At 38.3% G+C, this 144,179-nt stretch overlaps 3 protein-coding genes across 14 annotated transcripts; 1 reads left to right on the plus strand and 2 right to left on the minus strand.

The window, feature by feature from the left end:
- Positions 1–674: 674 nt before the first annotated feature.
- On the plus strand, positions 675–98,809 carry cpne5a (copine Va). 8 transcript variants are annotated; one of them, XM_078950693.1, is made up of 21 exons: positions 685–752; positions 20,139–20,179; positions 20,989–21,035; positions 35,433–35,536; positions 36,567–36,606; positions 38,195–38,209; positions 38,363–38,439; positions 54,223–54,286; positions 60,224–60,327; positions 61,528–61,632; positions 64,095–64,136; positions 64,281–64,356; positions 67,116–67,169; positions 67,698–67,759; positions 84,206–84,252; positions 85,378–85,559; positions 87,734–87,861; positions 90,360–90,462; positions 94,028–94,085; positions 94,621–94,694; positions 95,637–98,809. In XM_078950693.1, exons 1-21 carry the CDS (start codon positions 700–702, stop codon positions 95,823–95,825), a joined length of 1,665 nt encoding a protein of 554 aa, XP_078806819.1. In that variant the 5' UTR covers positions 685–699; the 3' UTR covers positions 95,826–98,809. The 8 variants fall into 8 exon arrangements, with proteins under 8 accessions (XP_078806820.1, XP_078806819.1, XP_020560263.1 ...); XM_020704604.3 differs by lacking the exon at positions 685–752 and adding an exon at positions 4,202–5,019; XM_078950691.1 differs by lacking the exon at positions 685–752 and adding an exon at positions 18,656–18,744.
- Positions 24,514–30,680, minus strand: LOC144994110 (uncharacterized). 2 transcript variants are annotated; one of them, XM_078950690.1, is made up of 2 exons: positions 27,536–30,680; positions 24,514–27,409 (listed from the first exon to the last, which is right to left on the minus strand). In XM_078950690.1, exons 1-2 carry the CDS (start codon positions 30,530–30,532, stop codon positions 24,659–24,661), a joined length of 5,748 nt encoding a protein of 1,915 aa, XP_078806816.1. In that variant the 5' UTR covers positions 30,533–30,680; the 3' UTR covers positions 24,514–24,658. The 2 variants fall into 2 exon arrangements, with proteins under 2 accessions (XP_078806816.1, XP_078806815.1); XM_078950689.1 differs by having other exon boundaries at positions 24,514–24,831; positions 24,895–30,680.
- A 19,003-nt stretch (positions 98,810–117,812) lies between the features above and the next one.
- On the minus strand, positions 117,813–123,949 carry dclre1b (DNA cross-link repair 1B). 4 transcript variants are annotated; one of them, XM_078950698.1, is made up of 6 exons: positions 123,842–123,949; positions 123,365–123,653; positions 122,701–122,866; positions 122,081–122,263; positions 120,057–120,124; positions 117,813–119,933 (listed from the first exon to the last, which is right to left on the minus strand). In XM_078950698.1, the coding sequence occupies exons 2-6, from the start codon at positions 123,560–123,562 to the stop codon at positions 118,923–118,925; spliced, it is 1,626 nt and encodes a 541-aa protein (XP_078806824.1). In that variant the 5' UTR covers positions 123,563–123,653; positions 123,842–123,949; the 3' UTR covers positions 117,813–118,922. The 4 variants fall into 4 exon arrangements, with proteins under 4 accessions (XP_078806824.1, XP_011475334.1, XP_078806823.1 ...); XM_011477032.4 differs by having other exon boundaries at positions 117,813–120,124; XM_078950697.1 differs by having other exon boundaries at positions 123,365–123,878.
- Between the last annotated feature and the right edge of the window lie 20,230 nt (positions 123,950–144,179).

Here is a 144,179-nt window from a genome sequence, read left to right on the forward strand (position 1 = left end):
GATGACATTTGAAAATAGTATTCAGAATTGTGGAAAAGAAAAGTAAAAACATGTCTCAATGTGTTGATTTAATCATAGAAAAATTGTTGAGACATAATCTTACTCACAGGAACAGCTAAATACTCCAATGAAAATCATGTTTTGGGTGTTTTTAACATGCTCCTGTGGCATTTTTCTCATGATGGAGGACATGTAAACGGCAAATATTGCTTAAATTGGATTTCTGAATCTTTATTAATTCAAATCGCAGTGAATCAGGGCCAGACAAAAAATATGCAATTGGAAAAACCCTGTATGACGTGGAACAGACCACAAGCTCCCTGCTCCTCTCCATTCTGATGCATCCACTTGCAGACAAATAGATCCATGTACATATTTGTTTTCTTCATCTGAGTTGGAATCTGGCTTATAACTGTACGTCTGGATAGGTACATTATTGCTCTCGATTTTTGTTTCCCCAGTAATGTTAGGTTGGGGTTGTGAGGGGCTGTAAGCTAGTGGGAAAGTGTTAAATACAGAACATTTTCATTGTTTGTTTTTCCTGTTTCCTCTGTAAAGGTGTTCTTTGAGCTGAGTGAAAACACCTGGTGGAGGCCTGACAAGCTGTCCAACCAGGCCCCAGAGCCTGCCACTGGACAGCATAAAAGCTCCTGAGGATCTCTGCAAAGATGGTTCTCTCCTTCTTAGTCCACTTTGGAAATGCTTATGTCCAGTGCAGGCACGGCCCCTGTGTGGTGGATGTTTGTGGACAGGTAAGACATGTCCACAAACTCTTCATGTAGCTTATCCTGTTGTGGACAATATTCTCTTGGTGCCGCCTTTTGTATGTGTTGATTCCGTTTTAATACGGAAGTGCTGAGACTTTATTTTTCTTGTTTTTTTTTAGAGATTTAGGCTGTGCTGTTATGTTTCATCACTTAGCTCAACCTTGGTTCCTACCTCCCCTCCTCCCTTTTTGTTAAAACCATAAGATCATCCATTGTGTGCCTTGTGTTACGGTCCCATCCAGCCCTAGACCTACACTTGTGTGGATGTAACAGAGCATGCAAGCAGATGGATGATGGGAAATGGGGCAGGTCTTACTCCTGCTGCTCTGCACAAACTGTGTTAGAAAACGAATATATATATAAAAAACGCCCCTCTCACCCTCCGCGGGTGGTTTCTCCTCCAAGCTCGGGTCCTCTACCAGAGGCCTGGGAGCTTGAGGGTCCTGCGCAGTATCTTAGCTGTTCCTAGCACTGCGCTTTTTCTGGACTGAGAGGTCTGAGGTCTTTCCCGGTATCTGTTGTAGCCACTCCTCCAGCTTGGGGGTTACTGCCCCGAGTACTCCAATTACCACAGGCACCACTGTCACCTTCACTTTCCATGCTTCCTCCAGTTCTTCTCTGAGTCCCTGGTATTTCTCCAGTTTCTCATGTTCCTTCTTCCTGATGTTCCCATCGCTTGGTACTGCCACATCCACCACAACGGCTTTCCTCTGTTCTTTATCCACCACTACAATGTCTGGTTGGTTCGCCATTAACATCCTATCAGTCTGGATCTGGAAGTCCCACAGATCCAGACAGACAGATAGATAGATAGATAGATAGATAGATAGATAGATAGATGGATGTAGATATATATATATATATATATATATATATATAGATATATGTATGTATATTTAAAAATGGCATATCATAATTGAAAGACCACTTGGAACACCTTGGAAATGGATAAAAAGATGATTGGAGTTGCCACTCTTTTGGTCTGGCAATAGAAATATTTTGGTGGTGGATGACATTTGTTCAAAATGTCTTAGAAATGAATTAAAAGTCACCAGTAACTTTTGTTCTCAGTCAAAAGAAAATATGAATTTTGTTTCCCGTATTTCTTTCTTGCAACATTTCGAGTATTTTGCCTCACGGATGTTCACTTCAAAGTAGATGCATGGAATGTTTCCAGGCTGCATTGAAAAATAGAGATTAGACTTTCCAGAGTGCTTTGTCTTTATTGTGAGCTCTTTCACCGGTTGCCAGCAGCACAACTGCAAATATGTTTCCTTTCCTCTCTCGCAGAATGTTTTGCTGTTTAGTTCCAAGGAAGGAAACTTGTGTGCTTTCCTGTTTCCTTCTAAAGAAAATGTAATGCTACTGCCGGAGAAAAATTCATTCATTTTCAAGTGTCAAGGTTCCTCTGGTGGTTTTCCAGCTGAAAGCGAAGGACACTTCCTGCTTGTGCTGTCACTGTAATAAGGAGCTCCATCTTCACAAATCCCTTTTACCATGAGGATTAGTGTAGATTAAATGAATTCAGAAGTCAACGATTCATGAGAAGGGGTTTTATTTTTCATTTTAAGTAACATTCAGTGCTGCACAAGTTGTTAATATAGAAAGGCATTTACCATCTGCTCAATTGACAGCAGCTTTTGACTTTGGGAGGGGTCAAATATAGGGTTTAAACTACAACAAATTTTAAATGTTAGATTTTGATTCACCTTTGGGGATTATGAAAATATTAATAGTGATGGTAATAGCATTACTAACTTGTATTTGTAATGTTTTACATTACAGGTTAAGTTATTTATTACTTTAATGCATTAGTAACTTGTTACTCTCATACAGGTATAAATACTATTCTCAAACCCTGGTAATTTTACATTTTTTTGTGTGTGTCTTTTTATTTTTTTAAAAGCAGTTTGGTCTGAGGCAAAGATCCAAACAGTAATTCATAGTAACTGGTTTTGGTGACAGTGATATAACACTCGCGCCTCACATCGAGAAAGCCCTGTTCGAATCCTGGCTGGGAACCTTCTTGTATGTTCTTACTGTACATGTGTGGGTTTTCTCCGGGCCCTCCGCTGTCCAAAGACATGCTTCATTAGTCAATTGGTTACTCTAAAGCAGCAGGTGTCAAAATCTGGACCTCAAGGGCTGGCCTCCGGCTGGTTTTCCAGAAATCCTGCCTTGTCTGCTGCTGATAAGGATCAGCTGTGCTTAGCCGATATGAAGCTTCAATGGCAGGTTGGTTGGAAAACATGTTGAACACTGGCCCTCAAGGTCTAGATTCTAACACCCTTGCTCTCAAGTGTCCCTAGGAGTGTGTGTGGGGGGGCAGGTGGGTGTGTGGGTGTGCCAGGACAGACTCCAGCATCCCCATGATCCAGACAGACATGGATAAAGTGGGTTAAGAAAATAGATGGATGGATGGATTGATGGTTTTGTTGGTTGCACAACTTATCTTGGACAACAACCCCCATGTTTTGTCTGATGCCTTTAAGTAATAGCTGTTAACAAAAAAATTGCAATGTTTGGTGGACTCAGCTTCAAGATGTGAAAATATTGGTTTCATTGGTGGGTAGAAGCTGTTGGAAAAAATATACATATTAGACAATTTCCAACTGTGCTCCTCAGGATCTTTGCGGTGGCTGAAAATCACTGGCTATTTGGACCAGTGTCAGCTGGTTCCAACAGGCTTGGTGATCATATCCGAAAAGGTCCACGCATTCATTCGTGCATGCGTACAAACCTCCACTGCCCCTGAGACGCTTCATTTGACCATAATCAGTCTTTCCACAGCTATAGGAAGCGGGCTGACAGTGGGTAGGAAGAGGGAAGAGGGCCAGTGGCTCAGCAGGCTCCATAAAGCAGTGCACCAAAGAGCTTAAAAAATCAGTCCACCTGTGGCCACCGCCGGGCCTAATTACAGAGTCAACCTGAATAATGATAAATCAGTTTGCTTTTAGGTCCAAAATATATGCATGCCGCTCCAGTAGAAGTCCACGTCTGATTGGATCCCAGCAACAATGTTAGAACCACACACTGTATATACTTTACATCATGTTTATAGGATGATTCTGTTTTTGCAGGCAAATCAGGGGCAGGATTTCTAAAACTGGAGCAGTTCCGCGCAATTTGCGTCTATGTTTTATTGAATGTGCTCACAGTTTCCATGGGGAGCCCGGTAGTTGGAGATAAAAACGTCATTTTATGAAGGCGGAGAGTTATGCTGTGGCTCCCTCGTGAACTAGTGCGCATAGTTGCCAAATATGTCATTCCTGCATGCGCCAACAAATGTCTACGAAAGTTAAAATGGAGTGTTATTACATACTCTGAGATTTACTAGCTGTTATCATTAATATTATCAAACAATTCCTGATCTTTTTGGAAAAAAGGGCTCCATCAAAAGCAAGACTATGAGGAGCTGTCCAGGTGCTGAAAGCGCACAAGGCAGCATCTCAGTTAATTAGAAGGCTCGTGTCTGCAGGCTCTGCATGGTGTAATTTTTATACAGGCTAAAAATAAATCAGTTCGTTGCTCTTGATCTTAGGATTTTATTTGAACACCCAAAATTGGCGTTAATTGGAGTCAGATGGGCGCGTGTCGATGAAAACTATAAAAGGAGAAATGGTTCCTCAGAATTTGGCACTTTTAGCAGCCTTTAAGCTGGAATCAAAACACTTCGAAGCCCTTCCGGCTTTTCATGCCCTTTGAGCTCTTTTTGTCTGTCAAATGCTCTTCAGGCTAATTTGGTCTAAAATAACGATCCGTTCGCCATGTAGATCAATAGCCTGAAACTACATCAGAAGTCAGTCACAGTTGGAGAATGCGGACAGGAGGGGTGGAGTTCCCTGCGTTTACTTTTCAAAGCTCTTCTGGCTCAGATATAGCAGAAGCTCACTCTTTCCCCGAAAACCAGAAGCGCAGGCGCTGAAGCGTCCTGACTCCTGACACGCGGTCCTGATTGAGTAAAGTCCCTCATCTCTCTGCTGCAGCCTTTAATTGAACTTTACATGCTGTTGCTTGCTCGTCGGGCAGCATCTGGGAGCTTTGTCTGGACCGCGCACTGCGCTCAGGTTCTCCACCCTCTACTCATTTGGTTCTGAAGGACTCACGCGACCAGTGGAGCTGGACCAGGCTTTCCTGCAGATATGGAGGGAGACGTTATGGAAAAAGTCGAAGCCACAGCCACAGTCGCTGACTTTGACCCCGACAGTGGAAGCATTCCGGCCACCAAAGTGGAAATCACAGTGTCCTGCAGGTGAGTGCACGCCGGCGCTGGGAATGCTGTCTGCGCCAGTATTAGCTGAAACCCGCGCGTTATGGTCAAACACAGTAATATGCGTTTGAAGATTTACATAGAAAATGTGAAGTTACAATTTAACAGACATTTGGACGGTGAAACCAAAGCAGATAAAACCTTTGATTTTATTATCTTTTGCTGCAAAGCACATTTAATCACCACTGCAGAATACATTTTAGACAAAATTGATCTGAAAAACTATTGTAGATTGCAGAAAAATGAACAAGTTGACACCGTTGGAAGGATAATAAACCTATTGGAAATAAAAGACGAAAAAGCAAAGGTAACTTAAATTCATTCATTAATTCGGCTTTTACGCATTTCTATTCGGTAAATTCCTCACATTTGTTTTTTGGAGCTTCTTTCATTCACCGCCAGGCTTATTGTAACACCGTGTGGTGCTTCTCGCGCGTGTCACATCCACTTTGTGTACCACGGGAGATGTCGACCGTCCGTGAGTTAATTGGCGGACAGGAGTGGTCCCCTCCTCCCCCCCGACAGGCGCAGGGACGTTGGCGTGGCTCGCTATAGGGACATTCAGCCGAACCCCTCGAAGAATCACTTGAAGAATCCCACTGAGAGCCGCGAGTTGCTTTGGGTGGGGCATTGGATGACCGACACCTTTCAGCTCCAGAGAGAAGAGGATCAGCAGTTCTCTGCAGACTTACAGGCTTAGCAGTTTTAATTATTGTTTCACCTGGGAGATGGTGTTTATTCCAGCTTCCATGGTCTTCACAGCTGTGTCTCGTTCTGATTATCAGTGTTATACCTTTTGCTACACAGAAACATCACATGGAGATATTTTTTAGCCAAACACTACATTTTTGATATTCCTAAAAATTCCAGTTTGTTTCATTGCGCTCCATGACCTAACAGATGATCAACTGTCCTTTGCTTATTAGTTTCTTACTTGCACGGAGGACAGTGAAACCCCATCAAGTCAGAGGACTTCAACAGCCATTTTAAAAAAAATCGAAGTCCCACTCCGATCATCCTTTGATCGATTGTATTAACATTATCAGTCTTTTATAGTCCCCGCCCAAAAAAGTGTCATTTTCTAGTACATAGTTTCTGCAGAGCGGTAGTAGCTCGTGATAAATTAACTTCCTCGTCGTGGGATGCATTAAGCCTTCCCTCCTTTCCCAACATCCCTTTGTTTACACTCTCTCCTGCTAGTTTACAGCCCCAATCTAACAACAGAAGTGGAAAAAAAATGGCGATCATTGTTGGAGCTATCCATCCATATAATTTTGATTCAGATCTACATGGATCTAGTCGTCTACAAGTTGATGCATCAAAATGCAGCAGTACCGGTACATGGAACTTGTGGCCCACCCAGTGTATATTCTATGTCACAAGTAAGCTTTTTTCAAAAAGCCTTTTCTCTGTCTGCTCCTGATTCATAGTGATTTGAATAAAGAAATACCCGTAAATACAATTTTATGCTAAAATTTATTTATACAAGTCCTTCATATTGAGAATATCTCAAGAACATGTTAAAACACAATTTTACATTGGAGTGGGTCTTTAAAAAATGTAAACTTTTAAGCGTTTACTATTTGAGCTTGATTTAAGTCTAGTTCTTTTTTAAAGATGGATTTTTTTTATTTTTTTTATTTTTTAGAGGAAGTGTGTTGGAGTCTGGTGTGTGAAGCTGACATGAACCCTGTACGAATTTGTATCCATTGTGATTCATGCGTTACAGTTGGAGGCACCAGTGGGGTGCTGTGCCTTTAGGCACACAGAAGTAGCACCCCTCTCCCACAATCCCAATCCTTAGACTTTCAAACCATAAACCAGAATGCCTCCAGGTGCAGTTGACGTGCTGCTTTTCTGTCTGCCGTTCATTTCTTTCAAAACAGAAAAGTTGCTCCTGGTCAAGGTTTGAAACAGAAAAAGGAGGAAGGTGCCATTGCTTGCTCTTTGGGTGTAAAATGATGTCTGTTTTACATTTAAAGATTTTAAAGGCTCGTCTTTTGCAACGATTGTTGCAGTCTGATCACGATCTGGACGATCCCCAGCAACACTTATCTGGAGTTGTGCATTTATTCAATAGAGACGTAGAAATGGAGGGTATTATAACTCAGGGTCCACCTGACTGTGTAATTGATTTAGCAAGTCTGAGCGCTCTGAGATTACAGCTTATTCGTGCCGTGAAGCCCTACAGGCATTTTCATAACCCACTGCCAATATTTTAGCATCCCCCCCCCAACTCTCACACATACACCCACACACACAACAACTGGTGGACTCTTATCAAAACAAGTGCATCTTACTGTGATAGCATGGCTGTGATTAGTTTTTCTCTCAGGTGGGTCAGGGAGCGGTACGATCTTTCAGGCTTGGGGGGGCTGCACTCTGCCTAAGCGATAAGATGGCTCTTCTCACATAAGTGGCCCCTTTTCTTACATCTGTCTCACTGAGCAAATTCCTGTGAATTCAGTTCAGTGAGTTGGGGTTAGTGGCCCCCCTGGTGTTTCACATTCTTCACCCTATACCTCTTAAGTGAAGCTAATGAATGGCTTCATTATTTAATATTTGAGCAGCTCAGATGAAAGTTTAATGAATTGTCTATGTGGTTTGCCATGTCATCTTTTAATTATGAGTGAAGTAGTAAATGTGAATCCAACCGGATTGTAAAAATGTAGTTTCTTTATCTCAGCTTAGCAGACGCTCTCAGGATTGAGGAATGGCTTTGGGGGGGACTGGGACTCCATGCAGGCTGCAAAGAGTCTTTTTAGTTATGATTGTCAGAAAGAAAAGTGATGAAAACCAAGGAAATGCTAAAAGATCGACAATGTTTTATTTGAAACACAGCTTACCTTTTAATCTTTAAATTCATTTCCAGTCTTCACAGAATCTGGTAGAAGGTGATGATGATGAGAAGGCTGGTGGATACTGCTTGAGATAGAGAGATAGATATAGATATATCTATCTCTCTCTCTATATATCTTTATGTACATATATATATATCTATATATCTATATGTGTATATATATATATATATATATAGAGATAGAGATAGAGATATAATGTGAAGAACACAGGTTGATTCAGCAACACTTGTTTTATTGGAGCATTCACTACAGCCCTGTTGTTCAAACTGACAGTAGCTGACAAAGCCTCCCTCCCTCCCACTGCATACAGCTTCACACCTGATAGCTTGACCATGAAACTGCATTGGTGATTTCACTGGCATGAGGTAGTGTTTTTTTTATGTCCATCTCCTGCTGGTTGATGCTGCTTTGAGGTCCCCTGTGATTCTGTTTGTGGTAGATTGGTCAGAGGGGCATTGCATTGAATCTCTGTATTCCGTTTTACCCCATAACTAGACTTGTTCTTTACAAGGCCAGTCTGCCCAGAGCAATCCATTAGCTGGAAACCGGAGAGGCTCCCTGGTTGCAATTCCCTGCTGTGGAATGAGCACTTGTGGCATGTTTTCTTCATCTGCTGTCTTTGTGAAACAATCCCAGCATCTGAAAAGAAGCCTATAATGTAATTATTGGGACAATTAGGATGTGTAGCATTGCTGCTTGATGTGTGAAGAGAAAAGCTTGAGCAAACAGAGTTGTATATCCAACCTTATTTATTTAGGTGTGTTGTTCTAATGTAATAGTGTGTAGTTTTTATCCCACATTCACACCGGACCTGTGAACGTGAAGAACATGCTAAACGTGGCTTCACATAGGACTGGGTTTTATTTGTGCTTTTTACATACGGTTGTAGGTACACTTGTTGCATTCTCAGTCAATAAATTATAGCTGCTGGTCTATAATATTTATTGACAAGTCATGTTCGGAATTTGTATTGCATCAGGTCCAAAATAAGCTTGTGTTCATTGATGGGTAATGCTTGTGATTTTGTTTACACCGGGCAAGTGTCACCAGTTAAAGAACGCACTGTACACAGGTTCTTAAATGCATTTTTAGCATATGGTCGCTGTTAATACTCGATTGTAGCTCATGTCGGCCACCTACAGTTGGAAGAGGCCTGGTGCGAAATATTGAATCGGTGTAAATCTTGTGAATCCTGCAGCAGGCCTTTTCTTTTACAGCTCTATTCTGATATATAAAAGACTTGGTTTCATAAAATATCAGCCAGACACAAACAGCAATTATTCTTCCTTCATGATCAATTTCCAACTGGTTGGTACTTCCATGAATTAAAAGAGACGCCATCCATACATCACTACCAAATCCAAGTCCCTGATATGGTCAAAGTTCGACCTGGTTTAACTTTAAATACACGCTCAAAGGTTGCGTTTTTTATTTATTGAGACCAAATGAAAGAGTTGCGTAACGACAAGTGAACGCGAAACTTTTGAAGACGGAAGCCTTAATATGCATACAAGTCCATTTAGAGTTTTCATTGGAAGTGATCGCTTGAACAGGCATTGTCAAGGGTGGTGTGAACACTCATAACGCCTTCATTCAGTCTGACACTGACTAGATTTATCCAGCTGAAACATCCTTTTGTTTTACCCTGTTAGGCAGCAAAATCTGACTTCAGCTAGTTTGCATTGTGTAAGAGCATCCAATATTAATGAAAGAGCTCTCTGAGAAAGATAAAAATATCAAATTGCAGAGTGACCTGCGGGGTGGGCTCTTAGCTGTTATCTCACAGGTCGGCTCAAGTTTGTGAATGAGACGTCTTTTCTGTTCTGAGGGTCACGGATCTGTGGCATTAAGATGTCAAATCTAAGCACATGTGTTTGTTTGGGGCGCTTTTATGAATTAAACCCTTAAAGGCTGATAAAAACTGCGGGCATTACTGCCACAATAAATCTAAATTGACATATCAACAGGTACTCACTTTAATGCATGGTTGGAACATTAACCTTAACAACGATATATGCATTTATATAATCTATGATGTTTTTGGATCTATAAAAAGTTACATGCATTCGCTTCTGTATCTAAACATGCTCAATGATAAAATGAAATTAATTGATTTATAAGCCTTTTCTAAAGTGTTTTTTTCTTTTACAATATTGACATATTGTGAAGAAACTGGATTCTCTAGAAAGGACTGTATTGTATTAGTTCATAACCCCGTCAGTTTCTTGCACACAGAAATACTGAATAATGACTCAGAGACAAAACTTATCTTTTGTAGATTTACTCCGCACAAAGACCACAGATTTGTACGCAGGGTTACAGACAGATGAACACGGTGCATTCAAAGTCCGAACAACGGGGTTCAGAAAAAGGCCTGGCATATATACCTTGCATTTGCATATTCAGAACCTCATTCGATGGATCATGAAGTGGAAAAACCCACCCACAGACTGTTGCAGGCTAGATGCTCGAAGGTCAGAGCACCTAAAGTGTCAGATCTCTCTGAGGTTATCACAAACATTTGCCAGAACGCATACACCAGAACACACAAAGATGAAAAGGGAGGATGTTTAAGGAATGTTTGCGAGACAATAGTCTTGGTTGTGCTTTGTTTGGAGTGTAATATAATTTTGAGATGATAATACATAGTGAATCAAGGTTAAGCCATTAATGTGATAAAAGGTAAAAGTTAGTTTAATAAAATGTAAAGGGAGTTTCTAACTATTCTGTTTCTAATCACTCCTAACACATATAGTTGTGCAAGACCAAATTTAAAATTAAAATAATCAAAAGCAGTTTCTACTTTTTGATTTGACTAACTATAAATTATTTTACCAATTTGGCGGAGGTTCCAAAAAACAGTTTACTGTTGTTCAGATGTGGTTAGAAGTCCTAAAGACCGAAGGCTTGGAGAAATCCCAGTCATTGATCCTGTGAACAAAAGAGCATAAGTTAAGAGTTGGTTCCGGAGCGAGTCAAAAGCCTGGCCAGAGAAGTGGGCTTTATACCCCACAGTTAAGCTGAAGGACTGGCGGGTTTTAGCTGGTCTAAAATACAGTTGAATGAAGTGAGTTCATGGGTTGCAAGTGCACCAGAATCCCCCATCCACAACAGAAATTAAACAGCAGAAGATGAAAAAAGGGCAGCAGAGGAATTCTCCCAATTGGTACACCTCTACTTGATTAAATCTGGATGAAGAAAGGGTGAACTTTGAAATAAATCCCCCATTAATTGTGTTTATTTTAGTTTCTAATCCATGGCAACACAAGGGCTGTATGGTTGCACAGCTGTAATTGGAGGTTATCTTATTGCATGAAAAAATTAATCAACGTGCACTCTTTACAAAAACGGTTCACGCGGCAATTCTGAAAGATGTGCGAGTGTGGGGATATTTTACACTTCAGGAAATATGGGACACAGTGTGGCTGATCTTCTATGAACATTCTCAACACTGTTGCATATTTTGTTGGTCTTTCATTTGCTGGCAGTCATGACTGAAAGGAAACACAAGCAGCTGACTGTCAGTTTTTGTCATTTCCGTGGACTGGTTGAAGCTAGGACTATTCTCTGTGGTACAATGGGGAGGATATTTCATAGTCTTGCCGAGGCAATGCTGTCTGTCTGGATGACAGTTTCTCTTAATGCTACATGGATGTGTCTGGACCCAAAAGAGTAAGCAATTTACTTTTAATGCAGGAAAATGTAAGTATGTATCATATAATGGAAAGCACAAACTGGGAAGCAAATATGATAGAAGTGCACAAACTAGATTTTTTTTTCTATTCAATTGTCCAGTAATTGGTTGACCCGATTTTTAGTTTCATTGTCTATATGATATGGCAGCACATTATCTTCTCATAAAATATCTATATATATACACACACACCAACCAAGCTTTTTAAAAGAACTAAATAAAATAACCATCCCACATGCCAAGCTTGAATTTCAAAACCATTATATGTTCAATTTTGATGTCCCAGTATAATTGTAGATTATGTGACTTGGTTTTAGTTATTTATTTCTTTGAAGCTTTTCTGCAAACTGACATGTTTACGTTGGTTCTTGTTGCTCCAATATCAAACAGGTTTTGTAGGGATTTTGGAACCAGCGTAAGAAAAGCATTTTAATTTGTTTAAATGGCTCATTTGTCATTTAAAGTGGTGTGTCCCATTCCACATTGATGAGTTACAGAAATGAATTGACCCCTACATAGAAAACGTAGCTGCCACAATCAAACTGAACACCACTCCCTTTTTGTAACCCAAAACCAGAAAGTGGCACATTAGAAAAGTTCCAGGTTGACCTATTTCAACACTACAAAAACAAAATATTAAGAAAGTAAGAAGACTTTTGTTTCAATTAACAATGGTCTTCTTTTGTGTCAAGAAAAAAAAATTCTTATCAAAGTTTTTCAATAGCAAGATCACTTTGAGAAAATCTGTTGGTGACTAGATTACTTTCTTAAAAGAAAAAGTCTTGGTAGGACCATTTTTCCTACCAATTTTTTTCTTGTATCTTTTTTTTTTCTTATTTAAACATTTTTTTTCTTTAAAAAAATTAACTTTATTTTTAGGGGGCCTTTTTCTTGCAGTGTAACATGTTTTTATGATGTTGGGGATGCACTACTACGTCTTTTCAGGTAAATCAAATAAATCAGTGCTCTGAAAAGCAACATACTTGAAGGTGTTGGTTTCAATAGTTTTTTTTTTTTTTGCACTAAGCTTTTACCAACATATCAAAAACAGCTTTACTTTTAGAGCAAAGGTTTGGGTTCTGGAACGCTATAGCTGAAAGAAGAAATTGATCAGGCTGAGCTTTAAAAACATACTTTATCCAAATAGTTTCTTGGACAATAATAAAAATTTAATCGAAAAAAAAAAGTAAAGAGTGTCTTAAAAGCAAAATAACAGAAATAAATATAAAAAAATCTCTACATAACAGAAATGAAGAGAACAAAAGGTGACAAGAGGATCTACTGAGGAGCAACTGAAAGCAAGCTGTTATCAAAGCAACAAGAGGAAACTGAGTTGATTGAAACTGAAACCAGGTGTGACAGTTGAAAGGAAGAAGCTAAAATGGAGAGAGGATAGTTTCCATACCCCCCCCCCCCCCCCAAAAAAAAAAAAAGCTAAAATCCTCTCTCTTACATTGAATATATCCTTTACCACAATCAATAAAACAATTTACTTCTGTTTGACCATTCTATCAGCCCACCTTAACAGTGCTGAGCCTGATGATTTCTTATTTTGTCCAAATCCATGCAGTCACATTTTAGTTCTTTTTCTTTCTTGACTTGTTTTTATCGTTTCAAATTCATGGTATGTGTGAGCTGATGGATGTATTTCTGCAGCTGATTATGCTTATATAGTGTAGAACTCAATAGTGTTGTCAGTTATCTCTGCAGTACATGGATAGTGTTGGTCTGTCTTCAAAGGTATTTGCAGCTTATGTGTTTTCAGATGGAACGGAGGGACGAAGGAAAATTGCTTTAAATTCACAGCTGAATGAGAGCAGGTCTCCAGGATTAGAAAAGCCACATCCAATCCATGTGGGTTTTTCCCCTCAGGTTCAAAAAACAAAACAAAACCAAAAAAAATCCCCACTCCCCCTGAGCTGTCACAGAATGTAATTAGCACTGATATTGCTCCTGAGTCAGACACTAGTTTCACACCCAAAACCTGTCCGGAATGGGAAGTCAGTGTGTGCGTGCACAGACATTTATTATCCCAGCAAAAGGGCGGGTTTTGTGACTGAAGTTTGGTGTCTGCCTGTGAGATGGCTGCCTGGGGAGTGCTCTGCAGCAGGTATTGTCATCCTGGAGAGATCCCAGGTTGAAGCTGAATAATTAAAGAGATGAGCAGAAGAAGACATCTGGTGGAATCCTGGTGAAAGTCATGGTTCTCCTATGATAAAATGACCGGGCTGTGCCCAGAATTTTAAAGGCAGTTGTGGCACAGATACGTAAACCTTTTTTGTTTTTTAAAGCACAGACAAATTCATACCAAAAAATGTAGTGTACTGGAACCACTCTCTTTAACAATTTTTTATTCAATAAATGAGTATTTTCATGTTTTCTTAATACAAGGATTTTTTGGTACAAAAATCCTCCTTAAAGAAAGAAAGATATTATCTTTATAATGTGTTACTCCATCCAGGGCTGAGCTAACCTCTGCAAAAGCACGTTCTTCCTCTGCTGAGCTTTTGGAGAGTCTGACCCCTAAAAAAGGCTTAAGGGTGTATAAGGTAAAAAGCAGCCTGCTGACCACTCACAGCGTGTGTAAAGACAATGTCTGTCCCTGGTTGAAGGAGAGGAGGCCACAGGGCAAAGAAAGATAGTGGCTTGCTGGAGTAAAACTCAAAATGAAAACCATCATTCACCCTCTCCTCCAAGCCATCTCCATCGCCTGTACTGTAACATAAAGAGTTTTCATTCTGTAACCCAACCAGACACATGTCTATTAATTCTGCATTTGTGTAGTTCCTGTGAGCAGCAATGAGCCTGAAAGTCACTGGAAAGTCAGATTCCCAATTATTATAAACCACTTTTCCCTGAATTAGATGCAAATTCCCATGACTTTGACATAGTTAAAGTGCAGAAATTGAGGATTTCCTGTCCAAAAATTCCTCTGTATTACTAATCACAGACTTACCTCTTTTTATGCTGTACGTTAGTAACTATTAAGAAAGGTGTAAATGTTATTTTCTATTTTTGCAAAGTTAAATTGAATTTTGTCATTTGTAATTTCATTTTTGATGTGTTAGTGCCCTGCATGCTGCTTTAACAATAATTAATATTGAAATTAATTAAGGACGTTATTGCACTCAGTTTTAGCAAAGGTTGAAAAGATCAAAGGAAAATAAACAGTTTTATTAATTAACTCAAAATAAGATGATCCCTGTAATGGAAAATGCCTAGAAAGAAGTTGGAGAATTTTAATAAGGTGGAAGTATAAAGTTATGTATATTTAATTACACTTGTCCTACTTTTAATAAACTTTCTCTTCAAATTTTACTGTATGAGACTCTGGATAATGATTCTCTCATACTAATAGGTTTGGACAGAATTAACATTTGAAATGTGCTGTTGTTGAAACAGAAATATTAACAGAGGTGTCTCTGCCCTCCTGCTGTGCAGATGTGTGCTCTCTGACCATAATTAGGCAGAAAACTCTTGTGTTGGTTGACAAATCTACCACATTAGGATTCTTTTATGGAAAAAAAGGTTGTTCTGTGAGAGCAAACAAAGAAACCTGAACAAGTTGCCATAAACCATGTGGGAGAGGGAGGTTATGGAAATGCACAAACATATTGCAGCAGTAAAGTTGCTGCCAGACAGTAACAGGTGGCTACAAAGAGGCAGTTAGTCATGGATGGCTTTGTTATCTTCAATAGTAATTGCTCTGACAATCTTTCAACTGTCAAGACAGCCCAAGGCTAATACCCAATGAGACCGCATCTGTCATTTCCTCTTGTAAGCCCATGACAGAAGATTTTTATGTCCAGGAATGCAGAATTACATGCACATGACTGATGTCATGCTGCTTGAATTCTGTCCTAAACTCATCTATATTCATTGAAATCTGGCCATCCCTAAAAGGAAATAAATTTATTGTCTAATAATTTCAAGTTATTTATTGATGCTGCTTACAGTCAGGAACTGGGAGACATGTCTGCACATATGCTTTTGCAATAAATTACTGTAATACTTTTAAGGAAACCATCAAGAAAGCACTGAGGATCAGCAATAAACAGCAATGCATTAACGAAAAGGAGGAACACACCAAATATTGGAAGAAATTAACTAAATCATGGAAAACTTGTCTTTTGTTTCAAACATTATGCATGATCAGGTTTGCTATTTTTAACCTGTTCAAAGTCTGGATTTCTTCATCTCTAAACCGCATTTTCCAGCTTTTTCAACTGTTGTTTTAAACTGCCCCTCTATTTTAGACATAGATAATTGAACATTTGCACTCAAATAAAAAAAGGTTTTTTATATTTGTGATGGAAAATTACTGCAAGTTTCAAGAAAAATTTCTTATGTTTTCAACCATTAACTATTTTTTAGATTTGTTATATTTGGGAAAAAAGCTTTTTTTAAATGTCATCTGCTGTTGCACATCATTAGCTGGATCTTTACTGAATTGCTGCCAACCTGTGTCTTTCTTTTCACCTGCAGAATATTTACTGCTTTTCTTTTTTACTCTTAAACTGTAAACTCTGTCAGGAAGACATACTATATGAAACATGATACTGTTGAGTTCAAGACCGAAACTTATATTACAAAAATAAAATGTCTTGCAACAAACACAACAAAGAAGCACAGTTGGACAGAAAACCAACAATAAAAATTGAGTCTAATTATAATTGTTCATGAAATATTAAGCTTTTGATGTGCCAAGATTTTCTGAAAGAAAATATTTGTTAAGCAGAAGGGGTCTGACTAATCAGAGCTCAGCTTTGATCTTTATAGACCCATTCTAATGAAAACTGTATTTTGGATGATTTTAACATTTTCCATTTTCTGATGATTGAGGACATGCATAAAATAAATTAAGATTGAAACTGCTTTACTGAGTTTTTCTTTATTCAAACCAGGCAAATTTCTGATGAACTCTTGCTCCTCTGCAGAAACTTTGTCCTTGAAAACAACACAGGTTTTTGGATTTTGGCTAAAAATGGCATAATCATAATTAAAAGACCACTTGGGACACTGAAAATAGATTAAATGATGATTGTAGTGGGGCTCTAATGTTAAAACCAGAAAACCAGGTTCAACAAAAGACTATTACCTTTAGGATACCTACGAGCATCCAGTCCGAGAGTGGCTAATATCAGCTTGTTTTGTTTTCTTTGTTGGTCTTTTTTTTTTTAACACAGATTCAAGAAGCGTCTATTAAAAAACCTAAAGTTGGTCCAAACCGCTGCTGCCTGATTCTCAACTTTGATCAAGACAGTTTATCTGCTCAATTCAATTATCAGGTCTCTTCGCTGTTTTCTTCTCCCCTCAACTTCCCAGATTATCTTGACAGGTTTGCTTTCTGTTTTCAAAGTAAAAAAAAAAAAAAACACAAACCGTTGCTATGCTCGGAATAATCTAGCAAACTACAGACTAAACAAAGGTTTTGTAAAAATACCCTGAAAACACCTCTGCTTGTGGGGTTAGGGCCTATGACTGCACAGTCCATTAACTAAATATTTTCCCGCCACATTCCTTAAAAATAATGTGCTTATGAGGCATTCTAAGAGCACAAGCAAACAAAGAAACCAAAACGTTTAGTATTTTCAGCATTAATGAAGATTTTAAAACTAAAGCCATGTCTTATTTTTGTTCATATTTGTTTGGTCTACTCCACAGAAAATGTTTTGGTAAAATTGTTGTTCCATTATATTCTGCTATTGATTTACACAGTACTGCAACACATCTGTGCTTTATACTCTGTGCCCTGAAAATAAGAAATGTTTGAAATTTGCACAAAATTCAGTGAGGTTACTATATTTCATCATTCCTTTTGTTGTTGTGTGATACACAGGCAGCTCCGTCTTTTTTCCTACAATGACATTAGATGACACATAAAATTGATGTAAACAAACAGCATTCCTCAGCATCAAAAGATATCTTCCTGATTTATGTCTTGCTGTTGACAGCCCTAAATAAATGTCTGCAAGCAGCCTAATAGACACCGTCAGGACAAAAACAAGCATCTCAAAATTTTCAACTCTTGTGTGTTTTTAGCTGACGCTTGGTGAAAACAAATGACTTATAGCAGCGCTAAAGTGGATTTTATTTCTTAAGGGAATATTTTTAGTCCTCCTCTTTGCCTATAGTCGAAGGTAAAGGGTAGTTAAAGGGCAAAGAAACACAAAAGAAATAAGGTCTTAACTTCTCCTCTTAAAGCAGACATTTATTTCTGCATTTGAAAAGGGCAGTCCATCCTTTTTCCAATTGGAGACCACGCCCTTAGGATGCTGTCACAGCAGGCTGTTTGGTTTGGAACAGAATCTGTTTCCGTTAATAAGTTTCCTTTTAGACAAGTGATCAAGTCATTCTAACCTCTAATATGGACCAAACATCAAACCAGTTTTGAGGTTAACCTGATGGTGAAATCTGGAATGATTTAACAATATACGAATGGACAGATTGTCCGATAGATCAAAAAGTAGAGAGAAACCAAAGAAAGTATGTCTCAAGCTACGGTCGAACTAGCTTCAGCAACGCGCGTTCAAGCGACCACTTTCAATCAATGTCCATGTAAATAACCATACATGTGCTAATAAATGCACTTTGCAAGTTAAACCAGGTCAAAGTTTGACCAGTCAGAGTCTCTGCTTTTAGTGCAATGAGAGCTGTCAAAAGAACAAACAGCTGTCCACACAAAAAGTGAAGGTTCTCTTCTTTTATATCTTTTTATACATTGCAGCACCATAGGAGCCATTCAACAAAAAAGAGAGAGAGGGGGGGGGGGGCTCTTTTATAGGTGGTTGGCTCCACCTTTTCCCTAAACCAACCCAATTACTAATCAAAGTCAACATATCCTTCAAACGTATTTTACCTGTAACAACTTCACCAAAAATATGCTTCCCAGTTTACAGCAAGTTTCTAACAAAAATAAAAAACAAAAGGAAAACATTCTGAATTTAAAACAAGCCTATCAAAGTAGAGCAGAACAGTAGATGGGTCCACTGCACTTCCTGGATTCAGGCAGTGCTCCAAGGAACCAGGAAGTGAACAAAAAACAATGAGAGCAACTAAAATCAACTACAAAACCAAAATGAATTGCAATAGATGTCATCTTGTTAAACCCTTACACAGTGGCAGACATGTGCTCTGTCCCAAGAGCTCAAGGTGAGTTAAGGGTTTGCGTCTTTTAAATGCATATTTTTGAGATTGTCAATAAATGTTCTGCTTTATCCAGGCAACGTCTTGAAGTTGAGTGCTAACTTCTGGACTTCGTCTTCTTTCTTAAAACACTTTGCCACTCATTCAAGTGGCTTCATTAGTAATTTGGTTTGTTTTGTCGTTCCTTTTCCCCCAAAATCTTCTCACAAAATTTTATGTTGAAGTAACTCAGGTGCTTTGTGTTTGTTATTGTCCTCAGTGTTTTTTTTTTTAAGAACTTAATTTTTTTAGTTTTTCTATCCAGATCTTCTTCTTAGACCTTCTGTTTTTTTGAAATGTTACAGGTTTTGTTTGTTGTCCCAAGTCAGGGCATTCGGGTCCTCAGCCACTTGCAGAGGGCGCTTGTCAGTGTGTGATAGTGAAAAAAGGAGGATTTTCCTTTTTTCTAATTTATTTTCCTCGTAATCAGTGCTTGTTCTGATAAATCCCCCCAAAGCTGCTGCAACTGCACAGCCTTTAATGCTAGTTTGGTTTGTTAAAATATGAAAACAGAACTAACCAAGTCAAATAGTGACATTTTTCAGTTTCCCCCGCTCATTTAACTGAAATCCAATGAACTATATTTCTCACTCTCAAGTGCTTCTCAGGAGATCTCTTCACCATAAAAGAAGTGGGAAGCCATCATCTGCAAGAATATCATGTACTGAAACCCCTTAAACTCCTTCTGTGCCTTGAAATTTTATCCATTGAAAGAATTTGTGACCAAGGGAGCCCTGCTGGAGTCCAACACAGTAGAAATATGTCTGAGTTGCTACAGGCAAAAACTAAGCTGTGTCTAGTTGAAGATGGATTTAATGGGCTGTAACAAGGTTTTCCAATACTAAACACTTTTAAAGTACCTCTAACAACACACAGAGGACACAGAGGAGGGGAGACTTCTCCAAGTCACGGAAGTCTGAGTGGGCAAACTTTCCAACACCCTCAAGGAAGGAAAGCATAAACTCAAAACATTATACATCAAAACATTTGTGGCACATTTAAGAGGATTTAGTGTGTGCTGGCAGTTTAGTCTGTCTACACATATGTACCTGATTTTAAATTGAAGTTCAAGGACTGCAATAATTAATTTTAGCGTCATTTAAATTTGCATGAAGTAGAAAATTCATTTAGTATCTATCATCCTGTCTGTGTAAATGCATTCTCTGCCTCTAATAGGCTTATTGTTTTGCACTTACAAATGAAACCTCAAGGGTTTCTTGATTTAAATGTGATTTTCAATTTCTTTGTGGTAAAAAAAAAAGAAAAACTCTCTCCCACAGTTGTCAAGTTGCAATCCCAGCTTTATTAGAAAAAGAAAAGGATCTTCGATTTTGATACATCATTGTTTTCATGTTTTACAGGAACCTTCTGGACAGAGACACTTTCTCCAAATCGGATCCCAGTGAGTGTTAAGTTTTTCACAATAAACCCCCCTCCATGTTTTTGCTGCAGGAATTACTAAAGCGCACGTTGTTTTTTTCTCCATTAAACTTCCTCCCCTTTTATTTCTGCTGAGCTCAACTTTGATTCAGTTTACTCTGCTGTTTTAAAGTGTTTCTTCAATAAATGCATATCATTTGCACAGTAATGTGACAACCTTTCCTTGCTGCGAGCTAAAGCACCATAATGCATGCAGGATATAAACCCCATCCCTTGAATACAAATGGGTGTATTCTGAAAGGAGACACTGGGAAATGCCATAAAGGCTTTATTTATTTTTTTTTGTGGTTATATTCCCTCCTGAATAGAGAATGGAAATGCCATTTCAGATTTTAAAAAAGAGGATTCAAGCCTTTTGTATAAATCAGCTAAGGGAAAAAATCAAATTCATCCTTCTTTATGTGTCTGAAGCTGAACCTCAAGTTGTATGACACGTCACATCACCTTCAATCATGTCGGCTGTGAAATCAAACAGGAAGCAGGAGAAACGGATCATTAAGAAGTTGTGGGATTTTTGTGGCTTACAGAAGATTGTGCCGCAGGAGCCCTCTGTCTTTTTTTAGAGCTTTGTTCTGTGCATGTGCTTGTCATTCTGTGGATCATCATGCTTGGCATCTTATTCGCCAGGGTGTGAAAGGATAATTAATGATGGATGTTAGCAAAGAATGAACAAAGCAAACATCATTTGTGGGTGCAGGTTACTTAACTGAAATTGTTCAGTGACAGTGTGGTGTCTCTCCTTTTCTCCTCCTTTCTTCCTTTGCATCTCAGTGGTGGTGCTGTACACCCAGGGTGTGGAATCCAAACAGTGGAGAGAGGTAAGAGATCACTGCAGTTCATCACATTTCAGTCGACTCCTCTTATTTTCATGGCAGCTTCACAAAGTCCTGTTCACTCAGTCACAGGTAAATATAGTTTCCCAGTCATTTGTACCCCATTGATCCTGCGATCAGCTCTGCTCTATGTGATTGACTGACTGATTAAGGTGGGACTTCTGCGCCTGAGTCCCCTCTAGCTGTTGGAATTAGTGCTTTAATTAGAACATTGAGGCCACAAATGCTGGCAGAAGTTGATGCATTCCAAAGGTCCTTGTGGAATTTTTAAGTGTGCTTGCACTCCAAATGAACGGAAAAAAATGGGAAAATGCCAACTTGAATTATATTAACTGTCATATTACATTCCCACCCACCATCTCTGCCTCTTTCTTCTCATCTAAAGCAACCCAAATGTTCTTTGTGATCATGATCAAACCTTTACAGATTTAAAAGATGCTTTCATGGTCACAGGGCTTCAGTTGACTCATGACACCAATTTTGATGCCATCTTTTTGTTGCTGTTGCACATCGTTATTATGAACGATGTGCAACAGAAAAAGGGGGACAACCAGCACATCTACAGGGGAATTCAGTCACCCTCTATATTTTGATTGTTTTGGAGTGATAAAAATGTGGAAAAATTACATCAACACATACATCCTCAAACAGTTGCCTCAGGAAACCCTTAACTGTTTTATGTAGTTTTTCTATTTTCTATTTCAACAGTGAATTCAATTCAGTTTTATTTATATCCCAATTTTTCAACAGGCTTCACTAACTGTACAAAACATAAAATCAGTAAAATGATGGGGCCTATTGAGCCAGAATATAACAGAACATTTTAGTTCATGTAAATTATTGTCAAAAGCTGGAAGCAGAAGGCAGAGCTTTTACCAGGTTACTTTTTCATTTCTTTTTTACATTTTCAATTTTTGTGTTTTAGGGCTTCCATGTTCAAAACTATTGTGTTCACATTACTATGCAAATTTTCTATGGCTGTGGATCCAAATGCAGCATGTTCATTGACCAGAAGGTTTGACAGTAGTCAAGCACAACTATAAGTGCATGAAGGTAAGGCAAGGCTGGGGCAGGTGGTAGGAAATTAGAGTCAGTCAAATCAGAGTCAGGCAAACAGAAGATCAGGTCCGGATAGGAATGGTCGGTAATGTAGGGTGACGGGACCAAACAGTACTTCCTGCTTAAGTCTCAGATCAGTGATTATCAATTAGGTTTCAGTTGGGTGGCATCCGGGGGACTACGTGCTGAGGTGGCTGGTAGATGTAGTGAGTCAGTAAACTGGTGATGGCTCCCAGCGGTGACCAGAGGGGGAGACAAAGCCTGACTCCCGACACTCTGTTTTGGGGCTCTACGTGCAAAACACACGGTCGTTAAACGCACATTGACTGTTAAACCAGGTTTAAACTTTGACTAATCAGGACCTTGGATTTGGTGGTGACGTATGGATGGCGTCCCTTTTCATGAATGGAAGTGCCAACCATTGATATTAGCGGAGACATTAATAATTGCAGTTTATGCCTGGCTGGAATTATATGACACAAAGTCTTTCATATTGGAGTGGAAATGTGAAAAGAAAAACCTAGAGCAAGATTTGCACCGCTTCAGCATTTTACACCAAGCCTCTTTTAACTGTAGGTGGCAGACATGGGCATCAAGAGTAGAAAAGCAAAAAGAAGAAGAAGAAGCCCCTCCCAGTTTGTCCAGTGTGAACACCATATGCTAAACCCTAAGCAGGCGTTCAAAAATGTGCTTTTAACACATTCTTAAACTTGCGTCACATGCCTGTTGTTAATGTAGCATAACCATATCTTTTTTATTCTCTTCACTCACACCAACAACCCTCATGTGCACCTTCTTTTCATCAACCATGAATCTCCTCTTTGGTCTTCTTCTAAGTCTCTTTTCTGGTAGCTCCAACCTTAATAACCTTTTACCAGCACAATTATTGTCCCTTTTCTGAAGGTGTGCAAACCATCTCAACCGGCTTGCATTCATTTGTGTCCATAACATCAACCGTGGATTGATTTCTTGATTCCATCCATCCTCACTACTCCCAAAGATAATCTCAATATCTTTATCTCTGCTACCTCCAGCTCTGCTTTCTGTCTCTTCTCAGAGTCTCTAGTCTAAGCCAACACCATGGAGGCTCTCACCGCAGTCTTCTACACCTTTCTTTTCATTCTTCGTGACACTCTTTTGTCACACATCACACCTGAAACCCTTTTCCACGTGTTCCAACTTGCTCATTCACAGTCAGATACTCTGTCCTGCTGTGGCTATCCTTCATTCCTCTCCTTTCCAGAGCAAACTTCCATCTCTCTAGATGTTCCTCCACCTGCTCCCTGTTCCCTTGTGTTCACTACAGATCCCACTGTCACCTGCAAACATCATGGTCCACAGATGTTCCTGTCTAACATCATTTGTCAGTCTGTCCATCTCCACAAAAACTAGAAGCTCAAACATGATCCTTGGTGCCGTCCCACCTTCACCTCCACCTCTGTCAGACCTATACTGCACATCTTAGCATTCTTTAACAAAGCCAGAGCTCTTCTTTCTGTAGCCTGTAATAGATGTCTCCTCTGTACTTCTCTAGAAGCATCCACAAAGAAAATATGGCATCTGTGGCTCTCTTACTCTACATGAAACCATTCTGTTCCTCCCAAATGTTCATTTATGACCTCAGGCTAGCTTCCAATACTCTTTCCAACTTCATTGTGTGACTCATCAGCTTCATTCCTCTGTCATTTCCACAACTTCCACAAATTTCAACAACACCACCTTCACATCGCTCCTTATGTTGCACTCTTGAAAGAGATGAGGAGGCCGCTTGATAGAATTCAGTTGTTTATTAGTCCACCGACATGAAAAGGCAACTGCACTTCCTTTTTCGTTTTTAGCTCACCAGCCACGGACCCTGTTAACGTGCTGGTCTTTCTCAGAAAAACTCTCTCTCTTCTCAGAATTTTGCAAGCGCCACCTAGTGGCGTCTTAAAGATGCACAACATGCAAGGTGTTTTGCACAATTAACAAAACAAAACTGTTGTGGGGAGCTTAGCTTCCACATTATCTTGTCCAACTTATAAATAAAAAAATCTCTATTTCCCACACTCTCCCCTCAAAATTGTAATGTCGCCTCGACATTCTAAAATATCTGAGAAAAAAAATGTAAACATCAATTATCAACAGTCCACATATGGAAACAACGTATTACATGAAAGCAGGGTCACACTATGTAGGAGTCAGGAACATTAGTGTAAATCAAGATGCTAACTGGTTACAGTCCACAATACAGCATGTATCTCCTTTTTTTCCATGCTGCATGTCTGTAGAAGATGCCTTTGTGCACGATGACAGTCTCCTACACCAACCACCAACAGAGGGTATCTGCATCTTTCCTGAGAGTAAGGCACTCAACATAGAAATAACCTACCAGTGTAACCCACATGTGGCTCTTTTGCCTGGTAATCAAACATACTAAAATCTTTTTTTTTTCTAAACATAACAAATATTGGTCAATATTAGAATAAGTTTAACATTACAACTATTCATTAACTTAATGTTTTTTTTTTTCTTTAACATAGCCTATTTGTTACACTTCATTTTTACACTTAAACATATGAAGTGCTAGGCAGACCTAATTTATCATAGGTAAACACTTGTCTTTTTTTTCTTTGTCGGAAAGGATACTGTTTCACAGAGTTGTAGGGAGGATCTTCCTGGTCACTGGAACTGGACTCAAACGGCACCTCTGCCTGGACCTCATCTTTCTCAGCTGGGTCACCTGGAGCCATTGCATCATCAGGCTCCAGTGGTCCTGCATCTTCATCTGAGTCGCTGTTCTCACTCTCTTGACTTCTTTTGTTGTAGGGGTGAAACACTGGCGCTTCAGCTCTGAGTTGAAGGCGGCTGCGTGTATCCCTTCCAGCTGGCAGTCCGCTAATCGCACGCCAGCACTCTTCATCCTCTTCTTCATCAGCTGAGCTCTCTCGAGTGTTCACCTGATGTTCTTGAGTGTATCTTTTCTTTCTCATTTTTTCTTGTTGAGAGTCTTCTGTGTCCAGCGGGAGAAAGTCACATGGCAAGAGTAAATTTCTGTGCATTACCCGGGTGCGTCCTTTGCCATTTTCAGGTTTAATTTCATACACTGGGGTGTCTTGGTGCTTCCTTTGGGTTACTACATGAACTCGATGTTCCCAGAATGATCTTAGTTTTCCTGGCCCTCCTTTTTCTGTTAGGTTTCTAACAAGCACTCTGGAGCCAGGAAGCAATTCTGCACCATATGTCCTTCTGTCGTACAGGGCTTTTCCTCTCATGGCTTCCTTTTGAGCTGACTTTGAGGCTAGCCTATAAGCTTCAGCCATTTTAGCTCTCCATTTTTCTGCGTAGTCCTGTTGAGATGAACTCTGTTCTCTGGTTTCTAGACCAAACATTAGATCGATTGGGAGCTTTGGGCTGCGGCCGAACAAAAGGTAATAGGGTGCATATCCCGTTGCCTCACTCCTGGTGCAGTTATAGGAATGAACCACCTTGGCAAGAGACGACTTCCAATCAGCCTTGTCTGCTTCTGGCAGGTTTCTGAGCATAGCCAACAAAGTGCGGTTAAACCGCTCCACCTGCCCATTTCCTTGTGGGTGGTAGGGAGTTGTTCTGGACCCCTGGACACCACTATACTCCTGTAACTTTGCAAACAGTTTATTTTGGAACTCTTTTCCCTGATCGTGGTGGAGACGGGTGGGGAACCCAAACCTGAGTGCAAAGTCTCCAAAGATCTTCTCAGCGGCAGTGTGGGCGGCTTTGTTGCGGCAGGGGTAGGCTTGAGCAAAACGTGTAAAATGGTCCATTAAAACCAGAATATACTCATAACCGCCTTTGCATCTTTCCAGATGCAGGAAGTCCACAGAGACTAGCTCAAAGGGGTAGGTGGTGATGATGTTAGTCAAAGGGGCTCTTGTGGGCCTGTTGGGACGCTTGTTTTTTAAACAGCTGCACACCTTTGTGATGTAATGTGTTACATCTTTCTGCATGTTAGCCCAGTAAAATCGCTCTCTGATTAGATTCATGACTCTCTCCACCCCTAAGTGACCCATCTTTTCGTGAAGCTCCTTATAAACTAGCTTGTGATACTTCTGAGGCAACAGCAGCTGGGTGCGGGATGCAGTCTGTCTGTAAATTAGCCCATCCTCACCTTTTTTTAGTTTGTGTTTTTCTCTAAATAATGCTGCAACTTTGCTATTAAGACGTTTTCCACTTTTTGGCCATTGATTTGACTCCACATAGCGCACAACATCTCCTAGGACTGCATCTTCTTCTTGAGCCCTTCTCAAGACTGTTTTTGGAAGTTCAGCAATGGAAGTGACTGCTTGCTCTGTTTCACTGATGAGAGAAGAAATGGTCACTGGACAAAGCCATGGCTCGTTATTTTGAGACTTTACACTGACCGCCTGCACCACACACTGTATTACATCTGGGTGAACATCCTGTATGCATTTGCTCATATACTGCTCCATATCTAGTGGCATTCGTGAGAGGCCATCTGCATCCCTGTTTGCTTTTCCGGGCCGGTACTTAATCACAAACTGAAAATCGGCTAACTCCGCAACCCACCTCTGTGTTGTGGCATTTAACTTCGCCGTGGAGAGCACATAGGTGAGAGGATTATTGTCTGTATAAACTGTAAATGGTGGGGAATAATACAGAAAATCCCTAAACCTCTCACTTATGGCCCATTTCAGTGCAAGGAATTCCAACTTCCCAGAATGGAGGTGATAATTTTTCTCTGGGGCAGTTAGACTTCTGGAGCCGTACGCTATCACCACAAGTTTTCCATTTTGTCGCTGGTATAGCACCGCTCCTAGCCCTTCTTGGGAAGCATCACAGTGGACAATAAATGGCTCCTCAAAGTCTGGGTAACCCAACACTGGAGGCTGGGAGAGAAAGTCAATGAGTTGGCACAAAACTCTCTGATGTTCAGAAGACCAGTTGATTTTGTGTGATGAGGCCAACTGCCCAAAGTTACTTTGTTTCTTGGGTTTTTGTTTTATTGTGCCCATTTTGTCATTACTCAGGAGGTCATATAAAGGCTTTGCTATTCGGGAGAAGTTAGGTATATAACTGCGGTAATATGAAACAAAACCTAACAGCTTCCTTAACTCTCCTACTGTTGTGGGCTGATTGTGTTTCAGGGCTTGCACAGGGGCAACATCTGCAGGGTCCATAGTATAGCCTTCTTCTGTGACTAACTTGCCAAGAAAACGTACCTTTTTTTTGAAAACCTCACATTTACGAGGAGTCAACTTCACTCCGTGGCTTTTGTATCGGTGTAGGACGTCTCTTAGATCCCGCAGATGATCATCAAAAGTCTGTGAATGAACAAGATTATCATCGAGGTAAGGCAGACAGATATCATCCCTCAACCCCCACAAACACTCCTCCATTGATCTCTGGAATGCTGCTGGAGCTGAGGACAAACCGAAGGGAATTCTTACCCATTCGAAGAGACCCCAGGGCGTAATAAATGCAGTGAGGGGACGGCTGGATTCTTCCAGGAAGCCCTGGTGATATGCCTTGCCTTGATCGAGGACTGAGAACCAGGCACTTCCCTTCAGACTGTTTAACATGTCCTGTATGCGGGGAATAGGGTGGCGATCGGGTATTGACTTTTTGTTTAGCTCCCTGAAGTCACAGCACAGGCGAAGGCCCCCATCTTTTTTCCGCACACAGACAATGGGACTTGAGTAAGATGACTTTGATTTGGTTATCCAACCCCTGTTTAACAGATCTTCCAAGTATTCTTTTACTTCTTTATGAAGTGGCTTGGGGACTGAAATGTATGTCTTTTTAACAGGGGTGGGGTCGTTCAGTCTTATTTTCAACTGCAGAGAGGGAATTGTACCTACATCATACTCATCACGTGCAAAAGCATCTCTCTCCTCCCTTAAAAGCTGTTTGACTTTGTCTTTCTCGGCTGGAGAAAGGTGATCCAGGGGAACCGGAGGTTCCCAGGCGTCCACCGGCTCCTTTTCAGTGAGGTCTGTTTCTTTGCCTTCTCCGTTTTCCGCCTTTGAGTTTACTGTGTTTGTCCCAACCTGCCCTACCGTAGTGGGTCTCATTTCTGCAGGGTAGATGACCTTGAGTCTTTGCGTTTGCCCAAAAATGGTTTTACCTGGCAGCCGAATGTCATAAGTTGTACTGTTTGTAATTGGAATCGTTACTGCTGCCCGTTTTCCTCTTTTTAACCTTACTACCCCCTTCTGCACCTGTAACCCCTCTGGTAATTGAGTGTGTTGGCTCGGCTCAAACAGTACATCCTGTGCGTCTGTAAGGGTGCCAGTTCGGACAAAACACTTTACTGTTTTAGTTTGGCCAGCAGGAACAGTCACTGTGTCACAACCCAATTTTACAATGCCTTCTCCCAAGCCATCCTCTCCATTTTGCATCACTTTTAAGAAAACTTCAGTCTTTTTACAATCAAAGGAAAAGGCGGTGCTGACTGCATCACTGATTGCATCAGGAGGTTCTATGCCCATCTTAAGGACCTGTTCAATCACATTAAATCCAATTATGGGTTGCTCCGCCACTCCCACTCCGGATGCCACTAACACTGGGACAAGCAGCTCGATTTTCGAACAAGTGTCTGTTGGAAGTTTAAAAGTAACCTCCACCCACCCGGAAAATGGAATTGGTGTCTGGTTTACTGCCCTCCCATCCAACATATCTGGACCAACTAACTCTATTAGATCCCTGACTGTTGTGTTTGGCATGTTGCGTTGTCTCCAAGTCTCATTTATGAGGCAGACCTGCGATCCTGTGTCCCACAAAGCTTTTGTTTCCACATCATTAAGTGAGCAGGAAATCACATATTTTTTCCCAATCAGGTTGAGAAGCTGTGATCTGCGATTTGGGGACAGTAGATTGACACTAATGGTTTCTTTATCCGGAGTTGACTCTGTTTTAGCTGCCAACCTTGCCTCTAATTTCTGAATGCTGTCTGTTACTAGCTGGTAAAGCTCTTGTGTCTCAGCTTGTGTAGGTCTGGTGATGACAGTGCTAGCAGCCATGTTTACTGGCCCTTTACCTTGTGTTTTTCCAGATCTACAGTCCCGTGACAAATGGCCACTCCTCCCACATTTGAAACAGTGGTCGCATTGCTCTCCATTGTTTGCAGCCTGACAGCTCTTGCACCCTCTTTTCCTGTTGGTTCTGAAATGAAAAGGGGCTCGGGGAGACTCACGAATGGCTTTCTTTATCTCTTCCATTTCCCCTTTAAGCTGTGTTACCATGTCAAGAAGCTCTGATTCCGTGCGTGTTGCATTTGGCATTTCAGGCGTTTTACCTTTTGTCATTGTAGGACATGGTCGGCTACTCACACTGGCCACTGCCGTCTCTGGACCTGCTTGGGCTTCCACTCTGACTTCTTTGACCCTGGGTTCTCTGACGTGCTTTTTGAACTTTTGCTTTCTTTCCCATTCAAGACTAGCAGCTGCATTTATTTTGGCTATCAGGTGCTCATCAGTAACAGCTGGATCCTCCAAGTAGCGCTTTAGTTGATATTTTATATCAGCACTTAACAGTCCAGTTTCCACAGCCCTCAGGAACTTTCTCTGAATCAACTCGGGGCTGTACTGTTCTTCTGCACCAGGCTCTTTTGATGCTAGCAACAGTCTTTCTTTTAATTCAATGGCCCGAAACAAAAAGTTCTGTGGTGACTCATTACATTCTTGGGTGAGATTGATCAAGCAATTGTAAAGATCAGTGGAACTGTCCTCTTTATAATGTCCACGCAGGATTGTCTGCAACTGTGAGAGGGTGAGGTCTGACTTTATCTCCAGCATATCACGCAAGCTGAGACCAGGACTCACTGCTCTGACAACCGCTTCAATGATATCAGCCTCACTGTGATTTTTCTTTAAACCCATGTCAATCTGGTGGATGAGGTTTGAATAAGACAATTTGTCCTTTTGTCCCCGCTCTCCGATCTGGCCATTAATCCGAAACTCTTTTCTAATGCTCACTTCAGGCAGAGTAGGAGCTGGGGGGACCACGTGCTGCGTCAGACTCGGGTGACTTTGTGCTTGGCCTGCCCCTCTCATTGTTAATTTGGCCATTTCTGCTTCAATCCGCTTAGTTGACTCTACGAAACTTTCCTGCAGAACCGCATATTGCTTTTGTAAACTCAAAAGAGCTTCAGCATGATCATGACTTGTGTCTGCGGTTTGAAGCTGCGGTGGCGGGGAAGGCTGCAGCGTGGCTGGCTTAGCCTCATTAGCATAGCTGATTAGCTTAAGCAGAAAAGCGCACGTGGTATCCTCCTCTTCGCTTTCAACAATTTTTTCTACTTCTTCACTTATCAATCTTATCAGCGTGTGCTTTTTGGATAACAGTCCCGGGTCGATCTTCGCAAAAGAGCATACCTTCTGTAGCTGCTCAGGCTGTAGCTGCACCAAGGCTTCACTTAGCTTGTCCTGTAGCTGCTCCAACTCCATCGTGCTCCTTTCCCTTCGGTCCGACTCACAGGCTGTCCATGCACCGCTGAACCATCCTCTGCTACCAAATTTTGTTGCACTCTTGAAAGAGATGAGGAGGCCGCTTGATAGAATTCAGTTGTTTATTAGTCCACCGACATGAAAAGGCAACTGCACTTCCTTTTTCGTTTTTAGCTCACCAGCCACGGACCCTGTTAACGTGCTGTTCTTTCTCAGAAAAACTCTCTCTCTTCTCAGAATTTTGCAAGCGCCACCTAGTGGCGTCTTAAAGATGCACAACATGCAAGGTGTTTTGCACAATTAACAAAACAAAACTGTTGTGGGGAGCTTAGCTTCCACATTATCTTGTCCAACTTATAAATAAAAAAATCTCTATTTCCCACACTTATCTTCCTGTATTCCTGTCTCAGAACATTTAGAACAAATACGTCAAAAAAGAAGGAAAACGTGACCCAGAAGAAACAGAAACAGCAGCTAAATGTGAGTAAAATGAAGAAATACTAACAGCTGGGATCCCCACAAAGCCAAAAATACCAGACATGAGTCAGTTTGCAGAATGTTTGAAGCAGCAGCATAGCCCCTAGGAGCAGAGAGTGAGTGATATGTCATGAATCAATCTTCAGTCCTAAGCATAGCTGCCTGTTTCAAGAGAAATAAAATGTTTATCAATGGTTTTGAAAACCCTGGTCTGGAACTCTCAGAGACCAGAAGAATGGAACCCAACATGCAAAATCAGAGTGTTAGTGCTCAGGGTTGGAAAAGGAGAAGTCTAATGGCTCCAGTCCTCACAATATTCACAAGCTCCTCTTAAAACTGCAGCATGGCAAAGCAAATACAGAAACAATTTAGCCTAAGAAGTGTGCTTACTTGTTATGTAACGAAACTCATGCATTTTTAAGACTTTGGGAATGGGCTCTAAGGACTCTGGTCATGCAGTTTAACAGTCTGCTTTAATGCCAGTAAATCTGCCCATTCCATTTCCAATGAAAATAATAAAAGATTTTAAGAAATGCATACATGTTTTTTTTTTAAAGTTGCAACTCAAACATAATTTAATAAGTAAACCATTAAAAAATACTAACTTATTTGTTGTTGGTGAATAGATTTACACATTTGTCTTTGAAAAAACAAACGTGTTGCTGTAGCTTAGAAAGAAGCTCAGCAAGAATAATAAACTATCCATTAATTCTAAAGCTATGAAGACAAAGAGGTGTTCATTTATCCAATTCCATTGGAGTTGCTGTATTTTTGGGGTGATGTACAAATGTGCTGACTGTGTTTGCTGTGCTTGAGATTTCATACTGGGAAGAAAATGCTCACTTTCTCTTTATTAACAAGCTTACCAACCAAAATACATGAAGGCTCTGAAGCGGAGGTGCTGGCAGGTGACGTGTCAGCTGTCAGCATGTTAACCCAGAACAATCAATGTCAAGCTTAGCAATGGAAATCATAAAAAAAATGAGTGTGCAATGTAGAAACAGATGAGTACAAAGCAGTTTAAGCCTGGATGAACCTAATCTAATGTAAAGAATGTATCTGTATGATTTTAACCATCATGTTTAAGTGGGAAAATCGCCCTGAAAAAAAACCAACAAAACAAAACACCTGTTAGACCCACTCTAATGAAAATTGCGTTTTTGGTGTTTTTAACACGTTCTTGTAGCATTTTTCTGACGATAGAGGTTATAAATAAAGAAAATTAAGGTTAAAATTGCATTTCTGAGTATTATTTTATTCGTTGGGAATTAGGAGCAGATGAAAAAATGACGCCGGACAAATCTTGTAGCAGTAGAACACAAGCTCCCTGCTCTGCTCCATTCTGATGCATCCACTAGTAGACAAACAGATCCATGAAGGTCTTTGTTTTCCTCATCTGAGCTGACATCTGACTCAAAACTGTACTTCTGGATAGCTCCAGTATTGCTTGCCATTTTTGTTGCAGCGATAATGTGAGGTAGGAGTTGTGAGGGACTGTAAGCTAGCTGAAGAGAGTGTAAACAAAGGGATGATGGGAAATGAGACCAGGCTAACTTTGCGCCTGTAGTTCTGCCCAGTGCTCAGAAGTGGTTTCTAATGAGCTAGTGCCATTCTGCAGAAACTGTCAGAAAAAACAAAACAGGTTTTCTGGTTTTGACAAAAAAAAAAGGCTAAATCGTCATTAAAAGACCCCTGGGAACTCTCTTAAAATAGATTAAAAGATTATTTGAGTAGGACTGATGGCATCATTTACAATAGCTAAAGTCACAAACCAAACACAACTACCAGTAAACGGTTATGTCAGGAGGGGAAGCAAGCTTCTTTTCATGTCAACTGTCAGTTTTACTTCTTAAAAGAGGAAATAATTTACAGATTGAGACGCAAACAGGCTAGAAGCAGCACTCTCAGACAAAACTCACATCTGTCAGTGCTGGTTGCAGTGCCCTTCCTCAATAGCAGAAAGTGTTGGTAAAGCCTAAATTTTTCTGTGGTGTCTTCAGAGCTGATGTTAGCTGGCTAAGCAATGGAGTCAAGCTGTGGAGCGCTGATAAAGCTGAGCGCCACTTCTGCCTCTCTGTCTGGTAATGCATTCTGGTTGTCCTGGGAGTGGATATGGCTGGTTGAAGTGCCCTTCACTGTGCCATCAACAGTATTAATCCGTTCACTCTTTTACGGATCAAACTCACCCTCTGTTTTTTTTTTGTCTCATACACATTCTCTATTGTACAAAGACGATTTAGTTAAGGACACATTCAATTCTCCGCTTCAAGTCCAACTCCTCTGAGTATCCATGTGTTACTGCATACTTATATTTGTCAGAAAAAAAACAAACATTGTAAAATCTTTAATAAAAAAAAAGTTTACATTTCTTTCCAGTTATTCACACCGCCATTCATTCCCTCACCTAAGCAGCTGACACCATCTAAACTCTGGATTCACATAAAGCCTAAGCTTTCCTCTTCAGACTCCTAGGCTGTAATCTATTACTGAGATGCATTTTCCAGCACTAGAGCTCACACTTTTTCTCGTTAGTGTTATCAAAAGGGGATGGAGTGCAGACCCACTGTGCCCAGATCTTCGTTAAGATATCTTACGTTTGTATTCCCCTGCAACCTTGGTTTATGGCTCAGCCATTTACTTGCCAAGGTAGGAGGTATGCAGGGAGATGAGGGCTGTGCTTTCCTTGCATGGCTGAGCAGTGCTTTGGTGATCATTTCAGCCTTTGCTGAGGCCTGGAACAAAAGGGAATTTGCTACAGACCACCCGCTGGAACACTCAGCATCTTCCCTTAAAAAATAGGCTTCAGTTTCCACAGGAGATTTCAGCTGGAATTAGGACCTTCCATTCTCTGACAGTAGAAAGAGCTGATGCAGCTCTTCACACAAGTCTTCATCATAAATTGATTTGGACAATGATATCCAACAGCATTCTACACATTGGGGTGACGGTTATATTACTTTCATATTTTTCACCAGTTTGTGAATTTGCAATTCTCAATCTTTATTCTTCCAGTATGCCACCTCATTGCTATTATTATTACTTTATTTGTGATAACAGTTTAATGTAGAATATTTTATTTATGAGGTTTAACACCAACTCTAAAAACTTTGAATTATTCATTTTATTACAAATAATGTTGTGGAAAATAAAAATGTGGAAATTTTAATATAACGAAATGATCTATTTAGTCCATCCATGAGCACACTAACAATATATTCCTAATCTACGTAATGAAAGTTTTCTTTTCAAAGTCAGCATTTTTTCTGTTTACCTTTCTCTTATTATTTTCCAGGGTCTATTTTGAAGTGTCAGGCAAGAAGACGGTTGTGTGAATGTAGCATCAATTAAATGAAACTTTGAAAAAGGCACTCAGTAAAATCAGCATCTGCAGTTATGTTGTTTATGACAGATAGCATAAGTTTGGGTCAGAGAAGGTGGAGACGTCTTAATAAAATGTAATCTCAGCAGACTCCACAAACTCATGCAGTTGTCCACTGATGATCAACAAGATGGAGCGACGCTCTGCACATGCACAACTGCACTGTGTGTCGACTGAAAGTTACGGTGGCCCTGAAGTGCAAATAACACAAAGAAATCACTCAACATTAAAAATGTTGTAACCCTTGTGCTATCATAGGCACTTTAACATTGGGAGTTGGGTCATCTAGACCCACTAGACAGTGCTCTGAACCTTTTTTCTTCAATGATTTGTGATCTTCACTGGTGTCCATGGATTACATGAAATCTTTCCACCTTTTTCCACCTTTGTCATGGTAGGGAGAACACGTCAATGTAAGGGTGGGGTCATCTAAGATAGCACAAGGGTTGACCCTTGTGCTATCTTAGATGACCCCACATCACATCGGCCGTTAATAAAGCACAACACATTTTAACAAAAAATATTGCATTTTAGAAATCAAAGCAAAAATTCCAAAAAATTAAATGAAATAAAAATGAAACATTTTGGAAAACAAAAGTAATTTCCAGGAAACAAAATGTAATGTTAAAAACAAGACACAATAAGAAAATGGAAAAGGTATAGGCATTATGTGACATGATTGGGTGATGTTTGAGTTTTTTCAAATGTCTTCAAAGTCTGCATACTTAAAAAAGTTGTATTCATATTCATTATCACTTCATGTAAATAATGGACAAACATCATCATCCAATCAGCAATGTCCCATAGTTCCTACCCTTTTCTGGTAGGTACTTTGGGGCATTGTATTTTGGTTTCTGAAAAGTTTATTTTGATTTCTAAAATGCAATGTTTTTTTAAGATGTATGTTTTTCTTTTTAATCTGTCACTGTGATCTTTAATCGGGTTTTGTTTATTTGTTGGTGTGATTTGCACTCCAGGGCCACCGTAAAAAAGCTCTGCTGTAATACCTTTCTTGTCTTTCTCTTTCTCTTGGTACTGATCCAGTTTGGCAGAACAGAGGTGATAAAAAACACACTGAACCCAGACTTTGTCAGGAAGTACATCCTGGACTACTTCTTTGAGGAGAAGCAGAATCTGCGCTTTGACGTGTGAGTTATTCTGTTTGATCTAAGTCCCTGAGGACACATACTGAGGTGTCTGTGTGTGTGGATCAGAAGAACTGCCCCCTTATAGTCTTCCAATCTTTTTTATTTTTTACGTTAGGTGACTTTTTCATCAGTCTCCCGTGTCCCCTTTATGTCTTTTCATCCCTGTTCCTGCCTTTCATTTTCTTTCTGTTTGCCTTTTTTCCCCCCATTTCCTCCTCCTTGTAAGTGGCTCATATCTCTCCTGAGGAATTATTCATTGGTGCTGTGTGTCAGAAGTCATTTATATTAGGAAGGGGAAGTGGTATAAGTGGTAGAAATATTTCATATCAATGTTTTATCCTTAATCTGCTGCAAAGCAAATGTCTGAAATGCAGTTCCACAAGCCCCTTGTTCCACCTTTCTCTGCTGAAAAAGGCCAGACAAGGGAGGGGGTCAGGAAGGTGCAGCTTCAATTCAATTTCTCCCTGCACAAACTCAGTGTAATTCTCTACTCTTCACATCTTCCAGTAGGTGGAAAGAAAAATCTATACCCCTCAAGCATGAAGTCTCTAGCGGACTTAGCAGGTGCATCCAGAGCTGAGGTGGAGGTCTCAGAGGGTTTTTAGACTCTTAATGAATTCATTCAACATGCTTTTATGATGCAACACCGGAACAGGAAAGGAGAGAGCGGATCCCCTTGCAATTAGTGTTACTCATTTACATCTTTATTTTATCACAGAGTTGGGAGCTTGGGTGCGCTCAGGTTTAATTACTTTTACATCAAGTTTGTCTTCTGAAAACTTTGTCTGCATTGATGAGCAGTTTCAATATGTCCCCCCTGGTGGTGTATCAAAATTGCATCCATAAACTATAGAATAATTTACTTGGCAAACTGTCAGATTACTGCTGACCCATTTTTCACTGAACACCTCCTATTTGCCCCTCTGAGGTAATATCACCTCTCAGGCAATTTCCTTCAGTCGGGATATTTGTGGTGTATTCGTTTTTGTTGCCCACACATCAGCTTTTGTGGTTTCTTTTGTGATTTCAGATATGATATTGATTCTAAAAGTCCAGATCTGGGAAAACATGTAAGTATCTTTTTATTAATTTTCATTTTTCATTTTATCATATGCAGATGAGGAATTCAGCTTAATCTCTGAATTATCAGTGCATGCCTCTGGTGTTTCGGTTCTATGCAAATCAAAGATTGTAGCACGGAGTTGTTCAACATTATTTCAAGTTAAAATAGGTTGATTAAACTGACAAAATCTCAGTTTTTCCTTAGCAGCAATGGACTTTTTTTAGGGAGTCCTTCTTGCCCCAGAGTAATGGTAATAAAGGTTTGATTTGCATATGCTTTACCCTCACTATCAAAGGTTTTCAGCATATTTCCCCGTCTTGTATGTAGTTTTCAAATTTTATTCCCAATACCTGACACAGTTTTTCACACCAGTGTGAATGCATTTTTTCCTAATGGCATTCTGTTTCAACAAATACGCTGCTTCATTGTAAAGTAGGGGTGAAACGATTAATCAATTAATCGATGAATCGATTTATATTCCTATTATCCAACCAGATCCATCTGTCTGAGGGTAGTTATTAATCAAATCGACCTATAACATTTTAAAAGAAATACATCAATTATAACTGATATTTGAAAATACCATTTGGATTAAGAAATTGTAGGTTTATTTGACTATAACATAAAAATGACCTAGGACCATCACAGCAGACAACAACGTGATGGCAGCAAAAAATGCTCAAGCTATCGTTCCAGTCCAATGTGTGGAAACACATCTGAATCTTTGCAAAGACATGTGACCATACAGTGTGGTAGAATGTTCTAATAATGTTCCATTTGTATTATTTTGATGTGGAAAAACAACAGTCGTCTGAACTTTCTGAATCTAAAATGTGAATGGATTTGCCATTAATTGTTGTTTACTTGTTTGTTTGTACACATATTTAATTTACACTTGATTATCCTTCAAGAAATGCAAGGAATCTGGAAAACTTCACCTGCACTGTGCAGGTATTTATCTCTTGAGTCACACTGGTTGAATTTTTGGCTAAAGATCTCCTTGATCAGATTATTCAAAAAAAGAAAAAAAACTAATATTGACTATGAATCGTATCGTCCACCACAAATTAAGATCTTGTTTGAATCGTTGTTAAAATGAATCGTTACACCCCTATTGTAAAGCATACATCCCTAAAAGCGTCTCATCAGAGTGGATGTATGCTTCAGATATGCTGAAAGCTTTGATTAAAAAAACATGCAGTGTGGGTCTAATTTACTGACTTGGTTTGCATATGACCAAATCTCTTATTTGATGTCATTTATTGCCTGTTATCCTCATTTTGTGATGATTTTTTTTTTTATAATTGTGTCTTTGCATTGGGTTGCTCATGCTTCTGCCTCCATCACGTTTGCTCTCTTGCACATTTTGACTTTACTTTTCTCCTCCTTTGAGACTACCACTCTGTCATTCCTTCTGTGTGAATCTGCGCTTTCACAAATCCACTTTTGTCCGTCTTTCCTTCTCATGGGTGATGACAGTCTGGTATTTGAGTCAAGTGTCTTTTGTTCCATGATATGCTCTGTTGTGTCACTGCTGCTGCCTGGTCTTTCTCTGCCTTCTTTTCTCTCTCTTACCTTCTCCTCCTTCCTGGAAGCCCACCGACTTGAACGTACGTGCTTGCCTCAGACGTCATAATATATAACTGTACAATGCATATACCAGTGTTGAAGTCCTCACTGACTCACCTTGTTGCCCTCCTGTGATCCACTTGAATGGCCCTGTCTTCTCTCCATCCTACTTTATGCCCTCCTTCCCATGGCAGGATTTCCTGGGTCAGGTTTACTGCACACTGGGAGAGATTGTGGGCTCACCTGCCAGTCGTTTGGAGAAACCGCTTGGGTGGGTGTCCATTTTTCTTTTGCATTTGCCCTGAAGCTTTGACTGTTTAACCCTTAGTAACAACTGCCCTTATGGGTGGATATGGGCTGTTTGCGGGAGAAAAAAGGGGCAAATGTGTGTGTGGCATGCAGGTGGCTAGCACGAAACCTGGTGAGCCTGTAAGGGAAAAATATTCATGTACCTTTTTTGCTACAGGCATTCTGCACTTGCGACAGGCGTAAGGGCAAGTTGGTGAGATGCAGGATTGTTAAACTAATTTTAGAATTTTTCATTTTTTCACCTCCCCCGTATCCTGCGCAATGCACATGAGGCTTAGTGCAATTCAAGTGATAAGTGCGCTGTTAGAAAAAGAATACATGAGACAATCAGAGAATAATTTGTCTGTGTCCTATGGGCATCTCACAAGCACCCAAATATCACGTGCACAGCCTAAGCATGCAGCATTGTGCACGGTAAGTAGGAGCCAGTGTGCACACCTCACTAGGGTCTGGATGTTGCTTAAAAGGCACAGTGTGACAGCATCACCCCTACGTGTAGTTTAAACTATCCTCACAAATGTTTCACGATGCACTTATTGCACAATAACAGTACGTTCCATTTTTATGGGGTGGACGCACGAGCCTCACGGGAACTCCAATACACACCTGCGCGCCTCTAAAGATGCAGCCCCTCCTCTCTATAATCCTCTACTGGCCCGGACAACCCAAAAACCTGCAGCACCCGTACGAGGGTTGACCCATGTGAGCTTTATGTACAGTGAGAAGAAGGAAAGTCACTCAGTGAGCGAACAAATTCAAGTTTGCAAGCACAATTTTCTGATATTATTAAAAGATAAAAATTCCATTCATTCTAGAGGAGATGAGATCACGAGGAGCATGTCTTCCCCAGCAGTTGTACATATTGGATATTATTTTGCAAGATTAGGTCCAGATGCTTGAATGGTAGTGGGCAATTGAACATGACCAAAGACTCTCTTAATTCATGGAGCCTGTTCAGCACATAAAATATATTGAAGTCAGCACAGGACACACAGTGCTATAAGCTTTACTTTGATGTAAATTGGGAGTTACGATACTTTGAAGCTACAAATCTGTGGCTGGCTCGACGTGTTGTGTCTTTTTTGAGAGTGAGAGTGGCTTAAGAGCACAGGGCTTTTGTATTTCTTGCTGTGAACAGCATGACTTTGTTGTTGACCATGAACTCTGCCAAGGACTTGTGGTCTTGATTATAGAGGTTTCTTCATGTGGAATATGAATGAAAAGGAGGCTGTGCTCACCAGCATGCAAGAAAGTGGACTTTAAAGGAAGCTGGCATTATCAGCTGTGCCAAGCAGACAACATGGTAAATAGTATTGATTCTGCAGCATCAACAAGGCACCTTGATAACTGCTAAGAGCGTCAAGGCTGACTTTTTTAGTTCGCATTTCACACCAGATTGTATGAAAAGTCAAATTCTTTAGTTACTTTTGAAAGAAACATGAGCGGCCGTGGTGCAGCAGTAGGGCGGTCGACCCATGATCATAATATTGCAGGTTCGATTCCCGCCTTGCACGCCCATGTGTCGAAGTGTCCTTGGGCAAGACACTGAACCCCGCCTTGCCTCTGGTGGTAGGTTGGCGCCAGTGTTCGGCAGCGTAGCCGCCATCAGTGTGTGAATGTGTGTGTGCATGGGTGAATGGGACTGTGACTGTAAAGCGCTTTGGGCCTTCGAAAGAGGGTAGAAAGCGCTATATAAGTAAACGCCATTTACCATGAATAAACTGTAATTTTATGTTGCTCTTATGCAGCAGATTAATTTAATTATAAAATACACTTTCCTTTCAAATTGCCTGCAGTAACAATCACGTGTTCTTCTCACCCTGTGAGACAGACAATTGCCCATGGAGCCCCTTGCTCTATTTCTTTGTCATGCATCTTTTCTTTGACAGAGCCTCTCCGCATGTGACTTTGAGCTGCGCTTTGCAGAGACTGAGGAAATCTGTTAGTCATGCTTAAATATGCTTTCCAAAGGCACACTGCATCAAATGACCTGCTTAAAAGGCACATCAGTGCCCGTTTCACTCTTTTCCACAGCTCATCTTTCATTTATTCCTCTTTTCTTCTATCAACCAGATTTTTTTTTTTTTTTTGCTTGACCTCTTTTCTCCTCACTGTACTCCAAGCTACACTGAACCTCCATCTCTGTGTCTTTCATGGTGTCCATTGGGGCTGCACAGTGTGTTGTGTTGATGTCAACACTGGAATTGGATCAAATCTAAAAGTCTTTGGATCATGCAATGCTTCTCTTATTATTATGTGACTCATTGAAAAAACATTATATTTTCTTCAACTGATGAATGCAAAAAAAGTCTTAAAGACAACCTTGTTATAAACAAATGCAACCTAAACTGTAGAATTCCATAGGAGGTGATTTAGTGACAGTTTCAAAACCTGCCTCAACATAAACAGAACTGGCTGTCACTGCCAACTTTGTAGAATTAATTTGATCCATAAGGTCACTGCTCCATTTTATTTCTAAATCAACCTAATTTGAATTATTCATTTAGCCAATTTGCATTCCTAAGGCCAATTTGCTTGGTGATGAAAATGAATTTTTTATAAAACTAGTGATTTAAATTTAAAATTACAAATGCTTACCAAAACAAAGAACTAATTGTTCTTGACTATTAGTTCTATTAGTTGACTAAAAAGCACATTTTTGTCTGAAAAAAAGATAATAAAAACATCACATAATCCAGTTTCCAAACTGTTTGAGTTTGTCTAAACAAACACATAATTTGATTGGTAAAATCATGCTTGGTAATCCTTTTCCCAAACCTGATACTGAAAAGGTTGATTTATGCTTAAATTGAGTTGATTTAGATTATTTCCAGAAGAGGTGTGATAGTATTGCGTCACTGTGGGCTGTGACAGAAATCTCCATGTACAGTATCCTCATTCTAAGTGATGCCCATTTTCACTTTCTGGCATATCCACTCAGGGGTTGCCACAGCGAGTTAGCTTTCACTGATTTGCACAGGTGGTTTTGGCTGAGATTTTTAACGTCGGATGCCCTTCCTGACACAACTCTGAATTTTGACCCAGACTTGGGCCCTCTTATGGCTACATAGTTAGGCAGTAGTGCAAAGGGTTTTGCCTAAGGGCCCGCACTGGATGAAGCTCATTCCACCCTCTGGTTTCAGATGCGCCAGTCCTACATGCACCCAACTGAGCCATCCAGCCTTTATTTTACCAGGTGGATCAGTTGAAAACAAATATTCATTTACAATGGTGACCTGGTAAGAAGACCCAGCAAAAGTAAAACCAGGAAAATAGACAAGAAGAACAATGCACATTAATTCATAACAAACACACAGAATCAAACAATGTGGGCATTGACATTAAAAGAGCAGCTTCTAACTGAAGCCCCATTTTATTTGTGTTTTATACCCTCCATGTGGGACTTGACTGTTTCAAAATAACGTAAGGCTGTGTTTTAAAATATTTGATCTTGCATCACATTTCTCCAAGAAGACCTGGCAGCAGACAACAATGTCCAGAACTGGATGTCCTCCTGTATTGCTGGAAAAATACTTTATTTTAAATGACGACCCTAACAGTTACTGCTTTACCTGATTTAAGCTTTATTAAAAAGTTTTTTCTACAATTCTCAACACTATTGGGTTATGGTTAGGGTAAGTTTTATAATTTCTGCTTGCAGCTAATGATGTCAGGCGCCATCTTGTCTGCAGTCAGGTCCCTCTCCATTTTTTTTTTGCTTTCTGACTTTTGGAAAATGTCTTTTCTCTCATCACAAGGGTTTTGTTTGAGCCAGCCAATAGAAATTACGCAAGCCTGTGGTGATTTTTAAAGTTTATTATGTTTTACCCTAACCCTAGCTTGAGGTGGTTGACAACACAAAAATGTTGGAAGCTTTTTTGTGAACATCAGCAAAGTAATGTGGTTAAAGGCTCCAGACGGCTCAGAACTGGATGCAAAATAAAGACGAGATGAGAGTTTTTTTTTTCTTCCTGAACCAGGAACTTCATCTGTAGCAGGGATGTTGGTTCTGACACGTAAAGAAAACCTGTGCTTTGCAAAGTCTGTCACATAAGCTAAACAACGGATCAATTCTGGCAACTGACTAAACAAACTGATAAAAAAACAAAAAACTTTTGGGTCCTTCAGATATATCCTAAATTGACCACAGCATGTTATGAAACTAGCTGCACAAATGGAAAGAAACTACAACTTTGATTGTTAGTTTTACTCATGCAGAAAAAAAGATTTTGCATGCTTGAGAAATCTCATTTCTTTTCCCAAATGTTTGTTACACGTGTTGATCCAAAATAAGGGAGAAAGTCCATCAGGTTTTCATCTTTGATCACCAGTGTCATCCTGTCTTGAAATAAAACGTCATCTAAAACTCAAAACAATAAAGTAAATTTATTGCCATGAAGCTGAAACAAATCCCTCCAGATCATGTTAAATAAACACATTTAAGTAATTAAACGTTTTTCTAAAACATTTACTTAAGTATGTATAACAATAGTGATTACAAAAGGAAGGCATTAGCTGTCATCTTAAAGAGGCCTTTGCTATTCATAAATCTCGGATGCCCATTTACAAAAATAATTGTCAAGTGTTGTTCTGCAATGACAACCATTATTTACAAATGGAAGACTGTTATGACAATTATCAGTCTCCTCTAAAATGGAAATCCCAGTAGATTTTTCTGAAGCACAGATGGTAAAACAAGCAATTAAATCAAAGTCCTTAAACCCAGACAACAGGCGTTGGCTTGCATGTTAAATCATTTGATAATTCAACTACCATACTAAAATAAAATGACTATATTTATTAAACATAATGACATCACTCGAGTTTAAAGCACTGCATTCAAAAAAGTAAAATCACAAGACAACGAGGAGTGTAACAGGCTTCGATCAAGCAGCAGACGCTGGTCAATCTTGAATGGACGTTGCCGACCAATTATGTAGTCATTTCAGAGTCGAAGTAAATTCCTGTCATGAGATATCTTTAGGGAGCTCAGAATCTAAAGCAAACTTTTAAAGAACTACCCCAATGAAAATCATGTTTTTGGGGTTATTAACATGTTCTTGTAGCATATTTCTCATGATGCAGGGAATGTATAAAGAAAATTAGGCTCAAAATTGCATTTCTGAGTATTTCTTTGTTCAAATAATTGTAAATAATGGCCAGACAAAAAAAATGCAACTGTAGTTGTAATTTAGAAGCAAGATCCATGTATGTTATCTGAGCTGAGATACTGTCGCACCGGTAAGATTGGGGTTGTGAGCGGCTGTAAGCTATTGGAAGGGAGTGAAAACAAAGAATAGGAATGGGGGCTTACTCCGTGCCAACATTCCTGTCCACAACTTAGATAGAGGTAAATTTCTAATGAACATCTGCTGCTCTACAGAAGTGTTTCCTTCAAAACAACTGTTTTTTGATTTTGGCTAAAAACGACGTTCATAACTGAAACACCACTGGGAATGCTCGTACAATGGATCAAGAGATGATCGGAGTGGGTCTTTAGGAAATGAGAAACATCTTTCATAAAAATATGTCATAACATTTGACTGAAAATAATTTCTCCACATTGTTGTTGTTTGTAGCTACTGTAGCATTTTGCATGCTAAGCTTAGTTACACACTCTGTTCGTGTGTTTTAGATTTTTAGTCTTGCGAATGCTACATGCCGGGCTTGTGTGGGTGTTGGTGAGCTGTAGAGAGCATCAATGTCAGGAACTTATAGACTAATAACCGTTTCTCCTCTTTAAAAGGTCAGTAACACTCATCACTGCTGACAGCCAGACCTCTGGTGCATCTAAGTAGTGGTTTGCTACAAAAGAATGTTTTTCTTATATTAAACCTTTTAAAATAAAAGCAATAGGACTTTGATGAGTGTGTAAACTCTCCTCGTGCTTCATAACTCTCTCCTTATATAAATATTTACTCAATCTGTTTGTTTAATGTGCTGTGGGAGTTGATCTGAGGAATTTATTTGCCATCACAGAGATATTTTTTTTAACTGACTTCATTGTTCTGGAGATAAAAAGCCAACTGGCTTTTCTTAATTGCCTTTATTAAAATAAAAATGCATACCAGTAGAAGGTATGCAAGTTATCGAAGGAAATCATTGACACAGTGCAAACTTTTCTGTTTATGTAGCAATCTGTTTTTTAACAAGACATGTGTGATTGTAATGATGGAGGAGAGAATGGAGAGTAATGTGGCCCATAAAAAAACATGTTTTTCAGAAGATCTAAACAGCTGTAATGTAGCTGGTGATAACCAGCAGCAAAAAGAGCCTGATGCAGTTGTTTATGGGTAACATGAAAATGACATTCATTGAATAAATGGCAGTAACCTTTTTTTGTGAATTATATCGCACACTGGAGCATATGAACGCTGCACAACATTAGCATGTTAAACCTATTATCTCAATGTGACTGTGCCCCCTTTGCTTGAGGCTGAAAATGAGCAAATTCACGGTAACTGTTGTGGGTGGGCTGACTACACCCTTGGGAGACAGTGAAAGGAGGAAATGTTTATTTTTCTGAAGAAAAATCATAATAATAATGCATGGGGAAAAACAGTTTAGCGAAGTAGAAAAATAATGAAATAAAAACCAAAACTTGCATCAAATACTTACCTGAACTATTTCCACCATTAGGAGAAGACTCGTTTGTCAAAAGAGCTAATGATCTGTTCCCTTGTTCCTTTTATATGTACAAAGTGTTAATGGAATAGGGAGAAAATGGTTTTGCTTGATTTGTTTGCTTTCGGTCATTTCAATGGCAGCCTTTTGTAACTTGTTGTACAGGCAGTATTAATAGGTTGGTCACATTTTGATTTATACATCAAATGTAATCTCTTGTGCAGTGGGACTGCTTTGTTAAAATTAAACCTTCAGGATGCACAAACGAAATGGCTGTACTTTCAAAAGTATGACCTGTACGATCAAAGGGAAGCTTTGCACGATTGTAGTTCCGCATTGAAGGCAAAGAAAAGTTATAATTGCCCAGAATTATCCTGAAAGCAATGGTTCATTTGTTGAAAAACACAAACAACATCTATTATTACTAAAAGGGTTTCGTTTTTTTATCCGTTTATTAACCAAGGAAAGGTCAAAGTTGTTTATTCAAAATTCAAATAGTAAATATGGCCAAAAAACATTCTGGTATCAACTGAGTTCACTGCTGGAGCAAAAAAAAAAAAAACACATTCTGCTTGACGTTATTTCTCATATTGGGCTTTTTGTGTTGGTTTTATAAAACAGCTTGAAGGTTTTTGAATGCTGAACATTTTTTATTTCATGTTCACTTTTAAAGCATCTAAAACTTGACAGGCATTGAAGGCGAGCAGCTGTTGACGTTTGTGAGCTGTAAATGACCTCTATGGCTTCAAACAGAGATTTAGTGAAGGGGCTGCCAATGCTTTAAAGGAATAAAATGAGGAGCTGTTCTCCTTGACTCAGAAAGCTTGACTCCAAAAAGTAAGAGTGCATAAGTGATGCTGAAATGAATTTTAAAGACTAAATAATAAATACTGTGGGTACAAGACTCCCGTGCACGTTTTTAAAGAGACGCTAACGGCAAATGTATCACTTCTACCTCAGAGACTCGCGGTTCTTTAAAGTAGTTGGTTAATGTAGTTAACAGAGAGATGGGGAGCAACGCAGCTGCTCTTCATCTGAGATAAAACGAACTACAGATTTAAATAATGAGTGGGTGTAAAAGGAGTTCAATTTTAGTGCATCTGAAGCTCCACCACCATTCAAGGACAGCCAAAAGTTTTCAAAACTGGAAGCAGAAAATGTGGTGTTTTTGATCAATATCTGTTTAATCTTCTTTAAATGTGTTTTTTAAATAAGTTAAATATGTGACGATGATCCACACAGCCAAAAAAGAAAAAAAGCATGGGTTGTCTTGATTCTTAAGTTATATCAAGATAAAACATTTTTGTTGTTTCTGTAAGTAAAAACACTGCTGCCACAGTTATTGAGGGTCATTCTTGGTAAAATTGACTGGTGTCTCGTAAATGTAAATGTCTCGTATATTTGTTTTTTCTAAATAGTGGACTAGCTTATCATTGGCATGGATGTACCTTAGGATCCCCTCTTTCAGAAAAGCATGTTAGGCACTGCATGTTGGCACAGTGGTTAGCGCGCTTGCCTCACACCAGGAAAGGCCCTGCTTCGAATTCCATCTGGGACCTTCCTGTGTGGAGTTGGCATGTTCCCCCCTTCATGCTCATACAGTCCAAAAACCTGCTTCATAGGTTAATTAGTTGCTCTCAAGTGCCCCTTAGTGTGATTGTGGGACCCTGTGTCAGACTGGCAACCTGTCCAGGGTGTACCCAGACTTTTCCCGACAGTAGTTGGGACAGGCTCCAGCAACCCTGTGACCCCAAAAAGATACAGCAGGCTATGGACTTATATTTGTGTTCTGTTGGTACACCTCAAGTTTAAAGACTGCATTGTATGCCCTAACAGCCCATATTGTTGAGACTGTGGCAAATAGAAATTGTTATTTTTGTAACAATTGAGTATATGGCCGCCATCTTTACAAATGGCCGTCATTTTGTATTTTTCTTGTAGCTAACGTGCTTTTCTGAAAAAGGGGGTCCTAAGGTACATTCATGCCAAATTTGGTGCTTGAAACACAACGTGCACGTTTTGTCTAAAATATTAATCGAACCAGCTCCGCTGAAAATAAGACCTCTGACTGAATCTGCTGGGATATCCACTCTTGTCAAAAGTTATCTGACTTAAATGTTTTTCTATTTCTAGTATTTCTTCTCACAAAACAATCCAATCAGTAGTTTTGTAGAACAATATTGTTGCCAAATTGTTTGGAAATAACCTACAAATCCTTCACAGATTGATGGACAGGAATTGCTTTTCTACGGCATAATAAGAGATGAAGACAAAAGTGATTATTTTCCAGCAAAATCGATCTGGAAAAATAAAATAAAAAATGACCAGGTCTGGGGTTGTGTGGCTTATCCCAAACACTATTCTCATTCTGCGTTCACAAACAGTTGATTGAAATCAATAAACTGATAACTTTTATTTTTTTAATAAGACCTTATACATTTTAATGTATATTAAAATAATGTTTTCGCCTGTTATGGTAAAATAGGAGAAAAGAAGTCAGGATTTGTTTTGTCCTCATTGTTTGGAGTTAAAACAAAGTTAACAAAAAAAAAAAATGTCAGGAAAGAAAGAAAAAGCTGATTTTCTATGGATCAGAGACTCTTTGATTACCGTTTTCTGTTCTTTATTTCACGTTAAAAAAAAGGCCAGCAGTCCAACATACAGATATCTGTCACAACACACTCCTCTGTCAGAAAAAACTGAGTCCCTGACAATCTTCCTTGACAAATCCATCTAGCTTCACCACAAAAGTCCACTGCAGCTGGTTGCATCATTAAGTCTGTTACATTCATCTGTTTTTAATATTCTGAACCAAGAGTTGCCAGTGTGTCTTGTCACTAACTAACTTGGATGCTACTCAGGACTAAGTAGGAACAGATAATTGATTAATGGCAGTTCTATCCCTTATATGTCTTTCTCTAAATCTAAACTAATCCCAGACATTCAGAAGAACCAAATTACAAGTGATGATTTTTTTTAGTATATGAGGTTCTTTAGTGTGAAATTAGAAGTATAGTTGTGCATGTAAACTTGGTGTAAAAGTGGTAAACCAGTTATCTAATTGATGGACCGTGTTGTGTTTTATTGTGTTTTGATGCTCCCTAAGGATGCTTTCCTTTAGGCATCAGTAAATTCTGCTACCTCAGTAAATCTTAATTTGAGCTTCAAGGATGAACCCAGAACCCCCTGACTCCAGCAATTATTCCTACTTAGAACACGAACAACCTAAACCCCACTGAGTGTGTACAAGCCCCTTCTAGCTGGGGTTTGCTTTTTAATTCTCAGTTATTTTTGCTTTTTGCTGTTTAGTCTGTGACATTGATGTCCCTTAAAATAAAGAACCATGTTTTCTTCTGTCAAAACAAAAATGCAAATCATCAAGCGAGAACAGCCCCTTTCAAAGTGTTGGTTTCCAAAATGCTGCAGATAATAAGGCAGCAGGTTTTAGCATCCCTGTTAATTGAAGCCTTAGCAGCAAGAAATGGAAGAAAATATTAATTTGTGTCAAAGCCAGATGTTCAACCTGCTGGAAAGCAAGGGGGGGAGGCTTGCAAAGCAATGACTCAGTGATCAGCATCCATTTCTTCATCCTATGCTATGTTGGTGAGGACAGCCAAATTCAATATGAATTGATTTACCTGTGTTCAACTTAAAGAGTGTAGGGTAAAGCAGTTCTGTAGAGATGCAAATAACTTTTAGTGTATAACAGAATGGAGCTCCTAAGAAAGGGAAACGTCTGCTAAAGGAAAGTCTACATGTTTTGTCAATTTTTTCAGAATCATGTATGTCAGCTGAGTTGGCGTGAACTGCCTGTTTTAGTTTGAAGATTTTCTGCAGAAACGTGTCTTGCTGATTGACAGCCTCTCCTAATCTCTCTCGCAGTCAAAACAAGCTTGCAGGTGGCTGATGAAAGCTCCATTTATTTAGAATCCCCAGAAATCAAACAGCAGTAGTAATTAAAACTGTGTTGTAATTTATGTAATCAAAATGTCAACACTGGGTGAGCTGCATTACAACACACTCACAAAGCATCCGACATTTAATGGATCTTACATGTAATGTAGGTGTGACTCCATTAACGAGGATTTATCTAATCACTGAGGTTATGTTAATGGTCATTGCTCCACTGTTCTACCTTATTTTACGTGTCATGTAACTCACATGTGGTGTATGCAAAACAAAAAAAAGATAGTGATCGAATCAAAGACAGTGCTTAGTTGCACACTGATATATTTTCAACCAGACCTCAAAAAAGGGCAAACATTTTTCCTTCTGGCTATTGTTTGTATGTGCTAAATTTTATTTTTGCATTGCTTTCACCCTGTTTACTTGCTTTGTGCTGATTTGAACAAGGATTTAAAGAGCTTTGCACAGTTTGCCTATAGCTACCACCTTAAAACACTATCTGATTTTACAAAACAAGGCTCAAGCGTCTCTGCTCTCTGATATATTCTGGTGTCATTTAGAAATGGATTATGCACTTTTTACCCTTTTTCTTTTTTCTAAATCCTGACAAGGTGAAGGATTATCAATGCTTATCTGGGTGTGTAGATCAGAGGGATTAGTAGTTTAATCCCATTTGAACCCACATAGTTTCTGGCAACCTTGTCTAATGCTGCTCAACTGTGATTTGCCTGCTTTCCCAACTGTTTACAGAGGTAAAAAGCCAGAATGTGTCTCCCTGTCCTCTCGAGCCTTGACTAAAACAAGCCAGTTAGATTTTGTTAGTTTATCCCAGATCTCATTTATACCTATTTACTGAATTTTCTGATATGGAAAAAATATACTTTCTTTTGTCCAATTAAAGAAATTGATTGTTCTCTAGCTAATTTAATGAAGTGCTTTCTTTTTTTTCTCGCCTCTTCAAAGACAAGTTTAAAGAGCTTCGTGAAAACTAACACTCCACCATGATGCTTAGGTCGTTTAATCTCAAGAGAACAATTGAATCCCAACCCCGAAATAACTGCAGTATGGAAGAAAAAAAAGCTTTGTGCTGGACTCACTCTTTGGCCTCACTCCTGTATGCATGACACATTCTTCTGGTGTTAAATATCAAGACCATTCTTCATCTTAATGACCTGACTGTGAGCAGCATCCACAATGACTTCCTTCTGTCTTCTGAAAGTTAAGTCGGCCACGCCCCAGACAGAAGAAGCTCTTCAGCTCAGCACTGATAGGTAACTGAGAGTACATGCAGGCTTTATTCACAGCTACTACTTTCCAAACAAAAAGGCTAAAAATTGACTTTGAATATACGTAATATAACATATCTGTACTAAAAACTTTCAGTTGTAGCATTATGCTGCTATATCAGAGGACCCTCTTGTCTGTCTCTATTTTGTTTTCTTAATGAAATTTGTTTAATAATGGAATTTTTTTTAAGAGATGTCGCCCACACAATACAAATCTGTTTGATAAAATGAGGTCTGTCGAGGTTTGCACCAGGACTGTGCTGCACAGTGTTTGCAGGAGCCTGTAAGTGACTGTATGAATTATGGAGAATAGGAATGGTGCTGATTATGAAAGTTCCTTAGCATATGGTCATGCCCTCTGCTCATCTGCAGTGCTTTGAGTGGAGCACATGAACATCACTCTGGAAGCACAGAAATCATGGCAGATAACAGATTCTTAAAGCTACGATCATGGTGCCCTTGGCAACGCACGTTCAAGTGACCATGTCCAATGAAAAGTCTATGTAAATGCTTGTAAATGTGTGTTTCGGACTTCTGTGCCCCTATGCAATTTCTACGACCATTTTCGTGCTCTACGTCCAAAACGTGGCCATTGATCACATGTTGACAGTTAAACCAGGTCACATTTTGACCAACCAGGTACTTAGGTTTGGTAGTGATGTAAGGATGGCATCCCTTTTTATTAATAGAAAACCCAACCGTTAGAAAATTGATCATGGAGAAGAAATTAATAACTGCGATTTGTGCCAGGCCAGGATTACAGTAAATTACACCATTCTTCCCCTACCCCTACGGGATCTCCCTACCCCTTCATTTAGCCCTCCAAACAGAGAGTTATAGAAAAGTAGTGTCCTCTAATTCAGACATCAATCCTACTCGATGACATCCTCAAAAGTCGCCTCTCATTCACATTAGCGAGTACCTGCCAGCGGTCAGAAAATGCCTAACGTCAGTTTCATAACTTTAAAAAGTCATGCTAAAACGAAAGGTCACTACTTGCATATAAATGTAAACTTCTGTGCTTCAGAGCACACCCACATGAAGAAGTATGTTTCTCCTCCGTGGCAAAGTGAGACGCGGATTACCCTTGCGGCAGAGGGATACAGAGCCCTCCGCCACAAGGGTTTCACCTTCAGAAAACTATTTCGGACACCCATCTCCATCCAAATGCACCTACAATTGGAGGGATAGGGGAAATCCGCCCTTATAGGAGAATTCAGTAAAGGCTAGTTTTAGTTAGAAACAAACAAAATACACAACTTAAACACTAAAAACAGTCATAGTATTTGTTGCACAAGTTGCATGGAGGTTACACAATACTGCAGAATGGGGGAGCCATGCAGCTTTATTTTGTCATGTGGTGAAGCACCTGAAAACATTTCAGTTTACTCTTTCAGAAATGACTGACAATCGAAGAGTTAATATCACTCTCATTTCAGTTCAAAGCGCCGCAGGTACCCTTTACATTTGCTCCATCAGTTTGTGTGTATTCTCGACGCCATGCTCAAAACACAAATAATTCAGAGGAGCTTTAAACTTTACCTGCCTTCCTATCTACAGCAGAAGTGAGAATGGGAGGTGTGCACCTGGAGCTCATATTTGACCATTCACCGGGTCTAATTTCCCTCTTTGATAGGAGCGGCAGTCATTGCTGTGACCTTAGGGAGATAATTTGACCAGGGAAGTGTGCAGGGTTTACTATAGCCTCATTGGTGAACATTTTACTGGCTCTTTAAAGCATCATCAAGCTGCACAGCAACAGCTTTGGAGTGAAACATCAATAATTCAAGGGTAGTTAATTCACCTTGAAACTGGTCTCCCCAGACCTCGAAGATAAAGCCAGAGAATTAAGTGTGCCTGCCTTCGGAGTACAATGGCTTCATTCCGCATTTAGCCTCATAAAGACAGCGTTGCTGTTACAGCTGATTGCTTTGGTTGCCAAGCTTGTATTGAGTTGCTGATCAACGTTAGTATTTTAGAAAAAAAAGTATTTGCTTTTAGGCAGCTCTGCCGCACAAACAATCATCTTAGGAGGCTGTTGGAAGCACCTAAAAAATGCATTCATTTACTATGCAAGTGAATCAGAAGGAGAAAAGACACTCTATCTGCAAACATGCCTCCATTTCAAAGCTGAAATTTCACTTATTCTACTTTTAGGCCCTGCTAGAATTGAATGTTAGCCTTGTGTGTGTGCTGCAGACACAGCCTGCTTCTAGTTTTGTGTGAGAGAATCCAAAATAAAGAACAGTCAGTTCAGCTGTCACAGCTTGATGAGGATTTGCAGCAGGTTTGACCTTCTGATGATTAGTCTCCTGCTAAGGCCCCATCGGACGTTGCATGTAATTTCATTCTTTATGGGAAAAATTGACAGGAGTGTCGGCAGTTGGAGTGCCGCTGCATGATCGGAAAACTGATAGATCTTTTTTTGTGTATTTTGAAAGGAATTTTCCTGCTGTTCCTTGCATCAGTGAATGTTAAGGATATGTCAAAAGAAAACAATTATGCTTCAAAAATATAGAAAAATAATATTTAATGCAATGCTTGCAGTTTTTTTAGTCGAATTGGTGGACTGCAGAAACAAAAAAAAAGAAACAGGAAAAAAAACAATTTACATTAGAGTTATAAAATCATTGGTACATTTTGTACAACAAATGAGTACAGCTTAATTATTTTGAAGTTTATAGGTGTTTTATGGATGGTATGTTTATTTAAATTCAATTCAATTCAATTTTATTTGTATAGCCCAAATTCACAACAACAGTCGTCTCAATGGGCTTCTTATCGGTAATTGTAAAGTGAACATACAATCAAAAAGGATCATAAATGAATTGAATTCACTAGGATAAAACTAAACTTTTACTAAACAGACTAAACTAAACTGGGCATCCCTGCCCTTAGACCCTCCTTCGCGGTAAGGAAAAACTCCCAAAAATAAACGGATTCCGGAATTAACTTATCTAACTCTACAACTACATATTTAAAGTCCAGCAGACAAGCTTCATCCAGATGAAATTGGGTTACAGCTGTGGGTGCCGGAGACGGGATCCACAGCCAGGTGTAGGAGCAGTAGTAGAGGCGAGCCAGAAACGAGGTACACGATCAGGTACAGAAGCACGGATGAGCCAACTGGAATCTGGAAGCACTCCCACTCCCCAGGATGGGAGAGGGAAGAGAACAAGAATCGCACTGCACCAAACACAGGCATGGAGAACTAAAAGATAAATAAATGATTAAGAATAGAGAAGAGAAAGAGGGTAGAAGTAGATGAGAAAAGAGGTCAGAACCCCAGTGCACCATAGTTACCCCAGCTTCAAACTTCTAGCAGCCTACTAACAACTTTATTGTTATTGTTAAGTTTAATTTAAAGAAATTAACAGTAAGGTAAATATTCCCTGAACACTAGCTAGTCTGACAATAAGCCTGTCCAAAGAGGAATGTTTTAAGTCTAACTTTGAATGTAGAAACTGTGTCGGCCTCTCTTACATGAGCTAGAGGGCTTATTCCATAAAACAGGGGCTTGATGGCTAAAGGCTCTACCTCCAACTGTGCTTTTATAAATTCTGGTAACCACAAGCAGTCCTGCATTTTGCGAGCAAAGTGTTGTGTTTGGTTGGTAAGGCACTATGAGGTCTTTAATATAGGATGGGGCCATGCCATGTAAAGCCTTATAGGTTATAATGCTTTGTGTGTGCATACAAATTGTTTTAAACATCCTTAAAAACTTTTTTTCTGACTTTCTTTGTATTACATTGATCTTCTTTGATGGAAGTTTATTGTAGAATGCAAAGGCTGATAAAGTAGACGTATGTTTGAGAAATCCCATCATAATGTCCCTTTTTCATGACTTATGGAATTTTCAAAATCTTTTATGATGCAAGCTCGATCCTACGGTGGTGCAAGGAAAGTGACTGATGTGTTTGTTTTTACAGAGGCATACCTGGGAAGACCTGCGGAACCATAATCCTGTCTGCGGAAGAGCTGGGAAACTGCAGAGTATGTCTAAAGAATTTTACCACTTTGTGTAACTCAGTGTAATTTCTTTACACTGTTTCAAAAATATTTTAACGGGTGTTACTTTGCAAGGCATATCAGACTCTAACTGAACCAGAAAAATGCATGTTTGGAGATGGTTACAAGCCTGCTGAGTTGGAGTGGGATTTTTATTGTACGTACTTGCTGTCTGCGAGATATATTGCATCATAAACGTCCCCATTAAAGGAGGAGGATACGCTGCGTTACCACGCAATTGTTTTTTGCCATTTGGAAATTGTGTTCACAGCGAATACGAAATAAGCCTCAATGGCTCTTTAATGAAGCCTCCTTCTTTTCAGTCACTAAATCAGGCATTTGTCGTGATATGGGCTGTGGTAAAACACATTTCTGCTTTAACGTACAAATGCAGATAGTAAATAATCACGTATTGAGCTGACAGCGCTGCAGCGTGCTGCAGTAAGACTTATAGTTGACAACAATGGACTTTTGTTTTATGTGAAACAAATACATTTATGCGTTTCAGACAAATTGCCCACTGATTGTTTGAATGTGTCAATTTCATACAGAATTACTGGTGCCACAGAGGTTTTTCTTAACTTTGGTGAAGTTTTCTACTTTTAAACATCTGTGCTGCCGATTAAAGGCACCTGATTGCCAGTGCTGATTCTTCCCCGCTGAAGTAAAGTGTAGGTGTTGAAAGTCATAGAAGGGCTGCTGTGAGTCATCAGGTGGATGGCATATGCAGCAATAGCAGTCAGAAGCAGAAGTGCAAAGCACCACTCTTGGAAATCATTAAGTTATATGAATGCAAATGATCATTACTCTTGCAAATGTTGTTTTCTGTTTTCTTCCCCACTAAAGTTAATTAGAGATAGAATGATACGGGAAATCAATTTAACCCTGAAGACAGCACCACCTGAGGAATGAGAAAAGACTAAAAAGTGAAAAGAGAGGCAGAAAAGTAGTTAAATGGGAACATCTGAGAATTATGAATGTTTTGAGTTGCTCCCATCCATTTAAATGGTGTTAATTCTCAAATCCACCTGTGACTAATAAATGGAGACAGCCGAGTTGCTGTTTGCTTGGAGTAAACACAGCAACTTGTTTGGGGAAAGGGAGATAAGTAGAGGGAGAACTGACATGGAAGTTTTGGAGGGTCGGCTATCGCCCTTTTGGTGAATTTGCCAGGTATCATTAGACTGAGCAGCAGTCTCTGCATGGTTCAAAGGCTTCCTCTTGGCTGTCATTATCTCTGGCATATATGACTGCTGAGCAGTGCCTGGCTCACTTTCAGATCTTCCTCTTGGTCTTCCTGCAGCTCTGGGTGATCCATATAAGCTACTTTACATGTGGGAGCTGGAAACCATGGTGCATATCTGTGCTGAACTCAAATTGAGAAAGATTTATATGCACAGCAAAAAAAAAAAAAAAAAAGAAAAGTTATTTTTTCCGCAATTGGTAGATTCTACAAAAAATTATATCATTTTATCTGTAGCTCTTTGGTTAAAAATACCAAGAAAGGAAAAGTGTGATAAAAGTATGCATTACATTTAGGAGTGAGGGGGAAAAAATGGATACTGTGAAATATAACGATATTTTATTTGGTGATACTGGAGTTGATTTCAAATGCTGCCAAAACCATTTTTAATTATTTAGAAGCAAACATGAAGTTCAGCATCTTTTTTTTGTGTTCGCTTAAACCTCCAACCACTAGTTGCCAGCACACCAAGCCTCAACAGTTGAATGTCCCAAAATACAAACCTTTTGGAATTATTAAAAAAAAAAGGTTAAAACCAAATATTATGTTCCCAGGCTATATTTCCAGAGATTGTAAAATATTTGTAATCCTTCTTCCAGACAAAATAGACAAACTTTGCAGTAATTTGATCTTCTTCTTAGCCACATTTATTTATTCATAAACAAAGAGTCCTAAAAAAAGCCACATTTGGAAATGTTCAAAAAAATCATTACTATATATCAAATTATATGTGTGAGGAATTACACAATATGTTTATAGAGTTTTCCTAAATGGAAAATACTCTTCGGCACATCATAACTTTTCTTGGATTCTTATTCTACTTGTTTTTGTCTACAATTTCATTCATTTTAATTCATAAAAAAGGAAAAAAGAAAAAAAAATCTTGTGAGAACCATCTTGGGGTAGACGTTTACTCATTGGTGTTGTGGTTGTTGTTACACAACTCAATGAAACTCGTTTTTTAACTAAAAAAAGCAGATTGTTAGAGATTGTTTGTTGCTTCCTTGGTCGTTCAATCCAGTTGCCATTTCCTAAATTCAGTAAGCACATTCACATTCACAGCAATGCTGGAAATATATAGCAATTCATTTTTAAAATCTTTATAGGTTAAGGCACATTTTAAGCTTTTTTTTATTTCTAAAAAACATTTTGTTGTGGAAACCAAACAATGTTGAGTGTTGAAAAAGTACTTCATAATATATCAAAAAGAAAGTCACTTGAAAATTGCCTGGGTAAAAGCAATTCATATGAGATGCAGTCTAAAATGTATATTATACTATTTAGTTTGTGTAAGGTGTGTTAGTATACAGACAAAGTTTATTAAAGTCATACTCCTGAAATATTGTGATATATTTGGGATAATATGGGATGTCATATGGTGTCATGTGTATCGTGATTTCATATCACGAGACTCTTGGCAATACACAGCCCTAATAACATCCATCTTAGTTTACTATTGACTCAGCTGTAATTGCAACAGATATTTTTGTTTCCATGGTGAAAGCTTCTAAAAACCCATAGTATGAACTGCTTTGGTTCATTTGATTTTTTTTTTTTTTTTGCTTTCTTTGCATAAGAGAAAACTGAATGTCACAGTGACAAAGGAAAATCCCGCCCCAATGCTTGCCTTCATAATGAACAAACACTAGAATGAATGGAGTCGTGCTTGAATGTATTCAAAGGAGCTGTGCAAACGTCGGGCTGGTATAATCCCTTGGCACACGTTTCATTCAATGATTCATTACAGTTTGCATTTTTGACCATGTCAAAGACATTTTATGCAGCACCAACTCAGGTATTGTCTGCCCTGCTTTGTGTCTGTGCTCTGTTTCGTACCTCCTGCAGAGCCATCTTGGTACAGAAACACAAGCTGTGGCCCAAGTTTCCCTGCTGCTGCTGAACATCAGCCGCTGAAATTAATGTTCTCCCTTTTCCCCCCTTAATGAGAGAACACCGTTCGGCTGCAAGTCTTATCTGTGCATAATGAAGACGTAAAGTACCATGTTGCCATGATGGTGTATTTGTGAAGGCTAAGCCACAGCTGTGCAGAACAGTTATAGGGGACACTTTAAAGGCTTTGGCAACTGACAACTTGATTGTAATGTCATATTATTTGTTTGATACAGCCAAAAAGATGGCTTGAGTTATTAGATTTTCTTGAGGGAAAGCAGTCCACATTTTGGATATAATAACGGGCAATGTGAGGCTATATGACTTCTGATCTGCATTCAGCTGGAAAAATACAATTTCCCATTGACACCCCCCCACCTTTATTACATACTGATTAGAAGCAGAGGAGATAAGTGAAAATGACAGCTAGAATGAAAGTAGATATGCAGCTTTAGAATTAGAATCTTCTTCCAGTTTGAAATCTTCTGTCAGAAATTACTTTAAAAAAATGAATAAAAAGAAAACTCAGTTAAAAACAAAAGTAGCTCGATGGCACTTTGGAGCTGTGTATGCATTCAGCTCATAGAGTGATGTGATGGAGGTCAGTGTTAGGTAGGTCACAAGTGTGTTGCCACACTAATATGGGTCAAAGCAATCAATGGAGGTCATGCTCACTACACTGCTGATTCAGATCCAATAACAGTTCTACTTTTAAAAGACTGACCGATGGAAATTGTGTTTTTGGTGTTTTTAGCATGTTTTGTGGCATTTTTCTCACAATGGATGACATACAAAAAGTAGGGGTGGGCGGATTGATCTGAGTATTGATTGTGATGAGTTTCGATTGTATTGATACCAAGGTGAAGTATTGATACTAGGATGATGAGATCGACACTCGTATAGTAAAGAGCTTGACTTTCTTTACGGACCTCGTGCTACCGCAGCATCTGTCTATCCTCAAGGGTTTTCAGATTGGGCAAAAAACTGCCCAATTTAAGCAATAGCCTGCCTGATTTAAGTGAAAAACTGCCCAATCCGGCAACACTGTCTGTTTACGTAAACGGTGCACATCCCCCCGCTCTGAGTCATTGTATCTATGGCAATCACCGTTCGCCAATGCCATAGATCCGATGACTCAGGGCTACTCGGACCAATCACTGTCGACTGGTTTCAACATGGCTGCACCTGTATCAGGAAGTACTGGTGAGGGAATTTGCCTCATTTAGCGAGAGCCAGAGGTAAGGCATTTTCTGTGGGTGACGACTCAATTCGTCCATCATTTTTACAGCCTATGCTCACACCTTGCCCCCCCCTTGCTGCTTCATCGGGCAGTGAGAGATTCATTAAAGAGCTACATATATGCACTAATGGCAGGTTTGTTGTGTTCTTTACATTTTTGTATTTACTGGTACTTAAACCACCAAATGGTTCCTGAGTGGCTGTGTCTGCAGCTCACTGCTCCCCTAGCGGTCAAATGCGGAGAATAAATGTCACAGACCTAGGTGTGTGACAACTAATGACACTTTGACTTAACTTTATTACATTTTTTTTTACTACTGAATCTGTAATTATTTGATATTGGATCAATAACCAAATTCCCAGTATCGCCTACTCCTTATAAAAAGAGAACTGAGCTTAAAATTGCATTTCTGACTATTTTATTAATACTGTGGTGAATCAGGAGCAGAAAAAAACATTGGAAAAACCATGTAGATGTGACATCCAAGACAAACTATTATGCCACAAGCTCCTTGCTCCACTTCATTCTGATGCGTCTGCTTGCAGACAAATAGGTCTATTAACATCTTCGTTTTCCTTGTCTGAGCTGGCATCTGACTCAAACCTGGACGGCTGGATAGCTCCAATATTGCTCGTTTTTGTCTCACCGGTAATGTTAGCTTGGGGTTGTGATGAGCTGTAAGCTAGCAGGAGTGAGTGCAAACAGATAGATGATGGGAAAGGGACGGGCTAACTCTGTGCCAACAGTATCCAATTTCTAATGAACACTGCTGCTCTGCAGAAACACTGTTCTAGAAAGCAATACTGTGTTTTTCATTTTTGCATAAAAAAGCATTATCATAATTAAAAGGCCACTGAAAATGATTAGTTTGGGACTTTAGATACTTTAAGTCTTTTCAATATCCTGTTCATCCAACTGTCCTGTTACTAAACTACTGTACTTGCTCAAATCTGTGGCATGATTTGCATGTGCTTCAAAAAAGGCTAAAGGCAAACTCCAAACAGTTGCTTCTCGGTACGACTCCAGGAATATGGACTGTTGAATAGGACTCAAAGGAACTTTCTGGAATTGAGAACATTAATTGGCCTGGACAGACGTTTGTTGCAGCACCAATCATTAGAAAGATTTCTAAAGTAGTATAATTAAAGGTTTTGCCAGTCTGTCTCATGGACCACTCGATTCAGTCTATATATTTGTTTATTTCTCAACTCCTCTTTAGTTTGTAGGGTTTACAGTCTTTCACTCTCTTTAAATATTGTGCCTCTGCTTGTAAATGTTCTAAGCAAAATGGGTATTTTACATGCAGCAGTTGCATCCAAGGAAAAGCCATTTTCAGATTTTGGACACTAGTGCAGTTGCTTTGACCTGCTCTTATTTAGAGTCTGTCATCTTTATTTTCCACTTTCTTGTGCTTCACTGCTTTTATTTAGTACCCAGGGACAGGATGTAATAACAAAGCATGAGCCAAACAGAGACATCTTGGCTTGCTTCATGGTTTTTGGCAGCTCTACTTCTTTGACTGTTTTTTTTGTTTTATTTTATTTTGCAGGATTACGCCACCATGCAGTTTTGTGCAAACAAGCTGGACAAGAAGGACTTTTTTGGAAAGTCCGATCCCTTTATGGTTTTCTATAGAAGCAACGAGGATGGAACGTAAGTTTTTCTCTTTGTTCTTTAGTTCAGTGGGCTTCTCTTTACTCACACAAGATTTAATCAGCTTGCAAACAGCTCCCGTCATCAATGTTTAATGTGAAATTGGTCCTTAAGCAAAATAAAAGACTAACTTAGTGACCTGTCATAAAACCCTGCCACCAATCATTCAGGATTGAAGAGTCAAAGAGGAGAACCCACAAAACAAGTAACAGTGTTGGATGGTCTTAGATGATAAAAGTCCTCCCTATGTCTCCTGCTGGTCTTTTGGACAATCTCCTAATGTTTTGTGGAGTGATCACTGCAAACATCAGTTGTGAGTGTTGGATTACTGTAACTTTATGCTATCTCAAGTCAGTTTCCTTCATATATCTGAAATTCTCTAAATGTTTTGGAAGTGTCAACTTTTAAAACTATTTTATGAACTTTGGAAAATCCAGGTGTGTGACTGTGCCCTTTAGTTGGATTTGTTTGATCTCCATGGTTGTTTCTTGGTTTAATCTCTATTAATAAAATTTGCTTTTCCCTGTCTTCATCGAGTCAAACATCCTCAGCATCTTTGTGTGTCTGGTTTTCAGTTTTGTCAGATCGTTGTCAGGAACTTGTGGAGTAAGACTCGAAAGTGCAGGAGCCTGAGCATGTGACTAGAACTTTAAACTTAAAAAAACCCAAGAAAACATGACTTTGCTCATACAAACTAAAAGCTTAATCCTGACATCTACAGGTGTTCAGATGTTGGTTCTTTAAAATCCCAGGAGATCAGTGTTTCCGTAAAAACCTAAATGACAGTGTCTGATACCAACAACATGCCATTATCAAAGTCCCTTTAACCTCCTTTTACTCCACTTGGTTTTAATCAAAGATGGGGAACCCCATTCCTCAAGGGCTGGTGTGCTTGCAAGTTTTTTCAGATCTCTTTGCTCTGCTCAAGACTGAGTATCTGGATCATGTGTGTCCAGTCAATTAGAGAGTGCCAGAGCAGGAGATGTTGGAAAACAAGCAGGAAACGGGCCCTCGGTCCTCACCCTTGGTTTAAACTTTCACCAGTCATCTGGTTTAAATGTATGTGCCTGAATGTTATGAGTTGATGCCAAATAATTTATTGATTTTTTGTGTTATGTCAAGCAAATGAACAGGTGTCCTGTGACTCTATGGGTATTTTTGTTTTGCAGCCACGTGAATTGTTGTTGTTTCCTGCTCCAGGTTCACTATCTGTCACAAAACAGAAGTGGTGAAGAACACTCTGAACCCAATGTGGCAGCCCTTCTCCATTCCTGTCAGGGCACTTTGCAATGGAGACTATGACCGGCAAGTGATGTTTTTCTGTTGGGTATTTTTTACTATGTCAGTCAGGTCTGTTTAAAAAAAATGGCATAGTTGCTTCAAATTTTGCAATAATTAATTTTGTTCTGTTCTTTAATCTGCTGCCGAATTTATAATTATTGCAGATTGCATGACCACATGGCAACCTCCCCTGCTGTTCATTAATTTACCCACAAGCTCATAAAAAAAAAAAAATCTGGTTCCTGATTGGCACCTACATCTTTGCTCACATCTGCCTCTCCTCAGAATTCAGGCACCTGAGGAACAGGAGGACTTTTGGCAAGAAAATAATTTACAAGATGACAAATGATGCCAGTGTCGTGGGAAAGATTTTTTTTAACAGGTTCCATTAATTTTGACAGTTGTTGGGTTCCTGTGTGTGTATGTACATGTGATGAAGCATGGGAAGAGTGTTGACCCAAGCAGTCATGAGAGCGCAGGCGAGCACGTTAAACCGTGCCCTCTCCACCACACCAGGTGCCAACAGAGATTCCCTGCTCGCAGTTCGTCTCTCAGCTTACCTGCCCAGAGAAGCTAATTGGGTCAGACAGATGGAGCAGAAGCATGAAAGATGCCTGATTCCCTTTGAGGATGTTGATGGCGAGAGAAATCCACAAAATAAGGGTGTCTCCATTTCTGTTGTGAAATGTATAGTTTGCTTTGCTTGCAAATTCTTTTTTTTAACCTCTGCATCTGAAGAGGTACAGGAATCTTAAAATTTGCATTGTTGTAAAATGTTGGGTTCATTGACCAATAATGTATTTAATTTTAACTTGCAGTATTTACATTGACAGAAAAAAGGGGTTGTCATTTCCCTCTATTTCTCTTCTTTTTTCTTCTTGTCCATGTAAATGAAATGATGAAAATGATTGGTTTATTTAGCCTCCCTACTCTCAGCAATCATCTTTCTGCAGATTGGATTTGAGAAAACTCTTGTAATCATATGGCTTTGTGATCAGAAAGAAAAATCTCCTATATCCACTGAAAAACCCCCTCTGGGAGTGGATCTGATTTGAGGGTTGAGAGCAAAAAGAAAAAAACGAAATATGTATTTTTTTTATATTAAGCTGTCTGAGACATTATTCTGGTATCTGATGATGATTTTAACGTGGACTTCAGATGTTTTCTCATTTTGAAAACATGTGGCACAGATGTTAACATAGGTTCTGTGCCTGTTTGTCTTGTCAGGATTGTGATGTTTTTTTCAGACTTAAACTGCATATTTGCTGGTTATGCATTAAAAAAAAGCTTTTTTTTTTCATAGTTAACGAAATCAAATTCTTGCCCCAGGTGAATCATGTCTCAAACAACATCAACAGAATGAGTTCAGGTCAGAAAAACAGCAAAAAAGCCCAAACATCCAGCCTGCTCCTCTTTCTGACACATGATTGACTGAAACGTATTAGGAGCTTTTGCTTATGCTTTTGCCTCCAATTAAGGACATAAAAAGAAACATTACCAAAATGTTGTGATTTTTTTTAAATGAATTTTATTTTTAAATAATTTGTTTTTTTGTCCACCTGTGTCTCCTCTGTGGGAGTTGAGATTGTTTGCACATCAATTAATATGAAGTGCATTTAATGTTTTTAATGATATTGTTATTGTTCACAGTGATAAAACATAAAACTGGTAGCTCTCTGTTTTTGCCATTATACTCTTAACTGGAGATAAGAAACATTTCTCAATGTTGCCACATTTTCATAACAAAGTTGGTGTTTTTAATGTGGAAAGCTTGAAGTTTGCTCTATATGACAGATTCCACACCAACACAATCATTCAACACAAAAACATGTTAAAGATCACTATGACAATTTAAAAAAGCAAAACGAAAGACTAAACTGGAAAAGGTAGGTACAATTGGACATCACTGATTGGATGATGATGTTTGTCCATCATTCCAGCTAAAAGGTATTGCTCTGTACTAATCACAAAAATTTTATAAATATGCAAACACTGAAGTTGGATTTGAAAAACATAAATGTCCAAACTCAAGCAACATCATCCAATCAGCGATGTCCCATTGTACCTACCATTTCTGTTTTTGTGTTAAGTTTAAACATTTCAATTTGACTTCTGGAAATTATTTTTTGTTTTCCAAAAAAATTCATTTTTAGTTTTTTTTATTGTTCTTTGGTTTCTGGAATTTTGTTTAGATTTCTAAAATGTAATGTTTTATCTTAATTAATTTATTTTGCTTTAATTGTCATTGTGGACTTTAAAATGCTTCTGCACTGAATTATTAGTTGGCGTGATTTGCACTTGAGGGCCACCGTAGTTTCCCTTCATGAACTATTAAATGAACTCTGACTGCCTCTTTTGGTCTTGATTAATTCTTGAGAGGGTTTTTCTGCTCAACAACATGCCTTTTAATATACAAATATATATATATATTTTTTTAGGAATGTGCTTAAAGAAACTGATTTCTTCTGTTCTTTTGTGCCGTACAGGACGATCAAGGTGGAAGTCTATGACTGGGACAGAGATGGAAGGTAATGATTCTCAGAATATACAGCTATGAAGTGATCATAAGAAAAATGTGTGAAGCTCCTGTCATGTGCTTTTGTCAGTTGGCTGTTCTTCCATTCTTCTGTGCTAACCGTATCTGAATGAACTTTAACGCCTCTCCTCACCAGCCACGATTTCATCGGTGAATTCTCCACAAGCTACAAAGAGCTGTGCCGGGGTCAGAGTGAGTCTAATGTGTACGAGGTGGGTGTGAATGAAGGCATTCAAAACCATCCCTCTGTTTTGCCTCGGAGCAGTAAATGTTGTTAATCAGTGAATCCTTTTGCTCATTAAATTTTTAGTTTTTCACTGTCTTTGCTTTAACTGGGTGAAACAGAATTCCCACTGAAATGAAAGCCTGACCTATTTTTTGTCTGTGCCATAAAAACTGTGTCTATTCACTCAGTACCGCTTTTGGTCATGGCAAATAAAACACATCAGGCATAGTGTGACTGGAAAGGCCTCTGTGCCATCAATGAATGTAGTGCCAAAGCAAGAATGCATCTTTTGAAAAACTCCAGTTTCTGAAAAAGATATTGTCTTTTGTCTCAAATTCGCTTTTTTTATGAGGAAACTTTTGTTTGAGATAAATAACCAGCTAATATCATCCATCTTAACTGACCTGTGATAAATATTCTGACAGGTTAGACAGTGCAGCTCATCAATTGACAAATTATTACTGTACTCAGGTCAAAAATATTAACTGTAAAACCTTGATTCAACTAATTCCATACTGAATACACATGGATTTATTAAGAATAAAAAAAGGTTTAGCTATTTTCTGCTTAGAAAAACACTACGTATCACATTGCATTATATTTTGAATAATTTATACTGTAGGTGAAAGAAAAAAGTTGGACCTATAAAAAGAGTTGGTATGTCAAAGGAGGGTGAGGTTGGATAGAGATGAAGCAGAAATAGTGTGCTGTATTCAGAAATGCCCTTTCACTCTACTGACACAGCAGAGGAAGTAAATGTATTACCCTTCACCAAACCCTTCTTTAGTTTAATAAGAAAAGGAAGCATCAGTTTCTCTGTGGCTTCTTTGACAGGTCAGTCACATCAAATCACATCCAGGATGTGGACGGGAGCCACATAAAGCCTTCTTTTCACTGCCGAAAAAGAAAGACTTTGAATAAGTAACAAGATGCAGCGTTCAGCTTTCTCTATACTTGACCTCACGTGCACAAAGCCTGCAAATAGTAATTTGCCGCTGTAACTGCCATGATGGTTTTGAACTCGGAGAAGGAATGAGTGATAGTGCTATGAGGCACAATCTTTTTAGGAAGAGTGGGGTAGCTTTGGACACCAACGATGCAGAGTGGGGGAGCAGAGGATGGGTAGAACGGAAGAGAACGGAATACCTTTTACTTTATTATACAACACAGTTTCCTCCGGGCCGATGCTTTATATTTGAGGACAGAAATGTAGAGCACAGATGTTTGACCTTGCTTACTGTTACGTTCATGTCTTCTTTATTTTTCTTGCTCAAAAATTTATGATGTAACTTCTTACAAAAACAATAACAAAATGTTTTAAGCTCTCCACTGTATTTATTTGGTTGCTTTTGCGTTTCTGATGCTTGTGACCATCTATCTTCCAAACTCGATCCTGTTTTGAAGTAAATTATTGCTAGTCTATCTCAGCTACTCTTGGGTAGGGTAGGTAGGATGCACTAGGGACAGGTTTATTGGAAACAAATTATATCAGTACAACTATACACTCCATCACATCTATGAAAGATGTGCTGCAAAACAGAGTAATGATCTTGATAAATAAGCTTCTTCAAAACCTGAAGCCTTCTGCCCATCTTCAAGCTAGAACAAGTATTGACCTTTTTTTATGAAAGTCATCCCTCTGATTTTGGTATTTTGCCAAAGGTCTCTTAAGGGTTCATAAAAAAGTGCTAATGTGAAGAAAAAGAAGATCTGGAGACAAACTGAGGTTCTCATCTGGCTTCTCCATAGTTTACACAGGAGGTTCTCAACCTTATATTCAACAATGTAACCCCTGTGAAATAATTTTTCTGCATAAGTTTAAAGAACTTCCCTGAAATGTAAAAAATAAAGTACATTATAAGTACATTATTTAGGTTATGAACCAATTTGGATGTTTTTGTTTTGGGATTTTCAACAATTTTTTTTATTTTAATCTGAAGTGCACCTTATTCTGAATGTATGTATGAAAATGACATGAAACCTCTTATAGAAATTGCAATCAGGCTGTTTACACTTCTACAAAATTTTATTTGCATCAGAAACAACTAGTTGGTTTTATTTAACAAGAAAAATGACATGTGTTGCCGACCACTTGTTTGCCTGAAATGCATCCAGGTGGTGTCGGAAGGATCATTAGTATTCAGAATCTTTTTGATGGGTACAGCAGGACGAATCAAGTTATTTTAAAAGCAGGACCCTTATCTTTGCAGTGGGTTTGCGGAAGCGGGTCACAGTGAGCAAATTGAAGTAGCTTTTAAAAGATGCTTACTTGTCTTTTTAAGTGGACCAGTAGTCCTGCTGTTGTCTCTACATGCCGGTGAGTGTTCAAGAAACTCCTGTTTTGGCTGGCAAATGGATGAGATTTATTCAGGTATTGGAAAACGAGCAGGAAACCATCCACAAAAATTGCAAATTATTTTTTTCTGCAGTTCTCATTCTGTTGTTCACAGGGTGAAATGTGTGTCCAGTGTTTGGCCATCCCTTCAAACAGTAGTGGTAGAATCAGAGTAAGGGATTAAAAAAACTCCCCCCTGAATAAGCTCCGTCTTGCTGAGAATGTGTGATCAATGGCATCTCATTTTCACCAAGTGCAATTCTTGGTTTCCTCCCTTTACTCCATTACCCTTAAGACATGGAAAGGAAGGACAAAGATGTTTTTATTACTTGCCTAGAGGTGGATGAAAAGGATTGTGCTTCAAGTTAACATTGTCATTATCCTTTGTTTTTATTCTGCATTCATGCCAGGTGGTGAACGCAAAGAAGAAACTAAAGAAAAAGAGATACATCAACTCTGGGACGGTGAGACTACGATCTAAGATAAGAGGAAAATCTGGTGCACTTCTGTTCCCACCCCTTTGGCTTTTTGTGTTCATTAGGACGTTTCCACAAATTGAACGTCATAAAGCAGTTCAGCTTTGTTAATGTTTTTGTTCCATTCTAAGTCTCAGAGCTCATGCATTAGATGGTGAATCAAAGAGGATGGGTCGTCCTTCTTTTGACCTATGATGGGTGGAATATCCAGTCTGTAAAGATGCATTGAAGGGCACTTGGCTATCCTTTAATGTGGTAATTCTTGTTAAAATGAGTCCTGGCTTTGTTGCTGATGATGCTGGGACTGTAATTAAATTCTGTAAGTAGTTATCCGTCATGCTAATCTTCCGTCAATCGGCGGCCACGCTGATGTCCGCTTATTGTCTTCCTGATATGTTGCACGGTGGTGATTAGCCCAGCGATCAGTGTTAATGTGTATTCTGCTGGAACTTATTGTATTTAATTATCAAGAATGAGTTAATCTTTTGGAACCCGCTTTTTTTTTCTTTTTCCCAGGTGTCCCTGCTGTCATTTAGCGTGGAGTCTGAGCACACCTTCCTCGATTACATTAAAGGCGGGTGAGTATTATAATCTTCACAAACATACACAACACTGGTTTTTTGCCCTGCTCCTCGGGGCAATAACATGAAGGACCATACAAGAACTCATAATAAATTACGTTGATCTCTATGCTATTTGGGAGTAAAACGGAAGTGAACAAGATTTTTAAAGGATTTGTGATGTTAATGAGCTATGTTTGGGTAAATGTATGCCAGAAAACCAATCACTGCTTCAAGCAACATATTCACATGTGCCCTGAAATATGCCTGAACAAGAGCTGTAATTATTTATTTTTTGCTCATTTAGGATTCCTGTGTCAGCACATTAAACACACAGCTGCGATGTCTTGGATGAATGCTCTGAAAAGCTGATAAAAAACCAACCAGAAAAAGACAGTTTTACTCTCAGCTCAAGATGACAAATCAGTAAAAAGAGATGCCCTTCTTTTTAATCTCCATGAATATGTCCCTATTAGTTATGCCCTTGTCTCTTCTATTTGGTGCTTTTGCATTTTACCCTCTCTAACAAGGACAGACTGAACATTTGCATCCGAATTCACCGTTTATGGATCTATCATATGATACTCCTTCAAGGGGATCAAAAACCCTCCTTTTAAAAAAAATAAATAATACAATCCAACATTTAAGTTTTTTTGTCCCCACATTACCAATACTATGTAGCTCAGTATGAGTGAGAAGATGCCTGAGGAATGGAGGAGAAGCGTTCTGGTCCCGATCTTTAAAAACAAGGGTGACATGCAGAACTGCAGCAACTATAGAGGAATAAAGTTGATGAGCCACACAATGAAGCTGTGGGAAAGAGTAGTGGAAGCCAGGCTTAGGAAGAAGGTGGAGATCTGTGAGCAGCAGTATGGTTTCATGCCCCGTAAGAGCACCACTGATGCCATTTTTGCTTTGAGAATGTTGATGGAAAAGTACAGAGAAGGTCAGAAGGAGCTGCATTGTGTGTTCGTAGATTTAGAGAAGGCGTATGACAGGGTGCCGAGGGAGGAGCTGTGGTACTGTATGAGGTCGTCTGGAGTGGCAGAGAAGTATGTCAGAGTAGTTCAGGACATGTATGAGAGAAGTATGACGGTGGTGAGATGTGCTGTAGGTCAGACAGAGGAGTTCAAGGTGGAGGTGGGACTACACCAAGGATCAGCTTTGAGTCCTTTTTTGTTTGCTATGCTGATGGACAGGCTGACAGACGAGGTAAGACAGGAATCTCCCTGGACAATGATGTTTGCGGATGACATTGTAATTTGCAGTGAGAGTAGAGAGCAGGTGGAGCAACAGCTAGAGAGGTGGAGGTTTGCTCTGGAAAGAAGAGGTATGAAGGTCAGTCGTAGTAAGACAGAATACATGTGTCTGAACGAGAGGGATCAAGGTAGAAGCGTTAGGTTACAGGGGACTGAGGTGAAGAAGGTGCAGGAGTTTAAGTACTTGGGGTCAACAGTTCAGTGTGATGGGGATTGTGGAAAAGAGGTGAAGAGGCGAGTGCAGGCAGGTTGGAGCGGTTGGAGGAAAGTGTCAGGAGTGTTGTGTGACAGAAGAGTGCCAGCAAGACTCAAAGGAAAGGTGTACAAGACAGTGGTGAGACCAGCTCTGCTCTATGGGTTAGAGACGGTAGCAGTGAGACAGAGACAAGAGGCTGAGATGGAGGTAGCAGAGATGAAGATGTTGAGGTTCTCCTTAGGAGTGACCAGGTTAGACAGGATAAGGAACGAGTACATCAGAGGGACGGCTCATGTTGCCTGTGTTAGCGACAAAGTCAGAGAAGCCAGACTGAGATGGTTTGGACATGTTCAGAGGAGGGATAGTGGATATATTGGTAGAAGGATGTTGGAGATGGAGCTGCCTGGCCGGAGGGCAAGAGGATGGCCAAAGAGGAGATATATGGATGTCTTAACAGAGGACATGAAGTTGGCTAACGTTAGGGTAGAAGATGTTCATGATAGAGTGAGGTGGAAAAGGATGATTCGCTGTGGCGACCCCTGATGGGAAAAGCCGAAAGAGAAAGAAGATGTAGCTCAGTATTTGACATTTATACTTACAAAACAGCCATCAAAAACAGATGAATACATTTCATTCTGCCTCACAAAAATCTGGTATTTTTTTTAACCTTTTACAGTCAAATTGGGTCTCAAGATATCTCCAACCTTCATCTTACAATCTATAAATCTTTAAAGAGGCCTAAGCTCCCTGTTGCTACAAAAACAGAAAAATATTTTCTTGAACTTGTGTTGGATAAAGGTCAGTGCACTTTCAGGTTAGAGAAGCAGGGAAGGGGCAGATGAGGGACAAAAAAAGTCTACCTGAAAGCAACATATGTGACTTTTAAGCCTTAATCTTGTTTATTACATTAGTGCTGCTGTCACAGAAATCCTGTTTGATAAGGCCACTAATGTAAGGCCTGTGTTTTGGACTTAATGCTGGTCATGTTCAACCTGGAAAAGTCTTATTTCTTCTAGTAATGATCTGGAACTCAGCTTTTTATGGACCACAATGAACATTTGCACAGTTTTCTGACTCACCCCTCGATGTGAGCGCGATGTTGTTCTTGGAAAAACATTAACTTTGAAGCAGTGAGTAGTGTTGGAAGGAAAGACCTGCAATCGAGGGCACTAGATACTCTCGCACTATGTAGTTCTTTTTTTAAGTATTTAGGGAGGGAATTTGGACTTAGCCACATTCTTCTGTTTTTAACAGTATGGGCAAACTAAGACCCTTAAGGTTTGCTTGACTTGAGTTTATCAATACTATGGAATTTACAACATTCCAATTTGTATGAACATAATTCAAACAATATTCTCAGTACATTCCCTGGAAATACAATTTTACAACCCACAAACAACAACAAAAAATGTATAATTTTCAGCAGCACTTAAAAGGATGTTTTCTGTTGCTTTTTAAAGACTCAAACTTTTTCAATAATCTTTGAATAAAGCATTATTATTGTTATTATTAATCTTGTACTAATTAAGAAGTTGTCAATGGCATTTTTTTAAGTACATGCAGGCCCTAAAATAACAGTAATACTTTGTAAATAAAACACAAAGTTGTAGGGAAAAAACATAAAAAGAAAAAACTATTAAAAAAATCATCTATTGTCGCAATCCATAATTGCATAATCTACTTTTAAATTGAAAATAGCTGGTAACCTAAACGACTTTATCAAAATAGTTTCTCCTAATTCTGGTCAACTTGTTTGTGTCGGTGGATTTGTGCTTTGTGTTGATAACAAGCATAGGTTCCCTTTGCGGTTTAAAATGACTTACTTTCAGCACAGAGGGATTAGAAAAGTATTTGTCTGTCAACGATTTTGTGAGTTGTTCCCTTTAAAAAAGACAATAGAGGTCTGTGATGTTCACCATAGATACACTTCAACTGTGAGAAACAGAATGTCATAAAAGGAATCCAGGAGATCACTTTGTATGGGATCCTATGATCAACATCATGAACAACTTGCAGGATCACCGACTGCCAGAAGCTTTTTCTTTGAATGTCTGCATTTAAACAAGGGCACTTTTTGTAAATTTACTAAAATTAGGATTGTTTTTAGCTTGGGAGCCAGTTTAGCTCGTGCTGGTTTGCGGCGCCTTCCATCCGTGAAACCAGGGTTCGACTCCGGGCTGCTCCCTGTTCCCTTCTCTACCTCTGCCGGTTCCAAGCCCGGTTTGAGAAGGTTGCGTCAGGAAGGGCATCCGGCGTAAAACATTGCCAAATTTAACATGCGACTTGTTCGCTGTGGCGACCCCTGATGGGAGAAGCCGAAAGTGGAAGAGTCTGCATTTAAACATGGTGTTAAATTGTCAGCTACAGAAATATATTTAGCACTGATATGTGTAGTGCAGTTTAGAGATGACAAAACCAAGTGGCTTTATGGCAGAAAGGTTCCAGTTCTAAGATTGTCTTAACTTTTTTAGAGAGTAAACACATGGACAATGAAAAGAGGGAGTCCACAACTGAAAGTGCTTTGAAATGAATGTTTATGGTGAAATGTAAAAAGATGTGAGAGCTTAATTAAGGCCATTCAGAATGTCGCATATGGAAACATTTCTCTGTGGATCAGCAGCTGCCCTAATGGCTGCGTGTCCCAGATCTGTCCTGTTCAGATAACACAAACAGCAGATATGCTGTCCCCTCCCACACACACGCACACATGCATGCACGAGCATCCACTCATTCCATGTTCTTCATTTTCTATATTTGTTTATTTTTGATTTAATTAATCCTTAAGAGAGTTCAAAACTTTAAGGAAAAAAGGCAGATAAACAATTAATTATCCAAGTTCACTGTAACCTACATAAGATAGTGTTGGTTGATGCCAACGTATAATAGGCAAAGCTAAAGTGAAGTGACAAAAATAACTAAAGAAAAAAATACATTTTTCTTGCTTCTTCTAGAACACATTTTTTGTGAATAAAAATACTTTTTTTTTTCTCAACAGATAAATACTTTTATAAGATGAATTTCTGTTTAACAAACATAAAAATCAAAAGCGGCAAAGATATTTTTTTATGTTAAAATAAAATGTTTTGCAAAATTTTTTTTTTTACAAAAAAATGTTTTGCATGAAAAACTTTCTTTTTGGTTGCTTTTTTGTCTTTATTGTCGTTAAAAGCCAAATACTGTGCTCTCATATTAGCTCTGCTTCATTTCCACTGACACATTTATTCCTATAAATTAAACACGCTTTGTGAAAGACGATGTGCTGCCTCGAAAAAAATCAATAAAGACACAGCTAGTTTCACAATACCACACTGAAATATGTATTATACACGATGTCCCTGTAGGGTATGGTTATTTTTTAAGCATTGTCTATGCTTCAAAACATACCAAATCTCAAAGAATCTGTAGTTTCATTCAGGCTGAAATACAAATGATCACTGTAGCTGCTAGAATTATGCAGCAATTATTGTTACTTGTTCCATTTTGGGACATAATTATGGCTGTTGGCAGTGGTGCTCAAGACAGATTATCAAAGTATATATTATGTTGGTTTTGTGAGAGATGGATAGTGTGAGGATTTATCCACTAAAGAGCTTCAACTCACAAACTACACAATCAGACAAGACATGAATTTTTCTTTTATAACTTTCTTTTAATCAGTCAAAGAAGTTGTATTTTTCTACCAAAAAAACAGCAAACATTTTCTCATTTGCTTTGATTCTAGGATGCATGCATTAAGTGTGAGACCTCCTCTTTTGTTACTGATATGATGGATGATAAAAGTTGAAGGCAGAGAGTCTTTCTTAAGACCATTGTTGTGAATAATTCATGTCTTTGAAAGGTTCATGTCTTTGTCCTGTTTTCTTCCCCATCATTCCTTTTGAAAAAATATTTTAAATGATAGATTTTTTTGGGTTGAAATGAATGAATAGGAGTTAGGAAAACGTATCTTTATAAAAATATATACTAGCAGTAAAATAACAACAACACAGCTGTACTGTACCTGATTGTGATAGATTGGAGAATAATTGTACATTTTTGTTCATGTTAATTAGTCTTGAAAGCCAATCTGACTTTTATTCATCATCAGGGCCATATTATATACAGTATATACATTGAGATCCATCTATAAGCCAAAACGTAGAAGAAATCTGTTTAAAACGAAAACTGTTGACATGGCAAAAGTAATCCAGGACTATATATAGTGGAAAGTTGGACATCATTCTGTTTTTGATTCAATGCAAACCTCAACCACAGCATTTAGCATTGTAATTAGTAACACTAGGTGTTCCTGGATGTACTTGTAGGTATATTACCTCTGTAACTCTTCTTTTCCTGCTGCACTGGTGTGTGAAAGGCACTGTCACATTATGCTGCTCATTCATCATAGTTATAGAAGTAGGTATAAAAGACAAAACTTTGAAGAAATTGTGTGAAAAGTCGATGTGCTGTTCTTTGAGATCCCATAAGAGTTTAACTGCAGTCCTCCAGAGCTGATGTCATGCTTGTTTTTATGTTTTTATTTAATTCTTGTAGCTTCTTATTGATAGACACATATGATCTAGGTAACCAGGAGCAAGTACAGCAGGGACGTTTGAATTACCAGCCAGTCACCTGAGCTTGAAACCATTATGTTTGATCCCCCTTTCAGTAATGCATCCAAAATTATATAAACACGGTTATCTTCTATACTGACTCCTCTAACTTACCAACATAGGGCTAACACCAAAAATGCATTAGATTAGAAGTTGCTCAGATCTCTGTGTTGCTGTGTTTATCCTGCAATGACGGACTATTTCTAAACAGCTTTTGATTGAGAAACAATTAAACCAAGCCCTCTGCACATATAGCTAAAGGGATTCTTGCTCTAATGAAGAAGTCAGTGTTGTGGATGAGCTGGATATCAAAACATTTTGCAGCCAGTTCAAATCATTTGATCACATGTTTTGTCGCACATGAATGAGGAAAAGGAGATTGTGGATACGTCTGGTTTGATGTAGTGTGAAAGGAAAGGAACTACTCTCAAGGGAATCTAATGCCAGAGTGAAAAGAGTGAGAACAACGAAACATGGTGAATGTCAACTGACCTTTTTCACACCTCTGTGTCAACATTTATAATTCTTTTGAGGTCTGACTGTACGGGTAAATAAAATGCACAATTCTTTTTCATTTCCTCTCTTTAAAGAGCTTAAAAATTGTTACCATGCCTAAAAAAACAATCACATACAACAAATTTGCACACACAGCCTAATAAATCCTTTAATCAATTCTGAGAATTTTTTTTTAAGCATAAAAAAATGATTCGTGCTAAAAAGAGTTCCAGTTTGGTTCTTTCTTTTATAGTACAGGGCTCTGATGGGGTTTGGTCCTGATGATGGTGCAAACATGAATTTACACACACACTGTTTAGTTGTGTTGAGTGCTTCTCATGACGGATCAATTATATTGAAGTTTTCTGAGCACTGCTTTCCAACGTTTGACCCACATACTCAACACAAATGTTATCTGGTTTCAGCAGCTAAGATGACACAGTCAATAAATGCTGAAAGTTGCTGAAATAAACATTTAAATGACGGATTACATGTTAGTAAAAATATTGGCAGTCACGGTTACACAAAAAGGCAACAATAAACCCCTTTAACCCAACAAGTAAATTTAAAAGGCAAAATCTCATTTTCTCTCTTTTACCCTTCAGTCTGCCTGACAACTGTGTATGTGAAGACGATGCATCAGCTTTATTTATTAACATGAAGGAATCCACAAAGAAATAGTGCAGAGTAAGTCTGACAATCTTCAGTAAAGAGGTTTGAGTCTCCCTCATCTTTTTTGAAAGCTGTTTTTCAAAATGCAGTTTCCAAAATTTGATGATAACTTGAAATTATGGTAAAGGAAATTCAAGTGATGTTGAACTTATTTTATCAAAGATTTTGCTTTGTAAAAAATATTTTACTCGGATGTTTTGATATAGATCTATTTATATTTAACACATACATTTTTGTGAAACAGAATGCCTTTTGGGGTTTGTTTTGAAATGAAATGCTGCCCATCCAGCTAACTGCAAAAACCTCTTCTGAGACCCAACATTGATATTTTACACCTGTGTTAGTAATTCATCCCCCTTTTAGTTTTTTTTACTAGGCTGAAGTAGGAAAGCAATTTCTTTATCTGCCTGACTATTGTGCAGCGGCTGGTTTCATAATGAGGGTTTTTTTTCTTTCTTAAAATTTTATTAACTTTGAAATGGTGCTTAAATATAGTCAAATAGTGGTGATTAAAGTGGAATAGTCACACAATGCCCTGACTCATAGAGCTCTATGAAAGATTTATATTCCATTAAATTTAATCTGCACCACAATTGGCCTGGTATTGATTCTTCTGTGTGAAAACTTATATTAAGGTTTAATCATCTCACCTGAAAATAACCTGTTCTTGGGAAATAGGATAAACTGATGATGTATTTTTCAGTATTTGATTTAGCTTAACCTTGTGGTTTCACCATATAGGACGTAATCATTACTTGGTTTAATTAGTTGTTTATGGATCCAGTAACTAAGTGTCTGTGTAGGGGCATTTTCTTTCTTAAACAGTTGTTTTTTCTTGTAGAACTGAGATGGCGGAGACTTAAAAAATGTTTTTTAGTTATGTGTGACCCTGCTCGCATTTGTGGTTTTAGATTTTTCTTTCTGACAAGGGGCCACTGGTGGTTTTGCTCATGTTTGAGCTGGTTTGGTACAAGAGGCAGAGAAGCTCACTTTGAATTAGTGTATGACACAGTTTTTCACCAAAAGCCTTGAAAAGGGGAAATGGTCATGACAGATTTCTGAACTGTGGGTCTCCCTGGTCTAAATCTGTCTGACCTTTACTTCACTTTGATGTCCAGCCACTTTAGCAGCTGTGTTCCATCCAAATGTATGGCAAGTAAGGATCATCTAAACTTCCTACTTTCCCTTTAAAATCTGTTCTTGTTATGTATGTCATGTTTTCTCTACATTTAAGAAAATAACAAAATATGTTTGGCTACTAATCTCTGTAAAAAGGAAATGTAAGATACTAACAGACTTTATTTTCATCTTGATTATTCTAAATTATGACTATTTGCCATTAGAGCCTTTAAAAATAATTTGTAGAAGTATTCTGATGACAAATTGAAAAAAATAAAACCTTTTGATTTATAAGCATGATAAATATTAGGAGCTTTAACATCCTTCCAACCTTCCATTTCAAATGTTTTATATTCTTTTTTTCATGATCTTTTGATCTGTATATGTATATATATATATATATATATATATATATATATATATACATACATATATATACATACATACATACATACATACATACATACATACATACATACATACATACATACATACATACATACATACAACGCCCCTCCCACCCTCCGCGGGTGGTTTCTCCTCCAAGCTCGGGTCCTCTACCAGAGGCCTGGGAGCTTGAGGGTCCTGCGCAGTATCTTAGCTGTTCCTAGCACTGCGCTTTTCTGGACTGAGAGGTCTGAGGTCTTTCCAGGTATCTGTTGTAGCCACTCCTCCAGCTTGGGGGTTACTGCCCCGAGTGCTCCAATTACCACAGGCACCACTGTCACCTTCACTTTCCAGGCTTTCTCCAGTTCTTCTCTGAGTCCCTGGTATTTCTCCAGTTTCTCATGTTCCTTCTTCCTGATGTTCCCATCGCTTGGCACTGCCACATCCACCACAACGGCTTTCCTCTGTTCTTTATCCACCACTACAATGTCTGGTTGGTTTGCCATTACCATCCTATCAGTCTGGATCTGGAAGTCCCACAGGATCTTTGCCCTCTCATTCTCTACCACCTTCGGAGGTGTTTCCCATTTTGACCTTGGGGTTTCCAGTTCATATTCTGCACACATGTTCCTGTATATTATTCCAGCCACTTGATTGTGGCGCTCCATGTATGCTTTACCTGCCAGCATCTTACATCCTGCAGTTATGTGCTGGATTGTTTCAGGCGCCTCTTTGCACAGCCTACACCTTGGGTCTTGTCTGGTGTGGTAGATCTGAGCCTCTATCGCTCTGGTGCTCAGGGCTTGTTCCTGAGCTGCCAGGATGAGCGCTTCAGTACTGTCCTGTAGGCCAGCCCTTTCTAGCCATTGGTAGGACTTCTTGATATCAGCCACTTCAGTTATGGTCCGGTGGTACATCCCATGCAGGGGTTTGTCCCCCCATGAGGATCTGTCCTCCAGCACTGTGTCCTCTGCTCTCCATTGCCTGAGACATTCACTGAGCACACTGTCATTTGGGGCCTTGAGCTTGATGTACTCATGCATCTTGGATGTTTCATCCTGGATAGTGGCTTCTACACTCACTAGTCCTCGGCCTCCTTCCTTGCGGCTAGTATACAGTCTCAGTGTGCTGGATTTGGGATGGAACCCTCCATGCATGGTGAGGAGCTTTCGTGTTTTAACATCCGTGGTCTGTATCTCTTCCTTTGGCCATCTTATTATTCCTGCAGGGTATCTGATAACTGGCAGTGCGTAGCTGTTTATTGCCCGGGTCTTATTTTTGCCATTGAGCTGGCTTCTCGGGACTTGCCTTACTCGTTGGAGGTATTTAGCTGTTGCAGCTTTCCTTGTTGCCTGCTCCAGGTTGCCATTTGCCTGGGGAATTCCAAGGTACTTGTAACTGTCCTCGATGTCTGTTATTGTTCCTTCTGGGAGTGAGACCCCTCCTGTGTGGACTACCTTGCCTCTCTTTGTCACCATCCGGCTGCATTTCTCGAGCCCGAATGACATCCCAATGTCAGTACTGTAGATCCTGGTGGTGTGGATCAGGGAGTCAATGTCACGCTCGCTCTTAGCATATAGCTTGATGTCATCCATGTAGAGGAGGTGACTGATGTTGGCCCCATTTCTGAGTCGGTATCCATAGCCAGTCTTGTTGATTATTTGGCTGAGGGGGTTCAGACCTATGCAGAACAGCAGTGGGGACAGAGTATCACCTTGGTATATCCCACATTTGATGGACACTTGTGCAAGTGGCTTCCCATTGGCTTCAAAGGTGGTTTTCCACAGCTTCATCGAGTTTCCTATGAAGGCTCTTAGTCCTGTTGATGTTGTACAGCTCCAAGCATTCAGTGATCCATGTGTGTGGCATTGAGTCATAGGCCTTCTTGTAATCAATCCAGGCTGTGCACAGGTTGGTGTGTCGTGACTTGCAGTCTTGGGCGACTGTTCTGTCGACCAGGAGTTGGTGTTTGGCTCCTCTGGAGTCTCTACCAATGCCCTTCTGTGTGTTACTCATGAATTGATCCATGTGCCTGTTTATCTTGGTTGCAATGATGCCTGACATGAGCTTCCATGTTGTGGACAGACAGGTTATTGGCCGGTAGTTGAATGGGATTGCACCCTTTGAGGGATCCTTCTGGATCAGGATCGTTCGCCCTTCCGTTAGCCATTCGGGGTGAGTCCCATCTCTAAGCAGCTGGTTCATTTGTGCTGCCAGGCGCTCGTGGAGTGCGGTAAGCTTCTTTAGCCAGTAGGCATGTATCATGTCAGGGCCCGGTGCTGTCCAGTTCTTCATACCTGAGACTCTTTCTTGGATGTCAGCCACTGTGATGGTTACTGGATTCTGTTCAGGGAGGTTGCTATGTTCTTTTCTCAGAGAGACCAGCCACTGGGCATTGCTGTTATGTGCTGTCTCTTTCTCCCATATACTTTTCCAGTACTGTTCAGTTTCCAGCCTTGGTGGGTCTGCTCGGCTGTTTTGACCCTGCCACTGAGCGTACACTTTTGCAGGTTGAGTTGCGAAGAGCCTGTTTATTCGTCTGGCTTCATTGTCTCTTGTGTACCTCTTTAGGCGGCTGCTCAAGGCTAGGAGCCTTTGTTTGGCAGTTTCCAGTGCTTCAGGTATGGACATCTGGCTGTATCTCTTAGGTACTTGCTTTCTCATTGTACCTCTTTGAGCCTCTGTCAGCTTACTCACATCCTTCCGAGTTGCCTTGATTTTGGCCTCTAACCGTTGCTTCCATGGTGGGTACTGTTTTCTTCCATGGTTGCTCTTATAGCCAAGCATCTCAAGGATCACTGCTGCTGAAGTGTAAACCAGTTCATTGGTTTCTGTGATGGTTGTGGTAGGAATTGCCCTCAATGCTTCATTCACAATATATATACACATATATATAAATATATATATATATATATATATATATATATATATATATATATATATACACATAAAATGTTTAATAACCATTTTTCTTTTACAATCATGACTGATTTGTATTGATCCATATGTGGTGACCCAGATGAGTGAGAGAAAACGAAAAAAGAACAATAAAGTTGATGAGTTGACGTTTTCTCAACATATCTGTAATTAAAGGTGAAAAGGTTTTTGGGAACCTATTACTGAAAGCACAACAATTAATTTGTATAATAACTTGAATATTGATGCCAAAAACAATCAACCCCGGATGACTGTGTGAAATGAAAAAAAATAATAATTCTGCTTTCAGAACTAATGTCCAATTTACAAAAGAATATGCAATACAAAAACACAAACATCCCACTATTGATTTTGTAATCAAAAGAGGTAAAATACAAACTCTAATCCCTAATTGTCTGCACATGGATATGCAAAACAGGCAATACTAAGCTATTAGTCAACATTATTTCACATTGATTTCCTTTTCTCAAAGTCATTTGCTCAGCTCCTTGAAAAGATCCACTTTACACTTTGTATAAATACAAACCAAAAGAAAATTTGGCACACAGGAAATTTCCACTTTTATTTTTTATGATACATTTTCACTGAGATCAGATTGTGTCAGCTGAACTCTGACTTCTATATCATTGAGCCATCTTGGGAATCATAAAAAGACAGAAAATGAAAAATAGAGCCAGAAGGACCATCAAAACACTGTCAGGCTCCGAACAATGATTTTTACCAGACTAACTAAAAAAATCGGAGAAAGACTGATGTTCTTTAAAGTTTTTATTTGGAATTTTTTTCCTTTTCCTTTCTGAAAGTCGAGTTCTAAAAATGGTAATTTATTTTTGTTTTTATTCCTACTGCTGTTGTTTTGTTCATGCAGATACAATGTAAAGCCTTGTTTAAAAGGTAATGAGACATACGAGAAATATGAGATGCAGAACTGATTCCTTTATGTCCGCACCTTTAATCTAGTTCTGCATTTTTCTTTTTCATGAATGTTTTCTTCTTTAGCTTTCAGACAGGTAACCTGGTTCTTGCATTAAGAATAATTTAGTGCACACATGCTGTGACTGCAAAACAGACCTAAATAAGTTGTTCCATCACACAAACATGTTTGGCACTTGAAAATCTGAGTAAAAATGCTTAGCTGGTTGGAAAAATGCAATACAGCCGGACATAATCTTGCAGTATGGAAAATTACAACAAATTACAAGCTTTGAAAGTGAAAAAAGTAGATTGAAAAAAAATATATATATATAGATATAAAAATAAAATTTTAATAGTGCAGAGTGAGTTTCTTGCTCGCTCTTGCTAGTAAAAAAGAAATCTTGCTCTTTCAGGAACATTATCACAACAAAGAATCATGTTTGTATGAAATTACTAGACTGTTTTATTTCTTCATTTATTTTTTATTACAAGCATGAATGAAAAAAAACTAATTCCAGCTCGGTTGGAAGTGGCTCTCAGTGGGTTCAAACTACAGTTTTCTTTCTTGCCCAATTAAAAAGAGAAAATAGGAAATGAAAAATTGCATTGAAAACTATAAAATAAATTTATTTAGCACAGTAACAAAGGCAGAGTTGGTCGTGTCAGTACTTTGATCAGACTTGAACATTTCTGTGTCTAAAGTTGACTGGATGAAGCTACTGAAATAATCAAAGAAGTCACAATGTACAATGGAAAAAAACAAAATAAAACCTGGAAAAAGGTTGCTTGAAGCCAAGACGTCATACTCTAAAACATAGAATTAATAGGGTGTTGGCGATTCTTTTGACGGTGGTTTTCTAAATTGTCCCTTTGAGTAGTTTGTTGTAGTTTGTCTGCCTGTGTATGGCCCTGTGAAGGACTGGTGATTTGTCCAGGGTGTACTCTGTCTTTGCCCTAAAGAAGCTGGGATTGGCTCTATGAACCCCATGTTACCCTGCAGAGGACAAACCTGGAATGTAAGATGGATGGATGGGCTTATGTGTCACAGAGATCTCTCAGTTTTTTGGGTTTAGTGGGGTGTAACGATTAATCGACTCAATGAACAGATTTATATTCCTATGCTTCAATCAGATCGATCTGAGGCAAGTTGTTAATCACAGCGGACAACACGTATGTGATGGCAGCAAAAAATAATCAAGCCATCATTACAGTCCAATGTGTGGAAACACTTGGTGGTAGAATGTTCTAATAACGTTCCTTTTGGATTCTTTTGATGTGGAAAAACAACCTTGGACTGAACTTTGACACTAAAATGTGTACTATTCAGTCTTGTTTACTTGTTTGTTTGTACACACATTTAATATACAGTTGAATATCTTGCAAGAAATTTAAGAAATCAGGAAAACTTCACCTGCACTGTTCAGTACCCAGTTGTTTATATCTGAGTTATACTGGTTGGCTAAAGATGTCCTGAATCGACTTTAGGTCAGTGAATCGGATCGTTCAAAATGAACCAATATTGACTGAATTGAATCGTCAACTAGAAATTATGATATGAATCAAAGTGTTGTTAAAATGAATCATTTAGGGTTTAGCATTGATTGAGATTGGTAGTATTGATGGCATGAACATGTGCATGTTCAGACCATCAGCTGCTCTTAAATAGTGATGATCTCTGTCTTCCAAACTGAAGCTGCTTCAACAAAAAAAGAGCCTGGGGCTCTTCAGAACCACTGACAATAAAAAGGAAAACTTTCAAGCTAAGTTTGAATCAAAGCATGATGTTTGGATGATACATCCATGTTTTGGGTTTTCTAAAATAACCTTTCGAATTGAGAACTCTTAGATAAGATTTTAAATCCTCATAGGTTTCGTTGAAAGCTAAGAATTTTTTTGCAAGATCTTTTGCCAATTCTCATCAAAACTTACTTAAAACATAGAGCTTGAAGGACTGCCGTGTATTTTACTTATTCAAATTCATATAAACAAATATGTTGCAGTATTATATAACAAATTATGTCTTCATAGAAAGAGACTTTGCACAGCAATGCAAATTTAAGAAAGTGTCACTTCAAGCACAAAATCCTTTAAGGGGTTGTAACAACTGACAGTGTGGGAAAAATGTTCAAATGTAAAAATGGAAATCTATCAAAATACTAATTAAAACAATTATTTAACAAGATTGCTCATGATCCAAGAGTTTCAATTACAATGTCCCTTTTATTTTAAAGTTCTCCAAGAAGCTGTGGCAAGCAGCTGTGTGGGTATTTGTACATAAACAGATTTTTGAGGACTATTAATTAAAACAGACAAACAGAAACGCTGAAAGTTATTTGTTGTGTCCCTGAATAAAGCATATTTTTCTGCTGTTAGAATTCACTGGCGCATTTAATGCGATTCTCATATTTAGTTACAGAAAACAGAAGATGTTTGGATAAATAGAAAAAACATTAGGAGAGTATAATTAAGGTTTACCAGCCTTAAAAGCTTGCGCTAAGTAGCCTAATTATAAAACACTAATAAATCAGATAAATTTCAGTCTTTATTATGAGAAAAACATTTTTTGTTCAATTTAAATATAAAATAGATAAATAAAAAGCTGGATAAACAATGTTATGAATAGTTTGACTTACAGAGGAACAGATAAATCTAATATTCACCTAGTCTCTCTCTGCCAGGTTTACTTTTTTTTTGTTAGAACTTAATCTCTAAACTTTTTTTTCCACTGAAAGATTCAAAACTAGATCCAGAAAATCAGTGCTGACTTTCAAATCAGGCTGCATGACAACATAACTATTCCCTCAGCGAAGCAGCGCAGCTCAATGCTGATTAATGAGCTGAGGTCAGTGTCTGCAGGAGGAAGCCACCATTATCTCTAACACTGTGTGAATTTCTGAATGGAGATGGAATCAGGAAGAAGCAATCAGTGTTAATAACAATGAAAGGGCACACACTTCCTAAGTCTCCTTTCCGCTTTTCAATTGTCTCTGTGACAAAATAGGTAAACCCAACTTAGCTACTTTTTGAGTTTGTGATTATGAAAAAAAAAAGAAGGGGTTTCCATAAATTACAAGTCTTCTTTAGCTTTGACATGCTTTGTGGATCACATTTTCCAGATGATCTCACAAAAGCAACTTCATCTGACAAAAGCGGTGACAACAAGGCGTGTGGAGGACGGAGTGTGGAGATCACAGGCTTGAAAAAGCTGCTGTATGAAAGCAGTAAAGCAATCTTTTTTATTTTTATTTTTTTCTCAGCCACAATGCTGTCAAAGTCACCTGTAAATAAGTGGGTTGTGATTAACTGGTGGGCATGTGTGTGACAGTCATGGGTTTGCATGCTTGATATTCAGTTTGTGGCATTTTCTGTTGAATATTTAAAAGCAGATTAAGTCAAGCACTCCTTCATACTCAGTCACACTCTTCTATGTTGACTTGTGCAAAGCTAATCTCCTTCAGTCATTATTTGAACCACAAAAACTGTGTGGTAATGTGCTTATCTGCAGAGAAATACGCCCTCTTGGGTTTTCCATCTCATGTTTTGATACGTGATGCTACATAAAAGTGCTGCAAAAATGATGCTAAACTCTTCCAAAGGTTTGATAGCTTTCATGCAAAATGTTATAAATGTAAATGAACATTTGTCCTTTAGCCATTATAAATTGCACACATGTAGAACTTTGCCTTAAAAGAGTTCATAAGTGACTGTTTCTGTGTGGAAGTAGCAGTGGAACAGTGTAACAAAGAAGAATAATGAACACGATTCTGTGTGCTTTTGTCAGATCAGAGATCTAACGGAGAACATACGGAAACCTGGGAGAGCTTCATTAAACTTTGGTGCTGAAGCTCCCTGCCTCTCTTTTGTTAACATTTTCCCTGTTCATTTGTTTCAGAACTCAGATTCACTTCACAGTGGCCATTGATTTCACTGCATCAAATGGTGAGTGCCGTTTTCCTGCTCTGCCCTCATTTGTCTTCAGAGGTATGATTGTGCCATTTTTGCATCAGTCAAAAAAAACTTGAGTTTTCTTTGTTCTTGTGATATTTGTCAATGTTTTTTTTAAATACTTATTTTTTCCTCATGTTATTGCACTGATGGAAAACACCGACATGTGCATTTTATTTCAAACAAAGCATAAGTGATGGAGGGAATATGGAAAAACAACTCAAATAATCTATTATTGAAAAAGGAGATGCATTACATTGTCATGGAGTGTTGTAGTTCAAAATTTAAAGCACTTTTACCTCCTGCTTTGCAGCAGAGAATAAGAATGCTTTAAACTTATTCTAATTAAAAACCACTCTGACAGTAGATTAAACCATTTACCATAATTTTACTCATTTATCTGATATGTTAAATCTTATATGACAAACTAAAACTAATCAACTAAAAGAAAAAAAAAATTGTTGAAATTGTTAATATTTTTCTTCAAAAACATAGAGCGATAACGGAGGGATGGAAAAATTCCCATGTGATTCCCGAGCCTCATGTTGCAAGCCCCTGTTCTAGTCCATACCGTATTTCTATATGTTAAAAAATGCCTCCCACTGACAGTGCAGAAAAAAACCCTCCACTTTTTGTTGAAATGTTTTAAGGTTTTAAGGTTATTCATGGTCACAGAAAAGGACTCATAAGATGTAAATGTGACATTTAGATAATGCTGTTCCCCCTCTGAAACTTCTATCTGAACCATAATTTACCCCAGCTGGTAAACAGCCGTACCAGATTAACGTTTTGAAGATTTTTTTAAAGTTTACTTGAGGAAGTATCTGTTCGTGTAGCTGTACAGCTTCATCACGGGAAACCCAAACAACCTCAGTCAACTGCATTAAAGGAGCAGATTGGGTCTTTTTGCATAACATAAAACAGATCCTTATATATTAAAAAATAGGGTGGTTGTGCGTTGTTTATGTGCAGAAAATGTTTATATAAAGTCCAGCCTCAGCTTAGATTTAAGGCCTCCGGTTCAGTTTTGCTTCCTCCTTCCTTTCCCCTGATGCAGCTGTCAGCACTCTCCGTCTGTTGGATTGCATCACTGACTCTTGATTTCTCTTGTCTTGAAAGGAAATCCGTCACAATCCACTTCTCTGCACTACATGAACCCATATCAGATGAACGCCTATGCCATGGCCCTGAAGGCTGTCGGAGAGATCATTCAGGACTATGACAGTGATAAGATGTTTCCAGCCCTGGGATTTGGTGCTAAACTGCCACCTGATGGAAGGGTGTCTCACGAGTTTCCATTGGTAGGTAAACCCCTGAGTTCCTCTGTGCTCTGAGATTGAAGTTCAGGAAGTCAATCAGCACGAAAAAGACTTTGGACCTCACAGTGCAGCTGATTTTTGAGGGCCTGTAACAGAGTAAGCACATGCTTATAAGCATGGAAAATTACACCTCTACCATGCATAATTCAAAGTGTAATCATTTTCCTTTTATTATGGAAATAAGTTTCTTTGAGGCAGAAACCCTCAGCCAAGTTTATGAGGAATGTCTGCAGAGCATGCCTGCATCATCCCATGAATCAATTTAAAAATCGCAAATTAAGATTCATCCTACCATTTAATTAAAGCCTCGTTCATTTGTGCTGTAATTATTATAAGCCTTAATAGTGAAGTTACAGCCCAGGGTGTTTATTAATTATACCTCCTACATTAATTTAGAAATTGGTCAACAAAGAAACATTAAAAACAGTTAGAAGACATTTTAGAAGAATTTCATTGAGTGGTTCAGTCAAAGTCCCGTCTAAATGAACACGCATTCAGGTTTAACCCTGACTAAGAATTTGATAGGATCTACATGGAAAAAAAGGAGCAAAATCTCCAAATCTGAGATTATTAAACTTCTTGTGTCTTTATTACACAGATTCTAGGCTGCTAAAATGCTTAAACAAAGTAAAGAATGAAGGGTCTAAAAAAGGACGTAAAGGTGGATTTTATTTTTCTTTATGTTTTTTTTATACCCTCTAAGTACTTTGAAAACATTATGTCTATCTGAAAATTATTTTTTAAATGGGTTTTATTTATGTTTTAGGCAAATAAAATCAACTTAATAGTGGCAAGTTATAGGCAAATATTGACTAAGGGTTTCCAATCATCAAAGGATTCTTATAAATAATAAGAATTGTGTAATTATTTTTTGGTTCTCAATTAAAAATTTAGATTTAAAATAAATGAAAAAATTGCACCAGTATGCTTGTATGAGAAACTACAGTCTCTGCATCCACTCACCCCATTCACAGTGCAATGGCCTATGACAGCCTCAGTCCAGATGACCAGAGGGATAGGGTGACTCTGTTTTTGCAAAGTCTTAAAATATGAGAAACATTTACAGCAAAATTAAAAGTTAAATTGCTTTTCTTTCTGAAGATGGTTCATTCTTTTGGGACTTTGGGTTTGATCTGTCATCAGAGTGCAGTGTAGAAAAATTCATTGCTGTCAAAAGGCATTAAAAACTGCAGAGTTCAGTAGATGTGATGGGCTCGCAGCTTCTGTGGATCTAGTGTTCCACAGAATAAAACATCTAGTGATCCACAGTCTGCTGCTTAAAATGACATTTGATTGATGTGGTATGGCAGGGTTGCTGGACCATATGTTCATATCAAATAGTGTAAACTATTCCTGTGGAAGCACTCAGCACAGTGTTAAACTGTAAAACACATCCTGCATCTTGAAGTGTCGCCACATTAACTGTGCAGTTGCTCAGAACCATAATTTTGTCAAGATTTCCTGGATTGTAAAAAATAAATCAAGTGGTCAATTTCTGGGTTTCTTTTTTATTCCCTCATACAACATTTTCCTTAATGTTTTTTGTGTTGTTTTGTTAGATTAAGTCTGTATTTTTCAGGAATAAAAAAAACACATCAGTTTCCAAGATTTCCTTTAACATTTACCATTTTGGGGTTTTATGTAAAAATTATTGTGATTGCATGCTTTAAGTTTTAATTCTGTGTATTTCTTTTGTTTTTTCTTCAATCACACAAACGTGTGTTGATGTTTTCCTTACAAAGTATATTTCTTTAGGACCGGCTGTACCAATAAGAGAGAGGACTATCTCCAAATTATTTCTACTTTTTGCCTGTAAATGCAATATAAAAATATTCGTAATATGGATTTTATAAAAACTTTTATACATTATTTGGTGAAAAGAAAATAAATCACTGAAATACCATGCAAGTAAATGACTTGAAGTGTTTGTTTTTTGTACTTTTTGACTGGAAACATAAGCACAACTTTAGCGCCCCTTAAACTTTATTAAATACCAAAACTATTTTTAGCCCCATAGTTTTCCCCCAAATTAGAAACTATTGTCTTTTTTATCGTAAACAAGGTAAAACAAAATGATCTTAATGCAGAAACTGAATGTGATTTTCTGATGTGTTAGGATGCACTAGTTGTATTTCAAAGTTGTGTATGTTTTTCAGAATGGCAACGTTGAGAACCCGTACTGTAACGGCATGGAGGGGATCCTTGAAGCTTACCATCAAAGCCTTAAGTTAGTTCAGCTGTATGGACCCACCAACTTTGCTCCTGTCGTAAATCATGTGGCCAGGTATACAAACACAACCCCCCTGTTTTGTTGCATTCACAGTCATTTTACACTGTTACCTTTCCTGTGGAGGTGCGACCTCTGAACACAGCCTCACCATCAAAGCTTAGAAAGTAACAAACAGATGAAGAGAAACAAAGTTATTCTGTTTGGCTGAGACACTGGAAGTATAAACCAGGTTTTTGTAGAGGAAAATATTTAAAATATCTAATATATTCCAGCAAATTGAAAACACAGAACAGCAAAAGCAAGTCCAGCTAGTGTCTAGAAGAAAAGATTAGCCTTTTTTCAGTGTTAGTTTCAACACTGAAATCAGATTTTTTTTTTATTGTTTTGGGCAGCAATCATTTTCTCTCCTCTGTAGAGAGATGAAGCCAGTAATTTGAGCAAATAAAAAAAAAGAAGAAACAAATGCACAAACCAAAAATTTAAGATTTAAAAGAAAAGAGTGTTAAGATTAACAAATGAATACAATTTAAATGAACATATCTTGGCAAATTACTGTTTCCAGGCCCAAGTGTGTACTTAACCAGTGTGTGCAGTACAGCACATTATCAGAGATGAGTCAAACAGTGCCTTTTAACAGCAGAGGTAAATTACACTTACTGGCCACTTTAATAGGTACATCTTTCTGGTACCGGGTTGGACCTCCTTTTGCCTTCAGAACTGCTTTAATCCTTGGTGGCATAGATTCAACAAGGTACTGGAAACATTCCTCAGAGAGTTTAGTCCATATTGACACAATAGCATCAGACAGTTGCTGCAGATTTGTCGGCTGCACTTCCATGATACCAATCTCCCGTTCCACCACATCCCAAAGGTGCTCTAGTAGGGGGAAATCTGGTGACTGTGGAGGTCATTTGAGTCCAGTGAGTTTATTGTCATGCTCAAGAAACCAATTTGAGCTGATACCAGCTTTATGACATGGGGGCGTTATCCCGCTGGAGGTAGCCATCAGAAGATGGTACACTGTGGTCATAAAGGGATGGACACGGTCAGCAACAATACTCAGGTTGGCTGTGGTATTGTAACAATACTCAGTACTAAGGGGCCTAAAGTGGGCCACGAAAATGTCCTCTACACCATTACACCACCCACCACCAGCCTGAGCCCTTGAAACAAGGCGGAGGGGGATCCAAATTCTGACCCTACCATCCGAATGTTGCAGCAGAAATGGAGACTCATCAGATCAGGCAATGTTTTTCTAATCTATCGTCCATTTTTGGTGAGCCTGTGTGAACTGTTGCCTCAGTTTCCTGTTCTTAGCTGACAAGAGTGGCACTCGGTGTCGTCTTTTGTTGCTGTAGTCCATCTGCCTCAAGGTTGGACGTGTTGTGCGTTCAGAGATGCTCTTCGGCAGACCTCAGTTGTAACCGCTGGTTATTGAGTTACGTACGCCTTTCTATCAGCTGGAACCAGTCTAGCAATTCACCTCTGACCTCTGGCATCAACAAGGAATTTCCATCCACAGAACTGACACTCACTGGATATTTTCTCTTTTTCAGACCATTCTCTGTAAATCCTAGAGAAGGTTGTGGGTGAAAGTCCCAGTAGATTAGCAGTGTCTGAAATACTCTGACCAGCCTTTCTGGCCCCAAAACCACATTCAGAGTCACTTCAATCGCCTTCCTCTCCATTCTGACACTCTGTTTGAACTGCTACAGATTGTTATGACCATGTCTACATGCCTAAATGAGTTGCTGCCATGTGATTGGCTAATAAAGTGGCCAGTGAGTGTAGTTAATACTTTTGAGAAAAGTACAAATGTTGTATTTTGGAGTGACTCTCATTTAAATTTGAAAGTCATTCAGGCATTTAAAATCGGACTAATTAGCATATCAAAGGTTTGATGTTGAGGCTTGGACTGATATTGGTGGAGGTCCGTCACTGTCAGGCAGGTGAAGAAGACAAATGCCTCTTTAATCTGCACAGCAGCATTCATAGCTCCAGCTGCTGTCACTACGGGGCACGCTCTTTGATTAAAATGTCGGAGCTTCTTCGTCAAATCCATCCAGCTGGGGGGCGAAACAAAAGGCTCACCTGTGACCTGTCCTTGACTTACTGGATGATCCTCATTTTTTTTTTCTGTTGTGGCTCATCAGCCGTGGTCAAATAACTGCGATGCAATCTATAATGTTCTAAAATAGCTGCACTTGCATAAACAGTCTCATAAATTATTCATTGCCGGCGATGGACAAGAGAAACTAGGCCACACTCACTGTAGTGTCGCTGAAAGGGTTCTGGGCTGACCTGAGATTTCGAGTTCTATACTGCATATTTTACTACCTGTTACTCAACCACTACTACATGTTCACATTATCCATTTATAGAAGAGTTTCTTTTTTATTTTAAAGAGTGCAGCTTTTAGATATTAAGTAATCTCTCTGAGTTCTGGAAGGAACCATGAAAAACAGCCTTTTTTTTAAACCTTTTCAGCTGAATTGTTCTAACATGGACTCTTTCACCTCAACCACTCTGGGCTGATGGTTTCTTTGACCCAGGTATGCGGCTGCAGTGGAGGATGGATCTCAATACTTTATCCTGCTCATCATCACTGATGGAGTAATATCAGACATGGCTCAGACCAAGGAGGCCATAGTGAATGTAAGTTCTGCTTCAGCACTGGCAGCACATCACTGAACTCTCCCTCATTTGCTGAATTTCAGATGATTTTGTATTTTATTTTGTTCAACAGCTCCTTGACTCTTTCTTAATTTGAGGATTATGAAATGAGTGGTTGAGCAGATTTGTGGAATTATGGAATGTTTTCAGCTCCACTTGTCTAGCCCAACCCCTCAACCCTCCATGCTTTGTTGGTTTGTCCAGTGTTTTACCTTCACTCTGAGAACTTCAAGTGGCTCAGCGAAAATGAACTTAACTCTGGTTAATTGGTTTACATTAACAAAGGCATATTTTTTCTTTTTTTTTTTAAATTAAATATTCTTTGGTTGCTTAATTTGTATGTTGTATCTTTTTTTTACGTTTGGGTCCTGACAAAACTGCAGCTCTTGGAGTGACAGTGAGGTGGTAAGACTTTCATTTTGTGCTTCCTCGGCTTCAACCTGGTAGATCTTCGCAGCAGAATAATGCTTTGACCCACAGCAGACTGGGTTTAAAGGGAATTTGCGACTGTTAATCAAACCAATTGAACAGCCACACCTTCCTTTTAAGATCTTGTCTGCTGCTCTGCTCTGCTGAACTTGGGAACTGGCTTCTTCATCTCTGTCTGCTCAACAGAATCCTGGACGTCCTGCTTTGCCTTTTCGTTCAATCCCCGTGAAAATGATAAATCACAAGCAACACGCTATCCTGTCTGGTTTTGTTGCTGTCTTGTGTTTGGAGAGCTGTTTTAAACACATGACCTCTCATAATGTAGCAAGTTCTTTTAATGAGTTAATAGTATTGCATATTTTTAATCCACTAATCTTAAATCCATCTTCACCTACTAATATTTTCAAATCTCATGTCAGGGTAAAAACATCCTGTACTTTATCCATTTCAATCCTTTCCTTTAAGCTCAAAATTGAATTCTTGGATTTTAAATCATAAAAGTGGATATCTTTTCGACCTGAAAGGCCAAACCATAAATCAATTTGTTTCTGGCTATTCGATTATATTTGCAATTTGGCGTTCCAAGAAAACACAGGATGTCCTTGGTCAGACTCACCTCTATGATCTGCAGAATGTTCAAATATTTGTGTATTTTTACTGCTTGTTGTATTTCCCTTTTAGTTGAACTGGTGTGTTGGTTGACACAGAGTCGTGTGACAGAGTAAACTGATCCACAAATGTTTTCTTCTTACCAAAGTCAGTTTACTATAGACATGGTTAAGCATGACTTTAAAAAATGTTTTTAAATGTAAAAAGAACATTTACTGTTTGATAAAAACTAGCCCATTAAATCATGTACTTATTTAGGAGGTGCCCTCTTCACAAGCTGTGTCACCTGTGGGTTTTAAATTTGTTCACAAAATCTAAATGAAACCTTTTTCTTTTTTTGTAAATTTATATTCTGTTAAGTAAAAAAATAACATTGATGCCAAGAAAAATGTAAAGATATATTTTTATTTAAAAGAATAGCCTAAATCAAAATACTGCTACACTGGCAGAGTCTTCATACTTTTGGGAAACATATAAAAATATTGCACACTAACCACCATATGGCTAGGCTCACATCACCCTCAGCAACGATCGATCAAGCGACCGTGCACAATGAAAACTTTATGTATATGCGCGTTTTGGGCTTCTAGGTTCAAAGCTCTTGCATTCATGTGTTGCTATGCATGTTTTTAAGTCTGTTTTTAGCTTTTGAACGCACGTTGAAGTTAAACTAGCTGAACTTTGACCAATTAGGAACTTAGATTTAGTAGTGACGCATGGGTAGTGTTCTTTTCAATTCACTAAAGTGTCCAGATCAGAGAGGAGAAATTAATAATTGCGGTTTGTGCCCAGCCGGAATTATTTGACGCCAAGTCTTTCGTGTATCGGTATAGAGCTGGGAAACAAAGAGCCTGAAGCAAGATTCACGATATTTGCACCACTTAGACACTTCGCAACAAGCTTGTTCCAGATGCTGATACATGCACTAGTATTCCGTAGCGACAGTCCAGTGTGAACACCACATGCTAAAGGTGCGTTCAAGAACCGGCGTTCAGTGCATTCTTGCAACACATGCCTGGCATGAACGTAGCATCAGTGGTAACAGAAGTTTGGAAAGCCAACACTGCTGTGTTTTCATTTTCCAAGCAAAGCATCTACAATTTATATAGCATCACCCACGGCCGCATGTCTACAATTTAATCACTTTTGTTTGCAAAAAGCGTCTGAGGTGTGATGTTGATCTTATTATTTCTGATTCAATAAATGAAAAACAAATGGAATGTTTTTAGATCTGGAGAGTGTCGTAAAATCTCCTGATCAGAGCTGGCTTGTCTTCTGTGTCACTGTGGCTACACGTTCTGAGGGTGAGAGTACAAGTTCGCGCAGATGATGGAGTCTTCTCCCCTGAGCCACTTTATAGGACACACAAAGTAACAAATGGTGTAGACTGAATAATTCAGCTCTCAAAGCCAAATCTGTTCTGGCAATTATGGGTGCTGAATGTGTTTGTGATCTAGTAAGCTGGAAAATGGGTAAAAACCAAAGTGTATTTTTTTTCTTGTGAGACGCCTCAAGGAATGAATGAAAGGGAGGGAAAGATAAATTTGGAGAAAAGATGGTGGAAGGGAAATTGATGAGACTACAAAGGGGACGGTCCTTTTCTATTTACTCCTATCTGTGACAGGCTCTTTACACACGGGAGGTTTTTCCAGCAAAGCTGACCTACTTTTACCCTGTAAATGCATTTCAAAACCAGCCCATATCATTCATTCATGCCAAAGCTTTTTACATTCTGCACGAGTGCCGCCATCTGAATTCATGGTGCATAGGATCATCTTCAAGCGTTCAGAAGAGGATCATTATTGAACTTTCACATGCAGATATGATATTTGCTTACAGCCACAACTCTTAATTAATGCGGTTTAAAATGTGTTTGCATGCAGGAGTTGTGTGATTTAACACTGAAGGATATGTGTTGGATTTCTGTGAAAAGTTTTAGGAAACGTGGACTGTGGAACAAATGTCACCATCTTCTGGAAATAAAATAAAATAAATAACTATGCAGGAATAGTTTTGAGTATGTGAAAAAAAAGGTTCTCATTTTTTGTTTTTAAAGAAAAGTTTTCCTTTGAATTTGGAAACTGAGTTTTTTCATGGACATGTTTGTTTGTCTTTTCTTTACATTCTTCTATTTTCATTGTTTTATCCTCTGCAACTTATCTCTCTGTTTAGTTTTTTTCAAAATGAATTTCTGTATACCATATTTAATTCATTAGAAGATAAAACCTAAAGTATTCTGTAAAGTCGCTGACAAGCTGGCAAAGGCCTTCAAACATGTCGACTGTGTTTAGCGGTTAGTCAAAGTGTTTTGCAACACGCAGGCTTCTTCATCAAAACCTCTCAGCTGACTAGAATACTTTTTTGTTGCTTTTATACTGTTCGTGTTCTCTGGATGGTTCTGGCAGGCTATTGATAACTCAGAGATTTGCTTTGAAGAAAAACAGCAGATGTTTAAAAAGAAAACCTATTCAAATGTGGACTGACTGTTGTCTCTCTTGCGTGTTAACAGGCAGCTAAACTTCCTATGTCGATCATCATTGTTGGCGTCGGCCAAGCTGAGTTTGATGGTGAGATTACAAGACAATTGTGTTTTTTTGGATATGACGTGTAAACCCATATTACTATTTTTTTTTAAACTTTGTAAAATCTTTGAACACTTCAAAGACCCACTCTGGTGAAAATCATGTTTTTGATGTTTTTATGATGCTCTTGTGACGTTTTGTGAGGATGGAGGACATGTAATTAAAAAAATCAAGCTGGCATCTGGCTCAGAAATGTACAGCTGGATGGCTCTAATATTTCCACAACTCAGAGGTGAAGCTCTAATGAACTACTGCCATTCTGCAGAAAGGATATCCTAGAAAGCGACAGTTTTTTGATTTGGGGTAAAAACAGCATAATCATAATTAAAAACCCACTGGGAACGCATTTACATGAGATCAAAAGATGAATGGAGTGGGACTTTAAGTTAATTTTTGTATTAGTTTATTGGATAAAAACAATTTCCCGATTGTTACCGTCTTGATCGACCCGAAATTTCCGTTGAACAAATGAGATATAAAGGAATAATTGATTTGATGAGGATTTTTTTTTCCACTGTAGCAATGGTTGAGCTGGATGGGGACGACGTCAGAATTTCCTCACGGGGAAAGTTAGCAGAGAGAGACATAGTACAGGTGAGAAATGTGTGGTATTGTTTCCTCACATCCTTTCATCGTAAGACTACAACAGCACATGCAAAGGCACAATACATTACAAATTTCCTCTTTGGTCCATCAGGCTCCTTGACTTTACATGTAATATCAAAGCCCAGTGCACATTGTCATGACAGTAACTGTATGCATTTATCACATATGGAGCTTTTTCTTTTTTGGTCTTTTCTTAGTCTATAATTGGCATGGGGGCTAATGTAAAAAAGATGAAATTCTTCTTCTAAAAGTTTCCTTTCTTTAGAATTTGCATTTATATTCAGCTTTTATTCCATATTTACTCACATTTTTTGATTAACATATGATTTTTGACGGTGAAGGCTCTTAGTCATCAGGGAGGTGTGGTCTTGAAGTTGTCATAGCAACTGGACTGAAATTCATCTTCCTTGAAAAGTTTTGCCTCTTATACAAGTGGCTTCATCAGACTGAAGAAGCGGCAAAACATTTCAAAGAAGATTTTAAGTCTTTTTGCTATGATTCAGCTTCAAGATAAGATTTTTGACTAAAAAAAAGTATTTTTTTGTACATAAAGTTATTTTATGAAAGACCCACAGCTTTCTTTGCTTAGTTTTTATTGAATAAGCACTGATGTGTTTTCATATGATGATAAAATGTTGTAAGACCGACTTTTTTTGGTACTTTTTGCTAAATGAATTACCTGCCGAGGCTCAGATAATTTCGAAAACAGTTTAATGTGAATTATAAAAAAGCATGATAACATTAGTTCATAAGTTTGGACACTGGTTTGTGTGGACACAGTTGAGAAGTGTTACTGTTGTGGGGAAAAATCAGACAAATAGGCTTCTTTCAGCATGACTCAACAGAAACCCACAACTGAGTGAAATACAGAGCAAGAGCTCCATACATAATTTAAAGAGAATGATTCATTTATTTTGTGTGTTGTAACAGTTTGTACCGTTCAGAGACTACATGGACCGCACAGGTAACCACGTGCTGAGCATGGCACGGCTGGCAAAAGACGTTCTGGCTGAGATCCCTGACCAGCTGATCTCCTACATGAAGAGCAGAGCCATCAAACCCAACCCCGTCCCTCCACCTTACTCAACCTGCAACAACCCAGAGACCACCCCCCTCTGAGTCCCATCTCCACACAGCTTTGGAAGCAACGTCTGTTCTTTGAAGGGCAAAAGGAAGCTCTGTCTCTGCCCATTGGGGAAGTGAGTTCTGGCAGATCCAGAAAGGATCCATTTGGGTTTAAACAGACAGACTGCTGTGAAACCTGATGATGGATAGTTTTTTTCTGTTCCATGAGAGTTTAAGGAGGAGAGCTCAGAAAAGAGATGAGATGAAGGTAGATGGTAATTGCTCTCTGAACTGTCAGAGATTTAATGGATAGCAGCAATGGAGGATGGCCTGATTAAAGGCGTAAATATATTAGGATGTTGCATTCTGTATGATTTGTTGCACCTTTTTGTTTAACTAGAACATTTCGTGCATACTAGTTTATTTAAATAGTCTTACCCTGCAGTTTTACATCTTATATTTTGTGCCATGTGTAAACTGTCCCCATTTCTACTTTGATAAGTGTGATATATAAGCATGTAACTGACCTGTCCAACAAACTCATTTTCACTCATGGAAACGTTTGAGTGTAAGCCGCAGTGTAGGTGAGTGCCATACTGAGTTTTCTTATCAGGATTCATAGGAACAAAATGCACTAATCACTGTACAAAAAATAAAAAAGCACAGTGGTCATGACCTTGATAAACTCAAAACCCTGTTTTTTAAAAAGCCCAACTAAAATGAAAAATCTGGAATGGACAAGATAGTTTCTTCAACATGGCTTTAACTCGCTTTTTTTAATCAGGAAGAAATGTTTACACAAAATATACTAAAGTTATTTGCTAAGGATGATTGTACTTGTCAGAAATTAGAAAAAAAAAAACAGCTTTGTTTACATAAAAACAGAAATATAAAAAAATACAGTTCTTTTTCATTGTGAAAATAAAACCCAGGAGGTATATTGTGGTTACAAGAGATGCATACATGATTTTAATGTACCGTACATTGTTGTTGGGTTCTTTCTTTATCCCTTCTTGTTTGTTTATATTTATTATTTTAAGTTAAGCATATGTCAGTAAACCTGTACATTTGACAAAGTTAAAAGTAATATTATTTGTTATAAAATGTTTCATTTTAAATATAAAACTTTTTGGGGCTTTGTTCCATAATAATGGCAAAAGTAAATTTTTTATTACATAATTTATTTATTTGTAAATGCTTATTTACTTGTATAGTTGTTAATTTTAGGTAAACTGGGGCAAAACTAAATTATGCACTAAACTATTTGTTTGAAGTTTACACAAAAATAATAAGTTTGTTGCGTATTTTATTTTTATTGATCAGATCCTAAAATGCTTTTAACGGTAAAAACATCTATTTTTTGACTGACTTGAATTCTGTCCAACTCACTGGAATCTTTTTTATTTTACAGTTTAGTATTTGCGCATTTCTTTAGTCCTTCATTTGAGACAGAGCAAACATCTGGTGTCATCTCAACACAACAAACAATCTCATCACAAGCTTCTCTCATTCAAGCCACTCAATTCTCAATCCAGCAGTGCCTACTGTATTGAAACATATCCAAATTCAGTTTGCAGGTCTCATGTTCTAAATTATGCGAGTGTCTCCAGATTTGGGCCGTCGCAGCAACTGCAGTTTATGCAGCAGTCTGTCTGCACCGCTGTCGTTTTACCACCATACTTTTTATAAACATTCACCTACACCTTTTCAAATGATGACAGCTCAACGTGTCACCGAGCCTTTTTGAAAAGCATATAAGGTCAAGACTTGTTTACAATTCAGCTGCGGTTGGTTACATTGTCTCCAGGATATGTTTTTTTTATTTTTATTAGTTTTTTAATATTTTGTTTCTGTGAATTTTATGTTGATTGTTTTCATTTTATGAGTTGATTAACTTTGTTTGTATTTTTTAGTGCATATTTTACACTTCCATTAAATGTGGTAATGCAAAGGTCACAGAGAGTTCTGCAGAGAACCTGTCCAAAGGTACTGAACATGCAGACCCTCTCAGAACCCTTTTTGTAGTTAGAAATGTCATCAACAAATACATCTCTGGTATAGAGGACAAGATTTGTTTTTCTGTCAGCAGAACTATTCTGCGTTTAGATGGAAGCTCTCAAGCTTAGTTGGGTAATGCTTCGAAATTCAAATGTACCCATAAAAAAAGCCATTCATTTTAAGAGAATATATAATTTTTCTCTAAATAGATGCTAGTGTTTAGGTGAATTACTTACTTTTTATCATTCAGTTACGTTTTTGCACTTTGCTTTTTAGCTGGTGTGAATTCAACTTGATCTATGGCTTTTAGTTTGTCTGCATGAAAAAAGCAAATCTAGAAAAAAAGGAACGCTTTGACAAAGGATCAATTCCAAAAAACAGCTTTTACCACCCATTCTTCTAAGGTTCAGAAAAATGATTTTATTTTTCTTTAAGATTTTTGGTTTGCTACATCCTCATAGGGTGACAAAAACATTTTTATGGACACATAATGGAACTTATGCAATTGCAAAACAGGAGAATAATTTGTATTTTTAGCAGCAGAATGGTTTATTTTTTTCTAGTGTAAATGAATTTGATTTCAAATGAGCCTGAACTCTAAATATGTACATACGTATGACGAATGTTCAGGGCCAACATGTGTTCAGCTGTTTATCTTTAGCCTTTATAGACTATGTGCATGTTTGTGCCAAAACACCAGAGGTCAGGTAGTTTGATTTCTCCAGATTAGTGCATCTGCCACATGCTTCAGTTTTAGCTAGGGTGGAATTTGGAGTTAACTGCCACTTTGAGCATGTTTCATCTCTGCATTTCTTTCCATTCTGTTCCTAAGAGACACAAACTGTATGGGTTCGTATTGCTACTGCTCCTGTTTTATCCCAGGTTGTTTACATACCTCTCTTGGACTCTGACTTGCATGCTGAATAATTTCCAAACCAAGGGTTGGACCCGATATTGTCCTCTTAACTGTGGTTTGTGAAATGCTATGTAATGGATTGCCTTAATTGATGATTAATAAAATATTGATTACTTTGGCAGAATTCAAAGTGGGTTTTAACTGTGTCCCTGTTTAGCAAACATCATTTACACACGCTGCAACAACCTTTTAAGTCAATGGTAAAACAGTTTTCAAATGAATAGAAACTATGCTGGGAAGCATCCACAGGAGACAAGGCAGGTTCATTTGCATGGCATAATTCGCACCAGGTAATTTAAAGAATGTAAAGTGCTTTACAGAAGAAAAATAAACCAAGAACACACACTACACTATAAATAGTACAAAATCAGTAAAATCACAAGTTAAAAATTCCTTCAACATTAGAAAGTAGTTCGGAGTGAGGATGTAAATCTATTCTGCTCTGCTTTAAATCTTTTTCTAAAGTTAGGTTCACACTGCCGTTGTTCACATGCGCATTTAAGTGGCCACTCCCAATGAAAGGTTTAAACACGTGATTTGGGCTTCTGCGTTCAAAACTCTCAATACGTAGCTATGCAAGTTTTTATGATCGTTTTCGGGCTCTACATAAAAAATCGTGTGGCCATTAAATGTGCGTTGTGAGTTAAACAGGTGAAACTTTGACCAGCAGGGACTGGTGGTGACATATGGATATGGGCATAATCCGAATTGATTCCCTACCCCTACATTTATCCCTCCAAGCGAAGAGAGACAGAAAAAAATTACTGTTTTCAAATTTGGATGTTACTACCGATAGCTGACGCCATCAGTAGTCGCCAGTCGTCTGCATTGGTGCGTAGCTGCCAGTGCTCAGAAAAGGTAAACTGGTAATTGGGTCAAATGCAGAGAAGAATTTCCCCGTTGTGTGATAAATAAAGTATCAATTATTGTTATTAATTATAATTATTATTATTAAAATACATAACAGTTTTACAACTTTAAAAAGTCTTGCAAAAACAAAAACTCTATACTTAAATTTAGTGTGCTTCAGAGCATTCACACATGTAGAAATTCGTTTCTCTTCTATGCCTCAGCGCGATTCGGATCACATACCGGCAGAGGGATAGCTAGCCAAGCTCAGTCGCAACAGTTCCACCCTAAAAAAAAACCTTTCGAACACCATTATAGCTGTAACCCTTGTGCTATCCAGTGTGAGCACCATGAGGTAAATGCGCATTGAATATGCGTCAAATGGCTGGTGTTTTTGAAACTCGACACCTGAAAAAATGTCAATTTAAAAAAAAATACTCATTAGCCCAGCTGTGTTCCCTAACTCAAACTGATGTTTGAAAGGGAACATATTTGGATGGTGATGGTCCTTCAGAATTACCTGTGTATCAAAAAATAGAGTATTTTCTTGTTTTATTAGTTTACACATTTACCAACTGTTGTTTACCAATCCACATCCCCTTTGACTGGCAGAAGCTTCATTAAATTGTTAGGTTCTCATCTGTTCCTCTTCTGAGATTCTGCTCAGACCTTTGAAGAGCAAACGTCAAGTTTTTCTCGAGTCTAAATAATAAATAACAAGAACAACAGAACCATGAACAAAATAATTTAAAGTTGGGCAACCTTTACTATCAGTAAGCAAAGAACAGGAGACATTAGATTGTATGAATTTACAAACAAATATGTAGAAGTTAAAGTGGAATAGTTAGAGAATGTTTGCAGATATTATCTTGATGTGGTTGGAATCTGTGAAGTTTTGCTCTGCCAGATTTTATGCTCTCTACCTAAAGTCACTCAAACGCATTTATACTTGAATAATTGTGTTGGACGTTTAAAATGTATTTATGTACGCCATTAGTGTTTTCTTGTTGGTCTTAAAGTCCTGACTTGGATAAATATTGTTTTTTTTTTTTTTTTTTTTTTTTTGTAAAACCAGATAATAGATTGTTTAATTTTTTTTTTAAATCACAGTGCATTTTTGCTATCATAGCAGTAAAATTGATTATCTCTGTTTTTGGTTCTCCCTTTTATTACCAGCAGACAAACATTAATCCTCCAAAGATAGATTAAACTGTTGTTATTTTCTGTGATGAATGCACACAGGAAAGAGCTTCATTTCTGTGGTTTAAAGCAGCTTCAGATACCACATTGACTAAATAAACCTTTTAAACTATGTGACGATCCCTGACAGTCCACCAAGCTTAGACTCTGCTTAGTGACATCAGTCAACATCACTATCTTTTTGCTGCTACACAACACACCAACTGGAGATTATTTTTCCTTTTCTATGAGCAGATCTTCAGTGAATCTATTTTCATTCTCAGTCCCGCTGGGTTGCATATTTTATCTCTTTGCAAAAAACTCCACTTTTCCTGCAGCTACGTCTTTGTGTGGAGTGAATCTGAAGGCATGTGGCTAAATGTATATTTTTTGATGGCGAGAGACTACGTCTCTCAGCTGACCAGGGAACGCCTCGAGGAGCTGGAGGAAGTGGCTGGGGTGAGGGAAGTCTGGGCATCTTTGCTTAGACTGCTACCCCTGCGACCCGGTCCAGGATAAGCGGAGGAAGGTGGATGGATGGCATGTCTTCACTATTGCTAATCTATTTTCTACATTGTATATTTTGTCAGAGTGTATGTGAATTTTGGTGATTTTTTTTGTTTGTTTTATCTCTGTGGAAATACTGTTTAAATATTTGCTAAAAAATTTCAAGCTCTAGAATGTGAGTTAGAGGTTGTGTGGCCCTGCGGCGAACTGGTAACCTATCCAAGGTGTATCCCATCCTTTCCCAACAGTAGGTATAGGCTCCAGCAACATTGTGACCCTAAAAGGGATTCATTGGGTTTAGAAAATAAGATGACTTGATATGGATAGATGGATATTTAAGCTCTGTAATCTCTAAAGTTAGAGTTAAGCAAAACTTAGTATGTAAAAAATTCGTATTTAAGACACATGCCATTCCTATTCAGGCAATAAAACTGTTTTTGACATACTTCATATTTAATGTATTCATTGGGTCATGTACTGTATGTATAAGTACAAATATGTATATTTATCATTAAGATCCATCATTTACATGTGTACTTTGATGTTTATATATGAATATGCATCTCTCTTAATTTATTTTTCAATCAAATCATGAATAATTATCTTAAGTTTAATATATCTGTGTATAGATGTATATCTCTTTTGTTGGTATTTAGTATTTTTGTTTTTGTTTTGATTACTTGAAATAAAGCTGTTCCAAATCCAAACTTTCAAAGCTGAAAGGTGGAAAGTGATAGTTCTATGAATGTAAAACGGTTAATGAAGATAAGTTTTCAGCAGTTTTATACAGTTTAAAGATAATTTGTCTCATTTTCTTGTGATGTATTCTTGGAAAATGAATTGTTCTTTAGAGGGATAGCACTGCTATTTGCATTAGAAATCAAATTAAAAATAATAATGATAATTTTAATAATAAATGTTATTTGAACTGCAGTTTATTTCTTGAAGACAATATCTAAGTGCTACATGAAGGCCAAAAGTTAAAGATGTTTATAATTTGAAGGAGTAGTTCTTCCACATTTACTCACTCCCACATTTCCAGACTCGGAGGACAGAGAGCCAGTACCCCTGGCTGTCACTGTGACAGGAACCAGCCCTTTAAACACATGGAAAATCCGGAACAGGGTTCCCTCAAATGTCATGTGCCACAGCCTTTCTTAAATGTAAAAAAAAAAAATGGATACGCTGTCATACAAGTGAAACATTTTTCAAGCATATGCCAACAATCCAACCACTGGGGAGGTCTGACAGGCTTCACTGCAACACCATCCATCCTACCTTCAGTGGTGATCTGTTGACAGCCTCGCTGAGCCCATCTTCCACTGCATTTCAAAAGTTCCACCTCCCGTCTTACAGGTGAATAACTATTTTCTCACAGTACTCATCCATAAACCTACAAATACTTTAATAAATATTGTTGTATCATGTTGTGTTGCATTTGTTGGAGAGGGATCGGACGGTTAAAAAACTACTGATATTACACTTCATTGCAAGCTCCAGTTTTCTTTTCAATGTACTTGAACTGTATCTTTTTCCTGGTGTCCTCTCTCAGCGCATTCTCCTAAGAGACGTGTTTTTCTCCCCTTAATTAGATGCTCTGCTTACAAATCAAGATGTCCACCTGGGGAGAAGCAGGCAGCCACTGGAGACATAAATTACCAGCCAAAGAGAGCCGACGCCTCCCTTTCCCACCCACAGGCTGCTTGAACAATACCCACCAAATGGCAGCCAGGAAGAAAACGGTCAGCTAATGACATACAATTACATCCTGCTTGTGCTGAAATATAAAAATTTCCTTTATGCTCTGTGAATGCAAAAGCTCTGAGATGAGAGTTCTGCTCAGAAGTCAGCGCTCTGAAGTTAAGTTATGGAGCAAAAATAGTTGTTTCAAAAACCTTTGATCGTATAATAAAATAAAAAGGAAAACAGTTTCCCAAAGATATCTAAAGATAACTATGTGATTTTTTTATTGCTACAAAAGACTAAATTGTAACAATGACAAGTTTAGATATTGCAAGGAGGGAGTCAGTTTTCTATTGCATAAACCTGTTTTAGTTTATTTTTCTTTTTTTTTATTCATGGTTCTTTGTTCTTTTTCCAGTTTAATGTGATACTTTTCTTGCAATTACTTCTCATCTATACAGTAAATTTTGTTGTTCCTTTTTTGAAGATAACATTAGGTATCACACAATTTAGATTTAGCAGTAGAAGCCATTTTCTTTTTTTCTTTTTTTAATTTCTTCTTTGACTTTGATCCAATCATCTTTAAAAATCAAGAATTTTTTTTTTTTATCTTAAAGTAGGAACTTTTTACTGCATTAAAACAATCTAAAATTCCAAATTTTAATTAGGATTTTTGCAATAACCTTTGTTTTTTAATAGATAACTGCACCCTGCTGAAATCAACAGTTTTACAGGATCCCTTGTGTGATTTTTATTTTTTTATCTTCTCTGCAGTCTTTGGAGGGATCTTTGCTTCTCTGTCTGTAATCATAGATGAAGGTGGACTACACTTCCAGTTCTAACCTGTAAACTCACAGTAAGTGTGGCTCAGCTCTGGAGGTGCTGTCCAATTAAAACCTTGATGTCTTCCAGCAGCAAGGTCAGCTTCCTCTGAACAACGTCCATCAACCTTTAGGTCAACTGAAAATAATTAGCCATTTATTTTGAGATAAGGACTCAAAGCAAGGGATCGTTTAAACTCCCACCGTGCACTTGTTATCGCGCTTACCTTTTAAGCTTTCTTCTCTACTGTTCAGAATGAACTCCTCTCCTCTCCCCTCATGGCCACAGCACAGGTCTCAGTGAGCAGCACCCACTCACCAACACAATTCGCTCTGTACCCATGTATTGGCAATAAATCATCATTAGGCTGCCCATAAAGAATGATATTATTGGAAGAAGTGAATTTGCTGGGCACTGAAATGCAGCCACAGTGGAGCACTTTCCCATTACTGCCTCTATCAGATAAGGTGCTGAGAATTGGTTGGCTTGGGAAAGCTGTCCTAGCCAAAAATAATTGTGATGAATCAGCTTCGTTAGGAAGTTAGACTAAGTAAGAAGTCATAGAAACACCCTAATCTTTGTACCTGCTCATTAAAAAGACATTGTGAGTGTTTTTGACCTGGAGATGTGTACAATTTGTTTTAGTTATGAATTTCAATATGCAAAAAACAAACATCAGTGTACTGAGAGCTTTTACAGCATTTTACAGTGCTGGTGTGTCCGTGCAGCGAGGTCTATGATGCATTTAACCAAAGGAGCCTTATTTACTGTTTGTTGCTTTCTGGAACAAATGTTTCCTCATAAATATTCATTCTCATTACACAGAAAAACAAAACTAAATTGAACCTGTCTGAGCTATTTTAGTGCTTTAATTTGAGTTGTTTATGCCTGTACATAAAAAAACACAGAAAATGTAAATAATCCAGACTCAAATATTGAACTAATAAGTTTTAGTTATCTGTTAACCTAATACTCACTATTTACACTTTTTTTTAGAAGTAAAGGTTTAAAAGGAAATTTTGTGTGGAATGACATCAACATTTCAGATTTAAATCCTATGCCAGATTTTTCTTTTTACCTTCCCAGACAATCCATACAAATCTTTAGATGTTTTTGACGACAAATCAGCTTTTGTCTTTTTTCCTGCGGTTTTTGTTGATCGATCGATAAAAACTTGCACTTCTGAGAGAATCAGATCTATGTCAGCGATGTATTTCATTATATCAGAAACAAACAGATAACAAACATGCTTTGTTCTCTTTAAATCAAAATGTTGTTGCATCTCTGAGTGCTGCCAAAAGCAGACAGAATTATCCCCCCCTTGGTCTGTGTCATTTAGCAGTGAACTCAGAAGTGCTCTCAGTGCTCGCCCTGGCCAGGCTGTCATGTAGTAAAAGGTTTTGGAGCATTTGGATAAATAAGGTTGCAGCAGGTTGGAGCTTCATGTTTGGTCGGCAGTCTGTTATTTCTTTTTCATCTGTATCATCCTTTGTTTAGAGTTTTTCCCCTTTAACTTCGTATGGGATGCCAAATTTTTAGCTAATTAAAATTGGCTCACAAATTCATCAGATATACGGTGGTCAAATTTTTGCAGACTGGCTGCATTTAAAAAAATATATATTTATAGGTTTGACTGATAAACAAGAAAAAAGCTACATGCCTTGTTTTGAATCAGGCTGATTTCAATGCTAAAAGAAATATAAGAGCTAAAAACATATATTACTATTAATGTAAATCCCAATTTTAATATGTAAAAGTTAAATGTTAAATCTGCATTTGAAATGACATTCAATAGCCTTTTAAACTAATTGCAGAACCATATTTGTAAATGAAAACTTAAATATTCACTCCACAAGTTTAACTGTTAAACAGATGGATAGAGTACTTTATTGGTCCTGAAAGAAATAGCATATCCATCCATTGCTCCAAACATACACAATAGATTGAATATGAGGATCATAAAAGGATATTACAAATATTAAAAGTAATGAAAAGTCATGAAAACATAATAATGTCGATCAAACTCACTAAAAGCAGCATAAAAAAACAAAAGTATAAAAGTAGTAAAAGCAGTAGAAGCAGTAGACCGTTCAGTGACTCCTCCTCATGCCCCCTCCCCTCCTAGCTGCATTGAACAGTAAACCAAAATGGTAAACATAAATATAAAAGCGAAAAAATGGGTCTAAAATGTTGTGTAATAAATCTTATTGTAAAATTATGCATTCACACAATTGTAAGTTAGAAAAGCTCAATCTAAAACTAAATGTAAATGTTTATATTTAGATGTTTGAATTAGTATTTGAACAAATACTTTAAGTTTGCATTTCTATTTAGCATTTAGATCACATATTTCAAATGTATATTATATAAAAATATATATGATGTGTATTTTCAATTATATTTTTGTCTTTAGATCTACATATAAATTAAACATTTAGATGAACATTTTTGTTATCAAATTCTGCCTAGTATTGTTTGGTATTTATAATCAGCCACGATGCAACCATTTTATTAATAATTTCTGCCTTAATGTGATGAAAATGTAGCAAAATATTGGCTAAATCTGTTTAACTGTCAGTTGATTTTAACCATCTGACCTATTGAGTTTAGTGCCAATAACCTAGAGGCACTTTTGAAGTCTTTTTTTTGGTGAAGTAAATCGTGAAGGGACGATGCTAACAGGTGGGGACGGAAAAGTAGTGGCTGAAAGAGAAATGTGGTGAGAGAGATTGGCCTAGGACTGGGAAGTAAAGGGGATTAGATGGAGGGAAAACAAGTGTAGCCAGGAGGTGAGAGTGGAGGAGTTGAGTAGGAGTGAGGATTAGAAGATGGAGCAACAGTGAAGCAGGGCTCTATGAGTCATCCATCAGTAACTGGATCTGGCCCTGTGGAGGACAGAGACTTCCTACCACGGGATCAGGAGGGGTTTTCAGCAAGAGCCATGACTGGGGTTTTTTCAAAAGACACAATAAACATAAAAAAAGTAGTATACGGTTGAATGAAGGATCTCCTGATATTATGGAACTTAAATTAATGAATATTCAATTCTCAAAACTTAGTGATGACAGCTTATAAAAAAAAATCTATTTTTAATGATATTATGTACAGAAAAAAAGTCTGAATTTCAGAAACGCGGCTACAACTCTGAAAATAATGAGTTTGGCAGCTTTCACATCTGCTCCCCAAATCCTTCTTTTCTGCCTTCTCCCCATTTAACAGAGCTGTTTCCTCATCCCGCGTACGCCTGCACATCCGTGTGTATTTACAGTCTCAGAGGACACACAAACACATGCACTGCAGGGTGTGTGTGTGCCCCTGCACGGAGAAACACTGGCAACAGAGACAGCGGTAGACTGGGTGCAAAAAGATAACAGTTTGTGCTGTTGTATGGGTGTGACACAGCTGAGCTTCATCCTTCTAACTCACTACAGCACTTTTAGAGAGAGTCTCTAAAAGTGTAGAAACCACAGCTTCATTGTTGTCTGTCCCACAGCACTGACAGACCTGTGCTGCTCATCTGATGTCACCTGCGCTGAGCACCGAGACGCTTCTAGTCACCCACACAGTTCTGCTTGAAAGGCAGTGACTTTAAAAGCCACAGAAAGCTGGCAGACTCAGCATTTTGAGACAGAAAAGTGGATCTGGAGAAAGAAATAAGGTTTTGTCTAGGTTCATGTAAGCCGTTCCTTTGCTCACAAGTTTAGCCTCCTGATGAGTCCTGACTCACTTTAGGTTTCCTGTCAAGTTGGTTCTTTAGTGCTACTTTCTTTGTGTGAGGAGGTCCTTAACCAGAAAAACGGAATTAAAGCTCATTCTGGATTTTATTTAAAATAGCAATTTTTGAAAAACATGTAGATTCAAATATGTCATAAAATGGTGAACACTGTTGAGTACGGTGGCCATGAAGTGCAAATCACACTAATAAATCACTCAATGCAAGAACATACTAAAGATCACAATAAAAAAGCTTAACAAATAGTATAAAAAACATTACATTTTACTATTTAAAGCAAAATTCCAGAAACCAAAACACAGCTCCAACAAATGAAACAAAATAAATATGAAACGATTTGGAAAACAAAAATAATTTCCAGAAATCAAAAGGAAGTGTTAAAAAATGAAACACAAGAAGAAACCAGAAAAGGTAGGTACTATGGGATGTCACTGATTGGAGACTGCTGCTCTGTACTACTAATAAAAAACTTATATGGCATTAAATATGCATTTAAAAAAACCTCAAAGTTCAAAAACCAAATATCATCACTTAAACAGTGATGTCCCACAGCATCTACTGTACCTTTTGTGGTTTTTTATCATGTCTAATTTTTTTATGTTTCATTTTGAATTAATTGAACAATTTGGATTGCTATTAAATAACTTTTGGTTTCTGAAATGCTTCACTCTTCTTTAGTTCCATTTTTGATTTCCAGAATTTTCTTTTCTTTTTTTTAATTCATACTTGTTATGCTTTTTTAATTGTTGCTGTGATTTTTAATATGTTTTTGCATTGAGTAATTTGTTGATGTGATTTGCACTTCAGGGCCACCGTACTTTCGGTGTCACTTGCTGTGTAGCATGTAACATTTTTTTTCAGAACCACATGATAAATATAAAAAGAAACAAGAATTTGGTTTTAGGAATTTCCAAAGCAGATGTCTGGTTATTAAAAATGTTTAATAAAGCAAAATATAAACTTAGGCAGATATGTATACACCATATATATTTTTATGGTTGCAAAATGTAAAAGATGTTTCATCAATTTACAGAAGGTTGTCAAACTTTAGTGTTTGGTTGTTCAAAACTGGGAAACTATTTTTCACATAGCAGTCAGAATAAATTAAGTAAAAATGTCTCCCTGATGTGTCACCACTTTTTCTCCCTAATCGGTACTTGACCCAAAGTAAGGAGCAAATTCTTCAGCAGTCCGAACCAAAGCTCCTTTGGAAAAAAAAAACAGATAGAGAAACCAAAAGAGACAAATTAGTCCACAGTCCTTCCAGTGATGAAATTTGTCAACTTCAGTACAAAGAGTAAAATTGAGAGTAAATTAATAGTAAAATTGGGATGTACTTTGACAAAGCAGCTACAGTCAACACAATCCCCTCATAAAACGTGCTCAGCTCCATGAACCGTTGTCAACTCAAGGGTACATCAAGTGAAACATTCATGAAGCTTTTGTGCCTTTACCAACAGAAGGGGAGTGAGCATTAAAGGCACATTAATCCCACTTTGACTGTGCTGTGCAGAACGTGCTGAAGTCTTGTTTTGCAAGGTTTAAAGACATCACAAGGTTAAGTTGCTGATTCTCGAAAAATGGTTGCTTTCCTACGAACCTCTGGTTTTAATGTTAGAGATTTTGTTTTGTGTTTTTCTTCCCAAGCTTTTTAAATAATACATTTTAAGGAAGTGTTAAAGCCTTGGTTCTATGTTTTTCTTGACATCTTTCTTGATCATTTCTGTTTGGGTTCATCCAACATTCTATCTTTGAATCAATACACAATAAAATACAAATAAATATAAGACATCAAAAACCTACATTTAGTTGACTGAAAAGGTAACACCTACAAATGAAGTAAAATGAACAGGGAAACATTTATTTTTATTTTTTAAATATACCTTTATTTAATCAGCTAATCTATTAAAAATATGTTCTTATTTAAAATAACGACCTGGGAAAAAGTAAAACAAAGTGTTTGTTTTAGGAAATGAGTTGGCTAAAACTACTGCATTTGAGAATGGAAAGGTGAAGAAAACTATGGCTTAGATGTCAAACCATGTGCGGGTTTGACCAGATTGTTAAAGGTTTTTGGAAAATGAGTCATAAAGGCATAAAAAAACAGAATCAGAGCAGAGAATATTTTAAAGATCAGGGACCTGAATCAAAAATCTTATGCTATCTTTTTGTTTATCCTTAAACTAAAAATTACATAAAAGCGAAACAAAACACTAATTTCCGTAGAACCGTAAATCTCATTAACAGAAAAAAATAAAAGTAAAACAAATTATATTTAAATTAAAAATACAACTTTATTTTTGGGAACGTTTTTTCACAATAGTACGTAGTGAAAATTTCAACGATGCAAACACTAAAAATAGGGACTCTTAACGTTGGCACAATGACAGGGAAAGGCAGAGAGCTGGCAGACATGATGGAGAGAAGGAAGGTAGATGTACTGTGTGTGCAGGAGACAAGGTGGAAGGGCAGCAAGGCACGTAGTATTGGAGGAGGATACAAACTGTTCTATCATGGTGTTGATAGGAAGAGAAACGGGGTAGGTGTGATTCTGAAGGGGGAGTTTGTAAACAGTGTTCTAGAGGTGAAAAGAGTCTCAGACAGGATGATGAGCCTAAAGTTAGAAATCGAAGGGGTGATGGTGAATGTAGTCAGTGGGTATGCGCCACAGGTTGGCTGTGAGTTAGAAGTGAAGGAGAGATTCTGGAGTGAGTTGGATGAGGTCATAGAGAGTTTCCCCAGAGGAGAGAGAGTTGTTATTGGAGCAGACTTTAATGGGCATGTTGGTGAGGGCAATAGAGGTGATGAGGAGGTGATGGGCAGGTTTGGTGTGAAGGAAAGGAATCTGGAGGGACAGATGGTGGTGGACTTTGCGAAGAGGATGGAAATGGCTGTAGTCAACACTTACTTCCAGAAGAGAGAGGAACATAGAGTGACATACAGAAGTGGAGGTAGGAGTACTCAGGTGGACTACATCCTATGTAGACGAGGTCATTTGAGAGAGGTTAATGACTGCAAAGTGGTGGTAGGAGAGAGTGTAGCCAGACAGCACCGCATGGTGGTGTGTAAGATGACTCTGGAGGTCAGGAAGAAGAAGAGAGGGAAAACAGAAAAGAAGACCAAGTGGTGGAAGCTACAGAATGAAGAAACTTGTGAGGAATTTAGGCAGAAGTTGAGACAGGTCCTGGGTGGTCAGGATGAGCTTCCAGAGGACTGGGAAACTACAGCAGAAATTATCAGGGAAACAGGTAGGAAGGTGCTAGGTGTGTCATCTGGAAAGAGGAAAGACGGTAAAGACACTTGGTGGTGGAATGAGGAAGTACAGGAATGCGTCCAGAGGAAGAGGTTGGCTAAAAGGAAGTGGGATGTAGAAAGGACTGAGGAAGGTAGACAGAAGTACAAGGAAGCGCAGCGTAGAGTGAAGAGAGAGGTGGCAAAGGCCAAACATAAAGCTTACGATGAGCTTTATGACAGGTTAGACACAAAGGAAGGAGAGAAGGACTTGTACAGGCTAGCCAGACAGAGAGACAGAGATGGGAAGGACGTGCAACAGATAAGGGTGATTAAGGACAGAGATGGAAAGGTGCTAACAACCCAAGAGAGTGTACAGAAAAGATGGAAGGAGTATTTTGAGGAGCTGATGAACGAGGAAAATGACAGGGAAAGAAGGGAGGAAGATGTGGTTGTTGTGGAGCAGGAAGTAGCAGAGATTGGAAAGGATGAGGTTAGGAAGGCGCTGAAAAGGATGAAGAGCGGAAAGGCCGTTGGTCCTGATGACCTACCTGTGGAGGTATGGAAGTGCTTAGGAGAGACAGCAGTGGAATTTCTAACGAGGTTGTTCAATAGGATTTTAGAGAGTGAGAAGATGCCTGAGGAATGGAGGAGAAGCGTTCTGGTCCCGATCTTTAAAAACAAGGGTGACATGCAGAACTGCAGCAACTATAGAGGAATAAAGTTGATGAGCCACACAATGAAGCTGTGGGAAAGAGTAGTGGAAGCCAGGCTTAGGAAGAAGGTGGAGATTTGTGAGCAGCAGTATGGTTTCATGCCCCGTAAGAGCACCACTGATGCCATTTTTGCTTTGAGAATGTTGATGGAAAAGTACAGAGAAGGTCAGAAGGAGCTGCATTGTGTGTTCGTAGATTTAGAGAAGGCGTATGACAGGGTGCCGAGGGAGGAGCTGTGGTACTGTATGAGGTCGTCTGGAGTGGCAGAAAAGTATGTCAGAGTAGTTCAGGACATGTATGAGAGAAGTATGACGGTGGTGAGATGTGCTGTAGGTCAGACAGAGGAGTTCAAGGTGGAGGTGGGACTACACCAAGGATCAGCTTTGAGTCCTTTTTTGTTTGCTATGCTGATGGACAGGCTGACAGACGAGGTAAGACAGGAATCTCCCTGGACAATGATGTTTGCGGATGACATTGTAATTTGCAGTGAGAGTAGAGAGCAGGTGGAGGAACAGCTAGAGAGGTGGAGGTTTGCTCTGGAAAGAAGAGGTATGAAGGTCAGTCGTAATAAGACAGAATACATGTGTCTGAACGAGAGGGATCAAGGTAGAAGCGTTAGGCTACAGGGGGCTGAGGTGAAGAAGGTGCAGGAGTTTAAGTACTTGGGGTCAACAGTTCAGTGTGATGGGGATTGTGGAAAAGAGGTGAAGAGGCGAGTGCAGGCAGGTTGGAGCGGGTGGAGGAAAGTGTCAGGAGTGTTGTGTGACAGAAGAGTGCCAGCAAGACTCAAAGGAAAGGTGTACAAGACAGTGGTGAGACCAGCTCTGCTCTATGGGTTAGAGACGGTAGCAGTGAGACAGAGACAAGAGGCTGAGATGGAGGTAGCAGAGATGAAGATGTTGAGGTTCTCCTTAGGAGTGACCAGGTTAGACAGGATAAGGAACGAGTACATCAGAGGGACGGCTCATGTTGCCTGTGTTAGCGACAAAGTCAGAGAAGCCAGACTGAGATGGTTTGGACATGTTCAGAGGAGGAATAGTGGATATATTGGTAGAAGGATGTTGGAGATGGAGCTGCCTGGCCGGAGGGCAAGAGGACGGCCAAAGAGGAGATATATGGATGTCTTAACAGAGGACATGAAGTTGGCTAACGTTAGGGTAGAAGATGTTCATGATAGAGTGAGGTGGAAAAGGATGATTCGCTGTGGCGACCCCTGATGGGAAAAGCCGAAAGAGAAAGAAACACTGACACAAATGTAAAACCGGTCCCGCCTAAATTAAACTTGGAAAAAAGAAATGCAAATTTGGAAAAGTTCCAAGAAAATGCGAAAACTTCCAAAATAGAAAAATGTCCAAATGTTTTCAATCTCTGAACTTACAGAAAATGGAGACAGAGAAAAATAATTAAAAGTGGTCTGTGTAAGACCCTAATATAAAGGTAGAAATTGACTATAGCGCATAAGAATAAACCATTTTTTTTTGTCTATCAGAAGAGAGTCTGGAGCCCTGAAGTCAGGAGAGCTGGTGAGAGCTGGTTTGAAGAAAGTAAAGACGAAGATCTTATTTAGCTCACCAGTTCTCTCTTCTTCCCTGTGGCACATGGAGGACAGGGCCCTCACTATGCTTTTCCTTAAACTTGCATTTTTTTTAAATAATACTGTGATATATCTAACGCAAAAAGTCACAGTAAAATATTGATTTAAAGAAAGAGTTTAGTGGCTTTTTGAGGTTATAGAATCCTCTGAGACTCTTGGTGAGAGGGCTTGGCCTTGCAGGTGGTATAGTGTCCTCATGATTTCCACTTTGAAGTAATGGCGTGTGTGAGAAATCCATTATTTTAGGGCTAGTAACCTGCTGGGATGTTGTGGGGCTTTGTGACACTTCATTAACTTTCATTTCCTGCCTGTATTTCATCATCTTTTTCTTTACGATTTCATTGTATTACTGTGCACTGTCTTACATAACAATAGAAAGCACAGTTTGTGCTACATATGCAGGAATGCTAAAGAAATTGTATTGAAGACCCATCAAATCCGGATCATACTTCAACCCAACACACAAGATTGTCCCAATCGCTGGAAGGTAGGATTGCAAATGGCTGTAATCTGAGCCCAGTATCAACGTATAAATGCAATCCATCCATGTGTTCTTGTCCACAAATATAATTTTCTCAATGCCCCACAGAGCAGATTACATCCTTATGATGCCAGGGAAGATGGAATACCTCTAACTTGATAACTTCTGCTGTGTGATGGAGTCCTGTGGCACTCCAATGAAAGGGAACAAATCCAGTAAAACCCAGATAAAACAACAACAGAAAAGCCTTCCCTGCCGTTGGCTTTCATAATGTCAGAAAACAGGAACAACAGACCAAAAAGCTTCTGGACACTTGAAACCTTTCATTTTCCTGCTCAAAAAACATGTAATGCAGTATGATCCACAACAAGTTTGGAATACTGGTGTGTGTTAAATAGAATTTTTTCTGAAATTTTAGTGCAGTGTAGCATTGGTTCAGTCAATTTACCCCTGTGCTTAACCTAAAAGTAAGCTTTTATTATATTTTTAAATCTATATTTCAGTTCTGAGCATCTGCAGCACAATCTGCGATGAAGCAAGCCATTTATTCTTTATGAACACAGGAGGAACTCATGAGACTCCTGCTGGCAGCTCATGTCAACCTACTGATGCCACAACATACTGAGGCCTCTAAACGCCACCCAGAAATGACTTATTGAAACATTTTATTAAAGTGCAAACTAAATTTGGATTAGTTCAAATTAGTAGATTTGGATCAGTTTATACTTGTTTTGTTCTTTGTCTTTTTATACTTGTTTTGTTCTTTGTCTTTATTGAAATGTCTTCAGCATACAATGTAATCCACAGGTTCTGTGAGGTTCTGGTCTTTCACACCCTTTTGTAGGATAAAGTTTCAAATTATAAAACTAGAATTTCCCTTTTTGCAGAAAAAAATCATGGAAAAACAAAGTACTACAGAGATAGTTATGCAGATCTGCAGGAGCAACAGCTGTTTTTGCTCAGCACCACCCCATTACAGCAGGCATTTGCTGGCAAACAACAGTGTCTGAATATGAGAACCACTTAATTAGGTCGGAGCTTGCTCTCATTTCTAAAAGCACAAAGGGGGGTGGTCCTTTTGAGACTCAGTGTTTTTGCATGGCCTTTGTGATATTCAATTTTTTAACCCATATTTGAGATGAAAAACAAGGAAATTTGTTCATATATGCAGTGTTCAGCTTTAGAGTGAAAAAAAAATAAAAATGCACAAAAAAAATCCAATTGAATGAGAGGGCAAAAAGGGATTTTTACTATTGAACTACTGCCATCTTGTGGAATATAAAACAGCACTGCAGCAGAAACAAATCAGACTTTAAAGAAGCCATTACCTAAATCTTTATGTTTGGAGCCGTTTATTGATGCATTATACCCACATTGCTGAGTTTTTAGGAGCTACTAAAATATGTGCTAAATGTAACTTTCTTTAGACAGCTTACGCACAGGATATTTTTAAATGTATGGAAAAGCTAAATATTATAGAGTAGACATCCTCAACAATACTTTATATATCACTTTTCTATACATGTATGTGTCCCTAGTTGAAGAAAAAAAAGTTATGAAATGTTTGTATTTTTTATGAGTTCCTAAACACTCAACTTTGTGGGTGTGGTGTGTCTGTAACAGGGGCCAATATGACATATAAAAATTTAGGAATTCTGTTCTTCACATCTGCTTAAATTCCTCCATAGCACGGGTGGGCAAACTTTTTGACCTGGGGGCTTTAGAACAAGGGGTTCTAAAATGTGACAGTAGGAGCACATGCATGGAGTGTTTTGATAATTCATATAAATTTTTGGTCATTTCAAATACATAAGGTGGAATCTGGGCCAAAAGTTTAGTAAAAAATTCATATGTATCTTTTGGAACAGAACGTTTTGGAGTTTTAATTTCAAAACTTGTGGCCTTTGTTTACATTTTAGTTCCAATTGCACCAATGGATTGAAATTTAGAGTAAGGCTGCATTCGTGTGGTGTTGGAATGATAGGAAAAATGACTTCTAGTCTCAGAAAACACACACCAACGACAGAAAAACAACAAATCTTCCAACACCACATGAACTTTCTACACCTAAAAGGTCAATTAATTTGTATTGCACAAGAATTACAAAGAAAGAGAACAGTAATAAGATATATCAAAATAATTTATCCCATTAAATAGTTTAACGAGCTAAATCTGGCCCCTTGGCCGTAGCCCACCCCTGCTCTATAGTCTGTCTGGTTCATTACTTAAAAGAAAACATAACTAATACTAAAATAATTTATAGAAAATAGGTTTACTTTCAAAGACAAAAGGGTTCCACGCACCTGGTTTGCCCATGGTGCACAGTTGTGAAACTAAAATCTTTGCAACACAAGAAGCTCTCAGCTTCTATTTGTTCAGCTGCTTTTTTCTCTTCTATTTGTTCTGTCCAGCAGCTGAACAAATAGAAGAGAAAAAAAAGAAAATAGTCATGAAAATGAACATGAAATATATTAAAACCTGTTGTTTTATCATATTTTTCAATTCTATTGCAAACTTTTTATTATTTTCTTTTGAAATTCAGTTTGTAAAAAATAATATGATGGTTGTGTGTGATTTTAGTGTCTGCCACCACAAAATGTGTTTAAACTCTTTATGTTGTATGTCGCTAGATTGCAATGTACTATAAAATCCAGAACTCCACCTAATTTAGCATCACATTGAATGGAAAAACCACAGAAGAATAGTTCTTCAGATAATTGGAAATAAAGTCAGGCATGAGAAGTTGATATTAGAACAGACATGTCACAAGTCCAAGCGTAGAAAGCTGTCAAACCAAATCTGACATTTCAAAAAGTGTGATATATACTGGCTGCCAGCTCTGTTGAAAAGAATATGAAGTACATGTATCTATATTCTAAGATGGTAACAGTGTTATAGGGTCAAAGCCACAGAATACAGTCAGCGTCCAGCAGTGCGGGACCCATTTTGGAGCCTTTGTGGGTCCATTTTGATTCTGAAATTTTTGATCTGAAAGAATCATTTTGCCGTCATATCCTTTCCAGTAGTTATTTTGAGTTTTCAGGCTTTGTGAAATTTCTTATGAATGAAACTTTTAGAGCTTTCTGGCACTTTAGTTTTTGGTGCTTCTCATTTCCATTTGGTCTTCCAGTTTTTTAAGCAGGTCCTTCAGCTCTTGGATTGCAGAATCTGTCTATGCAGAAGCTAAAGTTTTAAGCTCAGATGGTGATTTTGATTCTGGAGTTTTTTAAGTCAAAGAACCTATTCTACTGTTGTATTCTCCAAAATGAAAACTTTCTGCCTTGAAGGCTTCAAGAGCTTTTTTCACGCTCTATCAAATTTGGACAGTTTCACACTTCTTTGGCTTTTCTGTTGTTTCAGCATATTCTGCTCATCTTTAAGCTGTTTGAGCTGATCTTCCAGCCTGACTATTGCAGATGCCTGACAGAGAGAGTCTAGGACTTTTTTTTAAATCTATAACGGGTTTTCTTGTTGAAGTTCTTGAATTTTATACTAAGAATTGTAATTTTATTCTCAAATGAAAATTGGTTAGTTTGAACGAATATTTCTCTAAATCCAGTCCAGAATAAAGCCTATGACTGACGTTCACCTGAAAGCAAAGGAAGACCCCTCCAGTTCTAATGCATGGGTGTGATGGAAGATTAGAAACTAATGAATCAAGACAGAATAAATGGAAAAAAATTAACGATCATGATAAAACCGACTTTTTTACCATCATCTTTCAGAGTAAAAAAAAATAAAAACACTTCTTTCTAAAAAATAAATACAGTGGATGACAATGTTTAAAGACCCAATTTGATCTTTTTTTGACCTATTTAGAAGTTTAGACCTGTTTAGACTTTTAATTATGCCATTTTTAGACAAAAAGTAGACTCCCCATCATCCCTTTGTTCTTGCTCCAGTTTACAGCCCCCCACACCCCCAAACTACCATTGCTGGTGCAACAAAAACAGCGAGCAATGTTGGAGCTATTCACCTGTACAGTTTTGAGCCAGATGCAGTTCGGACGAGGAAAACAAAGACATGCATGGATATTTGTCTGCAAGTTGCATCAGAATGCTACGGAGCAAGGAGCTTGTGGCCCGCTGACTCTGGCACTTATGTCACTTTCAAAGGCTTTTTCCAACAGCCATTTTTTGCCTGCGCCTGATTAACAATTTTTGGATAAAGAAATAAACACATTTTAAGCTTCATTGTTCATACATGTCCTCCTATCATGAGTAAAATGCTACAAGAACATGTTTAAAACGGCAAAAACACAATTTTCTTTGGAGTGGGTCTTCAAAGGTACCTGGAATTTGAGTTCAACACAACAGCACAAAATCACAAAGATGTAATCTACAACTTTATTGTGCAGGTTTTAATGGTGCTGATATATAAATACTGTATTATGGATGTGATTCTGGTTACTTAAGTTGTTTACTGCAACTACAAAGAAAATTTGAATGAAAACCAGAAGGTGCAACAATGTTGTAAAGCTCGAATGTAATTCCATTCAGAGTATGTTTGTGTACTTCCATTCCTCTGGTTCACATATTTAGTACAAATCATGTGAAAAATTAATATAAAAACACAACACATAGGAATTGCAGGATTAGATTCATGAGGCAATAATTTGATTACAACTTTTTAAGTTAATTAATACTGTTAACTATTAAAGGGATTACCACAAAATTATAGCAAACCTTTAGTGTTGATAATGAAACAAAAGCTACAACATGACTAAGTTGAAGGCAATACCACAGTTAGCACAGTCAAACAGTAACACATTTAGGTGTGAACAACACTGTTCTAGCTTTAATGCAATTAAATGACAATGTAAGTGCAAAGAAAAAAAAAATTCATAGGTTGGATTTTTAACTCAGAATGGCTTTCCAACTTACAAAATAAATAAAATAATAAAGCTTTTATTACATTTTACAATCAGAAAGACAAAAGAAAAGATGAAACTTAAAGGTTTATACAAAAAAAGGTGAAAACTGTAAGATTTGACAAAGATGTATCTGTATCCTGCAGATCAACCTTGAGGTGAGGACAATGGATGAGAGGAGCTGGGTCTCCTCAACAGCTGCAGGGTCAAGCTGTGCATGACTCAGAGAGAAGGAAGGCTTGATGCAGTAAGTCCACACAGACCACAGGGAAGCTGCCTTCAACTTCATACATTACTACTTAAAATTGTGCTCATTATTTTGACCACATCTGTTTTTTTAGGCTTTTTTTTGCTACAAAAACTAAAATTGCTTCTTAATTATTCAACAAAGAAACTCTTTATGCAGCATGTTTTATAGCCAGGATCAGACAAAGGTGCAACTCCAGAAAACTAAAATCAAAAATCAAACAATTATGGTAAAAAAGTAAAGCTTTAAGGTGCACTTTTCAACTCAAGAGACACAAAAGGGTTTTAAACAGAAGGCAACATAAAATGCTCAATCACAGTATTTGTTAGAGATCATCCTCTTCTGAATATTTCAAAGGGGAGAAGGAGAACATCTTGATGAAGCTCTGAGACAAGAGGCCTGTGTGCCTCAGGTCTTTCTCTGTGAAGGGGAGACATTCCAGAAGCCTGTTCTCAAGTTTCTCTATCTGCTCACGCAGGCCCGTGGAGGAGCTGGACGAAGTGCAGGAGGTGCCATCATGGCTGCTATGAAACAAAATCACAGAGTCATTCCCACTGTGCAAGCTCAGGTTATCCACATCTGACAGTGCTGGGCTGCTCTGAACAGCTTTATGTCCTCTTTTGTAGCTAAAGACTTTAGATTTAGCTTTAAATTGGTGTTTCGTGATGGGGAGAGACTTCAAGCTGACATTGGTGCTGGCAGAAATCTCAGTTTGAGCAGCATTGCTTTGAGTGAATTCACAGAGAGGCACAGACTTTGCCATCACCGTGTCTTCAGACACTGTGTGAACAACACTGAGGTTCCATGAATCTTCAGCTCCTTCAGTGCTTACGTCAGGGATGAGTCTTATGCTCGGATCCAACACGACACAGTCAGAGTCTCTTTCGCTACTTTCCGAGTCCATTTCCCCTTCAGAACCAGTCTTCTCCAAGCTATCTGCCTCCCAGATGTCTTGACAAGCCTGCCTGGATCCCTTCAACGGAGAATCGAAGACCACTCCTCTGGGAGTTGGGGCTCTGAGGTGTGTGCGGCGAAGGAAGGTGTTTGTTGAAGAGCTGAGCTCTCTCTCGGGCTGTCTTAACATGTAGTGCCGCACTGATTCGGGTATAAATATTTCACAACACTTTTTGTGCGGCACTAGTGCCAGCAGACTTCCAGGTAAGTGATTTCTTACAATGGGTATGAGGGACATTGGCTTAAGTGTAGAGACAAAATCCACAACCTCCTGGTAGGAGGAGTGGTCCGAATAAGGAACTACATGAACACTGGGGTGGTAGGAGATCAGGGGTCTGCTGGTGGGCAAAATTGCCAAAGTGGGCTGTTCATTGTTCCAGTCCTGCAACGATGCAGAGGTAATCTCTGAATGATCCACAACTCTGAAGCGGCCGGTGCCTTGCTCAGTGGTGAAGACGTCTGGCAGCTCCAAAACTTTGAGGGTTTCCATTCTGTCATAACTCACCTCAACCCAGGTTTGAAACTCTTTGGCAAGCTCCAAAAGAAGGGACTCCTTACCCAGAGTATACAGGCCTACAAAAAGAGTAAAAACAATGTCGATTTAATACTGCAAGTACATACTGGAGCGGGTGGGTGGATTTAGGTTTGCCCTCCTTTACATTTTGTTGTATTAACTTTAAAAGGAAAAATGGTCTTTGATTTGTAATGAAGCATTAACATGACCCGATGGTTAATGTCTGGATTTAATAGAGCACGCTGGGGTGCAGATATATATGGTTTAGAGAGAACTCTCTCCTGCTGAGGAGAGTAAATGATGCTTCCAGTGAACACAGTGTGGAAGGCGAGTCTGTTAAGCAGAAGAACTTAGAGCTACAAATTAAGAGGCAGCAGAATGCTCCTACTGTCACAATTATATTATAAATAAAGTTAAAAGGACAAGTATCGTGTTTGCTGAGCTTGTTATGCACAATATTAACTTTTAAATGGTGTGTTGCACTTACCCACACATGATTAACGCCCACTTCAATGAAAACTATGTTTGATGTTTTTAACGTGTTCTTGTAGCATTTTTTTCTGATGATGGAGGGCATGTATAATCAAAGTTAAGCTCAAAATTCCATTTCTGAGTATTTTTTTGTTCAAATTGTCGTCAATCAGGAGCAGAGGAAAAAGGCATCTGACAGTAAAAATGCCGGAAAAAGGCTGTGACATTGGTGCTACAATCGGTGAACCACGAGCTCCCTGCTCCGCTCCATTCTGATGCATCCACCCGTAGACGACTAGGTCCACGTACGCCTTTGTTTTCCTCGTCTGAGCTGCTATCTCGCTCAAAACTGTACGGCTGGATAGCTGCAATATTTCTCGCCATTTTTTTTGCATTACCAATGTTATGTTGGGGTTGTAAGAGGCTGTAAGCTAGCGGGAGAGCATGTAAACGGATGGATGATGGGAAAAGGGGATTGGTTCACTCAATTACTTCAATTTCTAATGAACTACTGTTGCTCTGCGGAAACTATTTCCTAGAAAACAACACAGGATTTTTGATTCTGGCTAGAAAAGGACAATCATAATTAACAACAATTGTCAGGACCACTGGGAATATTTCTTACAATAGATCAAAAGATGATTGGAGTGGTACCATAACCAATATTATCTTCATGCTTCTGGGAGTGTGACATTGAATTTAAATTTAGGTTTGTATTTAATAGCGAAATCCGTCATTACAATTGAATCTTTTGATTAAATTACATATTTCCCTATTTACATACGACATACTGAATTGTAGGCACAATTAATCGCAAATTTATCTTTATCGCGATTTCAAGCTGCGCAACATCCAAAAAAAGTTGGAAAAAATCGCAATAAATGGTAAACCTTAAATGTGCTAAAACAATCTTATGGCAACTTGAACTATTTAATGAATTGAATAAATGCCTTTATGCATTTGACCAATCAGATGGAGCTTTTATTTATATGTGGCTCTCCGAATTAGACAAGGGTAATTTGGAGAATAATTTAAGGTATTTTGACTCTTATTTAAATACATTTTTGCAGTGAATTGGAAACGTTTTTGTTGTTTTTGGTATTTGTTCAAGTTATATCGTCATCGCAATATTGATCACTAATATCGCATATCGCAGGTTTCCTAATATCGTGCAGCCCTACTGAATTGGTTTGTTTTTTGTCTGCTGCCAATTTTCAGCAAGCACAATTAAAGGTTTATCACCATGATGTCAAAAGTTGCTGTGAAAAATATAAAACATCTCAATCCCCCAAACACGTCAGTTATATTGTTCCATACCTGTAAACTTGCATAAATATGCATAAAATATTCAAATCTCACTTTCTGGAAGCATCTGATGATGATTAGTGTGAAGTTTTATCAAAACTGTTTTCAGATGGGGTGTTTGTTGTAAGCAGCAGCTGTCAGCAATGCAGAGCTTTCTGATACACATTCCTATTCACATTATGCCTGTTATTAGTTTGGTTGGACAGCAGGGGAAAAAGGTTTGGTTTGCATGAACTCACCTATCACGACATTGTGGTCAGGATGGCTGCGGATGATCTCCTTGATTTGTTGAGTTGCTTTCTGCCTAGAAGGCAGCGTGCGGTTGGGGTCACAGTTGGTATCATCCAGGTACAGAACGTCTATAGTAATGTTGTTCTTCAAACATGGCTCACGGAGCATTGAAGGGGAATATCTGAAGTCACCTGAAATGAAGAACATCCAGACTAAAGGTTAATCTTCTTAGTAGGACTGAACAATAAATCGCAAATTTATCGTTATCGCGATATCAAGCTGTGCAATTTCCATATCGCAAAAGTTGGCGAAAATTGCAATAAATGCTTATTTTCAGTGTGCTAAAACAATCTATTAGCAGCTCGAAGTATTTAACAAATCAAATAAATCCCTTTATGCATTTGACCATTTAGGTGGACACCCTCCCCGTTGTTGACTAATCGGGTGGAGCCCTTTTATATTAGATGTTCGCCTCCTATGTAGGCAAGGGTCATTTGGAGTGTAATTTAATATACGTTGACTCATATTTATCACTGATATCGCACAGATTGCAAGTTCTCCTTATATCGTGCTGCCCTACTTCTTAGTATTGCATTAAACCGAATAACTGACAGAAGAAGCAGCTGACCTGTGTACAGGATTGAGCCAAAGTAGCCCTGGAACAGAAACATGACAGCGCCTGGACAGTGGTTTGCATCGATCAGGGTGACCGTGAGCGTCTCCTTGCCTATGTCATCCAATGGGAGCAGGTTCTGTTCCCCGATCTCCAGAGGATGAATCCATTGCTCTTTAACCTGAGCACACAAACAAAAACACATTTATTCAAACAGTTGTCAAATATTCATGGGGAAAGTATTTAGATATGTGTCTTCTTTGTATTTTTCATGCCCCATTGATGCATACAGACAAAAAAAGATATATATTTTTAACGTGTATTTGCATTGACCTATTTCTAAAAATAATAGTTTATTAAAAAAAAATACTGTATGCATCAGAAACTTTATTACACTGACAATCTCCACACTTCAGTTTCTGAATTCAAACCAAAAACTTAACTGATAATTCAAATAAATCTCATCTCCATGTTTTAGTTTTTGACTGATAAGTTACACGAACGGGGGCAGACAAATATGTTTCTTTCTTTCTGTTCACTTAGTTTCATACGACCTTCTATAAGATATTTTGTTTTTCTTGATTTATAGAAATTCAAATAAATAATTGAAAACAACAAAAACAAACACTGTAAACCACCAGATGTTCATCATTGGAGGTTTAAGGCAACATGCTTTCACCTTCAGCTTGAGGTGGAGCAGTTTGGCGGTGACCGGGGAGCAGTAGATGGGCCGGCCGCTCCAGGTGGAGGTCAGACCCACCGTGTGGTCCGCGTGCATGTGAGACAGGAAGAACAGCCGCGCGCTCGGACACTTCCGCACGTGCCAGAAGTCTACGGCCAGAGGAGTGTGAGGTATGATCTTCCCGTTGGAGGACATCTCCCATGCTTTCAGAGCAGCGGGTTCTGTTTAGGATGAAAGCGAACTCCACAGAGAAGCGGACGGGTCTGACAGTGTTGTGAAGTGGAACCTGGGGAACAAACAACGGCAGGGTCGGTGTGAGCTGGAGGCCGCCGACTCTCCCGCTGTTTGTAGGCGAATCCACAATTGTTCCCCGCTAGAGCGAAGCTGTCGATCCGAGCTGGAGGCGTCCTCCGCGGCCTGCCAGCGCTAGAGTCACGGCGTTAGCTTACCGCGCCATTTCTGCTTTCAATTTACCTTTCAACGCCTCTTCCTCAACTCGCCTCTTCTTCTATGTTTTTTTTTTTGGCTCCACTTCTTGCACATTTTTTGTTGTGCGCCCCCACAGCTGTGGTGGAAAAATTGATGATTACGTTTCCTTCTTGCATAAAAAAGTGCCATTAACTTGATATTTTTCATCCATCATTCAAACTGATATTCAATAACAAATCTCTTTGCTATTTGAAAAGAGCTTTTGAAATTGAGAGTTCAGTTTCTAAACATAAAGGACATCAGGGAATTTGTCAAAAAAATAAATAAAATAACAAAATGCACTTACAGATGTATAGAAAACCACGCCACAAATACCTATATTCTTTCTTATATCGTATAATCTGTTGCAAAAATCAAATGTTTCTTTTTTTGAGTTTAGTTTTTTACAACTTAAAACAAAAGCAAATTTCTTGATGAAATGCAATAAAAATGGGTTTGTTCTGAATATTTGTTTGAATGAACAATTTCCCCTCGTCAGTAGACTCTTCAGAGGAATTGTGCATTTTGTACAATATTGTCCTGTCACCTTTTTAATTTGTGTTAAGGTGATTTGTCAAGGGAACTGAATGCACGGAGCACCGGCTGTTCGATTGAAGGTTTTTAGTAAATCTGATGATTATTTAGTTATATTTAGCCCCAGCAGGTCCGGTTTACAACACATTTTGAATGTCTGCTCCCATTATGGTTTAAATAATGCTAATAAAAAGGCTGTGCTATTCTGTGGTACCAAAGATGAGGTGACATAGACTGTTCTGTTCAATTAAAAGCTAAATCTAATAAATTGTCAGCAAATAAAATTACGTGCTTGACAGTTAGAAGTAAAAGTCTTCTGGCCATTGAAATAAACATTTGAAAAACTAATGATCAAGGGTTTAAATATTTGTTCTATTAAAGTGCTCTAGCTGTGATGGAAAAAAATCAAAACATAATCTTAGGGAATAAAAAACTTACTTGCAAGGGTTTTTACTCATTTAGAATGCATTTCTTTTGTTTTTTAAGTAATGAGACATTTAATTTTGTTTTCAATAAGCCATCTTTCTCTTTTGTATGTTTTATAATTACATGTGGTGGCACACATCCACATGGGTTTGCTTTGGATGTTTATGTAAACAAACACAAAAAAGGCTGTAATTGATTTAAAACTACGTGATATAGCAAACAAGTAACCTAAAATCGATCAAGTTAATTTGTTTTTGTTCACCTTAATGTATTAAACATTAAATCCAGTATGTTTCTTAATTAGTTTATTTAATCCAAACATCACACTAGATTTTTTCCTTCAATTTTAGGCCTTTTTCAACTTTCCACAAGATGGCAGTATGAGTGAGGCGAAATAGAGACAAAAGCCAGTGTCGTCATGAAGGGTTTTCCCATCAAACACAAGACAATAAACCTCACACTTGAGGAAAAAAATGCTTCTATGAAAAATATTTATTATTTATAAGACCCCATAAAATCCAGTGTTGTATAATCTTCATGTAAGGTGCATCATAATGTATTTATATCTTCTGAAAGGGGCATCTGTAAATTAAAGCAATGCCATTTAAAAAAACAGCAAACACCCCCCTATTTCTATCATTTGGATCACATTACAGGATTTTACCTGGGACTGCACTGTGTTCCTTATCACACGGTATGTGACCTTTCTTGTGCATCTCGAGAAGCTCTTTAATCACTGCCTGCTTTGCAGTATCCCTCCCCTCTTTGACACTCAAACAGTGTCTGTGCAGGACCTCAACGGACTGCTTTGACTCTCTTTGGTTTTAAAACATAGATGCAGTTTTGATCGTGGTAAATAAATAAACCCCTAAATAAATCTTTCTATATTTTGTGGGTGCATTGTTGCTTATCAGTGTTTATACTCCAGTAGCTGGACTACTCTGTGCCAGCAGTCTGTCTGTGGTTCTTGCTGACACAGGTTTGTCTTTCCATCAGGCTTCTCCTTTATCTTGCCTTCATGTGTTTCCTTCCGCCTGAGGCGCCAACTCAGCAGTTTGGGACTGGGACCCATCCTCCAGATGTGTTCCAATATCTTTATCGCTTCATCCTAAATAATAGCTCTGACACACCTGTCTATGGTCTCCTTCTTGCTGTATGAAAGCTGAGCTTTAATACCCTCATGTCCTGTAGGAAGCTTTTTTTGTCCTGATATCAATAGCCTCTTTCTTTTTTTAGCCAAGCTGGTATATGAAAGGGATATCAGGTGACAGCTACAGTATGCACACATGTATCCATACACACTCTCTTCAGTTTTTTTCTGCCCTTTGCATTTGCCATATTGCCCTCTATCCGTTCATCCCTGTCAACTGTGATCATTGTTACTCTCTTAAGGAACAAGTTTTTTATCACTAGCTAAAAAGTGTCTTGTCCATTTACAGCATTGACGCCAGCTTTGTTGTGGCATGAGTAGATCATTTCTGCACTTTTGAGCGTGTACTTGGATCCACTGTTTGTGATATCTGTCTGAACTTTGTCAAACCTTTTGTGCCATCTGCAATTATAGGTTTGTGAGTGGTGGTTGAGTTATTATCCACAGGCTGAATTGTTTGTTTTTTTAATAGTTCAGGATCTGTTTGCTACGGTGGCCCTGAAGTGCAAATCACACCAACAAATCACTGAATGCATAATATAATAAAGATCCCAGCGACAATTACAAAAGCAAAACAAATAATTAAAAAACAACATAACATTTTAGAAATCTACGACGGAGTATTAGGGCCACCAAAAAAAAAAAAAAAAATTTAGAGCCACCAAAAAAAAAAAGTAAAATTACGAAATTTTATCTCGTAAATTTAGGAGATAAAAACTCGTAATTTTAGGAGATTACAGTGGAAGTGAGCATGCAGAGCAGCAGGTGAACGCCGTGCAGCCGCAGAGAAGACCGACTAAACTTTGTTGAACAGGTGAGCTGAATGTTTATTGATAACGTTACAAATGTCTGGAAGGTCATTTGTTTGATTTACGATTCATTAAAGTTTTATTTATTGATGGTTGGTTTGCAGGATCTCTGCAGCCCGATGAAGCCGTCGTCGGTGTCCCTGCAGCTGTTCGCTTGAATCCTTTCTTCACCAAAGACAAGACTCTACGTCTGTGTGACGCTTCCGTCACACAAAAGGAGGAGCACTTTTTTGGCATTTTCAAGGTTCCAAAGCTAATATAAAACACTATTTTCATTCCTCTTTATTGTTTTATGCTGAAACGGGACATTTCCTCTGCAGGAAGGGGCGTTTGTAACACTGTTTACTTCCGCATTGGTGTTGGGATGACAGGTTCATGACGTAATGAGACAAATGAACTTCAGGATATGTGAATGAAAAGGAGAATAAAGGCTGCAGCGATCATCTGCACCCAAACGTGTCTCTGAGCTCCTTATTTTATATATTAAACTCCGCTTTACTGACACTGAACCCCGGAAAGACTGCTACATGGAAAATAATCTGATTTTGAGTCGCCAAAAGGTTCAGAATCTCTTTGTTTTAAACCTATAATAATCCGGAAATGAAGCTTCACAAAAGGCTCCACATACTTCATCTTCAAGCTAGGCTCCAATAAACGGACAACTTCGGTGTTTTTTCCTTAATCTACGACTTTTTTCTCGTAAATTTATGAGATTTTAAGTCGTAAATTTATGAGATAAAAAGTCGTAAATTTACGAGTTTTTATCTCCTAAATTTACGAGATAAAATCTCGTAATTTTTCTTTTTTTTTTTTTTGATGGCTCTAATTTTTTTTTTTTGGTGGCCCTAATACTCCGTCGTAGAAATCAACCCAAAGTTCCAGAAACCAAAAAACAATTCCAGAAAAATGACACAAAACAAAAATGAAAGGTTTAAGAATACAAATTTTTAGAAATCAAAATGAAACACAATAAGACAACTGAAAAGGTACTGTAGATACTAAAGGGCATTGCTGACTGGACGATGGTGTTTGATTTTTGACGTTTGGGTGTTTTAAATGTGTCTTCAATGTCTGACTACTAATCAAAATCATGTGATTAGCATTTCCAGTATCGCTTCATGCCAAATAATGTTCGATTCAAATGATTGGCAAACATCATCAGCGAATCATATCAAATCTTATTTCGTTTTAATTTTTTTTTACATTTCATTTTGATTTCCGGAAATTCCTTTTGTTTTCTGAAAATGTTCTCTTTTTTTTAGTCAGTTTAGAGTTTAGTCTTTCTAGTTGTATGGCATCAAGGTAATATTCTGTCAATCAGTAACTTCTGCTTGGATCTTCCTATTTAAACTCTAACCCTTTTTCTAGGCACATGTCACACATTGACCTTTGTGTTTGATCATATGGCTGTTTTTTGTTTTTCTTGGAAGATCCTGGAACTTCTAGGTTTTTCCAACTTATTACCCCCTTTTAGGGAGGTCGTTTATGATCAAGTCATGGGTTTGTCATGGCAGGTAAGCAGGATCAATCTGGGCTGTGTTCACAGAGTAGATGGTTTCAATTACCTCTACAAACACACAGACGTGCACACAGTCACACACATGTACAAATGGCAGCACATCAGACACTGTCTGTCTGTATTTCATCATTCTCGTGACAATGATTAAAAGCAGGGTGAGAAATTTATGTGTCAATCGAAATTCGCAGAGATCATAAGAAGGAATTGACTTTGCTGTCATGTTGTCTTGAAGAAAAAGAGCTCTCAGACAGCAGCAGAGATGCTGTGAAAGCAGATGGCTGCACAGTCTGGGATCTTCCACTGCTGTCATCGAAGGCACAACTCCAAATCCTTCATATACACTTGAACTGAACTCAGTGAGCTGTTGTGATGATACTCACTTAACCAAACTAATAAACGTTTGCTGGAAGAAGTGGAAGGATTTGTTGGGATGAAGTACTTTGACATTTCTGGCACTTCTTTGGTGGTCCGACAAGCTTTTGTCATTCCTTTGAAACCTCTCATCACTGCCATCTGTTTTTATCGATCCCATGGGAATAAAGAACAGTATGGGCTATCCTCCTGTGCACTCCATCAAAGTCACCCGCATTACTCTGTTGGAGGTGATGGCAGCATACACTTTATACATCCCCCAGTGAGGATGTAGCAGTGCTGCAAACAAACTCCTGCAGAAGTATTAATAGATGGTTGGAGAGGTGAAAATCTCCTTCTCTCGAGGGACCAAAAGCAAACAAGCAGCTTAAAACAAGCTGGTAAAGACATTCATCCACACTTTGGCACACAGTCACTTGTCCCATCTGCCTTTTCCTTTTTTGTCCCACATTTTTTCCTCCGCACTCCATCTGTAGTCATGTTTTTTTCTTCTTCTCTGCACTCATCCCCATGGGTTCTCTCTTTCTGTGCTCTTGTTTGTCAGTTTTGAAATGTCTGCACTCCTCTACCAACCCACAGTGCAGCAGCATGTCGGCTGCCTGTTTACAGTCTGAAGTGACTACCCTCCTTTTCTGACACTGGTAACAAGTTTAGCATCGTAGATGGAGAGGCGGCTGTTTCCTCTGCCACAAGCCATGATGAGGCGCAGTGTTGTGGATTACAAAAGCTCTGTGATTACTTTCTGTCAGCGAGAGTTAGATTAGAGACATGAGGCTTTCTGGAGCTCAGTGGTGTTGGATATCTAGAGATTAGCTTTTGTGCTGGTGAAAAACTATGCTTTTTGAAAATTCCAATTTTTTTTAAGATTTCTTCCTGTAGGATGCAGGATTCAGGGATGAATAAAAACAAAGAGAATGATTGAATTTTCTCAGAGGTGTCATCCTTGGAAACATCATGAGAGCTAAAGAGTGGGAATGGAGACGGTTCCTCCTGTTTATATGCAGAGCTTTTGTGCAGAGTCAATTTATCATCCAGAGTAGACTGTAATGAAAACATCTGCAACTTGTCCTCTGAGAAGGTAAACACATTTATATCAACAACAAGCCTTTATGAGACGTGCTGATGATACGCGCTGTTTTCTTTAGTGATGTATTTTTTAATGGTGTGTTTTTTATTTTATTTAGTTTTTAATTAAAACTAGAGATACATATTTATACTTTGCTGTACAAAGGGGTCAAATGAGATTTGTACCAGAGGGGAATTAATCAATGTCACTGCACTGACTCATGTTTACTGCATTTCATTTTATTTAAAAATATTAATTAATCTAAATACTTCCTGGTAAAGCCTTCAGTGATAAGTCAAACACATTGCTCTAAAAAATTAAAACAATCTTCATTTTTCAATATTCTCTAATGCATGTTCTATACATTTTCAGTTATCTGACAGCGAGCTAAATACACAGTCGAGCAGAACATCAAAGAGTTTGCCATTCTACTTTTCCATTTAAGTTCTGGGAAACCACGTTCACAGTCTCAGTTGGTTGGTGTAACATACCCTGAATTGGTTTGCCGCCGTAATGATATTTTTTCAATTTCTTGCATATTATTAGATTTAAATCGAAACAAGATTTCATAGGAGGGCCCCAGCATATTAATCCAGTTGTCTGGTGCACATAAAATACCAAAGGGAACTAAATGCAAAGAGAAAACAATTGTATTCGATGCCTAAAATATCTCTTAAAAGTTTGATTGAAAAAAACACAACATAATTTTTTCTGGACAGGAAAAATTAGTGGTGCATTGAAAATATTAGGGGGAACATGAGCACTGTGAATGAAGCCCAAAGCAAAGACCATAACATTTGTGTTTTCTCGATGCCACTACTGTTGTTTTTGCACTAACTTTGTACAAACGGCTGATAAAGTCTGTACAGCAAACCCTGAACCCCAAACTATAATAAAATGAGATAAATAATTGAACTTAGAAATGATTTTTAGAGTGCCAAGTATGCTTCAGTGCACAAATGAGCAAGTAAAAGTCTCCTGTGCCGATGATTTAAAGTGCTTCAGTGTGCCTTTGTGGAGCAGTATTGCAGGGTCTGTATTTGCTGCAGAAGAACCACTTGCAGTATTATCATCGCAGCCACAGTGCTGCATTCAGAGTTTATCTGTGCTTGCTGCAGCCCTGTCCACACATTCCCACTCATTCTGTTTAGCATGGGTTGGCAGGGCATGCTCAGTTGTATTTTTTGGTGATTAGGTACCACAAGTTTTTGTTCTTTGCTGCTTAAGCTAACCTTAAAGTAACTGTCTGTCTTGTTTACGCCTGTTAAAGGCTGGCTGCTAAAGAGGAAAACACATAAAAATACTTTGCTTTTGATGGAAATGAAGCAGCAGTGGCTGTGTAAACGCAAACGCACAAAATAAAACAGGCCTGAAGCTTAATTAAGTGTTTTCCTGTGAAAATTGCTCAGAAAAAAATCCAGATTCCAGTATGTTGATATGTGAAAAGCTGCAAGGAACAATTCTTCATTAGCCCAGTCATTATGTCCACTCTACCACAGTATTTTATTGCAGCACCCTGCAGTTCCAGCTGCACTCATTTACAGTAAATTTAAACTTGCTTATAAGAGGGTTTCCTTAATCAATAAAATGTCTTTTATGTCAACAGACTCTAAAGCAGGTGACAGTTTTGTTTAATCAATCACATATACAGCTGTGAAGTCAGAGGGTATTAAATTAAAGCCTCATAGGCTCTCAGGATTCAGGGGCTTTTATTTCAAATGTTTTGCTTCACTACAGGCAAGTCTGAGGCTTGCAATCACCTAAAAGCAATGTCCGTAAATGTCAGATAAAAGATCAGCTTCCATCACTTTGATAGCCATTTTATATCTGATCCCTTAAGGACTCAGAGGCTTGAGATGTTTTCATGGGAACATCCACAACAAGTCAGCAAGTCACCTCTGCCCTGCATGTGGGAGTCTGCCATGTGCAACACAGTCTTTTTTTATTTATTTTTTATTCAAGGCTAAAAAAAAAAAAAGAACAGCGCCCCCCCCCAAAAAAAAAAAAATCCCCAATTATAAAAGAAATATATCTTTCAATAAGAAAAAAATCTGCTAATGAGAAAAAGAATTATCAAAGAATTCTCATAAAAAAATTCTATTCACTAAGATATGTTTTTAATTCCACTTTGGCAATATTTTGAGCTATTTTGAAAGCGTTCCCAGTGGTCTTTATGCTAGGATTTTGCTCGAATAAAAAAAAAAAAAGTTGTTTTCCAGGACGTAGTTTCTGCAGAGCGGCAGTAGTTTATTACAAATCCCATAATCCATCTGTCTCCCATGTACCTCACAAAATTGCTTTGACATCAGTAAACGCAACCAGATTTAATCTAAGTATTAAGTGCAGTCATTTTTTTGACAAAACATTGAGACATTTAAAGTTCCACTTCTATCATCTTTTCATTTGTAGTAAAAGTGTTCCCAATGGTGTTTTAATTATGATTATGCTGTTTTTTGGCCAAATCAAAAATACCTGTTGACTTTTGCTACATAGTTTCTGCAGAGCGGCAGGAGTTCATCAGAAATTTGCCTCTGAGTTGTGCGAGGGAACTTTTGGCGCAGAATAAGCTTGCACTCATTTCGCGTCTTTGTTTACAGTCTCGCTAGCTTTCAGTCCCAACTTCACATTTCTGGTGCAACAAAAATGGTGAGCAATATTGGAGCTATCCATCTGTACAGTTTTGAGTCAGATGCAGCAGGATTAGGCAGACGGGTCTTTAAACCGACATTATTTTCCCATTGAAAGTTTTTCTGGAAAAGATCAATTTTCTTGCAAGACCGAAATTAAGAACTTTCCTTGAATTTTTTTTTTTTTTAGTACGCTGTATTTATCCCACGAAGGGAAATTCTTTCTCCGCATTTGACCCATCCCCTTGGGGAGCGGTGAGCTGCAGCTGAACCGCGCTCGGGAGGCGGTAGCGTTAAGGGTCTTGCCTAAGGACCCTCACTGGGTGATGTTAATTGCTCGCCATTGATATGGTAATTGCCCCCAGTACCATTGCTCATTCCCCTCCGGGAATCGAACCCTGGTTTCCTGCATGGTAGCTTCCCACCTTACCAACCGAGCTACCAGGCCAAAAAAAATGTTTTGTTTTATTGCTTTAAGATTTAATTTTAGCATTGAAAGCGCTGTCCCACCTTTTCCAGTCATTTTGGGGGCATTCATAGTGAATTGACACTTTATATGAGCTAAGCGTGAACCAAAATAATTTTTACCTTTGCTTTTTTTGCTTAAAGTCTCTCATTTTCACTTTCTTGGCTTTTTGGATGGACTTTTTCCGTGCTTGCTGCAGAGAATTCACTCAGCGCTTTAGGAAAATGGTTGGAATTATTTATGCAGTTCCAGTTGTGCTAAAAGAAAAAACTTTTATGGGTCCTAGTCACTTTTCCCAGGATGATACTGCTCGTGTTCTTCCTTATTTAGATGTTTTATCTCTTCTTTCTTGAGGACGTTTCTTTGTCAGCCATCCTTTTCTCACTTGTGTTGTACTAACAAATAAAGCCTTAAAATCTTATTTTCAAATAATCAATCTAATTGATAATAGGATTAAGGTTAAAATACGCAAGAACAATTTCAGATTTTCTTTTCTTTTCTGCTGCTAAGATGGTATGATATTTAGAAAACCTTGCACAAATGACCAAAGGGGAAACACTCCAGTAAACATCTGTTTGCTTCATCGCAGGAGTCTGGATATAAAATGCTCCTTTATCTCCTCTGTCACACTCTGCCAGGGCACCTGTCTGATGCCAGTATTTAATGCTTATAGATGGCCTACTCTGCATCAATTACAGCCACTGGAGAAAATGAATGCACATGTTATGGCTGTGGAAGACTAAGAGAGCTTACATGACAATTTTAAAGGTCATTTTAAAAAAATGGTCATCTGACATCAGGAGGAGAGAGACTAAATTCAATTCCAAGGAGTTATCCTGTTAACCTACAAGCACAGATGGAGTAGGGGAGCTCTTTCTTTGCTTTGTCTATTTAAACAAAAAAAAATGTACTATCTTTGTGTCTTAAACTCAGCTTAGTTTAGTTTGAACTGTTCTAATTTTAAAGGTATTTTGACCAAAGTCTGTCCGCTTCTCTCATATGTCTGTTTATGTTCACCTCTCCCCTCTCTCTGCTCATAAAAAAGGGAGGACGATTTTCTTTATTTTATCTGCTTATGCATACGGACGGTGTTGTCTGGCTGCACCAGAATGACTGCCTGTGTGAGAAAGAACACATTTCACAAGTAACTTCAGACATCGTGCCTCACAACATGACCAGAAATAAATGTGTTAAACCTTATGAGTCGTGAATCTTGCCATAAAATCCTTGTGTTTTTAAACAGTATTTTAAGGTGAGATGATAAATACTCATTGGTTGAAAACATAACAGCAGGCTGCACAAGTCAAGAAGAAGGAAAATCCCAGCCTCACTGTTCCAGATCAAGTGTGTTTAGTTAGGTTAATGTATATGTTTAAATCCACCCAAAGGCACGAGTGGTTAACAGTCATTAAAGCAACATGCATAAAAAAAGAAGCAGAGAGGAAGCGACAGAAAGAAAACAAATCTCTAAAAAGCAGCAAAAAATGTTTTTTCTAAAATCCTCAAAGAACTTAACATCAGACGGAGCTTTAATTATGATGACTGTTATAATCCTAATTCAATCCAGATAATTCCAATTAAGGCAGAATATCTCAATTGTAGACTAATGTTCTAGTGACCAGCAGATCACATTGAGATGTTTTTGAAACAAGTTTTAATCTACTCCTTATTTCTGACTTTTTGATCACCTTTTGGTCACAAATGTACTATAAGACAGTGGGTTACATTTTACCTCCTTTTTGGTTCTTTGGTAGTTAATAACAACCTTGCTATAAAGAGTGTTCTGTTCCTGTTTCCAGGCTGTCCACACCTCATCAATACACATTATTCAACTAAGGCTGTATTCAGACTGAAAAAATCCTTAGGTCCGGTCTGAGTCCACTTAATTTGGTCTGAATCGAGTCTTGAACCTTGCAGTTGGGCTCTGTATTCATACTGCCGTCAAGCGGACTTTCCTATTCCGGACTAAAACTTGTAAACAAAACCACGTGACTGAAGATCTCTTGTTCAGGTTTTATGAGGGTTGGGCAAAGCAACTAGAGGCAGAAATTATGGAAGTCTTGAACTTTTAGTTCATTTAAACTTTATATTTCGCTGACCAATTTTGAACGTCTATATAAACATCAGGCTTTTTACTTGTTTTTTTGGCCTGGTTGAGGCAAGAATACAACTAAGAAGGTACGCTGATAAGTGTTTATGACATATAGATTATAGGGGAAAACAGTGTGAAGCAATTTTTATCACATTAAAAATTGTTTTAATGACCCTGCATTCATCCGACCGCATTTCAATGAGTTGCTGTGTCAAATTGTGATTTTATTGCATTGGGTTAAGAGAATTCTGTTAAGGAACTACAAGGTAGCTTTTGGGGTGACATCACAGCAGCGCCGGGCGCGTGTCGCTTAACAAGACACAGAAAAGCAAGTAAGAAGCATTTTCAGTGGTGTTAAAATTTTAACAAGTCAACAGTTGGACTCTTTTTTTTCTGTTTGATAACACAACAATTGTTGCTTTACATTTTTCCGTGGCTCATTTGTTGCCTCATTCCTACTCTATTTATCCCGGCTATGGTGGCTGTTTTGCTTGAGTTTGTCGGCTCAGAGGACGGATTGTATTCAGACTGAGGATTCTCAGAGCGAACTGAAGCTCAGTCCGGTTGGAAATGAACCTAGACCACCACCTCAAAAGATGGGTCCGAGAGCGGTTCCTGGTCCTGGACCAGAGTCCGCTTGGGTGTGTTCAGACTGATTTATTTTTCCAGATTATCAGGGGAAACTAACTCTGGTTCACTTTAAACAACCAAATGTGTCCAGTCTGAATACACCTAAAAAACAAGAATACTTTGACTTTATATTTCAAACCACTTAGAGCAGACACATCGGTAAAAGACCTTCACATGATGGCCTCTGAGGCTTGACCAGTTATGGACTCATTAGAACACAATCAGGAACAGACAAAAAGTAATTCAGAGATGAATAAATGAGCTGAATCATGTAATAAATTCAGCACTGACGTAATATAATATTATTATTATTGAATTTCTGCATGAAACCTGCATTTTCATGAGTTGTAATGATGGATTAGATTAATTTATTGTAAAATAAAAAAACAACAACTTTGTTTTTGTGTAATAGTTTAAGTAATATGTTCATTCATAGACCTCCAGGGTTTAAAAATGTAAAAACAAAAGTCGAATTTTACAGTAACTGCAGCTCATTACTGCTACAGATTCTAAACAGAGCCCTCAGTTTTTATTGAGGTGCTGCAGTCCTGTTCTAAAATAAACAGGCTATGTAAAATTAATGAGCTGTTTTGAATATTCAGCTGTCAGGAAGAGCCAGAAATCAGAGAGTGGAAGTGAAACGGGAAGTTTTATCAATCTTACAAGTTACAAGATGCAGTTTCAGCAAAATGAAAACAAAAAATAGTCTAAAATCAAGGTTTTTCTTTGTGAAAAGATGAGGTGAAGTCAGACGATGTAATTTATTTTCAAAACAATGAAATAATCAGCCAGTCTTGATCTGCTGCCAGTGCATCTGTGTCAGCTTACCGAGTTATTGTCAGCAGACTACAGCGGTCCCATAAACACTTAATGAGGCTGAGTTGCAGCAGAGTCTTTGGCAGGGAGCTGCACACGCCTTGGAACTTTGTTGGAGTGAATTAATTTTAAACAGTATCCAGTCTCTGTTTCTGGCTATTTTTAGCATCTTCCTGAGAAAAGGCTGCATCGACCAAATGTCCATGGCTCAGACACCTAAGATGCGAAAATGTAAAAAAAACCACAAAAACAATTTATTTCCTGCAGTTACCTATTTCCGATTAGACAAAAATCTATTTTCACTCCATCTAGTTTACCAAAGTCAATTCCTGTGAAGCCAACGTTTATTTGAATGCAACTACTCTGTGTTTTTACTCCTTAATTACTAAACTACACATTCAACCTTAATGATACAGCAATTTGCCCCCAGGACAATGCTAAACTGTGGTCTTTTCCAGTTTGGAATTGGCCGTTAATGGAAAGTCTTAAATAACATTCTGGTTATTTGAATAGATTACAAGCCATTGGAGCCCTTCTCATTACAATCAAGCTAGAATTTCAGTGTATTCTGTTCTATTATTTATTTTTTAATCCGAATATTAACAAAACAAAAACATGCAGCAAAGTAAACATTTAAGACTTAGCACCTTATTTCATTTCACCATGTTTCATCGTCTTGACTGTTGCACAATTCTTCAAAAAATTTTGAGCAATCATGCAGTCGCTGTCTGAGAGTGAAAGCGCGAAAAAAAAGCTTTGTAGAAAAAAAAACTCTCAAAATGAAGATGGTATTTGTAGATGTTGATGCAGGATTATTGAGCAGAAATGTCTCAGATTCAAATCTGTTTCTGACAGTGCCCCCACCCCCCCTCCAACCAGATACTTAATTCAGCTCCAGTCAGTATACCACAGAGAAATCCCTCAATCCCATTTCACACCACTCTACTCATTAAGGAGTGCTTGTGCAATTAATGTCTCAAAGAAGCAAGTCCAGGAGGGAAAACTGCAATCGCTCCTAATCATCATGCTGTCTTTGCTTCAATGTTTCTTGAGGGCTGTTCTTATTTTTTTATTTTATTTCACACTGGAAGAGCACAGCAGCAGGAGAGCACAAAGTTGGAGGAACAACAAAAGATCATTTTATTTTTATTAAATATTTTATGACACTTTACAAAGTGAGAATTTATTTATTTTTTAATTCTTTTTTATCTTTTGACTGCTTTCTAAATCCTTTTTTCACTGCAGCAGTAACCTTTGGTGTCCCCTTGATTTTGATGTGTCAGACTTTTACACTGAAGAGATGTTGACCTGCCAGCCATTGATTGCAGCAAAGGGAAACTCGATCTCATATTCATTATCCTCCCATTGTCATGCGAGTCCAGTATGTTGATGGCGGCCTATTTTGAGAGTAAGTGGGCGTTTATTATTAATGTAATCGTGAGCACCCTTTATGCATGAATGTGGATTCACCACAGCTATTAGGTTTTTTTTTGTTTGGCAAAACAAAACAAAAAAACTTTGGCAAATGGAAAACTCCACCTTTCCCTAATATTTTTCTGAATTTTTCCTATACATATTGTTCATTTGTGCCTCACATATCAATAAAAAAAAAAACTTTGAAGTAAATAGGATTACAAACAGAAGGGTATATTCTTGAACTCCAGAGCAAAAAAGAAATCATCCAAAAAGGTTACCCTTAAACAAAAATCAATTTTAGTGTACTTCAAGTGAACTTGAAGTAGTATACTTGAAGTATACTTGAAGTTGACTTTTTATTTGCTATTGTAAACTTAAAATGTTGCAATTTAATGTACATGGTCTATACTTACTATACTTACTCAAGTATACTTAATCAAATAAATTTCAACTTTTTGGGGTATATAATATTGAGTTGCCACAGAAACAACTTATCTATAGACTTATCAGATTGTGACTCAATCTGCATATTTTTGTTGCTAACATTGCCTGACATTTTATTAAAGTTTAGGGATATGAAGGATAAATGTGTTGCATGGTTGTATACATCCCTTGGACTCCTCTTTACTCCCCAGTAAGAGAGTTGATGTAGAACTTTTTTTTTTTTTTGGGGGGGGGGGCTTTTTGGGAAATACTTTCAAATAAAGTGAAAGGAGCTTTGAAAATTTCTGATGGATTTCTTGAATCCACCTTTATCCTAGCACTCTTAGGATAAAGGTGGTGAAGTGCTCTGCATTTTATCGGCATGAGATTTTGATTTTGAGATTTTGTTTTTCACACTTATAATTTTGCACCAATGTAAGTCTGAGCACTAAACATCATTTCATTTCTTTATCCTCTATGAAGTAAAGCCTGGATGCTCACATAGAGAGCCCTGCTTTGTGTGTGTATGGGAGGGGGGGGGTATTTGACAGATAGTGTGGGTGTGATTTAATTCAGACTATTAAACCACACACACACAAAAAAATCTGAAAGGCCTATCAGGAATGTATGAAGTAAAGAGAAACTGTCATTAAACTGACAGTAGTGATGAAATAAGTCATTCTGACCTAAACTGCTTTGCCTCTTGTTGACAGCATGCCAGGCTCTTACATTAAAGCCCCATCATATTTTTTTTAGCTTCCTCAAGTCAAATGGAGGCTTATGCCAAACCCATGGAAAAATTCAAAAGATAAGGTTAAAAACAACAATAGTAGAATTCTTGGTCACACATCAGACCAGAAACCTTCCTCCACATTTTCTAAGCTTGCACACACCTCATCACTTCTTTTCCACACTCTGTTGCTCTGGAGTGTTGACCCGAGGTGCCTAAAGTCCTGTTTTATGTTCTGAATTCTGAACAGTAAGAGAAAATGCGTAAATGGAAAGCATTCGAGACAGCTGCATATGGGCCATCCACACCTACACATATTCCACAGAGAGAATGTCACCACAGGTTCACCCTCAGGTCAGGCCAATGCTCACAGAAAATAACATCTTAATGCATGCAGGTCTTATTTTACATTTTAAATATTTAAGTGCATGACAAAAAGAAAACTAAACAAGTACAGTTTCTTTAGAAGTTCCAAGAAAAAGTGTGTTTTGGTGAAAACAAATGCTAAAGCTTGACTAAAATGAACCACAGGGATTTCCAAAACTATGTTCTAAACAACTGAGAGCAAAGTTGTTGGGTCTTAACACAGTTATGTTTTGTGAAAACTAAACTTATCACCTTATTGTGCACTCTGTTAATTACTATTACCTTCACTAATTACAGCGTGCTCCAAAATGCACTTGAATGTAACTCAATACCATCAAATACAGATAAGCTGAAGTAATAAATGTTGACACTGAAGATTAAGATTTTTTGAACCAGCAGCTGCAGGAAACTCCCCTAGATTTCAAAGGTGAACTGGAAGGGGAAAAATTTGTTTGAATTATAAAAATTTAAATTGTAAAACGTTTAATGTGTGATATAGCCAAAAGAAAATTTGCATAGCCATAGTTTAAAAAGATATTAATGATATTAATGTTTTTTTATTTTCTTCTACTTAATCTAATATATTTATTTTAACTGTAACTAAGAATGGTGCATACTGTTACTAGGAGAATGGAGTCTGGAATGTTGTTTAATTTTCTGCCAGAAAATTTTAACACTACATAAAATGCAACTTATTTATAATATGTTAGAAAAAATGTACACATATAACAAATTACTAATGTTAAACTTGTGAATGATGGATTTATAACCACAAATATAAAAATGAGGAAATGTTTTGCTTGATGATGCTTATTAAATTGAAGCAAACTATAACTAAAGCAGTAATAATTAAATGTTTGGGAGGTGGGGGAATGATCCGCTTTGATTTATTTATTTTCTCTGCTGTCTGAGAACCAAACACATGAGATGTAAATGATCAAAATGTACCATTCTGGAGTTTTGTGTTTAAGCGGTCTTCACCTGTTAAATGTAGCCTGCAGTCAGTCTGACTTTTGTTGTGAAAGGTTATGTCCGGTGAGAAATCAGTATGCAGAGACGGGGAGTTCCTGATGTCCTGCCCTTGGGTAAAGGCCCATGCACCACACTGAATCCTCTAAAGAGAATTGATAAAGGACCTTGGGATGTATTATTCATGTTTATATTTGGTGAAGTAATAAAAGGCACTTCCAAAGCTAAATGTCACCTCAGTTTGTGAACACTAATGTGAGTATGGTGAGCTGTGGTGCAGCTGTAAGGTTTAAGGATCAAGTATCAAAGCCAGTGGGAGATGCAGAGGGAGATGCTTGGACAAAAGATCAAAGAATTTTAAAAAATTCCACCTCAACCCAGGGATTATCTGTATCCAGTGTACGTGAATTTATAATATTTTAAGGACCCTTGCTGGTACAAGCCTTGACAACATTGGATATTTATACAAATTCATGCATTTTCTAAGTACCTGGTTCATTTGGAGCCAGAATGTAAATTGAAGTTAGGCTAAAGTTTGGATTAGGTGTCTATTGGAGACTGTTAAGGCTAGGGTTATGGTTAAGGTAAGGCTATAAAGATGTGACGGTTAATAAGATGTCCTCACAGGAATAACTAACTTGAAGGTGTGATGTTTTCATCTTTTATCATATCTAAAACGATCTCTCTCCTCTTGGCAGTGCTCTAGCAGTGTGCAATGTCACAGAGGGTTTTGTGAATGATAATAACAAAATGAATGAGGGCACTATAACACAGTGATAACGCATGGTGTGTTCTGATTTAAACGGTTCCCTCGAGGGCCTGGGAGGAGATAAAACTGTGCTAATCTTTATTATCGCTGTCAGGTAGAAATACGGTTCAAAAACACCTACAGACCATAAAGAACCTGCAGTGTATACATGACTTCTCGCCCAGTCATGACTATTGCACCCCTGCGACAGTAAACCGAATGAAACTGGAATAGAAAACGGATGAAATGCTGAAGAAAACAAACAACTGTTGCAGTGACAGTGCTACTCATCAATAAATATTCACAAAATGAGACCAACTGAGGAAAGTCTTCCTCCCTCCAGATCCTATGGGGTAATTAGAGATTACAGTTAGCAATACATGATGCTGTAGGGATATTGGATGTCATGGTTTAACACTTAATTAGTTAATAAAAAGACTTAAAGTATTACATTTTTTAAAATTAATAAATAAAATTTTTTAAAGTCCTACTCCAATCTCTTGTAAATACGTTGCTGGTCTTTTAATTATAATTATGCTGTTTTTTGCCAAAAAAAACTGTGTCGTTTTCTAGGACATAGTTTCCAGAGACCCGCAGGAGCTCATCAGAACTTCACCTCTGTGATGTGGGCGAGACTGTTGTCATGGAGTAAGGCTTCTCTAATATCCCATCATCCCTTTGTTTACTTGCCTTCCCTCACAACTTCAAACTAGCATTATGGGTACAAAAAAATGGTGAGCAATATTGGAGCTATCCAGACGTTCAATTTTTAGCCAGAAGTCAGGTCAGATGAGGGAAACAAAGTTGTACATGTATCTATTTATCTGCAAGTGGATGCATCAGAATGGAGCGGAGCAGGGATCTTGTTGCCTGTTGATTGTAGTTTGTATGTAGAAAACAAGCTTTTTTTAACAGCATTTTGTGTCTGCTCCTCATTCACAATGAATAAAGAAATACTAAGAAAAGGCAGTTGTCATCTTAATTTTCCTCGAATTTGTCCTCCATCATGAGGAAATTGCTACGAGTTCATGTTAAAAACTCCAAAAACAAACAATATTTATTGAATCGGGTCTTTAAGCCTCCAATATATTTACACAATACTTTATTAAAAAATATGTATTTTGAAAAATGCACAGAATGAATGGGGCCAAGTGAAATTCATTAGTCATTCATCAAAAACTTATTCTAGTTCTTTCCATCTCTTTCTTCTTGTTATCTTAAAGGGGCTTAATTAATAATTTCTGAAAGGCACATTAAAAAAATGACTCCACAAATGCAGAAAAGAAAGAGACATGCACTAAGAATATGACCTGTCCCTGTAAGTTCGTTTAGCACATCTGAATCAAACATTAGGCAAGGTCAGAGAATTGGACAGCCAAAAATGAATTTAAAAATATCTTACTTAATTAATTCATGCAACAAAATTCAAAAGAAATAAACTAAATGAAGTTCAGAGGCAGTCAATCATTCTTACTTTAATTATAATGAATGCATCCTGACTTTAGAATTTAGTGGTTGAAGGAGTCTTTTCAAGCCAACAGAGTTTAGCTTGATGGAAATACTACAGTATTTCATTTAGCAAAGTAGTGATTTATAAATGCACTGAGGAAAGTCAAAATTAGCATCCAGATAAAGAGAAAAAGAAGAATGTACATCTGGCTGCCACACAACTCTTTAGGAGGCTTTTATATTGTGAGACAAAATCTGTCTTCGGGTGTTGCTCTGTATTTGTGTGGCTATAGCAGATCTGACCCATCCCTGTATGCCACATGTAAATGAGGCAGCTTAGAGCCTCCGGTTGCAGGCTGAGAAGCCTCTGTGCGTTCAGTTGTCATACAAAATGAGTTCTTGAACATGAATATGCTAATAAGAGAAAGGTGCCACCGGGTGCTACACATTGCTGTAACACCTCAGCTGTAGTAGCTCTGAGTCATCTAGCAGTTTGTCCGCTGCCATTATTGACAGTAATTCCTCTGAGGCCTGAAGCGTCCTTAACGCATTTCAGCCAATCGTTGTGAATGATCAACTCTGTTGTTGTCTATGAGAAATTAACAGTGGTTACTTTAGTAATCTCCTAAAAATGTCACTACTAAGTTAAGAAACTCTTGTGTAATTCCATAGAAATACCCTCTCATGTCACACTTTTTTTTTTACCACTTACCCTCATTTCCTGTCTTAAAATTCAACAGCTATTTTTATAACCTTTCTATTTCATAATCATACTCAAACATCCAAAGTCTATCTTCTGAGTTTTTGTACTAACACAGTTTAACCCCAAACGCCCAAATCCTAACTTAAGTTATTTATTTATGTACTGGTCTCTTTAATACTGTGTAAACTTACATTGTTTGCCCAGGTATAAAAAAACTGAATTTGTTTGCAGCCACAGCTCACAGCCCTGGGTTAAAGGGATTTGTGGCACACAGAGAAAATGCACTCCCAGTGCGCATATGTGTGTGTGTGTTTTTGTATGGGTACTTTCCTCCCTCTAACCTCTAACATCCAGCTTGACCTGAGCACCATTAATAAAAGCTTTATGTAATTGTTTGAATCTGTGCGGCTGATGATATCGCTAAATCTTTTCCCCTGCTGGAAATTTTTTGAATCCATTAGGTCCTGCAGCAGTATCTGTTGCCATAGGAACAAACTTTTTACTTCCCAAGTGTGTACAGAGGATGATTAAGGGTGCATACATTGGTGGATAAAGAATGCATTTTGCTCAAACTCCAAAATTCAATCAAGAGCTTTTCTGTAGCTTTCGTATCCACCTTCGTATCACAAAGTTTGTAGAGAAAAAAAAAGGTACATTCTGTGAAACTCACTGGAACCAAAAAGATACGTCGAAGCTGCTTATCAGTTTATCAGTCTGTGAACAAATCAGCTAAATCCATGTCAGGCGTGTGTCAAACAAAAGCATGGATCTATGAGCCGAAGCCGTGATGGATGGTTTAGATTAATGACGGCATTTGATGGATGACATTCGAATGGATGCGGACTCGTTTGATTGCACAGACGTTTGCAAGTTTCTGTGAGGATGGAGAAGGCCAGTGTAGTTGAGGGAGACGATCAATAACGGAAGGGGAATTGAAGAATAGGTGGAAAATGGATGATGTATGGATGAAAAGATTAAAAACGGGCTAAATGAGTTGTCAATAAAAGTACTTGATAACATCTAACAAGGTCAA

This window comes from Oryzias latipes, chromosome 7, assembly GCF_053564925.1.
Source record: "Oryzias latipes strain Hd-rR chromosome 7, Olatipes_Hd-rR_3.1".
NCBI lineage: Eukaryota > Metazoa > Chordata > Actinopteri > Beloniformes > Adrianichthyidae > Oryzias > Oryzias latipes.

Bases quoted from the DNA above. Each gene is read 5' to 3' on its own strand.
- cpne5a (XM_020704604.3), top strand. From the start codon at position 4,910: ATGGAGGGAGACGTTATGGAAAAAGTCGAAGCCACAGCCACAGTCGCT. The intron at 64,357-67,115 runs GTGGGTGTGAAT...CATTCATGCCAG, and splicing joins GTGAGTCTAATGTGTACGAG to GTGGTGAACGCAAAGAAGAA. The intron at 94,695-95,636 runs GTGAGAAATGTG...GTGTTGTAACAG, and splicing joins CAGAGAGAGACATAGTACAG to TTTGTACCGTTCAGAGACTA.
- LOC144994110 (XM_078950689.1), bottom strand. From the start codon at position 30,532: ATGGAGTTGGAGCAGCTACAGGACAAGCTAAGTGAAGCCTTGGTGCAG. The intron at 24,832-24,894 runs GTGAGAACAGCG...CAATGGCTCCAG, and splicing joins CAACAAAAGAAGTCAAGAGA to GTGACCCAGCTGAGAAAGAT.
- dclre1b (XM_011477032.4), bottom strand. From the start codon at position 123,562: ATGTCCTCCAACGGGAAGATCATACCTCACACTCCTCTGGCCGTAGAC. The intron at 122,867-123,364 runs GTGAAAGCATGT...TTGTGTGCTCAG, and splicing joins TGCTCCACCTCAAGCTGAAG to GTTAAAGAGCAATGGATTCA. The intron at 122,264-122,700 runs GTCAGCTGCTTC...TCTTCATTTCAG, and splicing joins TGGCTCAATCCTGTACACAG to GTGACTTCAGATATTCCCCT.